Source organism: Hyperoodon ampullatus, assembly GCF_949752795.1.
Source record: "Hyperoodon ampullatus genome assembly, chromosome: 18".
NCBI classification, from domain to species: Eukaryota; Metazoa; Chordata; class Mammalia; order Artiodactyla; family Ziphiidae; genus Hyperoodon; species Hyperoodon ampullatus.
Genome location: NC_136931.1, coordinates 53,454,728 through 53,592,295, shown reverse-complemented (window position 1 = coordinate 53,592,295; position 137,568 = coordinate 53,454,728). Strand labels below are relative to the sequence as shown.

At 53.8% G+C, this 137,568-nt stretch overlaps 10 protein-coding genes across 20 annotated transcripts in view; 7 read left to right on the top strand and 3 right to left on the bottom strand.

Moving 5' to 3' along the window:
• SYMPK (symplekin scaffold protein) overlaps positions 1-24,918 on the top strand; it is a gene marked incomplete at its 5' end in the record, with an annotated part of 31,868 nt that extends 6,950 nt beyond the window's left edge. Inside the window, 19 exons of the mRNA XM_079724439.1 lie at positions 893-1,132; positions 4,760-4,914; positions 7,050-7,200; positions 8,625-8,829; positions 9,695-9,845; positions 10,801-11,036; positions 12,107-12,188; positions 12,388-12,501; positions 13,531-13,678; positions 14,684-14,844; positions 16,368-16,476; positions 16,808-16,908; positions 17,546-17,636; positions 18,760-18,861; positions 22,521-22,708; positions 23,455-23,631; positions 23,822-23,917; positions 24,165-24,500; positions 24,671-24,918. Of these exons, the coding sequence (XP_079580565.1) occupies positions 893-1,132; positions 4,760-4,914; positions 7,050-7,200; positions 8,625-8,829; positions 9,695-9,845; positions 10,801-11,036; positions 12,107-12,188; positions 12,388-12,501; positions 13,531-13,678; positions 14,684-14,844; positions 16,368-16,476; positions 16,808-16,908; positions 17,546-17,636; positions 18,760-18,861; positions 22,521-22,708; positions 23,455-23,631; positions 23,822-23,917; positions 24,165-24,500; positions 24,671-24,808 (2,981 nt within the window). The 3' untranslated portion in view covers positions 24,809-24,918. The remainder of the gene's footprint in view (positions 1-892; positions 1,133-4,759; positions 4,915-7,049; positions 7,201-8,624; positions 8,830-9,694; positions 9,846-10,800; positions 11,037-12,106; positions 12,189-12,387; positions 12,502-13,530; positions 13,679-14,683; positions 14,845-16,367; positions 16,477-16,807; positions 16,909-17,545; positions 17,637-18,759; positions 18,862-22,520; positions 22,709-23,454; positions 23,632-23,821; positions 23,918-24,164; positions 24,501-24,670) is intronic.
• A 300-nt stretch (positions 24,919-25,218) lies between these two features.
• Positions 25,219-40,576, top strand: RSPH6A (radial spoke head 6 homolog A; the record flags this gene model as incomplete). The annotated part of the gene is made up of 6 exons (XM_079722933.1): positions 25,219-25,892; positions 28,341-28,575; positions 34,106-34,867; positions 36,214-36,361; positions 37,140-37,257; positions 40,330-40,576. 6 exons carry the CDS (start codon positions 25,219-25,221, stop codon positions 40,574-40,576), a joined length of 2,184 nt encoding a protein of 727 aa, XP_079579059.1.
• Positions 40,577-42,542: 1,966 nt separating this feature from the next.
• On the top strand, positions 42,543-49,065 carry DMWD (DM1 locus, WD repeat containing; the record flags this gene model as incomplete). Of its 2 annotated transcripts, XM_079724326.1 has the most annotated exons (5): positions 42,543-42,992; positions 44,244-44,426; positions 46,507-47,775; positions 48,565-48,639; positions 49,018-49,065. In XM_079724326.1, 5 exons carry the CDS (start codon positions 42,543-42,545, stop codon positions 49,063-49,065), a joined length of 2,025 nt encoding a protein of 674 aa, XP_079580452.1. The 2 variants fall into 2 exon arrangements, with proteins under 2 accessions (XP_079580452.1, XP_079580453.1); XM_079724327.1 differs by lacking the exon at positions 48,565-48,639.
• Positions 49,066-50,913: 1,848 nt separating this feature from the next.
• Positions 50,914-60,849, top strand: DMPK (DM1 protein kinase; the record flags this gene model as incomplete). Of its 9 annotated transcripts, none has more annotated exons than XM_079724227.1 (16): positions 50,914-51,092; positions 52,752-52,810; positions 53,263-53,354; positions 53,623-53,706; positions 53,798-53,893; positions 54,437-54,585; positions 54,741-54,834; positions 55,122-55,328; positions 55,410-55,673; positions 56,389-56,477; positions 57,801-57,909; positions 58,670-58,827; positions 58,913-59,010; positions 59,182-59,228; positions 59,542-59,627; positions 59,965-60,849. In XM_079724227.1, the coding sequence occupies 16 exons, from the start codon at positions 50,914-50,916 to the stop codon at positions 60,122-60,124; spliced, it is 1,971 nt and encodes a 656-aa protein (XP_079580353.1). In that variant the 3' UTR covers positions 60,125-60,849. The 9 variants fall into 9 exon arrangements, with proteins under 9 accessions (XP_079580353.1, XP_079580354.1, XP_079580356.1 ...); XM_079724228.1 differs by having other exon boundaries at positions 59,538-59,627; XM_079724230.1 differs by lacking the exon at positions 52,752-52,810 and having other exon boundaries at positions 50,933-51,092; positions 55,410-55,658.
• A 912-nt stretch (positions 60,850-61,761) lies between these two features.
• SIX5 (SIX homeobox 5) lies at positions 61,762-65,312 on the top strand (the record flags this gene model as incomplete). Its single annotated transcript, XM_079724001.1, has 3 exons — positions 61,762-62,561; positions 63,554-64,356; positions 64,632-65,312. 3 exons carry the CDS (start codon positions 61,762-61,764, stop codon positions 65,228-65,230), a joined length of 2,202 nt encoding a protein of 733 aa, XP_079580127.1. The 3' UTR covers positions 65,231-65,312.
• A 1,282-nt stretch (positions 65,313-66,594) lies between these two features.
• On the bottom strand, positions 66,595-85,300 carry MEIOSIN (meiosis initiator; the record flags this gene model as incomplete). The annotated part of the gene is made up of 14 exons (XM_079723749.1): positions 66,595-66,763; positions 67,360-67,449; positions 68,292-68,539; positions 68,616-68,780; positions 69,759-69,832; positions 70,253-70,408; positions 70,896-70,996; positions 71,830-71,938; positions 72,116-72,151; positions 72,915-73,160; positions 74,041-74,175; positions 75,598-75,709; positions 79,923-80,013; positions 85,224-85,300. 14 exons carry the CDS (start codon positions 85,298-85,300, stop codon positions 66,595-66,597), a joined length of 1,809 nt encoding a protein of 602 aa, XP_079579875.1.
• Positions 85,301-99,589: 14,289 nt separating this feature from the next.
• FBXO46 (F-box protein 46) lies at positions 99,590-102,054 on the top strand (the record flags this gene model as incomplete). Its single annotated transcript, XM_079723373.1, has 1 exon — positions 99,590-102,054. The coding sequence occupies exon 1, from the start codon at positions 100,237-100,239 to the stop codon at positions 102,052-102,054; it is 1,818 nt and encodes a 605-aa protein (XP_079579499.1). The 5' UTR covers positions 99,590-100,236.
• Positions 102,055-106,437: 4,383 nt separating this feature from the next.
• On the bottom strand, positions 106,438-113,166 carry QPCTL (glutaminyl-peptide cyclotransferase like; the record flags this gene model as incomplete). 2 transcript variants are annotated; one of them, XM_079723017.1, is made up of 7 exons in its annotated part: positions 106,438-107,224; positions 108,777-108,893; positions 109,386-109,485; positions 109,586-109,738; positions 111,272-111,553; positions 112,317-112,460; positions 112,957-113,166. In XM_079723017.1, the coding sequence occupies 7 exons, from the start codon at positions 113,164-113,166 to the stop codon at positions 107,079-107,081; spliced, it is 1,152 nt and encodes a 383-aa protein (XP_079579143.1). In that variant the 3' UTR covers positions 106,438-107,078. The 2 variants fall into 2 exon arrangements, with proteins under 2 accessions (XP_079579143.1, XP_079579144.1); XM_079723018.1 differs by lacking the exon at positions 111,272-111,553.
• A 750-nt stretch (positions 113,167-113,916) lies between these two features.
• On the top strand, positions 113,917-119,327 carry SNRPD2 (small nuclear ribonucleoprotein D2 polypeptide). Its single transcript, XM_079724438.1, has 3 exons — positions 113,917-113,996; positions 115,674-115,853; positions 119,066-119,327. Coding segments are annotated over exons 1-3 (357 nt in total). The 5' UTR covers positions 113,917-113,994; the 3' UTR covers positions 119,241-119,327.
• A 3,693-nt stretch (positions 119,328-123,020) lies between these two features.
• GIPR (gastric inhibitory polypeptide receptor) lies at positions 123,021-130,015 on the bottom strand (the record flags this gene model as incomplete). Its single annotated transcript, XM_079723928.1, has 12 exons — positions 123,021-123,362; positions 125,165-125,303; positions 125,396-125,484; positions 125,608-125,677; positions 125,997-126,057; positions 126,266-126,425; positions 127,188-127,332; positions 127,504-127,607; positions 128,317-128,420; positions 128,924-129,031; positions 129,506-129,605; positions 129,944-130,015. 12 exons carry the CDS (start codon positions 130,013-130,015, stop codon positions 123,021-123,023), a joined length of 1,494 nt encoding a protein of 497 aa, XP_079580054.1.
• Positions 130,016-137,568: the final 7,553 nt, after the last annotated feature.

Genomic DNA, 137,568 nt, shown 5'->3' with positions numbered 1-137,568 from the left:
GATGGGTACATGGTGATTCATTATACTGTTTTCTCTACTTTTGTGCATGTGTGAAAACTGAAAAGTCTGGGGTTGAGGCATGAGTGTGTGCAGATCATGAATCCCTCTCCGTCTCCTGGCTCTTGTGTGTCTCTTTCCTTGGGGTAGCAAAGATGGCCCCCAGTTGTTACAGGCTTCCATTCCATCTTCTTGGCAACCCCATGGGAAAGAGACTGTCTCTTCCCAATCATTCCAGCAAAGGTCCAAGGGCTCATTGTTTCTGATTGGCCAAGAAGATATTGTGAGCCTATCTCTGAACCAGTCACAATGGCCAAGAGATTGCAGTGTTCTTACTGGCCCTGAGTATCTTGCCCACTTGGACTGAGAATGGAGCCCAGGTGTTTCCCTCAAAGGAAAATGGGAGTGTTGTTGGCTGAGGAAGTGGGAAGGGTTGCCGGGCAGGAAAGATTGCAGGCATCCTCTTTCTCTCTGGAACAGGGGAGGCTTACTTGTCAAGGTGATTGTTAGGCATTAGAAAGTCATTCTGGTGTCAGGGACCAACGATGAACTGTTGTGGCAGTTCGGTTGGGACATTCTGGAGGTGATTATAGCCTTCCCCAGAGCAAGCATGTTGGAATTTCCAGACCATAGATGGAGGGAGATGAGACTATGTTTAATGAAAGGGAGGGTGAGTTTTCTCGTTGTTTTAAGGTTGACTAATACTGAAGGAGACCTCTCAAGGGTTTTGAGTATCAGCTTGTACAGGGGGAAGGCCATACATTAGATCTGAGAGCGAAGGAACTTTTCTAGGAGATGTCTGCCACCACTGCCCAAGCTGGGGCTTGGGAAGTGAGGGTGGCAGGGCCCCATGAGCTCTGTCCACAGCGCAAAGTTCTTGCTACTTTCCTCACAGCCAACCTGCCCCCAACGCTGGCCAAATCTCAGGTGAGCAGCGTGCGTAAGAACCTCAAGTTGCACCTGTTGAGTGTGCTGAAGCACCCAGCCTCCTTGGAGTTCCAGGCTCAGATCACCACCCTGCTGGTAGACCTGGGCACACCTCAGGCTGAGATCGCCCGCAACATGCCCAGCAGCAAGGATGCCCGCAAGCGGCCCCGAGATGACTCAGATTCCACGCTCAAGAAGATGAAGCTTGGTGAGCTGAGGAGCTGAGTCAGGCCTGGCAGGAGGTGTTGGCGGGGACTGACCACATTTGAAATGTCTAATTATTTACAGGAAACTGTAAGCTAAATTTACATTATAAATTATGTTGTATAAATATGATGACATATAGTAAGTGATATCAAAGTAAAATTACTGAAGAATATAATACACTTACAAGTAATTATGAGTTACTTAAGTTATACAGGAAGGAATAAAATGAAAATAGTCTCTCTTTCATCCCTCACCCCAAAAGTAACCACTCCACGAGTATTAACACTTAGATTTTCTTTCAGAAATGCCTTATATGTGTAGAGTTCTCCTTTCCTGTGTTTCATTTATTTTATTTATTTATTTATTTTTTGGGGGGTATGCGGGCCTCTCACTGTTGTGGCCTCTCCCGTTGCGGAGCACAGGCTCCGGACTCGCAGGCTCAGTGGCCATGGCTCACGGGCCTAGCTTCTCCGCGGCATGTGGGATCTTCCCGGATCGGGGCACGAACCCGTGTCCCCTGCATCGCCAGGCGGACTCTCAACCACTGCGCCACCAGGGAAGCCCCTGTGTTTCATTTATAAATCGAGTCTCTTTTGGAAGTAAATTTTTTTTTTGGCTGTGCCACATGGCACGTAGGATCTTCGTTCCGAAACCAGGGATCGAACCCACACGCCCTGCAGTGGAATTGCGGAGTCTTAACCACTGGACCACCAGGGGAGTCCCTGAAGTAATTTTTTAATGGTTGTATTATTTATCAATAGTGTTGACCATGGCAACCTTCCTTACTGTAAAAAAAAAAAATTTTTTTTAAGTGCTCGTTTGTTTCTAGAACATTTATGAAAGAATCGAGTTTTGGATTTCCCTGGCAGTCCAGTGGTTGAGACTCCGCGCTTCCACTGCAGGGGGTGTAGGTGCGATCCCTGTTCAGGGAATTGGGATCCCATGGTGCAACCAAAAAACAAAAGAATCAAGTTTTGTTTTCGTGGTTTTTTTTTTCACTTTGAAAAATAACTTATTTTGATATAAGGAGTGAGGTAAGGATCTATTTTTCTCCCCCTAATTAAGCACACAAAGCAGAGCGTTCTGTACCTTACTTGTTTAGGAATTATCTTGGAGTTTTTTCTCTATGTGCACATGGAGATTTGCTGCATCCTTGTAATGGTGGCATAATAGTCTATAGGGTACATGGACCACTTTAACCAGTCCCCCTGTTGGTGGACATTTCATTTGTGTCTATTTTTATAAAGTATGAAGATGGCTGTAGTGCACAGTCTTGCATGCGTGTCAAGTCATGAGACAAGTTCCCAGTAGTGGGATTGATGGGACAGAGAGCTTATACATTTATTTTTGGCCAACCAATTTTATTTTTCTATTACTTTAAACTTTTCATTTTTAAATAATTTCGAACTTGCAGATAAGTTACAGGAATAATACCAAACACTCCTGTGTACCCTTCACAAGATGGGGATCACACATTCCATTTAGTTGTCACATCCCTTGAGTCTCTCAAATCATTTCCTGGGCCGCCTTCTGTTTCATGACCTTGACGTTGTGAAGAGTCCAGGGCAGCTGTTTGGTAGAATGTCCCTCCTCTTGGGTTTGTCTGCTCTTGCCTCCTGATAGGATTCAGGTTCTGCACTTTTGGCAAGAACACTGCAGAAGGGATGCCCCGACCTCCTCTGTGTGTTGTGAGGAGGCACATGATGTCAGTTTGTCTCATCATTGGTGATGGGAATTTGATCTCTTGGTCAAAGTGATGACTGCCGGGTTTCTCTAGTGTAAAGTACCCTTTTTCCCTTTGTAACTAATAAGCTGAGAAGAGATACTTAAAACTATGTAAAATACTAGTTCTGCTTCAAACTTTGTGTGGTTTTGGCATCCATTAATGATTGTTGCCTGCATCTATTATTACTGTAATGGTTATAAAAAGGTTTCTTTCTACATTTATTACTTGGCATTTTGCTGTAAGGAAGAGCTTTCTTTTCTTCTCCCTAGTTTATTATTAGTGTGGACTTCTGGATTCTTATTTATTCTCTGGGTTATAATCCATTATTGTTGTTATTCATTTTGTTACTCAGATTGCCTTATATTTAGTAGCAGGAGCCTTTGAGCTGGCTCCTGTGTCCCTTTAATGTGTCCTGTAAGTTTTTTTGAGCATTTCTTATTTTCTGGCATAACAAGGTGTTCTAGACTCATCGTGTACTTTCCTTACCCCAGCCTTCAATCAGCCATTTCTCTAAGGAGCCCTGGTTTCTTTCCTTTTCTTTCTTTCTTTTTTTTTTTTTTTTCTGATTTCTTTTAAGTAGGGAATAGTTTCAGAAACCAAGATCTGAGCCATGGATGTGTCCATTACTGCTGGGTGCATTTAAATTCTTTTTTTTTTTTGGCCGTACTGTGAGGCATGCGGGATCCCAGTTGCCCGACCAGGGATCGAACCCATGTCCCCTGCAGTGGAAGCTCAGATTCCTAACCACTGGCCTGCCAGGGAAGTCCCTAAATTCTTGAGAGCAGTTTTCAAAAAAATCGCACCAGCGTATACAACCCCAGCAGTGTGCGAGTGCCAGTTGCCCCATTCTTACCAGCCCTGGACATTTGTTAACTCTCTAGGTATAAATGGTATCCTAGGTCTCAGCTTGCTTTTTTGCATGTGTTGGAGTCAGGCTGCATGTTGTTTTACATTTATTAGCTACTTGGATTTCTGTGAAGTGCCTGTTCTATTGTGTTGGTCAGCCTTTTTTAACTGAATTGTATGTGCCCTTGGTTAATGCAGGGTATCAACTCTTTGTTACATGAGTTACAAACTTGAAGAGACTGCATAACATTTCATCATATTTTGCCTTAATCTACTTAAATCATTACTCTATTGAACATTCCAGCTTTTCCACTCTTATAAATACAGCTTCAAGGAACGTGTTTGCACACAAAGCCTTTTCTCTAAGGTTCACGTTAGTTTTTTCCCTTGAGCTAGAACCGCTGTGCTTGTAGTCACCCAGCCTGTTATTGATAGAAGTTGTGTGCCATCTCTGTACAGTCAGTGTTGCAGTGAATTCTCTGTACATCTTACCTTATCTATATCTGTAAGTTTTTAGGGTAGATATTTAAAAGTGGAATTGCTGTGTTGAAGAGGTGTGCACATTTAAAATATTGACCTACTATCAAACTGCCCTTCCAAAAGGCGATACCAGTTTACATTTCCACAGTTCACACCCCTATTAACAACTGTCACTACTAACCTTTTTGTTTTTTGTCAATCATATAGGCAAATTCGCTGTCTTATTAGGATGTTTTTACATTTTTCTGATTCCTGGTGAGGTTGAGCACTGTTTCAAACGTAGGTGTTTTTAAACAATAAAGCTCTGTGAACTTATTACTTAACCTTTTTGTCTTTTGGAGCTTACTGTGATCAGCCAGGCTGGTATGGCTTATTCCCATTTCCCAGATGAAGAGAACTGAGGCCTAGGGAGAGGCAGGTAGTTCCCCAGGGTCATATGGCACAAAGGTCTTCATCTGCTGCACTGCTCCTATTTGCTGAGGCTGCCTGGGGGCAGGGACCACTGGGGGTGCCTGGGAGGAGGGGAGGGCTGCTGCCCTCTCTAGAGCCATCACCTTGTCTCCTTCTCTATCCCAGAGCCCAACCTGGGGGAAGACGACGAGGACAAGGACTTGGAGCCAGGCCCCTCAGCGACCTCGAAGGCCTCTGCCCAGATCTCAGGCCAGTCAGACACAGATATCACAGCCGAGTTCCTACAGCCTCTGCTGACACCTGACAATGTGGCCAATCTGGTGAGGATGGGTGGGGGCCATTTCCCACCAGGCAGGGAGGAAGGGTGTCTAGTCTTTTCTCTGCCCCTCCGCTCCACACTGCCCTCCTTTTCCAGATGACATCAGACCTGAAACACTTTTCTGTTTTCAGTATTGGGAGGGTGCGGTCCAGTGGGCCTTCCTCACTTTGGATGGACCTCTTCTTGCATGATCTTTACTCCTTCAGGAGGTTACTTGTCACTGCCCCCCCCAATCCCCCTTTGGGTTTTCTGAGTCTCCATCTAGACCCACGCACTCGCACTCTCTCTCCTCTCCTTTGCAGGGAGGGTCTGTTAACTGGAGAGTGAACCCCATGACTTGTTTGCTAAGTGGTGTAGGATTGGCATCGGTGAGGTGGGATGACCAGTGTTTTCTTTGGATTTTCAAAGATGACCTGCTTCACAGTGAAAGAACCAGTGGTTTGAGTTGATGAGGGGAGCTGGAGCGGTGGGGTGTCTCACATCAGTCCTCCGGCTGTAGCAGCACCGAGACCTTTCTGTTGAGTGCTCATGGAGAATAAATACCTCTTCCCATGCTCAACAGCAGTCACCATCAGCTTTCCCTTCTCTCTGCCTAGAGCCTCCAAGGGGCTTAGTTGTTGGGTGATTGGAGTGGCGAGAAGTTTTCTTTCCAGCTCAGATCTCTTTGGTGAGCTCCGGGCCTGGATATGCGGCCACCTCCTGCATCTTTCTCTCCTTGGGTGTTTCCCAGGCACCTCAGACTTAACATTTCAAAACTAAACTTGTGAAATTTCTCCCCTGACTCTTCTACAGGCCCGTGGCCCCTCCTGTGTTCTTGGCACACATGCCTCTCGTCCCCACGCCAGAAACTTGGGAGTTAAACTCTTTGCCTCCCCCTCAGCCCGAGTCTTTCCCCTCTTCTCCATTCCCCATGGCCCATGCCCTGTCCAGGCCCCGCCCTTTTCACACAGAGAACTACCTGCTTGTTCCCTGGCTCTGCCTTCCACTCTCCCTGTGGCAGGCAGAGGCATCTTTGTAAAGTACAAGTCATGATGCTCCCCTGCTCAGATCCCTGCCAGGGCTCTTTGTTTCCTTCCAGATAAAACTTAAATTCCACTTGCCTTAGACCCTGTCTGATTTGGCTTCCATTAACTTGTTGTACCTTATCTATCCCTGTCACACTCCGGGAAATTGTCTTTTTCAAATTATCAGCATGAAGTTCATAAGATTCTTTTATTTTTATAATACCTGCTGTCTCTGTAGTAATGTGCCACCTTTTTGTTCCTAATACTGTGTCCTTCCTCTTTTTTTGTTAATTCTTGCTGTAGATTTGGTTGGTTTCAGTCATTTCAAAGGACTGGCTGTTAAGTTTTGTTGATAATCTTTTGTAACCTTTTCTGTTTTATTTCTGCTGTCTTTATTTCTTTCATGTTACTTTCTGTGAATGTTTTTCCCCAAGGTTAAATGCTTGGCTTATTAATTTTCAGTTTTCTTTTCCAGTGTAAGCATTTAAGGATCTGATTTTCCATCTAAGTACCATTGTAGCTGCATCTTACACATTTTGATTTGTAGTTATTTCATTATCTTTCTGTTCTATTATTATTTAAGAGCATGCATTTAAACTTCCAAGCCTGTAGGGAGTTTGAGATTATCTTTTGTTACTAATTCCTGACAGACATGGATGTGCTCTATTAGGATACTGATTTTTATTTTTTTTAAGTCAATTTCTGGTTCATATTATACTGTGTCACTGAACCTCCTTGCACTCACTGGGCAGGGTACCAGCTCTGCTGCCTCTTAGCCTTCCTATACTTGGAATATATTACCCCACAACCCCTCGCTTGCAAGACTTCACTCTGTGTCAGTCTGATTCTGGCCCTTCTCTCAGTTCTCAGCCTATGTGCCACTGCCCCGGGGAGCCAAAGCCATCCCTGGCACCCTTTACTGTGTCCCGTGGCACCCTTTACTTCTTCTCTCTTGCACCACACTGCACCAGTACTCGTTTTCTCTCTGACTTGTACAAGAATCTGCGCTCCATGAGAGCAGGCCCAGGTCTGTCCTAGTCACTGCCATTTCGCCAGCATTGGCCTGGGTGTGGAACGAATGTTTGTTGAGTCAATAAGTAAGGGAAGGTTCCTTTTCCTGGGCATCTCGCAGGTCCTCATCAGCATGGTGTACCTGCCCGAGGCCATGCCCGCCTCCTTCCAAGCCATCTACACCCCAGTGGAGTCAGCAGGCACTGAAGCCCAGATCAAGCACCTGGCTCGGCTCATGGCCACACAGATGACGGCCGCAGGACTGGGGCCAGGTGAGTGTCATACGGAGCTGCCAGGGCCAGGAGTTGGCACTGTGGCCACTGGGTTCTCCTAAGTGGAAGAGCACCTCTTTGTAGTGCTGCAAATGGAAAATCATGCGATCTTAGGTGTAAATAGTTACAGGTCCCATAGATACAGTGACCACTCAATAGTTTTAGGCCCTGGGCTTTGAAATCCAGCAGACCTGGGTTTCAGGTCTGAGTTGAACTAGACTACCTCAGCCACTTAATAGCTGTGTGTCTTTGGTCACGTTACTTACCCTCGCTGAGCCCCAGGTGATTTCCCATTCTAACAGTACTATTGAGGTATAAATTATGTACAGTGAAACACACAGCTCTTAAGTATACACTTTAGTGAATTTTCACAAAGTGAACACACCAGTGTAGCCACCACCCAGATGGAGAAGGACTGTTACCAGCACTCGGGAAAATTCTTTCTTGCTCCTTTCCAGTCAACACTCAAAGCATCCCCTGTCCAGAGGCAACCACTGTTCTGACTTCTGTCTCCACAGATTAGTTTTTTCTAGTTTTGAACTTCTTATAAATGGAATCATAGAGTCTGGCTTATTTTGCTCAGCATAAGGTTTTGTTTTGTTTATAAATTTATTTATTTATTTATGGCTGTGTTGCGTCTTCGTTGCTGTGCGGTGGCTTCTCTTTGTTACAGAGCACGGGCTCTAGGCGCACGGGCTTCAGTAGTTGTGGCATGCAGGCTTCAGTAGTTGTGGCTTGCGGGCTCTAGAGCGCAGGCTCAATAGTTGTGGCGCACGGGCTTAGTTGCGCCGCGGCATGTAGGATCTTCCCGGATGAGGGATCGAACCCGTGTCCCCTGCATTGGCAGGCGGATTCTTAACCACTGTGCCACCAGGGAAGTCCCATCAGCATAAGTTTTTGAGGTTCATCCATGTTGCTGTGTGAACCAAGAGTTTATTTTTTATTGCTCAGTAGTCTTCATTATGTGAATAGGCCACCGTTTGTTTATCCACACTCCTCTGTTGATGGACCTGTGGATTGTTTATAGTTTTTGGCCACTGTGAATAAAGCTGCTGCGAACATTTGTGTACAGGTGTTTTGATGTCCATGTGCCCGCATTTATCTTGAGTTTATACCAAGGAGTGGAATTGTCGAGTCGTGAGTTTGGGTACGTTCAGTGCTATTCGAAACTGCTCACCAGCTTTCCAAAGTGGCAATACCATTCACTACTCCCACCGGCAGTGAGGGGACATTTCTAGTTTGAGTCTCCGTTGTTGTATGGCAAAATGGGGATGAAAAAGTTACCTGCTCCAGAAAGGCATTTTGCAGATTTAAATGAGTTTTGTGTGTACAAGGCTTAGAGTAGAGCCTGTCTCACAGGAGGTCCTTGGGTGGGAGCGGGTGGGTCTGACATGCCAAGAGCCCGTTTGCTGCCTCCCCCTCAGGCGTGGAGCAGACCAAACAGTGCAAGGAGGAGCCCAAGGAGGAGAAGGTGGCGAAGCCAGAGAGTGTCCTGATCAAGCGGCGCCTGTCAGCTCAGGGTCAGGCCATCTCGGTAGTGGGCTCCCTGAGCTCCATGTCCACCCTGGAGGAGGAAGTGCCCCAGGCCAAGAGGAGGCCAGAGCCCATCATCCCCGTCACGCAACCCCGGTGAGTCCCCTTGCAGGTGCTGGTGCAGGACTAGAGGCCTGGTTCTTGGTGTGTGTGTGACAGACAAAGACAGATAAACAGAGATCGATCTGGATGAGGGTCTGTCTGATTCCAGAGTCAATGCCCTAACCACTAAGGCTTAGCTGTTGTTTTCTTTTAGAAAAAACACCCCTTACTTATATCTAAAATTGGGATGGGATGATAGTATCTCTCTCTAAGGATGAGGGAGAATTAAACGAGTTCACAATGATGGTTGGATGATTAAATCAGATAAGTCTTGGGGTGGACAGTGATCATGATGTAAAAAGCACTTAGCATGATTCCTAGCACGTAGGAAGTGCTACTGGTTCTTGCCATCATCGTCCTCATCATTACCTGCCTTAAAGACCACAGAATCCAGCCAGTCCCTGCCCTGTCCCCAGCCGAGGCTTGCTAACAAGGCCCTGCCTGATCTGCTGCCCCTCCAAGCTCTCCATTCCCCTTCCTCCCTCCTCCAGTCACACCAGCCTCTTGGTATTTCTTGAACAGCCAAGCACGTTCCCACTTGAAGGCCTTTGCACCTCCTGTTCCCTCTGCCTGGAAAGCTCATCCTCCACATATTTGTGGATCTTATTCCCTCGTTTCATTCAGATCTCCAATCACAGGTTGCTTGCTCCTTATAGAGACCTTCCCTGAGATGCTGTTTACAAAACCAAAATAGCATCCTCTTCCTTCCCATTACCCTGCACGCTGCCGTGCCTCAGAGTCACAGGGGAGTTGGAGAGACAGTGAGGGGGGTGTCTCTGTGTGTATGGCCTGGGGTGGGCCTGGGCTCCAGAAAGGATGTTCCGAGTCACTATGTCCCTGTCCCTACTCTCCCATGTAGGCTGGCAGGCGCCGGCGGGCGCAAGAAAATCTTCCGTCTGAGTGATGTGCTGAAGCCCCTGACCGACGCCCAGGTTGAGGCCATGAAGCTGGGCGCTGTGAAGCGAATCCTGCGGGCTGAGAAGGCCGTGGCCTGCAGCGGGGCAGCCCAGGTGTGCCTCTGTACCCCCCAGCCCATCCTTCCAGTCCCTCTCGCCAGGAGCCTACCTCACATCCCAGCAGAGAGACAGGCCCTGGGGTCAACCTCCATGGCTCCAGATGCCAGCTCTGCCGTTCACTGGCCACTTCTCCAAGCCTTACTCTGTTATCCCATAAAACGAAGAGATAGCAGCTCCACACAAGTGACAAGGAGGAAGAAATGTGTGGACATGCATGCACTCTCACTCAGCACAGGGCGGCTGCAAGGAAGAGCCCTGCGAGTGCGGGCTGCCATGATGCTCTTTCTTCCGTGTGGTTGACAGTATTCTTCTTCGTTAGCTTCAGAAACACTTACACACCTGCTTTAAATCCTGATTCTGCCACTTCCTGGGATTGTAACCTCAGTCAAGCGACTTTTTCCCTATTTTTTTGACGTTTATTTTTAATTAACCAAATAGTATATGAACATATTCTCTCTGTTAAAAAAATATTTCCAGGCCACAGAGGGCCTGTAAGTCTCCTTTGACCCGCACTGCATGCCATCCCCTCCACAGAGGCGACCAGTGTACAAATGAAGGGAGTCCTTCAAGATCTTTTTCTGTGTACCTAAGTATGTAGATATTACTCCTAGAGATTTAGATATTTATATTTTAGATACATTTTAGATATTTAGATATATTTTAGATATGTGTAATTTCATATATTTACAATTTAGACATTACTCCTAGAAATTTTAGCGATTACTTCTAGTTTTATTCCGTGATGATTAATTTTTTTCTCCCTTTTCATTTTTTTTCTTCCATACAAATGAGACCTACTGAGAATAAGGTTCTTCAGCTTTCCTTCCTCACTTAACATTGGGTCTGCGCTGGGGGTCCCTGAGGCTGGGTGGGAGTAGTTGCAGGGCACCATCGTGGGGTGCCTGGGATTGCCCACCCCCGCGCCAACACAGACCCTTGCTCGCGTCAGGTGCGCATAAAGATCCTGGCCAGCCTGGTGACTCAGTTCGACTCGGGCCTGAAGGCCGAGGTCCTGTCCTTCATCCTGGAAGACGTGCGGGCCCGCCTGGACCTGGCCTTTGCCTGGCTCTACCAGGAGTACAACGCCTACCTAGCAGCTGGTGCCACGGGCACCCTGGACAAGTACGAGGACTGCCTCATCCGCCTGCTCTCCGGCCTTCAGGAGAAGCCAGACCAGAAGGATGGGTGAGGGGGATGGCCCTGCACCTTCCTGTCCCCAAGAGTCCCCCCACCTGTGTCCTGCCTTTTCTTTCTAGTTTCTGACCACCCCTGTCTTCATCGGCACCCGAGTCAGTCCTCCACGCGCCCATCCCAAGTCCCCCTTCTCTTCCCACTCTCCCCACGCGCAGACAATGTCACCTCACTGTAGGCTCTGGGTCACGTGCCCTGGGCTTGTTTCCCAGCTCTGCTGCTTGCTCTCTGACCTGTGTCACTCACTTCTGGGCCTCCGTTTTCTCATATAATATAGAATAAATAACAGTGCCTGCTTCAGAGTCTTGTTCTGGAGGTTGACTTCTCGCCATCCCCATCTCTTGCCTGAATCAGTTCTGTGGCTTCCTCCTTGTCCTTGACCTCCAGGTTATCCATTCTCCACACAGCAGCGCAGGTGACATTTTATAATGTAAATAACCGTCTTGTTATTCCCCACTAAAAACCTTCAGTTGTCCTCGAGATAAAATGCAACTTTCTTACTATGTTTTATGAGACCTTGTGTAATCCGATCCCTACCAACTTCTTTAGCCTCCTTTCTTACCTCTCTGCTTTTCCCTGCCCCCAAACTTTAACCGCACTGGCCTTCAGTCTTCTGTTCCTCAAACATGATGAGTTCAGGGCCTGGCACTTACTGTTCTCTCTACCTGGAATGCTGTCCCCCTACTCCTTGCATGGCTGGCTCTTTCTCATCTGCCAGCATTGACTAAAGTATCATCTCAAAGCAGCCTTTCGTGGTCACCACGTCTAAAATAGCAATACCCTTTTTCAGCCCCCATCATTCTGTCCCATTGCTGTATTAAACAAGCTAGAAATCCCCATTTGACAAAGGGGAGAAACTGAGTTTCAGAGAGGCAGTCTCTGCCCAAGACACCCACCTGGCAGCGTTTGAACCCTGCTCTCTTGCCTCCAAAGCTTGTACCCAGGGGGTTGAGCGAGCTCTCTGTGAGGAGGGGGCCCTGCCAGCTGTGAGCTGCGATCAGCAGGATGGGGAAACCAGGGGGCCCCTTCTCTGCAGCCGTTCACTGTCCCTCCCTCTCTGGAAGGATCTTCACCAAGGTTGTCCTGGAGGCGCCGCTGATCACTGAGAGTGCCCTGGAGGTGATTCGCAAGTACTGTGAGGATGAGGTGAGGACGGGCGGCACGTCTCCCTGCGTCCCCAACACTGTGGTGCGGGCAGGAGCTCTGCTTGTTGCAGCCTGTGGCGGGGGGTTCTGTGAGGGACCAGTAGCTTTTGTCTAGGACCAGATCCGACTGAAGCAAGGGAGACACCCCAAAGGCACACTGCGGGTGCCTTCAGCTCTGGTTCCCTTCCTTCCTGCTGCAGAGTCGCACCTACCTGGGCATGTCCACTCTTCGAGACCTGATCTTCAAGCGCCCGTCCCGCCAGTTCCAGTACCTGCATGTCCTGCTAGACCTCAGCTCCCATGAGAAGGACAAGGTGATCCCCCGTTGCCCTTTGCTGGGTTACACTCAGTCCTTCCTCTGTGCCAAGTAACCGGCCCAGTCTCCACATTCCCTTGAAAGTTTCTGGGCCTAATGTCCTTCTTGCAACAATTTTTTGTGGTGGTGGTTGTTTTTCCGTTTACGATGGCACGAGGCTGCTTAGAACATACACACATATACACTCACCACCTCCCAGGAAAGGCAGTCCCATTTTCGCTCTTATTCCACCCGTGTTGGTGCGCCCCTCTTAAGGCCTGGTGGTGTGCTGGGACCTGGGGGAGCGCTGACCAGGAGGGGAGCCATTGTAGCCCACAGTGTGTTCAGTGCCAGGAGTGGAGTAAGGTGTGTGGTGGTGGAACCCTGGAGGCTGAGGAAGGGAGGTGGTCTAAGGAAGGCTTCTGGAGGAGGGGTCGTGTGAGCCAAGACCTGAAATATGAGTAGACGGGTGTGCCCTGGACGGAGGGAACAGCGTGTGTGCATGTGTGTGATTGAGAGTGCCCTCGGTCCACCCTGCTCCAGCCTCCTGCCAGCTCCTTTCTGATGTCTTGTGTCCATTCATTCAGCAGACCCTCACTGCACACCCTGGCTCAGCGCTGTGGTGCTTCTGGGGACAAATCACTGCCCCAGACCAGGCCCTGTCCTCATGTCTCCCAGCAGGGAATGTCTGAGTGAAACAGGATACAGCCAGTGACAGGCATGCCAGGCAGTGGGAACCTTTTGTGCCAGGTCTCAAAGCCAGGGAGAACACTGTTACTTTTGAGGAACTGAGGAAAACTCCTTCTGGTTGGAGTATAGCAAGCAAGGCGAGAATGATAAGAGATGGGGCTGGGCAGGTAGATGGTGAGGTGGTGCGGGGCCCTGAGGTGGGCCAGGAAACCTCTCTCCCAAGCCGGTGACGAGTCTTGGGCACAGGTAACTCAGCCCAGCTGGGCCTCTCTCAGACTTCGGCTTGTTTTCACACTGGTGCTGCCAAGCGCAGAACAACTGTCTTCCCCTCCACCATCTTCCCCCACTCTCTCCTCAGGTGCGTTCCCAGGCCTTGCTATTCATCAAGCGCATGTACGAGAAGGAACAGCTACGAGAGTATGTGGAGAAGTTTGCCCTCAACTACCTACAGCTCTTGGTCCACCCCAACCCGCCATCTGTGCTCTTTGGAGCCGACAAGGACACAGGTTTGGTGCAGGCTCTTCAGGGGTGTATTGAGCACCCGCTGTGTCTCAGGCTTTGGGCTGGGTCTTGGGGACAGAGCTGGATCTAAGCTGAGCCCTGCCCAGCCTGCTAGAGAGGACAGCCAGACAGTAATAACCAGAACGAGCAGGCCTCAGGTGGCGAAACTAGGAGTCTGTGGAAGCCCAGAGGGAGCGCCTGACCCAGCGTGAGGGGTCGGGGAGAGCATCCTGAAGGAGGAGACAGCTGGGCTGAAAGCCGAGGACAGGGAGAGCTAGACACTGATGGGGCTCCAGGAAAGGCCAGGCAGGATCATCGCAGGCCAGTTTCCTCAGCAAAGCTCTGGGTCCTCCAGAATTGCAGACAGGGAGACCCGGGCCCCAGGGGAAGGGACCATTAAATTGGAAGGTTCAGGCTGTGGCAGGAAGCACAGGGCCTTCGAGGAGCACAGGAGCCCTTGTGCAGCCTGGGTGCCAGGAAGGCTTCCCAGGAGACGTACTGGCTATGTGAGACCCGGAGGAGGAGGTACAGAAAGAGGAGTTGGCCAGCAGTGTTCTAGGCATCAGAGCAGCACGTGCAGAGGCTCCACAGTGGGGGCCCTGGGGGACTGTCAAAAGTAGGGTGTAACCAGAGCACACAACCCCAGAGGCAAGGCCACCCTGAACAGGATCTGGCAGGTAGAGCAAGGTGAGGAGCTGGGGGTTTATCCTGAGGGCATAGGACAGTCGTGGGAGCACTGAGCAGGGGAGGGACAGGGTCAGAACTTGGAAAGATCTCTCTCACCGCCTTGTGGAGTGGTGGTCAGAGGAGGCCAGATGGGAATTGAGTGCAGAGACTTCTGAAAGGGGAGCAGTCCTGGTTCCACCCCATTTCCCAGATGATTGGCTTCCTGCCCAAACAGTTTGCTTCCCAGGCCCAGCTCCCTTATGTGCCTGTCCCCCAAGAAGAGCCAGATGCTGGGGGTGGGAGGGGAGTGGGGCCGCCCTGATCTTCACCCCCTGCCCTATTAGAGGTGGCAGCGCCCTGGACTGAGGAGACAGTAAAGCAGTGTTTGTACCTCTACCTGGCCCTCCTGCCTCAGAACCACAAGCTGATCCACGAGCTGGCAGCCGTGTATACTGAGGCCATCGCTGACATCAAGAGGACAGTGCTGAGGGTCATCGAACAGCCGGTGAGGCCCCTGAGCCCACCAGGCTCTGCCCACCCATGGGTGGGGCTCAATCCCCAGCTCCAGCCCTTCCCCTGGTATATTCTCCTTGTGTGTGCTAAGCACTAAGGGTTGTCACCCCAGGCTGAGCAGCTGTGTCACTTGCGGGTGGTCCACACTTCCATCTGCTCCTGAGAAGACAGCAGGGTAGCCCCGCAGTTAAGAGCCTAGAGTTGGATCGACCTAGGTTCACATTCCGCCTCTCACTTTCTCACTGCATAAACTTGCACCCTTCAGTTAAAATGGGGAAGATAATTCAGTCCCCGAAGCTTGTTGGAGGGATTCCGTGACCTCATGCGTGTAAACATCTGTGTCGCTGTTACCATTTATGAGCTGTCCTTCCCCTGCCTTGCTGACGGGAATCTTTAGTTGTCACCTCCTAAGTCCCCCCTGCTCCTCTCTGGAACCCCAGGGTCACCCACAAGAGAAGCATCTCAGTTACAGACTGGCCCCTAAGATTCAGAATGTCTACCGTTCCGATTTGTAGCTGGGCTTGAAACTACTTTTTCATATCTCTGTCCCTGACATTTTATTACTGAGAATTTCCAACATAAACAAAACGAGAAAGTGTGGTACATTAATTCCCACATACCCACCCCCCAGATTCAACAGTGTCTTTACCTGTAATGTGGGGGTAATAGGCTCGGTGTGAGGAAGAAGCAGACTCTTCTCCCCATTCTCAATGTGAGCCCACCAGACTCTGAGCTCTTCGAGGGCAAAGACTGGCAGTTCCACTTGGAATTGTAAAGATTTATGGGGCAGAGGAAGGCATGAACCCTTGAAGCCTGGCCCTCCGCTCCCTGTGTTTGGCATCTGTGGTGGGTTGGGGGGAAGCCTGCAGAAGCAGCAGCAGGTCGAGCCCTGATCTGAGCACGCAGCCAAGCCAGGGCCCTGGCAGTCACAGAGGTGGGTGGGCAGGGGTGCCTACAGAAGCCAGAGAAGTCTTCACCGAGGAATTGAAGGACAGGTTGGGCACTAAAGCTCAGGTTGAGTCAGAGATGGCAGAGAGAAGGCACGGTCTGCCTAGAAGGGCAGCATGGGTGAAGGCTCGGGAGCTGCAGGAAGCCTGTGCCTGTGCGAGATTGGGTGGAAGAGACGGAGATGCTTCTGCCCAGCCCTGCCCCCGCTTCCCCCCACTTCTGTGAACCCTGTCACCAATACTTTTTTCCCGTTTTATTGAGATATAATTGACATATAACATCTTAGTTTAAGGTATATAACAGTGATTTGATATATGTATATATGGTGAAATGATTATTACAATAAGTTTGATTTACATCCATCACCTCACAGAATTAACGATTTTTTTCTAATGAGAACTTTTAAGATATACTCTCTCTCTCACCACGTCTTACTCCCGAGTCCCAGCCTCCACCCTGCCCCCGACACCTGGGCCTCCCCGAGCTCTCACCCTGGGCCCCTCATCGTCCTCACATCGCCTAGCCCCTTCCCTGGGCCTTCCCTGTCATCCCTCTCTCTACATCTAGATCCGAGGAATGGGCATGAACTCGCCCGAGCTGCTCCTGCTGGTGGAAAACTGTCCCAAGGGGGCAGAGACACTGGTCACACGTTGTCTGCACAGCCTCACGGACAAAGGTGCCCCCTGGGACCCTACCTTTCATCCTTTTCTCCCATTGCCCAGGTCTTCCCCACTTCCCCTTCCCCGGACCTGGGGATCAGAGCTGCTGGGTCCCCAGATGCTTGGCCCTCTTGTGAGTCTCCCCATCCTTGGGCCTCAGTTTCTCCATGTGGAAGAGTGTATTGCTAAATGCACTTGAGGAAGCAAGGGGCCAAGGACTTCTGCTCTGAAATGGAGTTGCCCCTCCCTGCCCCTCCCACACACCCACCACCATTTCTCCTCCTCCTCGGAGCTCACCTTCACCCCACCGCCCCCAACACCTGTGCCTCCTGCTGCTTCTACCTGCAGTCCCACCCTCCCCAGAGCTGGTGAAGCGGGTCCGGGATCTTTACCACAAGCGACTGCCCGACGTCCGCTTCCTCATCCCTGTGCTCAATGGGCTGGAAAAGGTATGGAGCTGGATGCCTCGATGCCCCCACTGACGAGGACGTGGCAGGGCAGGGGCGGGGAGGAGGTAGGCACCCAGGTGCCCATGTCACATGCTTGTAAACACATTCTGGGGCTTGTCTGGGTCAATCTCAACTTCGCAAGCCACTCCCTTCTCTGAGCCTCAGTTTCTTCCTCTGTCAAGTGAGTGTCACAGTGATCCACCCCCCCTACCCTCCTCGCCCCCCACCCCCATACATAAGATTGTCCTGAGGCCTAAATGTAGCCACAGAAGCAGCACTCTTCCTAGCATAGGAAGCACCTGCCCTTGAGGATGTGCATCCCCTGCCCATGCTCAGTCTTGTTCCTAACAGGCTGTGGGACGTTGGGTGAGCCTCCATCTCCTCCACTTGCAGGAGGAATCACTGAGCTGGCCCAGGGGGCTCAGATGGGGGTTGATGAGGCTGGGGCTGAGTCGGGCCCAGTGAGTTGGGAAAGCTCAGCCTTAAGGGACCAGAGGAGGTGAGAGGAGGAAAGCACTGAAGGGGCTTGGTGAGGCCAGAGCTTGCCCCCCACCTCCCCAGGGTGAGCAGTGGGGAGGCTTGTTTGGAGGGGGTGGGTGGGTGTATCTGACCTGCCTCCCCTGCCTTGCCCTTGTAGAAGGAAGTGATCCAGGCCCTGCCAAAGCTCATCAAACTCAACCCCATAGTGGTGAAGGAGGTCTTCAACCGCCTGCTGGGCACCCAGCACGGTAGGTGATGTGCTCTCCTCCCCACCAGCGGCCAGCTCAGCCCTGGCCCTCATATCCCACCCCCCGTGGCACCCTGTGCCCCAGCACCCCCAGGAGACCCCACCTCAGGCGGCAGGAGGAAGGGGTCCCGGAGGTGAGATGTGGAATGCTGGGGGAGGGATGCCATCTTTAGAGAGGAAGGGGTAGGGGCTCATCTTGCTCTCGGGGGCTACCGTCCAGACTTGGGACATCTCAACATCTATCCCAAAGCTCCCAGGTCACCCTCCTGTGATACATGGATGATGGTTTCAATCCACAGTGGGGACAAAATTGTGGAATTGAGGTCTGACTCTCTATAAGCGTCTTCCCTTCTAGGACCCAACTACTCTTCCCCAAACATGGGCTCCACTCCTGCCCTTCCTTAGCTCTTGCCTGAACCCCTCCAGCTGTGGGTGAGGGGTCTTTGTTTGACCTGGTCAAAAAGAAAGAAAACTTCCAACCTAGAAAGACCACCAAGTGGCATAGGGTAGATTCCTCACCCCTCACCCCAGTGGCTGGAGCTAATGAGGGTGGAGGGAGGCTGTTCCACATGTAATCTGGTGATTTAAAACATACACACAAGAGTGACTGGGACCCTCAAAACCCCACCAGAAGACTGCCATCTCCCCCAGCCTCCTCCGCTGTGGCATTCAGTTCAAGAACTGTTTGCAAGTCTGTTGCCTGCCCCAGCCTTTCCTGTCCAGCGAACTCCCCTCAGTATCTGTGCTGTGCTGGGCACCTGGGATGAGCTCGTCCTAGCTCTGCCCTCATGGGTGCCCAGCCTGGGGCAAGTGTGGGGGAGAGCAGCCGAATCACACTAGATGTTGCCCTAACGAGGGTAGGAGCCCAGTGCTGGGGAGGAGGAGAGCACAATGAAGGCCTCTGATGATGCCTCCGGTTGTGAAGGATGGCTTTCCAGCTGCTGTCTCAGGCCCCTCCTTTTGCGTTCTCAGTCTCCTTCTTCCACTACTTTAGCCCTTTGTACCCCTAATCCCAGAGGGTGCCTGTCTTCATTCGCCGCTCCCCCCAATTTGGGGGACTTGGACCTGTTTCTTAGGCCTCCATACTGTCTCCTCCACCTCCCCGCCACTCCCACCTGCTGCAGGTGAAGGGAACTCAGCCTTGTCCCCCCTGAACCCTGGAGAGCTTCTCATCGCATTACACAACATCGACTCCTCGAAGTGTGACATGAAGTCCATCATCAAAGGTGAGGCGTTCCCCCCAAACCCCCTTGAGTGGTCTGGCCACTTCGGACCTGGGGAAGAACCCAGTCGCCCACGTGCCCCTGCTGGAATCTGCCAAGTCGGAGATTATGCCACCTGCAGCCCCATCTCAGAGCTCCGGACACCCACCCTCGTTCCTTTCCCTCCCTCCCCCCTTCTGTCCTTCCTTTCTCCCTCTCCCCACCTAAGGAACTGATGCACCCACTGTGCACTGACACACAGTAGTCCTCAGGATGGGTGGGGAGCCCCTCCCTCCCAGCACCAGCCTGAGAAACTAAGCAGAGCCCTTGGCCAAGCTGGGCAGATGCACAGCCGGCAGAGCAGACAGAGTGCACCAGGGCAGTTGTTGGACCAGGAGTCTAGTCTGGTCTCCAGTTGAGACCGGAGAGTGTGCCTCCAGGGCAGGGGAGTTGGTGGCAACCTGGTGGGCTCACCACAGTTAGCAGTTTCATAATAGCTGCTGTCACTGTTTACCTAGCACTTACTCTGAGCCAGGCTTTCCTCAGCACCTTACAGGCCTGCCTGCCAATCCACACCACTCTTTACCTGGTAAGTATGCTGACTTCCGTTTTGTAGACGAAACGGAAGTTCCAGAGAGGTTAAGTAACTTGCTCAGGGCCACATAGAAGCTAAGTGGTATAGTGCAAAAAAAACAGAATCTGAAGTTGGGTGGATCTGAGTTGGAAACCCGGTCCTGCTGGTTCCTCCTGCACATGGCATCCTGGGTCCCAGGGCTGCCTCCTGTGGGACAATCTCTCTCCCTCAGCTCTCCCCAGTGCTCCCTTCCACTTCCTCCCTGAAAGAGGTTCCTGGTCCAGAAGCCATGCTTTCGCCCAGAGGTGGAAGCGCTTACTGTCCCCTGCTCTTCTCGGAAGACAACTGTCCTTTGCTTCCTCCTCTCTCCTTTAAAAGCGGGGAGGGGTTTTTCCCTCCTTGCCACTTAGTTTCATGTCTAGCCTTAAGTAGCTTCTTCAGTGACTTATTTCCTAGTCTTCCTCAGTGAATTCTCTCAAACTTTTAGGTCAAGAGAGGAGCTTATGAAAATTTTAAACACGTTACAACGGAGAAGGAACTAAGGCCTCTAGTGGAAGCAGTAAAGTGAAAAGTGTCTCAAAGCTGAGACTCCAGGAGTAGTCTTTTTACATGCCCTGGCCCCTTAGATGGTCTCTGGAAAGTTACGAGCCCATTCCCAAGGACGGTGCCCTCACATGATTTTGTGTACAATTTGAGGGGTTCGGATTATGCTAGTATGGCCTGATTCTGGAACTGCAGAGCTGACCCTGGCTGGGTCTGGTGGTTTGGGGGAGGGGGCCTGGTCAAGAGGTGCGGTCAGGTGGTAACCGTGTAGGCCCCGCCCACCCCGCCACCTCACTAAAGCCCATTCATGGACCCAGATTTAGTCTCTGATCTTATACATGGGAACCAAGGCCCAGAGAGAAAAAGGGTTTTAGCACAGGTCACACACGAAGCCAGCGACCAGGCCCTGGAGATGTCAGCAAGTCCTGGCCTTTAGAACCCCACGTGTTTCTTCCTACAAACCCAGGCCCACACGGAGCCTCTATATTGGTGAGCTCTTGGCAACCCTTCACCTGGTCACCCTACCGGCTGTTCATCCCCAGCATGCAGTCCAGTCAGTTCCCAGAGCACGCTTCTCTGCCCAGGCACCAGTGCTTTTCTCAGTTGCACTAGTAACCCTACTTGACTGTAAGCTCCAGATCCAAAGTCCAGTACAAAGTCTAGTCCTGTTCTGGGCCCCAGTGGAATCCCCAGTGCCTAGCAGTATAAGCAGTCATTCCTGGCATTCACTCTCCCCTTAAACCACCCTTTTTCTCTGGTGAGTTTTTCTACAACTGGACCTGTCCAGTGGACTGGTTCAGTGATTAAGAAAACTCACTGAGCACCTCTGCTCAGTCCTTTGCTGGGCAGTGCTGAGGATACAACAGGGATGGGGACAGTCCTGGCCTTGCCCTGCTGGGGCTCACAGGCCATCCCCAGAGTAACAGTCTAAAATGAACAGGACTGGGACGGGGCCCAGAGCGGCCACTGACTCTCCCTTGTATGGGATGTTACGGGGGGCTTCCTGGAGGAGGGGACACCTGAGCTGAGGCCACAGAAGGATGAATAGGGGTGAGGTAACAGGAGAGAAGATGATCCCAGAGAAAGGAAGAACGTTTGCAGAGGCCAAGAGAGATGCTAGCGTGGCCTGGTTCTGGAACTGCAGAGCGCACCCTGGCTGGATCTGGCGGTTTGGGGGAGGGGGCTTGGTCAAGAGATGAGGTCAGGCTATAACCGTGTAGGCCCTGCCCACACAGGGTCTCTCATAGGCCACAATTCACGTTTGGACTTGCTCACTTAAGGGCCTGTGGGAGGTACAGGGTCAGGTTGAGCTTTTGAAAGACCCCTCAGGCTGCTGTATGGAGGGTGGATTAGAGGGTGGGTGAGAGGCCCAGGAGGAGGCTGGGGTGTAGCTGAGGGGGAGGAGAGGGAAGAGGGTTGATTTTGGAGGCTTTTAGGCAGAGCAGGCAGAAGCCAGCAGCTACCTAGAAGGGAGGAGGAGGAACAGCCTCGGGTTCTGACAGGTCCTCTTGCATTTTGTTCACCGTCTACTGTCCCTTCTGCTCTTTCAGCCTAGATATCCTCACTACCCTGCCTCCAACCTCCTCCCTACCTGTAATGCCTCCATCCTCCCCCTTTTCCTTATAGGAGCCCCCCACCCCCCATTCTTTATAGGCACCCACCCCTGTTCTCCATTAGCCTCTCAAGTATTGGGGGTCTCTTCTAGCTCAATAAAAACTTCCTGGTTGACAGACTCACATGGCAAGTGGTGTTTGGGGAAGAAGGGTTTCAGAGGCAGTTCCTGGAGTCTCCCCCATTAACACAATGGATCTGAGCACCACTGACTTTGGGGTACCACAACCCACTCCTGGGGGAACAGACCCCAGGGCCTGCCCTGGTCTGCCTGCCTTCGTGGGTGCTTGTGTTGTACCAGCCCTCCTTGGGCCCTTCCTGGCACTGGGTGCTGAGCTGGGGAGCTCATCGTATGCCCAGACATCCTCCTCTCACCCCTCTCTCATTACTCTGTGGACCGTGCCCTCCACGTAATCCTACACCTGGTAACACCTGAGCACCAGCACAAGCCCTCATGCACTGGGTTGAGAGTGGGCAATCTCTTGACCAGCCTGCTGGTGGAGACCATCTCTTCTGTCTCCTATGGGATTACTTATGGAAGTTAAAGCTGTTTCCCTCTCCAGTAGGGGTGGAAGTGCCATGCCACACCAAGCCAGAATAGGTCCCCAGGGGTTGGCAATATATCTTTCTCACCTCACCCTTTCTGGGGGTTGTCCCCAAAGAGAGAGGGCCAAAGTCTTCCCACTCTGCCCAGTGGGGCTTCTAGGAGATGGAAGTGTCTTTTCCCTTAGACCCAGCTCCCAGGCTTTCCAAGGACCAGGCCACAGTGTCCCCTTAGAAGGAGACCTTCTGCTGGGTGGGGGAAGTCTGTCTTGCCTGGAGCTTCAGGAAGTCAGGGCTGGGTCTCCCCTCACACGGGCAGATAATGGGGCTGAGGTTCTCTAAGGGGTGGGGCTCCCACTTCCCAGGGGGCAGCTGGGCAAAGGGGACAGGCCCACTCTCCGCCTCCTCACAGCCACCAACCTGTGCTTTGCGGAGCGGAACGTGTACACGTCGGAGGTGCTGGCCGTGGTGATGCAGCAGCTGATGGAGCAGAGCCCCCTGCCCATGCTGCTCATGAGGACCGTCATCCAGTCCCTGACCATGTACCCCCGCCTGGGGGGCTTCGTCATGAACATCCTTTCCCGCCTCATCATGAAGCAGGTAACCCACCCCTGACTACCCCAGTCTGCCAAGCAGGGGACTGCAGCAGGACACACTACAGACAGACTTGAGGCAAAACCCCAGGCTTTTCCAGCCTGCTTGGCCCCTACCCCAAGGGAGCCATGATGCAGAGAGTAAGCTCTACCAAGACAGCCAGCTTCTTTGCCCTGCCCTCTGCTGAGACAATACAACCTTTTAGGGGTCACTGAGTCAGACAGGTATAGGGTGGCAACGTGATGAGTGAGGGCTGTTGGGTGGTAGGAGCAAGCAGAAGGCTTCAGGGGGTGCACGTCCCAGGACAGGTATGGCCGCCCCTTGTCCCCCACCATTGTGCACCCAGCCAGGATGCGTACTAGGGCTGAAAGATGGTCCCGTTTTTCAGGAGGAGCTAGAAATTGTTTTTAGAAATACCATGATGAAACAAAAAAACAAACCCCATACACAAGCCTTCAGACTGGATTTAGGCCACAGGTTGCTACTTTGCAACATCTGGCTTAGGGGTTAAGTGCAGATTCAGACAGACCTGGGTTCAGATGTTGGTTCTGTCCCTTGGCGCCGTACCTGTGTGACCCTGGACAAGTCCCCGCACCTGGGCCTTGTAGGTTTTGCAGGGCTAATTTCGCCCTCTAGAGGCTGCTGTGAATGAAATGAGGCGGTGCCATCTTGGCAAGGTCTTTCTCCCAGCTTCTGGGGTGGCTGGCTGCCTGCAGGCCCCCTGATGACTGCTCCCTCCCTGCCTGGTCCAGGTGTGGAAGTATCCCAAGGTGTGGGAGGGCTTCATCAAGTGCTGTCAACGCACCAAGCCCCAGAGCTTCCAGGTCATCCTGCAGCTCCCACCCCAGCAGCTGGGTGCCGTCTTTGACAAGTGCCCGGAGCTCCGGGAGCCCCTGCTGGCCCACGTCCGTTCCTTCACCCCCCACCAGGTACCCCAGGGTGTGGGGTGGGTGCCCCATGGGTCCAGCCCTGGGGGACTGGGTGGGATGGGCAGAGGGGAGCCCTGTACTGCCCTGAAGGTCTGGGCCTCTGTGGGTCAAGGACACCAAGGATCTGGGTGAGGTGGGGTGTCTCTGGGTCAGAGCTGTCCGCAGCGCCCCCATCCTGCTCTTCCCCTAGCAAGCACACATCCCCAACTCCATCATGACCATCCTGGAGGCCAGCGGCAAGCAAGAGCCAGAGACTAAGGAAGCACCTGCCGGGCCGCTGGAAGAGGTGAGGGCCTGCAGCCCCCTCCCCAAGCCAGAAAGGCCCCGTCCCCTCCTCCTACCCACTCCAGCCATCTCTCTGCCGAGGCTTCTACTGAAAGGAACTGGGGGTGGAGAGACGGCTGCCCCTTACTCCCTATGCCCAGTCTGCTGTCTTCCTTAGGATGGTTTCTGCCTTCTTTCCCACCAACCTCATGAGAGCAGCCTAGGTCCCACCTGTCCCTGAGCTTTTGTGTATCCCTCCGCACCCCCAGGATGACTTAGAGCCCCTGGCCCTGGCACCGCCCCCGGCCCCCCGCCCCCCTCAAGACCTCATCGGCCTGCGGCTGGCCCAGGAGAAGGCCTTAAAGCGGCAGCTGGAGGAGGAACAGAAGCTGAAGCCTGGGGGAGTGGGAGCCCCCTCCTCATCTTCCTCGTCGTTGTCCTCTTCCTCGGCCCGGCCAGGCCCTCCCCAGCCGGAGGAAGCCATTGACTTCCGGGAGGAGGGGCCTGAGTGTGAGACCCCGGCCATCTTCATCAGCATGGATGATGACTCGGGGCTGACTGAAGCTGCACTGCTGGACTCTAGTCTTGAGGGACCCCTACCTAAGGTAGGGCTGACAACCTCAGAGCAACAGAGGACGAGAAAGATCAGGGGCCTGGGGTTAAGTGTGTGTGCCGAGTGCCCAAGGCGGGGAGGGTGCAGAAAGGGTACGGCCTGAAGAAATACTGGAGGTGGGACCACGCTGTCTTTGACCACTCCCCATTTTCCTGTCACCAGGAAGCTGCAGCGGGCGGATTGATTTCAAAGGAAGAGCGGAGCCCCCAGACCCTCACCCCTGCCGGAGAAGACACCGTGAAGACTCCCAGCCCCACTGCTGAGGAAGCCGGGGAACCCGAGACCAAGGGGAACAGCTGACGGGGCTTGGTGGGGAAGGGGAGTGGGACTGGGAGCTCAGGGAGGCCTGGGAGGGGCTTGCCGGCGGTGCTTTGCCTTTAAAAATTAAAAAGATCGCTGGTGTGGGGCAAGGGTGCAGTCTCTTCTCTGCCTCCGTGTCAGCTGTGGAACTGTGCAGAAGCTAGTGGGCGTGCCCAGGAGCTCCCTGGAAAACTGGGAGCCCTTCTGGCGTGCCGTTGCGCCTGCGCGGGAACCAGCTGCTTGGCCCCAGCGTCTCCGCGTGCGCCCTCCCTTGGTAACGGACCGCCCCCTCCCTCGTTAGAAACCGGCACCGCTGGCGTAGCGGCTGCCGAACACACACAAGCCGGGCGACTGGTCTGGCCTGCCTATCTGCAAGCCTTCCTCCTAGAAATCTGCGATCCCTTTGAACTATGGGAGACCTACCCCCCGACCCTGAGCCCCCTCCTCAGCCGACCTCCAGCCGTAGGAATTCCCAGGTCTCCGAGCGGCGGCGCAGTCGGGAACACACTAGGCCCCAGCCCACTGTCCCTGAAGAGGTGCAGCAGATACCGCTCGACGCTCAGATCCTGCGCGGCAGTCGGGAGATGGTGTCGAGCCAGATCAACCGGGGCTGGTCACAAGGGGCCAGTCTGACCCCAAGTGAGAACTTTATTTTTCAGGCCGAGGAAGCCCAGCGGGGGAGCATTGAATACCCTTCCCTGAATACGGGCTTTCCCTCAGAGGTACAGCCCCAAACTTACCCGAGTGAAGGCAGGCTCCAGGCCAGCCACAACGCCAGCCTAATGCTGCAGCAGCTACAGCAGGGTGAAGGCAACCTGTTCCAGCAAGTGGAGTCTGCCTACCAGGAGCCCCGGGCTGACCTCTTGGGCCAGTACACCAGGTACCAGAGAGAAGACCTGCAGTTCAGCCAGGACACCCAGCATGGGCCCTACCTACGGGATGACCCTGCGCTCCAGTTCTCGCCCTCTGAGCTGGGCTTCATGCCCTTCAATATGGAGGTGCCTGAGCCAGAACCTCGAGAGCTGGCCGTGCAGAACGCCAAGGCCTACCTGCTGCAGACCAGCGTCAATTGCGACCTCAGCCTGTGAGAAGGGGGCCCCGGAGTGGGGAGAGGGAGGGGCCCAGGCAGGGAGAAGCCCCAGGCAAGGCCCTGCCTCAGGCCTGGGGTCTCAGACGAGATTGCTCCTCACTGAGAACCAGCGACCACTCTGGGGGCCTCTAACTCAGCTTAGGAGTCGGGGAATAAATACTAATGATAGCTAGCATTTACTTACCAGACACTGTGCCAGCGCTTCACACAGAAACATCTGGTTCTCATGGCTGAGATTAGTACATCTTTTGTTCCTATTTTACAAGAGAGGAAACAGACACAGAGGAATTAGGTCCCATATCCAAAATAACACAGCTAGATGTGGCAGAGCCAGGATTTCAACACAAGTGATTTGGCTCCTGAGGCCCTTTTATCCACTAAAGTTTCCTGCCTGAGGAAGGCACTTGCCAAGGCCACTTAGCTGCAGTCGTAACACACCTCTCAGCCCCCATCACATCCTCATGAAGCTGACACTCTAGTGGGAGAGTAGACAATAAATATAATGTATAAGGTGATGATAAGAGCTAAGGTGAGCAATAAGGCAGAGTAAGGGGGATAAGGAGGGGATATTAAATAGTGTGAGGTCAGGGAAGGCCTCTCTGAGGAAGTGGCACTTGATCAGGGACCTGAAGGAGGTAAGGGAGAGCATCTTGCAGGTAATTGGAGGAAGAGTTGTCCAGATATAGAACACAGTGAGCTTCAAGGCTTTGAAGGTTGCCGTGTTTGAGGAACAGCAAGGAGGCTGGCGTGACTGGAACCAAGGGAGGAAGAGAGGAAGTGAGAGAAGAAGAGTTTGAAGTAACAGGTCTTGCTAAAGCACAAAGCTGACTCCCATTCCTCCTCCTCTCCGAGCCTGCTGTGGCTCACCAGTGCCCTCAGGAGAAGGTTCAGGCTCCTCGTAACAGCCTTCAAGGCCCTATATGATTCAGCCCCTTCTCCCTCTCCAAACTTCATCTTTAGTCAGCTCCTACCTCAGATCCTAAAATCTAGTCAAAATTAACCTCCATCTCTTCCCTGATAGTACCCAGCCCTCAGGAGCTTCAAGGTCCCTTATTGTAAAGCCCTGGCCAAAGTCTCACTCCTCTTTACCCTTCCCAATTCAGTGATGGCCCTCCACCACACCCAGGACTGCTGCCAAAGGGTTTGCACACTGAAGAGGGCTAGACATACATGTTTTGAAATCAGGCCAACCTGGTTTTTAATCCTGGCTGTGTTACCGCTGTGTGACCTCATGACCTCAACTTTTCTTAAGCCTCAGTTTCCTCATCTGGAGAGTGGGGATCGTAATTGTTCCTCAGATGTGTGATTGTGGCGAGAATTCAACGTTGCTCTCAGGTGCCCAGCACAGTGCCTGACTCGGGTGATTGGAAGCCATGATGATACTGTTATCACTCCGGCCTCCTTTCCCGCCACAACCCCTCTTCCTCGCCCTACTCCAGACCTCCTCAGTGTTCCTCCCACATGCCAGGCACACCCTCAGCTCAAGGCCTTTGCACTCCATGCTCAACCATATCATCTGCAAACCATGACAGTTTTGCTTCTTCCTTTCTGATTCTTTTACCTTTTTCGTGTCGGATTGCATTGGCTGGGACCTCCAGTGCAGTATTATATAGAAGTGGTGAAAGAAGGCATCTTCATTTCCAATCTCATAGGAGAAATATTCAGTCTTCTACCATTACGTTTGGTGTGTGCTGCAGGTTACTTGTGGCTCCCCTTTATAAGATTATAAAATATTACATTCTATTCCTAGTTTGCTAGGTTTTTAAAAATCATGAATGGGTGTTGAATGTTATCAGTTTCTCTGCACCTATTGAGGTGATCTTACATATCTCCTTTAGCATGTTAATGTGCTGAATTATATTTTTTTCCTGTTTTTCTAATACCAGTTCAGTCTTGCATTCCTGTTATTAGCCAAATTTAATCATGGTGTGTCATCCTTTTGAGGATGTTGGATGCCACTTGCTAATATTTTGCTTAGGATTTCAGCATCTATATTTCTAAATGAGAATGACATGGAATTTCCCTTTCTCCTAGTTTCCTTGAGTTTTGGTATCAAGGTTATGTTAGACTCATAAAATGTCTCAGGGCCTATGCATATGCTGTTCCCTCTGACTGAAATACTCTTCCTTCCAATATTCGCATGGTATGCCCCCTCCCTGGCCTCCCTATTTAAAATTGTAAACCATCTCCTATCCCTGGCATTCCCAGTCCCCATTCCCTGCTTTATTTGTCTCCGTATAAATTACCACCCCCAACACACTATATATTTTGCACATTTGGTTAATATGTCTCCATCACCAGACCATCAGCTCCACCAGGGCAGGGACCTTTTCTCTTCCCTGTGTCCCCAGAGCCAGGCACAGGGCCAGAAACACAGCAGCAAGCTCAGTACGCTGAGTGAGCGATGTCCCCCCACCGCCCATTCCCCTCTCCCGGAGGCAGGTATGAGCACCTGGTGAACCTGCTGACCAAGATCCTGAACCAGCGGCCCGAGGACCCCTTGTTCCTCCTGGAGTCGCTGAACCGCACCACTCAGTGGGAGTGGTTCCACCCCAAGTTGGACACGCTTCGGGATGACCCAGAGATGCAGACCACCTACGAGATGGCCGAGAGGCAGAAGGCGCTGTTCGGCCGGAGCGGCGGCGGTGAGGGCGAACAGGAGATGGAGGAGGAGGCGGTGAGTGAACCGGTGGGTGGGGAGGGGCGGTGGGTGGGGAGGGGCGTGCGGCGGAAGAGCGGTGGTGGCCCGGGGTTTAGGCACAGCTCCTGCTAATGCCTGGAGGGGAGGGAGCGCACAGCACCACCCAGAAACACACACGATTTCAGTCCAGAGTGTGGGGCGGGGACCAGGTCACAGAGGTCCTTGAACACCAGGCTAAGGGGCTTGGGCTTTCTCCTGAGACCACTGGGGCGCCATGGGAGAGTTTGAAGCAGAGGAAAGATTGGACAGCTCTGCTTTGTAGAAAGCTGACTCCAGCGCCACATGGAGGTGGAGGCTGATTTCTCCTACCATCCCTTACTCCTTTCTGCAAATAACTGCTCTGTGGACGTTTTCTGTGAAACCCACTGACCCCTGGAGTCTCTCAACACTGAATTTGCCTCCTATCCCCGGGACTCAGTTTCCCCTTTTGCAAGTTGAGACCCGCTGAGAACTCTTCCACCCATGACTGATGAACATTCTACTATCCTCAGAATATTTAATTCCACGATCCTGTTTCCAGCATTGGACGACGGCTTAAAATTTGGCTGAAATGTTCTTTCACTCGTTTAAGAAACATTTGTTGAGAACTCTGTTTATCATAATTCTGACACCTCCTAGGCACCCCCCCACCCCCGGCTAAGAGTTTTAGGAGCATGGGCTCGTTTCCTCCCTGAAACAACCTTGTAAGGCAAGTGCCATTTATTATTCCTATTTGTGGACGAAGGACTTAGAGGGCTCGAAACTAGAAAAGACAGGACTAGGTAAGGCAGGACCATGTTCTCCAAAGCCCGGGCTATCACCTCTGCCATCTCTGCTGATGCTGTTGGTCTGTGCTCACGTTTTATGCTTCTGAAATTCTAGGATTCTGGCGACAGTGGGGTGGGATAGTGAGAGAACTGGAAACGACAATCTGGCCAAGGAATGAGCCCTTCCTTGGGTGAGCAGAGCGCAGGTCGGAATCCAAGTCTTAGACATGAGGAACAGTCTTACCTGAGAATATGGTTTTAAATTTCAGATCAGCAGTCTCTCCTTGGGAGGCCGCACCCCCTTAGAACTGCACCCTTCCTCCCCCACACCTCCAGGTCGCACCCCTATCTAACGCAAGTCCCTGCCGGCCCCGCCTCCTTAGAACGCTGTGCCTCTAGAGGCTCCACCCGCTTAGAATTCCACAGCCCGTGAGGCTCCGCCCCCTTAAAATTCAATCCTGAGGGAGGCTCCGCCCTCTTCGAACGCTTGGTCCCTAGAGTCCCACCCCCTTAGAACTTGGAGCTGGAGGTTTTTTTGTTTTTGTTTTTGGTTTTTTGGTTTTTTTTTTTTGAGCTGGAGTTTTTAATAGGAGGAGGTCTGTAGAAGGGCAAAATTGTGGGCGTTTGTGGCCTGTGCATGCTTCTAGGAAGAGACTCAAATCCATGATTCAGCATTTTGTATTTGTTTTTCTGTCTGACGGGAGGAAGGGCTCTCATTTCTCTCATTTTCTATTTCTTCCAAATGCAAAGAATTTCTGTTTCTTCCATGATCCCCAACAGCATTTATGGAAAAATCCATCCTTTCTCCTGCTTTGAAAATGCCACTTCTACCATTTATTTACACCGATACGGACTCCAGTCTGTTTCTGGAGTCTCTGTTTTCTGCCTTGCTCTGTAGATGGCTTTCTGCTCTGGGACTCTCCTGCTTGTTGTGTACAACCGCTGCATAGCACGTTTGGCTGTTTGGTAGCATAAGACTCCCCATCACTGCACCTCTGTTTTGAAAAGTTCCTGACTATACTCACATTCATAGTTTTAAACTAACTTTAGTATTATTCTTGTACTTGTTTGGCAACACAGATCACTTTAAGACAGGAAATAGTTGTCGCAGAAATGAAGACAAGTGGCTTAGACGAGATAGTTTTTCTCACACCTAATAGGTGCAAGCAGTCTAGGGCTGGTAATTTGGCTCCCCAGTGAAGGGGCACTGAGGGCTTTCTTCCCTCATTCCTCCCCTCCACTCCACCCAAACCAAGAAAGCCGTTTTCAGCATCATAGAAGCCTGGTTATAAATCCTATTTCTGAGGAATTTCCTGGCAGTTCAGTGGTTAAGACTCCGTTTCCACTGCAGGGGGCTCAGGTTAGATCCCTGGTCAGGGAACTAAGATCCCACATGCCGCGCGGCATGACCAAAACATAAGAAAAATAAATAAATTAAATCCTATCTCTGGCCAAGGCAGTCAGTAAGGCTTACTTTGGGCTACAAGTGCTTGATTAAAATGGCACAAGCAGTTCAGCAAAACATTGCATTACTTCACTTTGCCAAGAGTGAGTAGAGTTGGGGCAGCGTCTCTGTGAGATCCTGAAGACTCCCAGCTCTTTCCTCCCCTCTGTTCTGCCTTCATCACGTTGTTGATGTTTTGTCCTTGAGTTTGTCATTTCATGTTTGAAAAATGACTGCTACAGCCTCGGACATCATATCCACACCAGCGCCCCCAAAAGAGAGGGGAAGCTCTTCACTGTATGTCTCCCCCTTTTTTCCCTTTCCTTCCTTCCTTCCTTCTTTCTTTCTTTCTTTCTCTCTCTCTCTCTCTCTCTCTCTCTCTCTCTCTCTCTCTCCCCCTCCCTTCCTTCCTTTCTTTCTTTTCTTTCCTTCTTTTTTTTGGCTGAGCCATGTGGCTTGTGGGATTGTGGGATATTAGTTCCCCAATCAAGGATTGAACCCAGGCCACAGCAGTGGAAGTGCTGAGTCCTAACCACTGGACTACCCGGGAATTCCCTCCCCCTTTATTTTTTTAAACAAGGGGAGCAAGGGAATTCCCTGATTGTCAGTGGTTAGGACTCTGCCCTTTCACTGCTGAAGGTACAGGTTCAATCCCTGCTTGGGGAACTAAGATCCTGCAAGCCATACAGTGTGGCCCCCCCAAATAAGTAAATAAATAAATACATCAATCAATCAATCAGGGGAGCAAAAGTTTCCCAGGAGCCCCTCAGAAAACCTCTGCTTGTGTCTTATTGGCCAGATTGGGTCACATTATCCCTTGACTGCAAGGGGCGCTGGGAAAGTTACTGTGGAGAAGGCAAGCAGTGGAGAAGGGGGTTGAGGATGGTGCCATCTGCCGTTGAACCCAAGGGCAGGAATGTAGCTGGGCCCCAGGCCAAGCTGGTATTCGGGGATCTCAGTACCCATATCTCCCCTCTACTCTCTCTCCCCTCCCTCCTCACACGGCAGCATACAGCTGCCCCACACTTCCTGAATTTTTTTTTTTTAATTCATCTGGTTGCCACTAGGAAATCTTTTCTCCCAGATCATAGATAAGATCTTCCTGGAAACTGGGAGAAAGAAAGAGGAAGGAAGATTCTGACCACAGTTAATAGAGGAATTAAGGAGTAGGGACTAAGAATATGACCTCTGGAGCCAGACCAACCCGGGTTTAAACCCAGCCATCCCAAAGAAGTAATTTCTAGGCAGGGAGACGCCAGATGTACTTTCTCTCCACCCAGTTACAAATTGCAGAGGTAGAGAAGAAGAGCCTGATCTGCCATTTTGGAGCAGTTGTCCTCACTTGCTCCAATCACCAGTGGCCAGAAGGCAGGGTGATACCATTTAATCACGGTTGGTGTGGCCACTCCATTGCCAAGTGGGTGGAAGACATTACCAGAAAGAGGGTGATGGCCATTGGCTCATGGGCCAGGCACACACCCCAAAGAGAGTTTTCTATGCTCATTCCCTTATCTTCCCTGCTGGCAGCACAGTGAGTCTTGGGATTAAGTTTTGACCCTGTCCCCGAGTTGCTGGTGTCAATATCAATTAGGCAGACAAGGTGTATTTATTTATTTGGTTGCATGGGGTCTTAGTTGTGGCAGGCAGGCTCCTTAATTGCAGCTCCAGGAATCCTTAGTTGCGGCTCGCCGGCTCCTTTATTTATTTATTTTTATTTTTATTTTTTTTCTTTTCTTTTTTGTACATTTTTAATTGCAGTTTTAAAGTGAATCGTAAGAGAACCTCAGCATTGTGCACGATAAGAGAATGTGTCAGTATTTCAGGGTTCTACATTTTATCTGTAAAATGTGACTTTTTTTTTTTATCACAACAAAAGTAAAATGTTGCTTCGCCGGCTCCTTTAATTGTGGCATGTGGGCTCCTTAGTTGTGGCATGTGAACCCTTGGTCGTGGCGTGCATGTGGGATCTAGTTCCCTGACCAGGGATCAAACTCAGGCCCCCTGCATTGGGAGCGCAGAGTCTTAACCACTGTGCCACCAGGGAAGTCCCCTAGGCAGACAAGTTTTGCACTGCGTTTAAGATTGAGGGCAGGGAATTCCCTGGTGGTCCAGTGGTTAGGACTTCACACTTCCACTGCACATGGCGTGGGTTCAATCCCTGGTCAGGAACCTAAGATCCCACAAGCTGGACTGCCTGGCAAAAAGAAAAAAAAAAAAAGATTGAGGGCAACTGCCAGAGTCCCTTTCAATATAACAATTCTCCTCCCATAGAGTATCAGTCAGGGTGTGCCGTTTCAAGCTGAGATAATAAACAGCGTGGGCTTCCCTGGTGGTGCAGTTGTTAAGAATCTGCCTGCCAATGCAGGGGACAAAGGTTTGGACCCTGGTCTGGGAAGATCCCACATCCCGCGAAGCAACTAAGCCCGTGTGCCACAGCTACTGAGCCTGTGCTCTAGAGCCCGCGAGCCACAACTACTGAAGCCCATGATCCGCAACAAGAGAAGCCACCGCAATGAGAAGACCACGCACTACAAGGAAAAGTAGCCCCCGCTCGCTGCAACCAGAGAAAAGCCCGCATGCAGCAACGAAGACCCAATGCAGCCAAAAAATAAAATAAAATAAACATTTAAAAAAAACCAAACAAACAGCCAAACAATCTCAGTGACTTAACACCACACAGTTTATTTCTCACTCACACTACCTGCCCATCCAGGCTTGGCAAGGGGGCTTGGCTTATCAGACACTTGAGCTGGAGGGTGATGGAAGTGCCACTGTAACACAGGCTTCCACAGTTGCAGAGCAGGAAAAAGAAGGCAGAGCAAAACCCACATTGTTTCTTACAGCTCCTGCCTGGGTATGACCCGTGTCCCTTTCACTGCCATTTCAAGTGGTCAGAACAAGTGACATGGCCACTCCTGAATGCAGTGGGGTGGGGGTGGGAACGTATCATCCTCCTGTGGACAAGAACTTCAGGCATTTGTGAACAACGAAGCAGTCTGGCAGCCAAAGGAAGAGGATACAATAATTGTTCCTTTTAACACTGTGTTGTTCACAAATGGAGCTTGTAAGAAAATGGGAATGCAGTATATACCTTTAGGAAAAACCTCAGGATGCTTGTCCCCAAATCTTTTACATCAGCTGTACAATTTAGGCCTCATCGTTCCTTGGCACACTTACCCCTACATCTCAGTGGCCAGAAACGGTGGCATGAGCAACTGGGTTACAGAGTCGTTTCACTCTGTAGACTCTAGAAAAGTCAGGCTGGGGAGCAGGACTTCAGCCTGGTTCCCTCTGCCTTCCGCCCCGCCCTCTGCAGGCCAGGATGGCCGTGCCCAACATCATGGAGAAGGCCTTCTACTTCGAGCAGGCCGGCGTGGGCCTGAGCTCAGACGAGAGCTTCCGCATCTTCATGGCCCTGAAGCAGCTAGTGGAGCAGCAGCCCATCCACACCTGCCGCTTCTGGGGCAAGATCCTGGGGCTCAGTCGCAGCTACCTGGTGGCTGAGGTGGAATTCCTGGAGGGCGAGGAGGAGGTGGAGGAGGAGGTGGAGGAGATGATGGAGGGCGGCGAGGTCATGGAGGCGCACGGCGAGGAGGAGGGCAACGAGGGCGAGGAGAAGGTCACCGACGTCATCCCCAAGCCCACGTGGAAGCCGCCGCCCGTCGTCCCCAAGGAAGCGAGCCGAAACGGCGCCAACAAGTACGTGTATTTTGTGTGCAACGAGCCGGGCCGGCCGTGGGTGAGGCTGCCCCACGTCACGCCGATCCAGATCGTGCAGGCCCGCAAGATCAAGAAGTTCTTCACTGGCTTCCTGGATGCGCCGGTCATCAGCTACCCACCCTTCCCGGGCAACGAGGCCAACTACCTGCGGGCCCAGATCGCCCGCATCTCAGCTGCCACACACATCAGCCCCCTCGGCTTCTACCAGTTCGGCGAGGAGGAGGGCGACGAGGAGGAGGAGGGCGGTGCCCGGCGTGACTCTTACGAGGAGAACCCCGACTTTGAGGGCATCCCGGTCCTCGAGTTGGTGGACTCTATGGCCAACTGGGTGCATCATACGCAGCACATCCTGCCACAGGTGAGGGCCGGACTCCAGCCTCCCCGCGGGTCGTAGCACCAGGTGTGACTCCAAAATAAGACAGCAAGCACCTGCTCGGCAGCTAGGCATCATGCTCAGTAGTATTCATTCATCCATTCCTTCATTCATTCAACAGATATTGGTTGACAGTCCCCTGTCAGAAACCTTTGGGGCCAGATGCACCTTGGAATTCTGAATTTTTCAGATTTTAAAAAGGTGACAGGAATTCCCTGGTGGTCCAGTGGTTAGGACTCGGTGCTTTCACTTCTGGAGGGGGCTGCCTGGGTTTGATCCCTGGTCGGGGAACTGAGATCCCACAAGACTCCTGGTGCGGCCAAAAAAACAGTAGTTACAAAAATAAGAGTACTTTAAAAACATAAATAAAAATAAAGGTGACACACACACTAAAAAAGTGACACAATGCACATACTACATATTATGCAACATCTCAAGCAGGGGCTGGGGCTGCAGCCTGTATTCAAAGGCATCATTACTTCTGCAGCAGAACTGAAGAGCTTCTGATCACTCAGGTCAGGGTTTCTGCCAAATGACTTATGAAAAAACTTTTGGTTTTCGAAAAAGCTTTTCAGATTTTGGAATTGTGGATAAGAGATGGTGGACCTGCATTTATTGAATGCCTAGTGTGTCTGAACTTTACATACATTTATTTATTCTCTCAAGGCAGCACCTGCTGTGTGCTAGGAACTTTTTTTTCATTCATTTATTCAATAAACATTGACTCCACAATGTTTTATTGAACCCAAATAACTGCTTCTGAGATCGGTACAATGGTCATTCGCATTTCATAGTTGCTGAAACTGAAGTCTGCTACATGCTCTGCACTTAGGTTCACTCACTCATTCAACAAACATTTATTGCTCTTCAGTACCTCCTGCAACCCAGCAACAATCCAATGAGAGAGGCACCCATGACACCCCCATTTCGCAGATGAGCAAACAGAGGATCATATGGGCTGCCAAATGTCAACTCCACAAGGGCAGACATGGGGGGGTTTCTTTTCTCAAGGACACATATCCAGCGCTGAGAGCAGTGCCTGTATCTGGTAGGTGCTCCTTAAATATACAGTAAATGAATGGATGAATGGATGCACAAATGGAGGCCACAGAACCTGAGAGAGGCAGGAGTCCCCATCTCACTGCTGCAGCTCTCAGCCCATTCTCCCCTCACCTCCTACCTGTGCAACTAACCTTGTCCTTCTACCCACTTCTGGGTCCCTGAGAACAGGACCCGTCCCCAGTGTCCTTGCCTGGTCCTTCACCTCCTCCCAGAGTACAGGCCGGGCTCTGTGCCCTGGGGGTACCACCTGACCTCCTCCCCACCTCCAGGGCCGCTGCACTTGGGTGAACCCTTTGCAGAAGACAGAGGAGGAGGAGGAGGAGCTGGGGGAGGAGGAAGAGAAGGCAGATGAGTGGATAGAGGAGGCGGAGCAGGAGGTCGGGCCCCCGCTGCTGATGCCACTCTCAGAAGATGCAGGTAAAAGCCCTCACTTCACACACAGCTCTGGTGGAGACTGGGAGAAAGGGAGGGGCAGCGAGACTGGTGGTGGGGGGCACCTCTGTGAGCTCTGGTTGTGTTCTCATCTATAAAATGGGCATCCCATGGAGTTGTAGGAATGTGTCCATCTTGTGAACCTTGTCTGGCACATGGCAATGGTCCAGATGGTGAGATACGGTCTTTCGAGTCCCATATGGGTTTGGGGAGGGGGAGAGATAGCTAGGGAGTCCTTCCCAGAAGAGGCAGGACTTGAGCTGGATTTTGGAAGACTAGACAAGAATTTCCTGAGGTGGGGATCTCAGGCATCTGAAGGAAGAAAGGAGAGGCTGAGAGTGGGCGTGCGAACAGAGTCTGTATGTGGACCCCGATTTCCATGAGCCTGGAGCCTGTGCCCTGTCCTCTGACCCCTGGTCCAAACTGATGGCCAGCCTCGAAGGAGAATCACAGTAGCTCCCCTGTCGGGGCCTCAGGGCTCACTGCCACCCTACAAAGGAGGTGAGATAAGTGCCTCCTTTCCCGGGTGCGGTCACTGAGGCTCAGACAGGTGTAGTGGCTTCCTAGGGCCACACAGTGAGAGAGTGGTCAGAGCCAGGGTTCAAACACTGAAGCCAATGCTGTTAGCCCCACAGGCCCTTCCTTGTCCTCCCTCTTTGCTCCCTGTCTTCCTCCTCTCTACCTTCCCTCCAGGGGGCTGTGCAGGGCAGGGGGAGCTGCAGCCTAGCCTCTGACCTCCCTGGTGCTTTCTGCTCCCCCACAGAAATCATGCACATGTCACCGTGGACCGCCCGCCTGTCCTGCAGCCTCAGCCCTCAGTACTCCGTGGCTGTCATGCGCTCCAATCTCTGGCCAGGGGCCTATGCCTACGCCAGTGGCAAGTAGGTCTTCTCCTAGTGCCTCCCAGCAGAGGGCGCCGCTACAACTTCATCAGAGCCAGGCCGGGTGGGGCAACTCACCAGGGTGGGCAGAGATTGGGACAGCTCCCTTCAGGAAGCCCCCAGGGGCTAACCTCCTCACTCAGCTCCCAGGGGTCCCACTAGGGCTAAAATGAGAAATCCCATACCGAGTGTGTGAGCCCCTGGGATGAAACAATGGAAGGTCCGGAAGGGGAAGGAATTAACTCAGGGATCACACTGCCTGTGCAGTATTCAAACGTGGATACCTTGGCCCCTTGGCCCAGGCTTCCCTGCTGTCTGAGGCATGGAGCCAGACAGGACTCAGATGTCCCCTTTGGGGTGGCCTCGATGGGCAGAGTCTCATCTCTGGGGAAGCTAACTCCTTCCCTGGGCCTCCTCCACAGTTCTTCCAATCTGAAGGATCTTCTCTCTAAGGGCACAAATCTTCCCCACCAGGATCCCCCACCAGCTGTTCCCAAAAGATTGGCAGGTGGAAGTCACTCCCACATCCTCCCACCTCGGCTACACACTCGAGACAAGTCCCTCAGCTTTTCACCAGGCACCATCCCAGCTTTTCCGCTCAGCCACTAGAGAGCGCAGCCTGCAGCCACGGGGCGTGCACTTACCGGCTCTGTCCAGCAGATGGCATGACGGTTTTTCATAGCTTTTCCTTTTCCATACCAGTGAACAGCCTGCACTGTATTCGATGCTATGCTTCACAGTCAAGGTGGGATTTTACATCATCTTGATAATTTAACCACATTCTTGACCATTTCTTTTTCGCCTCCAGAAGCATGGAAGAGGTATGCTTGCTTTTGCCAGCGCCCTTCTTCTGGCCACACCCTAACTTGCCAGCATCCCTCTGAAAGCAAAGGATCCAAACTTGGAGCTGCACTCACCCACCCATCCTCCAACCCCCACTTACCCAACCACCCATCCACCCTCCCATCCACCACCCAACCATGCATCCATCTCGCCACTTTTTTTCTTTATAAAAGATTCTTGAATGTCACCGTTTACCAGCTGTACGCTGGGCCCCAAGTACTTTGTTGAAAAAGCAGATATGGATCCTACTCTGGGAGCAGGCAGAGGAAGCATAGGTGTTAGATGTACATCGAGCCTCACCCTCCCTCACCCCCTTACCCCCATGAAATATCCTGTTACAAACTAAGAGAAGTACCACTAGGGAGAGTGGAGGGACCAATGACAGCTCATACCTGTCACGTCTTGAGGGGATCAAGGAAGGATTCAAGGCTGAGAAAAGCAGCCTTGATCGGAAATCTTTGGGGGAAAAAAAGAAGTAACTAGGGGCAAAGCAGGCAGAAGGACATTCTAGACCAGAGCTTCCCAAACTGTGAGTGGGTAGGACTCACCAGGGGCTCTGGTTAAAGCTCAGGTTCTGGTCGCCTGGGTCTGGGTTGGAGCACAAGACTCTGTCTTCCTAGAAAGCACAGCCTCCTGGGTGAGGCTGCTGGTTCCTGGACCCCAGGAACCAGGGCTGGCAGAGGTCAGGGTCTTCCAAGGAAGGCAGTGTATTTGAAGGCTCCGAGGAAGACCCAGAGGAAAATGATTCTCGAGGGAACAGCAAGGCTATGAAAATAAGGTCAAATCCAAACTGCTCCCCGTGGCAAACTCTCCGCCTCTCTCCCTGTCTCTTAGTCTGCTCCCTTTCCCCCCATCCACTCCTCTTTCCTTCTCCCATTAAAATTCTGGGGAGAGGTGAATTGGTGGGCCTGGGATGCAACCAATTATGCTCTGGTTTATTGTCAGTCTCCTGTCTCTAGAATGTAGGCACCACAGCAGGGATTCTTGTCTAATTTGTTCACTGCTAGGTTCCCATATCTAGACCAGTGCTGGTCAATATAAACAAAATATGAGCCACATATGTCATTTTAAATTTTCTTGTAGGCACATTCAAGAAATAAAAATAAACAGGCGGGCTTCCCTGGTAGTGCAGTGGTTGAGAGTCTGCCTGCCAATGCAGGGGACGCAGGTTCGTGCCCCGGTCCAGGAAGATCCCACATGCCGCGGAGCAGCTGGGCCCGTGAGCCATGGCCACTGGGCCTGCGCGTCCGGAGCCTGTGCTCCGCAATGGGTGAGGTCACAACAGTGAGAGGCCCGTGTACCACAAAAAAAATAATAATAATAATAAATAAACAGGCAAAATTCATTTTAATAATGTATTTAACCCCAAATATCCTAAACATTCTCATTACAACATGAAATCAATAATGTAAAAATTATTAATGAGCTAGTTTACACTCTTTTTTTCATACTAAGTCTTCAGAATCTGTGGTGAAGTTTACACTCACAGTACATCTCAATTCGGGTACTAAATTTTCACCAGAAATACTTGACCTGTATTCAGATTTCACAGCACTTACAGTTGAAAAAGTAGATTCGTGTACCCAGGTTGTCCCAGACATACTTAGATGTCTTCCAATAAATGAAGTATCCGTTTTATTGTTTAAATTTAAGTTAATTAAAATTAATTAAAATTAAATAAAATCCACTCCAACAACAGTAGGACACACATTCTTTTCAAGTGTGTACGGAACATTCTCCAGGATAGACCAAATGCTAAGCCATAAAACAAGTCTCAATAAATTTAAAAGGATTGATCATATAAAATTTCTTCTGTTACCACACTGGAATGAAATTAGAAATCAGTAAAAGAAGGAAATGTGGGAAATTCACAGGTATGTAGAAATTAAACCACAGAGTCCTAAATAATCAATGGGTCAAAGAAGAATCCACAAGTGAAATTTGAAAATTAGATAAAATTAGAAATTCAGTTCTTCAGTCTCACCACATTTCAGGTGCTCAACAGCTACATGTGCTGTTAGACAGTGCGGCTCTAGACAAGACCTGACACTTAGTAGGTGCTAAGTGAATACTGAAAGAACAAATGAACAGAGAAACCTGGTGGGCACATTCCACTCTACCACACATAACTTTGCAGGCATGCCATGCCTAGGCTGGGTCCCACCTTTAACAAAAGTCCAGGCTGGGGTCTTTGAGGGAGGATTTCCCAGCATCTCTCTGCCCCTCCAGGAAGTTTGAGAACATCTACATCGGCTGGGGCCACAAGTACAGTCCTGAGAATTTCAGCCCGTCCCTGCCAGCCCCAGTTCAGCAAGAGTACCCCAGCGGCCCGGAGATCATGGAGATGAGTGACCCCACGGTGGAGGAGGAGCAGGCCCTCAAGGCTGCCCAGGAACAGGCTCTGGCGGCCGCGGAGGAAGAGGAAGAGGAAGAGGAGGAGGAGGAGGAAGATGAGGATGAGGACCAGGATGACTGAGGCCCCATAGCCCCCTTCCCCAAGCAGGTAGATAGCAAGTTTTCCCTCATACATGGTTTTAGCTTGGTTTTTTTTCACTGTTGGTTTGCTTTCTGCCCCTAGAGGGCAGGGGTAGAAGAGGTAGGCAGCTGCTCTAAATAAAATTTCCTCAGGGCATTCCAGCCGAGTCACTCATTCATTTGTTCACCGCATGTGTTGACATGGCCTCCAAGTCAGGACTGTGGCACTTTGCTAGGAACACAGACATTGCCTGGCATAGTCTCTCCCATCTGTTCATTTATTCATTCATCTGGCCATCAAACAACTATTGAAGTGCCCCGGGTCAACCCAGCCCTGTGCTGGGAACACAACGTCGACCCAGTGGCCCCAGATCTGCTTTCCAGGGGCTCACACTCTACAGGAGAGACAGACACATTCCCTAGGCAATGACAACCCAGATAGGGGAGCCCAGAGGACTGACAGAGCTCCTGAGCTGGCTCACAAATGGTCAAAAACAGAGTGGTAGGGCATTCCAAGCAGAGGAAACAGGGCATTCAAAGACCCAAGGGCAAGAGAGAGTGTGTTGTGTTGGGGTGGATTCTCAAACCTCATTTTTGGGACATGGTGTGAGGAGTCAGTGGTGAGAAATGAGGCTGGAAAGAGAGGTTGGCAGGAACAGATTACCTAGGGCTGAACTTTGTCCTGAGAGCCCTAGGGAGGCCACAGATGGGCCTTGAACAGGGCAGGGTCCTGATCATTATCATGCTTTAGAAAGACCTCTCTAGATGCCAAGTGGAGGGCAGATAGAGCGGTGAGACAGGAGTCTGGGAGAGCAGAGACAAGGCTGATACAGGGAGGGCCCAAGCAGGAGAGGAGGAGTTTAGAGCAGGGCTGCGCAGAGGAATGGATTGGAACGGAGGAATTCAGGTGACAGAATGCAAAAGACTTGGGGACTGGAATCAGGGAGTGAAGGGAAATGGCAGAAGTCTAGGGAGACACTGAGTTCTGCAGCCTGGTGACTGGAGGGGATGTCAGTGCCAGCCCTAAAATGGGGACACAGGAGAGGAGCAGGATTTGGAGTAAGATGTCAGTTTCATTGCAGGACTTGTTGAGTGTGAGATGCTTCTGGGACATTCCGGTGAGAAATCTGGGAGGTGATTGAATAAGTGGGTCTAGGAAGATCTGTGATGGGGGCAGGGTGGTGTCAGAAGAAGTGAGGGGCACTGGCTATCAGAGGGCTGATGGGATCAGGAAGAGATTTTGGGTTACTAGTGGATTATTGGGACACTGGGGACATTGCAGGGATCAATAAAATTTTGGTGGGTGTCGGAGGACCAAGTGAGATTGTTGAAGATTGTGGAGTTATGGAGAAGATGTTTGGTGTTAGTATTAATCAGTAGTGGGTTAGATGAAGTCCTTGGAGTTTTATGGAGGCAATGGAGATCAGTGGGATTTGCGGGATCATCAAGGGTGGGGAGGAATGGTTGGAGATGCTGTGGCCAGTCAGGGACTTTAAGATGTAAGTGGGAAACACCGGAGGGTGTATGTTGGGAGTCTTCGGGAGACTCCAGGGTCACCTGGAGTCATCTGTGACATCATGGGAAGGACAAGGTTTGGATGAGGCCTTCTCTTGAGGGTACTCCCGTTGCTAGGCAAACGGTTCCCAGAGCGCCGTTGCTAGGGACCTGTGCTCTTTTGGTGGCCGCGCCCCTTTCCCTACGGGCCCCGCCCCCACAGCCAACCACGTCGGCCGCAGGCACGAAGGCCGCGCCCACCTTGTAGCCCCGCCTTCAGTCCAGAACCGTTACCGGAGCGACGGCTGGAGCTCGTCCCGCCTCCCTACCCTGTTGCCAATCGAAGAGGCGTTGCCCGGGCGACGACACCACCTCTTCCGGTGCGGATCCTCGGCTTCCGGCAGGGGGCCTGGCGGCAGGCGGCTGTCCGGCGGCACTAGCGGGGCCCTGGGCTGGGGTGGGGGTCGCCCAAGATGGCGGCGGGCGGCGCGGAGGGCGCCTCGGGCCCCGGCGCTGCCATGGGAGATTGTGCGGAGATCAAGTCGCAGTTCCGCACCCGCGAGGGCTTCTACAAGCTGCTCCCCGGCGACGGCGCCGCTCGCAGGTCGGGTCCGGCTTCCTCCCAGACCCCGGCGCCGCCCCAGCCGCCGCAGCAGCCCCTGCCCGGCCCTGCCTCCACCTCCGGCCCCGGTGCTGCGGGCGCCGCGCCGTCCCCTCCGCCCGCAGGCCCAGGGCCCGGGCCCGGGCCCGCGCTGCCTGCGGTGCGCCTCAGCCTCGTGCGCCTCGGGGAGCCCGACGGCGCCGGGGCCGGGGAGCCTCCCGCCACGCCCGCAGGGCTGGGCGCTGGGGGAGACCGCGTCTGCTTCAACTTGGGCCGCGAGCTCTATTTCTACCCGGGCTGCTGTCGCCGCGGGAGCCAACGGGTGAGCGGCCCGCATCGTGGGGCCCTGGGTGCTGGCTGAGAGGATGGGGATCCCTGAGGTGATTCACAAGTGACAGGAGAGTCCCTGAATGCTAGGGGGCCCTGAGATAGGTATCCTACATGTGACGGACATCTTAAGGGGAAAGGATTCTTGGAGGTAATACGGGATTCTAAAAGGTGATGGGAGGCTCCCTGGGTGCTGGCCATCCTGGAGGTGATGGGAAACCTCGAGATCATGTGAGATCCCAAGGTTATGCGAGGGGGTCCTGGGATGGTGACTATTCTGGAGGTGATGGGGAATCCGAGATGGTATGGGGTGCTCCAAGGTGCTGGCTGGCAGGCATTTTGCAGGTGATGGGAAATGCAGGCTCCGAAGTGATGGAGAGCCCAGGGGTATTGCTGTCTGGGGGTGTTGGGGGGGACTTGGGGAGCCCAGAGATGAGGAGGATTCTGGAAGTGATGGGGGCTTAGAGGTAATAGGGATCCTGAAGGTGAATGGGATCCTAGAGAAACTTGGGGTTCTGGAGGTAATGAGGGTGCTGGAGGAAATAAGAATCTCGGAGCTGATGGGAGATCTGGAGATAATGAGATCCCAGAGGGAACATCCTCAGGTGTGATGGGTGTCTCTAAAGTGATGTCAGTCCCAGAGGACATGAGACTCTTGGAGTTTATGGTGGTCCCCAGAAGTGATGGGGATCCTGAGAGCCCAGCGATGATGAAGGCACCTAAAATTTGGGGGCCCATGAGGTTTAATGGGTCCCTGAACTGTGATGGGGATGCTGAGATTTAAGGACTCCAAAGTGAGGAGAATCCTGGGACATTGGACTTTAGAATTCTGGGGATTGGGTGATCCTGAGTTTTGAGGGTCTTGGAATATAGTGGTGCTAAGACCCAGGGGAGTTGCTGAAATTACAGAAAGGAATTGGAGCTCAGGGACTACAGGGGCCCTGAAACTGACACTGTGGCCAAGGGCGTCCCAGAAGTTGGGGGTGTCCAACTTTGGGGAGGACGCACTGTGGTCTCATGTGGTGGCAGGGGGCGAAGCTTCCTGCCTGGTTTTTTCCTCTGTTTGTGATTTGGGTCCTCCTTCCTGTCTGTGGTTGCCCCTTCCCTCCCCTCTCACCCATCCACCTACCCACTCCCCTCAGGGATTTAACCCTGCTTCCTCTTTGTGGTTTTCCCCCAACCTCAACACCCTCTTCCTTCCTCTCAGTGGTAGAAGCCATTAACTCGTTTTCTCCCACCACCCAAGTCCATTGACCTCAACAAGCCAATTGACAAGCGGATCTATAAGGGCACCCAGCCCACTTGCCACGACTTCAACCAGTTCACTGCTGCCACAGAGACCATCTCCCTGCTGGTGGGATTCTCAGCCGGTCAAGTGCAGTACCTAGATCTCATCAAGAAGGACACCAGCAAGCTATTCAATGAAGAGGTGATTGTGGGCCCCTAGGGCTCAGAACTGCTCCTATTCCCACCCACCCATACACTGTTTGCCATGAGACTGCAGCTGCCTGGGAAGCAGTGTAGGCCTGAGGGGGCAGGATGAGGGAGAGATGGGGGATGGACTGACAGACATGGAGGATGGGGTGACAGCAGCTGCTGTGATGATAGCTAATAATGATGGTTGCACCTCCTGTGCCCAGGCCCTATGCTGTGTTAGCCCTATGCTGAACACATTACTCCTGGAGTTTTCATCAACCAATGGGTTAGGATTGTGATACCCATTTCGCAGATTAGAGAACTGAAGCTACTTACTGGTCGGGATTTGTTGGAAGCCACAGCCCTTGCTTTTCAAATTCTGGGCCCTGTGGGCTTTGGATTCAAATCTTTGCTGCACCATCTACTCACTGTGTGGCTTTGGGAAGGTGACTATTCCTCCCTTAGCCTCAGTTTTTCTCCTCTGTAAAATGGGATTCCCATCCCTACCTCACGGGACTGTTGTAAAATCATACATGGAGGTTGCTCAGTCCTGGGTGGACCTGGCAGAAGGGGAAATGCCAGTGAAAGACCTTATCTGTGTCCAGAACTACTCTTGTCCTCTATCTCTTTCTCTCTGTTCTGAGAAGGTATTTCAAATGTACAGAGTGCATGAATGGCAGAGGGGAGTGAGTGGAACACGGAATGGATTAAAGTGGACTAGGTCATCCATTCACAAAATATTCGTTGAGCATTCGTTCTTTGCCAGGCATTGTTCTAAGCACTGGGAATACTACATCTCGGTGAACAAAACAGAGGGCCCTGCCTTTGTGGAGCTTTTATCTAGCTGGAGGAGACAGATAGTTATCAAATAACTAAGTAGGCTGTGTGTCAGAGTGTCGTGGAGAAAAATCCAGCAGGGAAGGCGAATGGGGAGTACTCGGTGAGGTTAGGAGAGGTCTCACTGGAAGGTGACACGGAAATAAAGTCCTAAAGGAGGCAAGACAAATTATTGGAGAAAAGGACATTCTGAGTAGAGGGAACAGCTAGGACAAATGCCGGAAGCAGGACAGCAAAAAGGCTGTGTGGCCAGAGCAGTGTTGAGGGGGAGGGTAGTAGATGAGCTCCGAGAAACAACTCGGAGGGGCCAGGAGATGTAGGGTCTGGCAGGTCATGGAAAAGACCTTGGCTTTTAGAACCTCTCGCCACTGGGGTTCATCCGAGCCACAGAACACAGAAACAATTTAATTTAATTTCTAAATTCTCCAGAGAATGGAGGATGGGAAGCAACTTGCGTACCTGGGAAAGAAGTTAATTTGTTACACAGTGGATGCCAAAGGGCTTTAGAGCTTGGCTCTCCCCGGAGTCCTGCTTGAGAAAGGCTGCCGTGGTGTTCAGAATGGGAGAGACAGTGCCGGGTGCTGACTTAGGTTTTAATAGCATCTCTTTGGCAACTGTGCAGAGAAGAGGCCCAGGTGGTGGAGGCCAGTCAGTTAGGCCGTTGCAGGCCTGATGGCAGCTGAGACCAGGGTGTTTGGAGTTGGGGGTGGTGAGAAGGGATCAGGTTCTGGGCACATTTTGCAGATCAAGCCCACAGGATTTCTTGCAGGTTTGGAGGTGAGTTGTGAGGACAAAAAGGAGCAAAGATGCACGGCTGACAGGATGGGGTTGTCATTCAGGTGTCCAGGAACTACTTTCCAGGTGCCTCCTGCGGGCACAGCTCCGTGCTCTGGGGCTAGAACAATGAACTAAATAAACAAAGATACCTTCCTTGGGGGAGCTGATACTCCGTGACTCAGTATCTTGCCTTAAGCATGACATGGTAAAGATGGCGGAGGGGGTTAGACAGGAGAGTTCTCCGGAAGGCAGCACTGCCCTCCTGCCGAACAAGGGACATCGAGGCTCCACGGAGCTCCCCTCACGCAGCCCTTCTCCCCCTGCTTTCCCCTAACCTGGTGTCTGTCCGTTTCCCTCAGTCCCTCCTCTCCGAGGAGGCCCGGGCCACTTATGATGACCTTCTCCGGGGAACCAGGCTGGGGAGGAGGTGGGCCACTGGAGGATGGGCTTCTCCCAACCCCCGCTCTCTCCCCTGGCAGCGGCTTATCGACAAGACCAAGGTGACATATCTGAAGTGGCTGCCTGAGTCAGAGAGCCTGTTCCTGGCATCACACGCCAGTGGCCACCTGTACCTGTACAACGTCAGCCACCCGTGCGCCTCGGCCCCGCCGCAGTACAGCCTGCTGAAGCAGGGCGAGGGCTTCGCCGTCTACGCCGCCAAGAGCAAGGCGCCCCGCAACCCGCTGGCCAAGTGGGCGGTGGGCGAAGGGCCCCTCAACGAGTTCGCCTTCTCGCCCGACGGCCGGCACCTGGCCTGCGTTAGCCAGGACGGCTGCCTGCGCGTCTTCCACTTCGACTCCATGCTGCTGCGGGGGCTCATGAAGAGCTACTTTGGGGGCCTGCTCTGTGTGTGCTGGAGCCCCGACGGGCGCTACGTCGTGACGGGTGGTGAAGATGACCTGGTCACTGTGTGGTCCTTCACCGAGGGCCGCGTGGTGGCCCGAGGCCACGGCCACAAGTCCTGGGTCAACGCCGTGGCCTTCGACCCCTACACCACGAGGGCCGAGGAGGCGGCGGCTGCCGGTGGCGACGGGGAGCGGGGTGGCGAGGAGGAGGAGGAGCCGGAGGCCGCGGGCACGGGCTCGGGCGGGGGCGCTCCCCTCTCCCCGCTGCCCAAGGCCGGCTCCATCACCTACCGCTTCGGCTCGGCCGGCCAGGACACGCAGTTCTGCCTGTGGGACCTCACCGAAGACGTGCTCTACCCTCACCCTCCCCTGGCCCGCACCCGCACCCTCCCCGGCACGCCTGGCACCACGCCGCCTGCCACCGGCAGCTCGCGAGGTGGTGAGCCAGGCCCCGGGCCCCTGCCCCGCTCGCTGTCCCGGTCCAACAGCCTCCCACACCCAGCGGGCAGCGGCAAAGCGGGCGGCCCGGGTGCGGCAGCGGATCCGGGGACGCCCTTCAGCATCGGCCGCTTTGCCACGCTCACGCTGCAGGAGCGGCGGGACCGGGGGGCCGAGAAAGAGCACAAGCGCTACCACAGCCTGGGCAACATCAGCCGGGGTGGCAGTGGGGGCGGGGGCGGCGGGGACAAGCCCAGTGGCCCCGCCCCCCGAAGCCGGCTGGACCCCGCCAAGGTGCTGGGCACCGCGCTGTGCCCGCGCATCCACGAGGTGCCGCTGCTCGAGCCGCTTGTGTGCAAGAAGATCGCCCAGGAGCGGCTCACGGTCCTCCTCTTCCTGGAGGACTGCATCATCACCGCCTGCCAGGAGGGCCTCATCTGCACCTGGGCCCGGCCGGGCAAGGTGGTGAGTCACCCCACACCAGCCCACCTGGGACCCAGGCAGAGGCGGGCATTGGCAGAGAGGTTTGGTAGCATCACAGCCTCGAGCTGTGTGGGATGAGGGGAAGCCATGGAAATCTGTGTCCCAGAACAAGCCTTCTCAGATCTTAGAGTGACTTCTAGAACGCTTGACAAGCAACGGTGAGCAGAGAGAGGGTCAGGCATAAGAGACACCTGGGTGTGGTGGAGAACATGGCCAGTTGTCAGAGGGGCAGCCGGTGGGCCCGGCATGGCTAGGTCTTACAGAATGGTGAAATTTTATTAATACTGCAGCTCGAGCTCTATGGGCAAGGTTGAGCCTGTGCACCCAGCTTCCAGCCTGAGTGTCAGACTCTTGGGATCCGAGCCCACTGCTGGAGGCGTGGGCTGTGGAATCCCAGGCTCAGGGTCCAGTCCAGCACTTCTGCTCCCTGTGTGACCTCGAGCAAGTCACTGCCTCTTTATGACCTTTCTCACCTCTTAGGACAGGGAAGCTTGAAGATGGGTAGGCCATGGGGTTCAGAAAGGTGCTAGTAATGTGAAGTGCGGGCCTGGTGCCTTATAACTTGGGACCTGTGTTCTCAGATGTCTCCTAAGGGTTTGGGCTCTGGGTCCCAGGATGCCAGATCTGAGGGCTGTGCCTGGTTCCCTGGAAGAGCAGTTTTGGAATTGTAGGGTCCTGAATCCCTAGAACTTAAAGTACAGTCTCAGAGGCAGGGGCATTGGGATTTGGGGAATCTGGTAAGTCCTGAAAGAGATCCCTCTATCTCCGTAGTTCACAGACGAGGAGACCGAGACCCAGACAGGGGAAGGAAGTTGGCCCAGGTCACCCAGCAAGTCAGTGGTAGAGGTAGGACTGTCCCTAAGTTCGTTCTTCCCTCCCAGAATCTTAGAACCCCCTCCGCAGTCAGAAGGGGACCCCAGTTTCCCCCTCTCCTCCCTACCTCCACCCCTACCCCATCCTCTTTGCTCAGGATCACCTGAGGACTTTAATTATTGTATAAAAGTGCCACCTGCTGGGACAGGGAAGCTAGCCGAGATGTAAGTTCCTGAGCCTAGAGCAGCGGCCTCTGTCTGGGTGGTCTGGGGTGGATTGAAGGGCAAGGCCAGGGTGGCAGCAGCCTGGGGGACTCCAGGCTGGCTTCCCCCCCACCCCCCACCCCGTGGGACTGGTGAGAGCCCCAGGCGGTCTCTAACCCCCTCCTGTCTCCGCTCTCATCTTCCCCAGGGCATCTCCTCCCAACCAGGCAACTCCCCGAGCGGCACAGTGGTGTGAAGCCATGGATGTCGGGGTCCCCCACCCCATGCCCCCAGCTCCTAGCATAACCGTCCCCGCTGACCTCATGGATCAACGTATTAACAAGACTAACCATGACGGAAGGACTGCTCCGGTCCCTCTCCCTGCACAAATTTGGGGCAGAGGGTCCCTCAGACTGGCCCAGACACTGGGGGGATGTAGTGGCCCGTGTGGCCTCAGCCTTGTCCCCACCCACTGCCAAGTACAATGACCCCTTCCTCTGAAACATCAGTGTTAGCCTCATCCCTGTCCCCAGCATGTGACTGGTCACTCCTGGGGGAGAAACTCCCCACCCACAAGAGCCCCAGCTCTGCAGTGCGCCTCTTGGTCCTGTGTGCAGGGCAGGGGGTGGCCCACCCCTCCCCTGGCCCCCGCCCTGCCCTTGCTGTTACTTGTGCTTTTGAAGAATGTTAAATTATGGAAGCCCCTGGGGTCCTCGCTGTCCCCCAGGACCTCTTATTTATACTAAAGTTTCCTGTTTTCACAGCGTCTCTGTTCCCTTCCGCGGAGGTATGGAGGAAGTGTGTGGGTGCTTTCGATGCAGCCCTAGAATGAGTCCACTTTATCCAGAGGAAGAGCTAGGCCCTGCCTCCCCCTGACCCCCTTCTGAGGGCAGGAAGAACTGAAAACCAGAGGAGGGATGTGCCCGAGGCGCACAGCTGGTGGATCTGCCACTGGCCAGCCCCGGGCAGGGCCCTTCAGACAGAGGAGAGTATCCCTCGCCCCACTCCAAACTCTCGGAGGGAAGAGAGCCACCAGGACCCCCTCTTCAGAGTCTTCAGTGGGAGTTTTAAAAGTTGTTTCAAAGTGTCCAGATATTACAGGGGCCCCCCCAAGGCAGCTCCCGAGATGCCCAGAGTGAGCTGCCACAGCATAGGCCCTGGCCTTCTGCTGCCTCAGGCCTGGCTTGGCCGGGCCCAGGCATCCAGGGCCAATTAGAGACCATGGTTTCCTCTGGGAGAACTGTCCACCCTGGAAAGAACACTGAAAATCCCTCCTGGCTGGCTGTCTGGAGCCACAGGGAGTGATGTCTTCCCACTCCACCCTCCACCCCCCGAAATGTTTCTGTTTCTAATCCTAGCCTGGGCAGGAATGTGGCTGCACTGCCAGGGTCCAAGGAGCTATTTTTGGGGCTCCTTTGCCTCCCCCAGGCTTTGGCCAGTGGGTCACCCCTGATCCTGGCTCCTGAGGGCCTCCCTTCCCAATTCTCTCACCACCCCTTCCCCATCTCCTGCCAAAAAAAAGTCAGGGTAAAGCAGAGGGCCTGAGGGCTAAATTTAAACCATCCCAAAGTCTGAATCCTTGGCTGAGTCACCCGCAAAGCTGCCCTGGCCTCCCACCCCCCTTCCCAGGCCTCACCCCTTCCCCCCCAACCCTGCTCCCAACTCGAGAGCTTGGGAGGGGTGTTACCAAATCACTCTGAACCTCAATTGGTCCCCTCTGGGGAATGGGAGGGCTCATCTTTGGCATCTGTCATACCTGTAGCGTTCCTCTGTGCCTTGCCTTTCAGTGCGGGGGGGGGGTAGTTTGAGGGTAGAGATTCTCCACCACCCCTCATCTCACACTGAAGCGTTCCGAGGGGCCCTGGAAGGAGCAAGTTGGGGGGGCCTGGCTTGTGAGGGGTTAAGGCTGGGAGGCTGGAGGGGGCCGGACTGAGGGGTGGGGAGAAGGGGAGGAGGCCTTAGCAGCCAGCAGAGAGAAGTGGCCAGAGAGGCCCAGGGGACAGCCAGGGACAGGCAGACATGCAGCCAGGGCCCCAAGGCCTGGACAGGGCCCTCCAGGCCCCGTGACGGGAGGACCCCGAGCCCCTGGCCCGGGGAGGGGGCCATGGTGCTGCCTGCCCGACATGTCAGCCGAGGTGCGGCTGAGGCGGCTTCAGCAGCTGGTGCTGGACCCCAGCTTCCTGGGGCTGGAGCCCCTGCTCGACCTTCTCCTGGGCGTCCACCAGGAGCTGGGCGCCTCCGACCTGGCCCAGGACAAGTATGTGGCCGACTTCTTGGAGTGGGGTGAGTGCCTACCTACCTGCATGGCACCCCACAGATTTGGGGGTGGGGTCAGGGCAGAGGGAGGAGGTGGGTCTGGGCTGGGTGTTGGGGGCAGGACGGACACGGGGAAAACCTCCCATTCAGGGGCCCAGAACTTGGGGCTGGGTCTTGGGGCGACATATTCCTACCCCTGTGCCACCCTGGCAGGGCAGAGTGAGATGAGCAGAGGCCAGGGCAGCCATGACTCAGAATCATGACTTGGGAGCCATGGTAAGCCGGGTTGGGCACAGCCTCTCAGGGTCCCCCTGTACCCATTTCCCGAGTCTAGGCCTAGGGACATGCTGGGGAGCCCTGTCTCCTAGGACCCCTCCCCACCAAAATGGGCCCTGTGGCCCTCCACCCTGGTTCCCCAGAGCGCAGGGGCAAGCGGAAGGGACAGCACAGGGCAGCTGCCAGGGGCGCGGCCGACAGGCAGGTGTTCGGCGCCAGCCTCTCCAGCTGCTCCAACAGGTGCCCAGGCGCTGGGAGGGCGCGGTGACTCAGGCAGGCCCAGGGAGAACCAGCTCTGCACACAGGCCCCACCGAGCACCCCGTCCACCGCCTGTTTGGAGGAGGAAGAATTAGGATTCTTCTGAGTGGGCCCACTTTCTCTGTAGGTTCCTTCTCCACCTAAAGTCCCTTTTGGCCAAGTCTTCCCCTGGAGACAGGTCCAGAGGGAAGATGCTTCATCTTCAGCCTCAGCCTCCTGCCTTGCCTGCACCACTCCCTCCTGGTCCAGGCTCAGGCTCACTTGGGTTTCTGTCTCTCTAACATCTGCCATCTGTCCCTCCACTGGTCTGTCCCTCCGTGGCTTGCTCTTGGTCCTTAGGCTCTGTGTGTCCCTGTCCCCCTCCCTGTTTCCTGTCTCTCTGCCTTCTCCCGCTCCCTCTTTTCTTGTGTCCATCTCTTTCTGACCCAGGCCCTGCTTCTCTCTCCCCATTTTGCAGATGCGAAGGTGGAGGCCAAGGGCTAGACCACTTGGCCTCTGGGAGAACCTTATCCCCACATCCCCCCAGCCCTTAGTAACTCTCTCAGCTCCTCTTTTGCAGAGGATGAACTGAGACCTGAGGTGGGGGCAGCTCTCCTGTAAGGAGCACTCCTTTTGTGGCCCGAGCAGCATCCTGCGGCCCCTCCCCTGCCAGGCCGCTGGGGCGGGGGAGGGGGCCTGGGTTCCCGCTGCCTTAAAAGGGCTCAGTGTCTTGGCTCTCTCCTCCCTCCCCCATCCTGGGCCCTGGCTGCTGCTTCCCTGCTGGCCCACTCTTCCTGAACCCCGAACCCTCTCCATAACCCACTGGATCTTCCCTCATTCCTAGTTGCATCCATTGCTCTCTCCCTCCTGCCTCAGAAGCTCCCAGCTTCTTCCACCTCCGGGAGTCCAGGCTTCCCTCTCCCCCTGCCTCCACTCTCTGCCTTCCCCCTCCCAAACTGCTCTCTGTAACATGGCCAGCTGTAGGACCTTGGGCAGAGGACTTCACCTGTCTGAGCCTTGGTTCTTCATCTGTAGATAAGGGCTAATAGTAAAACCTCCTCCTGGAGTTGAGAGCTAGAGATAACACACTTGACTGTGCCTGCAGCCCTGGAGCCGGAATGCTGATCCACGCTGGCTTTGTCTCCCTCTCCCGTTCCTTCTCCTGGCCCCAGCCCTAAACTCAGGGTTTCCCCGAGTGTGGCACAAGAGCCACCAGTATCTGAGCCTAGGATTAAACTGCAGGCTCTGGGGCATGACCCGAAACAGACTGAATGAGAGCCCTGGGGGTGGGCGGGGTCACCGGGAGTAGGGGCCCGGAAGCCCAGGGAGCTCTAAGAACTGGGCCTATTTCTTCTTCCTCTGTTCTTCAGGGCCTCCCTTCGGCAGAACTTGTTACCTCACCCTGTCCATCCTGCGCCCCCTAGAGCCCTCTGGCCCAGTGTCCTGTCCCAGAAAGGGGTTCCCAGGCATCCCACTTTTCTCTGTACAAGAGCAGTTTTGGGTCCCCAAAGCCTCACATAATGTTTATGTGAAGTCTTTAAGGAGGCAGACGAAGTGCTAAGGGGAGGGGCAGGGGCAGGGGAGACTCAGCGACAGAGGGTGGGACTGTCTCTCCTCGTCTCCAGTGTCAGTCCCTGTGATTCTGGGTTCTCATTCCCCCCCGCTTCGCCCCCTCCCCCCCAGTGGAGCCCATCGCGGAGAGGCTTAAGGAGGCCCAACTGCAGAGGGATGACTTCGAGATTCTGAAGGTGATCGGACGCGGGGCGTTCAGCGAGGTGAGCCTGGAGCAGCGGAGGCAGCTCAGCGGGGTTAGAGACCTGACTTCTCCTGCAGTGGGCGCAATGTTGGAGTTCCGGAAGCGGGGCCTTAGAAATTGATGAATGACTGAGTTTAGAACCTAAGGCGGGGCTTGAGGCCAATGGGCGTGGCTTTGCCGAGTGGGGGCGGGGCCAAGTCTGGCCCGGGTTAAGAGTGGAATCCAATCTGGGGGAGCCCTGGTGTTTCCTCGCCACCTCCGCTCCATTACCCTGTTTGGGCTTTCAGGTGGCGGTGGTGAAGATGAAGCAGACGGGCCAGGTGTACGCCATGAAGATCATGAATAAGTGGGACATGCTGAAGAGAGGCGAGGTGACGGCCGGGCTGGGTGTGCAGGGTGCTGAGGATCCCCCCTTCCGTCCTCCCACCCCCGTCCGCTTCAGCTCCTCCGGGTGCCCCGCAGGTGTCGTGCTTCCGCGAAGAGAGGGATGTGTTGGTGAACGGGGACCAGCGCTGGATCACACGGCTGCACTTCGCCTTCCAGGACGAGAACTACCTGGTGAGCCCCAGGCCAGGCGACTAGAGGGGCGGACCCCCACCCCTGAGGCTGTCAATTATCGAGGTGTGGGCAGGCAGAGGAAGTTCTAGGGTCGGGGAGCTGCCTCGAAATGTATGCGGCAGTCCCTGGGTGTGGTAGGAGCTGGCCTTCCTTTCCCGGGGTGGGAGATGTCCCTTACCGCCTTTTTCCCCAGGTTGATTCCAGGGGGCACTACCTGGAATGAGATAGTCTCTAGAGTCTATGTAGGAGCCACTGGGCAGGGGGTATCTGGGCTCCATACCCTGGACAATCGGGAGGTCTCTGGGTTCTCTTTTTCCTGACTCTCTTGGTCGGGGGTGGGGGAAGTGAATCTCTGTCCAGTGACATCGTGGGGGAACGAGGATTGGGGGTGGGCGTGTCTCTCATTTGGCCTGGGAGATCTCTTGGGGCTGGGGCTGCGGAGTCTCTGCCCAGGGATGGGGCGTCTCTGGGAGTCTTTGTCCCGGGCTATCGGCCGTGGGCGCCCAGGCAGGGTACCGACCCCCGTGACACGCCCCCTCCCAGTACCTGGTCATGGAGTACTACGTGGGCGGGGACCTGCTAACGCTGCTGAGCAAGTTTGGGGAGCGGATCCCGGCCGAGATGGCGCGCTTCTACCTGGCCGAGATTGTCATGGCCATAGACTCGGTGCACCGGCTGGGCTACGTGCACAGGTGGGCGCTGCAGGGGCTGAGAGCCGCGGGAATTGGAGAGCGTGGTCCTTAAGAGGGTGGGGCCCAGGCGGTGCTGCCTAGTGGGGTGGAGCCTGGTGAGATGGCAGGAGAGAGGCTCACTTATCCCTCTCCCTTCCCTTCTTCCCTCCGCGCAGGGACATCAAACCGGACAACATCCTGCTGGACCGCTGCGGCCACATCCGCTTGGCAGACTTCGGCTCCTGCCTCAAGTTGCGGGCGGATGGAACGGTGAGCGGTGCGCCGCCCTTGGGCAACTCGGACTACCAATGACGGGTCGGGAGCAGGAACCGGAGGTGCAGCGTGGGGGCGGGGCTGAGGCGTGCGGGCAGAGCCAGGGTGAGGGCAGGACTAGATTTGGAGGGGAAAGAAGGAGGCGACCCAGGCCCTAGCCTGCCTGTGGCTCAGGCTTAGAACAGGCAAAAGGAGGAACTAAGCTCTAGGGTAGTGGTTAAGAGGGGGCGGAGCCAGAGCTAGAAGGGGCGGGGTCAAGCCTAGCTCGGATCCTGTTGGCTCAGGTGCGGTCACTGGTGGCTGTGGGCACCCCGGACTACTTGTCTCCTGAGATCCTGCAGGCCGTGGGCAGTGGGCCTGGGACTGGCAGCTATGGGCCCGAGTGTGACTGGTGGGCGCTGGGCGTGCTCGCCTATGAAATGTTCTACGGGCAGACGCCCTTCTACGCCGACTCCACAGCTGAGACCTACGGCAAGATCGTGCACTACAAGGTGAGCACAGCCCGGGGAGCCCCTGACCTCTCCGCACACGCTCCCAGGTAACATCCCCTCTTTTCCCCTCCTTCCGAGCAGGAGCACCTGTCTCTACCGCTGGCAGACGCAGGAGTCCCTGATGAGGCTCGCGATCTCATCCAGCAGCTGCTGTGTCCCCCTGAGACGCGCCTGGGCCGGAATGGAGCAGGCGATTTCCGGAAGCATCCTTTCTTCTTTGGCCTTGACTGGGACAGCCTCCGAGACAGCGTGCCCCCCTTTACGCCGGATTTTGAGGGTGCCACGGACACGTGCAACTTCGATGTGGTGGAGGACGGGCTCACTGCCATGGTGAGCGGGGGCGGGGTAGGTACCTGCGATCGATCCCTGGTCCGCAGAGGGTACCCCCGCATCCGACTGCCGTAACACTGAGGTTAGGAGAGTACCCTCCTCCTGGGGTCCTGAAATCATTCCTTCCCCAGAAACACCTGCTCTGTGTGGCCCCAGGGCTGGGAACCCAGCAGTGACCTAGACTCACAGTCCAGTGGAGGACACGGACTTGTCCCCAGACAGTGATGCCCCAGAGAGATCAGGGCTGAGATGGGGGCGGGGGGGTGCAGGGGGGTGGGCCTCCTGACCCAGCATGAAAGGTCCTGGAGGGCTTCCTGGAGGAGGGGGCTATCTGAGCTGAGACCTGGAAGGATGAGAGGTGAGAAAACACCATAGAGGAATCTCCCTTGCTTAGACCATCTCTCTCTCAGCTGTTGTATGAGCTAACCCGTGCTTGTTCAGCCTGACTGCCTTTGTGCTGGGCACAGCGGGGGACACACACGGACCAAGTCAGCCCTGGTCCTTGCCCTCATCTACTTACAGTCTGGAGAAGTGTATAATTATACTGTGGCAAGTGCCTGAGGGAAGCAGCAGGATGTAATAAAAGAAAATGAGGCAGGGTCCACTTTAGATAGACCCCAGGCTGGGGTGGGGGGGTGGGAGGGCACTTAAGCCAAGACTGGGAAGGGGTGAGTGAGGGGCCATCCCTGACAGCCGCTGGTCACCTCACATCTGTGTTTCTCTCCTATAGGAGACGCTGTCGGATATGCAGGAAGGCACGCCACTGGGGGTCCACCTGCCTTTCGTGGGCTACTCCTCCTATTCCTGCATGGCCCTTGGGTAAGTGCTGCCCCTGTGCAGCTTGAGAGGAGTGGACGGGGGTGGGGTGGGGGTGGGGGGGTCCTGCCTCCAGAGGCCCCAGGAGGCTGCTTGGGGTTATCACATCCTGGCCCGTTGGTGCCCAGGAGAATTGCAGGGTCAGTCTTGGAACCTTATTGTCTTGGGACTAAGGGCTTTTAGGAGCCCAGAATTGTAGGACATTAAATTCTCAGACCAGAAGTACTTTGAAATTTAGATTCAAATGTAAAACCTCAGAGTCACAGGCTCGGCCTTCTGGAATCTTCTGACCTTCCACTTTTAGATTTCTAGTATACAGTCATGGGACCTCAAAATCTTAGAGAATAAGAAGTTTAGAATTGTTAAGTCAATCTTAAAAGAACACGGACTCACTGAACTACATAACCACAAAGCCTTCTTAAAACATTGATTCTGAAAACAATATATTGCTTATCACAAGTATATTAGAAAATAGGGATGAGAAAAAGGAAGGGCGCCAGCAGCAACGGTCCCTGGCTCACAGCACACGTACTTAACAGCTGTAGGAACATGCTGTATTCTAATCTGTTTTGTTATTGGACAATGTACCGCACGTGCCATTTCTTGAACAAACTATAACACAATCCTGACCCACTGGGGAGTGTTCTCCTTACTGGGCGGGTCAGGACTCAGCTAACCCGCCTCCCTGTCATGACCCAGGCTGGAGGAACAGCGCAGGTTGGTCTTGGCGCTTGTCGAGCATCTTTGGGTCCTTGAGACATATTTCTACAAGAGGGACTGCTGGGTTGGAGGGGACATCACTTTTACTGCCATTTCATATGCCTTGGGAGGGTCTGTCTTCCTCCCAGCACCTGGGTCTGAGGGTGGGTGGGGGGTGGCTGCTGTCTAGAGTCAGTCTTGGGGTCCAACACCCAGTCTGAAGACCACCTCTTTGGAGGTGGCCAGAGCTGGGAGTGTCTCCCTCACTTCCTGAGGCCCTTAGGAGAGGGGCCTGTAAAGCGCACATGGAGACGGAGATGGGCAGATCCTAGAACATGGGTTTCCTGACCCCAGGTTCCCGAGGAAGGTGCAGAGAGGCCAGCTTCCAGGGGCCTGAGGCCATGCCAGGGGCAGGTCTTTTCCTAACAAGAGGAGGACCTGTGCCACCAGCCTGGCAATTTGTTCCCTTCACTCTGCCCCTCCCCCTCCTCAAGCCTGGAGCCTTCAGGTCTGGCTGCCCCAGGGCACAGGCTAGGGAGTCCTGGCTGTAAACGCAGGGGATCAGGGGATCGGCAGCCTCTGGGGGGAGGCCGGCTCTTCCTCCCCTCGCCCTCTTCCTCTCCCCAGGGATGATGAGATCCCGGGCTCCACGCCCATGGAACTGGAGGCCGAGGCGTTGCCTGAGCCATTGCAAGAGCCCAGCCTGGAACCCACGGTGCCCCCACCAGAGGAAACGGTGAGTCTTTAGGAGTCTTTAGAGGAGAGGGTCAGTGAGGGACGAATCGAGAGAAAAGGGGAGGCCTTCAGGGATAGTGTGCGCCCTGGAGTGCTAGGCCCTCTGGGAGCTTCCTCGACAGAAAGAGATGGAAAACAAAGTAGAGACAAGGTTACTTCAGTCAGAAATGATCCCCACAGAGAAATTAAAACAGGTCAGTGAGTGTGCATGGAGGGGAACTCTCTGGGGAGGGGAAGCCCTGGAGAAGGAGGAGGACCACCCATTGGTCAGCAAAGAGAAGGGTAAGGGCTCTGAGGTGAGAACCAGCTGGTTTGCTCTGAAACATGAAAGGAGGGTAGTAAGGCTGCGTTGTTCCAGGAGGAAGGAGGGTGAGGAGTGAGGAGAGGGGAGGCTGAAGAGGCCAGCAGACGCACACCAGACAGGGCCTTTAGTTTTCGTGTGGTGGGCCTCCTCCTGAGGGCACTGAGGGGCCGGAGAGATTCTCCAGGGGAGGGACATAGTCAAGCTGCGTAGTGTTACAGGAACAGCCCTTTGGTGTGGAAGGTGGATGGGAGGAGACCAGATTAAAGGCTGGAGACGAGGGCTGGGCTGGGTTAGGGAAGGAGGGGGCTTGGATCACTGCAGGAGCTGTGGGGATTCCAGAAAGATCTCGGGGGTGCAGGAATAGAGGTCAAAGGAGGATCCCAGGCCTGGAACCTATGCCTAAGTCTCGAATGCTCCAGGAGCCACAGGCAGCCCTAAGCCCGGTTCCCATACCCAGGCTGAAGCAGCAGTTCCGGAGGCCATTCCGGAGGCGGTGGCAGAGGCCGAGGTGACGCTGCGGGAACTCCAGGAGGCCCTGGAGGAGGAGGTGCTCACCCGACAGAGCCTGAGCCAGGAGCTGGAGGCCATCCGAACGGCCAACCAGAACTTCGCCAGGTCGGGGTCGGGAGTCGGGGACAGTCACTACCTTTAGTCTCCAGCCGAAATCCCCAAGGGCTCATGGTCCTTACTTCCCCTGCAGCCAGCTCCGCGAGGCCCAGGCCCGTAACCGAGACCTGGAGGCGCACGTCCGGCAGCTGCAGGAGCGGATGGAGTTGCTTCAGGCCGGGGGAGCCGCAGGCGAGTCACTCCTCTACCACCTTTCCTGAGGCGCCGGCGGGGGGGCGGGGAGGTGGGCCCGCGGCGTGTGTATACACCTGGGGGAGGGTGAGGGGCCCAGGCTGGGGCACGCCGCGCCACCGCCCTTCTCCGTCCCTCCACGCGCCCTACGCCTCTCTCTTCTCCTTCCAGCTGTCACGGGGGTCCCCAGTCCCCGGGCCACGGATCCACCTTCCCATGTAAGACCCCTCTTTTTCCCCTGCGTCAAGCCTGCTGCCCCCTTTGCAGACTCTGTCCCCATCTCCCCGTACCCCTGTCCAGACTTAGAGGCTCACCCCTACCTCTTTGAGGTTCCAGTCAGCAGACACCCTCCATTCATGCCCAAATCTACCAGATCTCCCTCGGTTCAGGCCTCTCACCAAATCCCATCCAGGATCTCCCTAGATGACCTCCCCGACCTCGACTCCCCTCGCTGTCTCTTGCACCCCGCCGAGGGCGGCCGTGCCGAGCTGGGCTCGGATCGGGTCACCTGTCCCTTCTCTCTCCAGCTAGATGGCCCCCCGGCCGTGGCTCTGGGCCAGTGCCCGCTGGTGGGGCCAGGCCCCATGCACCGCCGCCACCTGCTGCTCCCTGCCAGGGTACGTCCGGCTGCTCACGCCCGCCCGCCGCGCGCCCCCGCCCAGCTCCACGTACCCCAAGCCGCCTCTGCTTAGCTGCGCCTCTGCGGGGTGGGGCCCGCGGCGGGGAGGGAGGATATTCGGGCAGCCAATCAACACAGGCCTCTAAGAGGCAGCCAGTGAGGAGTTGGGACAAGACTTAGGCTTGCGAGCCGACCAATCACAGCTACCCGCGCTGTGAGGGGGCGGGGCGGGTGCAGGGAGTGTGTGGACCCTCTTATGGGCGTAGGCGGGGCTGGTCCCAGGAGCCAATCAGAGGCCCGCGTCGCCAGTGCTGACCCCCGCCCTCTCCCCGCAGGTCCCTAGGCCTGGCCTATCGGAGGCGCGTTCCTTGCTCCTGTTCGCCTCTGCTCTGGCTGGTGCCGCCGCCCTGGGCTGCATTGGGTTGGTGGCCTGCGCCGGCTATCTTGCCGCAGTCTGACACCGCCCGGGAGCCGCCTTCGCCGCCTGAACCCTAGAACCCGAGCCTGTCCTCCACTCGGGCTCCGCTGGAGGGTTTGGTGACCCAGGCACGGCCCAGAAGCCACTCCCACCGCCCCCCAGTTCACAGCACTCCGAGCGTGGGTTTCCGCCCCAGCTCCAGCCCTGTGATCCGGGCCCGCCCCCTGGCGGCCGGGGAGGGAGGAGCCGGGGCCGCGGCTCCAGGGAGGCTTGTAGCCGGGAATGCTGCTGCTGCTGCTGCTGCTGCTGCTGGGGGGATCGCGGACCTCTTCCTTTCTCCGGCCTAGCTGAGGCTCCCGACGTGGATGGGCAAGCTGCGACCTAGAGAAGGCAGCAGGGCCAGGGCTCGGCATCTGTTTTCCACCCTCCAGGCACCCCCACCCACATCGGCTTGCAAACCACAAATCCTCCTTGTGCATGAGGCCCTGCCCTCCCGGGAAGACTCTCTTTCCGCGGTGAACGTCTAGCGCGAGCTCCGCCTTTGCCTTTTGACAGCCCCACTGTTTTCGGGGACTCTCGCGCCCTCCTCACGTGCGCTGCTCTCGGAGCCACAGCCGGCTCCGCCCGCCTCGGCAGTATGGGTATTTATTGACCTTTCCTCCGACCCGCTGACAGGCTCCAGGACCCCAGCACCCTAATCCACGTTTTGGATGCACTGAGACCCCGACATTCCTCGGTATTTATTGTCTTTCCCCACCTAGGACCCCACCCCCGATCCTCGCGAATAAAAGGCCCTCTCGTCTGCCCAAAATTCTGAAATTCCTTCGTGTCCGCTGTTTGCTTTGAGGGCAGGAGGCTTTTCAGTGGGCCAATAGGAAGGCGAGTGGAGGTGGCCAATAGCCTGGCAGCAAGCTCGCGGGAGGCGAAGCGGACGTATCAGGGGTGGGGGTGGGCTGCGGGGGCGTGGCCTCGACATCCGGCCAATAGGAGAAGAAGAGCGGGCCACCAGGAGGCACCGCCTCTTGTCCAGCTGTGGCCCAGCTGTGCCATCAGACCGCGGTGAAGGGGGGTGCTGGGCTGGCAGCTAGCGCAGCCATCCTCCTACCACTGCGCCTGCGCGGGCCACGCGCATCCGTTCCAGGGACTGACTTACGCTCAAGAAAAGTTGCTGCAAACTTTCTAGCCCGTTTCCCCCGCCCCTTCTCCCAGCCAGACCCGCCCCCCTGCGGAGCCGGGAATTCCGAGGGGCGGAGCGCGGGCCGAGATGGGGAGTAAGGGGGGCCTTCGGAGGACCCTGGAGACGGAGGCGTGCAGAAGCTCAGTCTCGGGGCGGAGGCGGCTTCGCGCCCTTAGCCCTCCCGGACGGCCTGTTGCCTTCTCCGTTGTCCCGATGGGGAAACTGAGGCCCTGAACCAGAGGCACACGCGGGGGGGAGGCAAAAAGCGCGGCCTGAGGCGAAGGGAAAACAAAGGGAGAATCACGGACAGACGGGGAGGGGGACAGGCACACACACAGACACTGGGACAGAGACCCTAATAGAGAACTGGGCCTGGCATCGGCGGTGAGGGGGGAGACGCGGGGTCGGCGGGAGAAGATCGGGAAGCGCGAAGTTGCGGGGGGGGGGGTGCGGGGAGGGGAGCCGGGCGGGGGAGGGGGCTGGGGAAAGCCCGAGGGAGGAGGAGAAGGAGGGAGGAACTTCCCAAAGTTGCAAAACATGGCTACCTTGCCTGCGGAGCCGAGCGCGGGGCCGGCGGCTGGGGGGGAGGCGGTGGCGGCGGCGGCGACCGAAGAGGAGGAGGAGGAAGCGCGCCAGCTTCTGCAGACTTTGCAGGCGGCCGAGGGTGAGGCAGCGGCGGCGGCCGGGGCCGGGGCGGGCGAAGCGGCGGTGAAAGTGGAGGGCCCGGGATCCCCGGGCGTCCCCGGGTCGCCCCCCGAGGCCGCTGCCGAACCGCCCACGGGCCTCCGCTTCTCGCCGGAACAGGTGGCGTGCGTGTGCGAGGCGCTGCTACAGGCGGGCCACGCCGGCCGCTTGAGCCGTTTCCTGGGCGCACTGCCCCCGGCCGAGCGCCTACGTGGCAGCGATCCGGTGCTGCGCGCTCGGGCCCTGGTGGCCTTCCAGCGGGGCGAGTACGCCGAGCTCTACCGGCTGCTCGAGAGCCGCCCCTTCCCCGCCGCCCACCACGCGTTTCTGCAGGACCTCTACCTGCGCGCGCGCTACCACGAGGCCGAACGGGCCCGCGGCCGCGCGCTGGGCGCGGTGGACAAGTACCGTCTGCGCAAGAAGTTCCCGCTGCCCAAGACCATCTGGGACGGCGAAGAGACCGTCTACTGCTTCAAGGAGCGGTCCCGTGCCGCGCTCAAGGCCTGCTATCGCGGCAACCGCTACCCCACGCCGGACGAGAAGCGCCGCCTGGCCACGCTCACCGGCCTCTCGCTCACGCAGGTTAGCAACTGGTTCAAGAACCGACGACAGCGCGACCGGACCGGGGGCGGCGGCGGCGCGCCCTGCAAGAGGTGAGGGGACCCGGGCGGCGCCAGTCCCGCTTTCCCGGAGACGTGCCATCCACCAGCCACCCCCCCCCCCCCCACAATGCCTGTTGTCCTCGGACACCCCTCGCTCACACCCTCAGGCGCCAGCCGAGCGCGGGGAATCCGTGTGCATGGAACGGGCACGCGCCCCGGCCCTCTCCCAGACACCCGGACACCAATGCTCCTCTCGCGGAGGCCGGGAGACCGCCTCTCTCTGCTCCACTCAAGGCTCCGTCCCAGATCCCATCCGTGTCCGCGGCTAGACTCGGGGCGGCAGTGAGAAAATGAGGGTTTGCGGGAAAGGAGGAGGGGCCTTTGTCCTCCCCACCGGGCGTAGGGGCTTGTTCAGTCCCCCTTCGCGGCCAGGCCCTCCCTGACCGTTGCTCGGTCTCACCTCCCCCCTTCCCGCCCCCCCTCAGGGCCCAAACAGCGTGGTCCGTCTTCTGTCTTTGTTGTGAAACGTGAACCTTCCCCAGCTCCGGTTTCCCTGTAACCCAAGCCCTTCTCCTCCCACCCTGCGCGTCGGCCTCCAACTCCTCCGACGCCCGGGGAGGAGGGGGATCGGGGGAGGGCACCGGGAACTGAGCGGGCGACTACCTCCTTACTCTCTCCAAAGCCACTCGGCTGCTTTCAGGCCGACTCCGGAGACTTCAGGCAGCCTGGTTGCTCAGCCTCCGGGGCCCTGAGGCCGAGGAGTTGGGAGAGGAGGGCCTCCTCCCCTCCAAAGCGGCCAGCTTGAGCCTTTAGTCAGTGGTATTGCAGAGGCTCCTCCCTGGGGCCCTTGGGTGGTCTCAGAGAGGAGGTTTCCTAACCCCTTGAAATGGTGCACAGGAACTTGGGCTGGGGAAAGGTGGGGAGGCAGTGGGCGGCTTGTGCTTCCTCCGAGCACTTTGCAGCCGGCTCCGTGCAGGAATCGGGCTGGCCAGCGGGGAAACACAGCATTCGGGACCACAACTCACAATCCTTTCTCCGGCCAGCGAATCTGATGGGAACCCCACTACGGAGGACGAGTCCAGCCGCAGCCCTGAGGACCTGGAGAGGGGGGCGGCTCCAGTGGCGGCCGAGGCCCCAGCCCAGGGCTCCATATTCCTGGCCGGGGCCGCCCCTCCCGCGCCGTGCCCCGCCTCCTCCTCCATCCTGGTGAACGGGAGCTTCCTGGCCGCCGGCAGCTCTCCAGCTGTTCTCCTCAATGGGAGCCCCGTCATCATCAACAGCCTGGCTCTGGGCGAGGCCTCCAGCCTGGGCCCCCTGCTGCTCGGCGGGGGCGGGGGCGCCCCTGCACCGCAGCCCAGCCCCCAGGGGGCCAGCGAGGGCAAGACCTCCCTGGTCCTGGACCCTCAGACTGGGGAGGTTCGCCTGGAGGAGGCTCAGCCTGAAGCCCCTGAGACCAAGGGGGCCCAGGTGGCTGCTTCAGGGCCGCCTGGAGAGGAGGTCCCGGGGCCTCTGCCCCAAGTGGTGCCTGGCCCCCCACCGGCTGCCACCTTTCCTCTGCCCCCAGGACCAGTGACTTCCGTGGCTGCTCCACAAGTGGTGCCACTTTCCCCACCCCCTGGCTACCCTGCCGGCCTGGGCCCCACCTCCCCACTGTTGAACCTGCCCCAGGTGGTGCCCACCTCCCAGGTGGTGACCTTGCCTCAGGCTGTGGGGCCACTGCAGCTGTTGGCAGCTGGGCCAGGCAGCCCCGTGAAGGTGGCAGCTGCCCCGGGCCCTGCCAACGTGCACCTGATAAACTCTGGGGTGGGCGTGACTGCCCTGCAGCTGCCTTCGGCCACTGCCCCAGGTACCCCTTTCTGGTGGCTGGGCGGGGGGTACAGTTACCTCAGGGAGGGCTGGCGCTGTCAGTGGGCTTCCTGGGGCAGCGGTGGGGAGTGGGGAGCTCATCCCCGGCGGGTCCCAGACCCTCCAGTGCCAGGCAGTACCCTGAGGCTCGAGCCACGCAGACTTGGCCTTACCCTGACCCTGAAGGGGCTCCTTTTGCCTCCGGCTGATCTCCCTGCCTGCCCTCCAGCGGCGTCCTCTTCACCTCTGCGCCTGGCCCCTCTCCTCTCCCCACAGGAAACTTCCTGCTGGCCAACCCCGTGTCTGGCAGCCCCATCGTGACAGGTGTGGCCGTGCAGCAGGGCAAGATCATCCTCACCGCCACCTTCCCCACCAGCATGCTGGTCTCCCAGGTCCTGTCGCCGGCCCCCAGCCTGGCCCTGCCCCTGAAGCCAGACGCGGCCATCTCAGTCCCCGAAGGAGCCCTCCCGGTGGCCCCCAGCCCCGCTCTGCCGGAAGCCCACGCCTTAGGCGCACTGTCTGCGCAGCCGCCCCCCGCCCCGGCCGCCGCCAGCCTGCCCTTCTCCCCAGACTCCTCCGGCCTCCTGCCCGGCTTCCAGGCGCCCCCGCCCGAGGGGCTCCTGCTGTCGCCCGCGGCGGTGCCCATCTGGCCAGCCGGGCTGGAACTGAGCGCCGGCACCGAGGGGCTGCTAGAGGCAGAGAAGGGGCTGGGGACGCAGGCCCCCCACACGGTGCTGAGGCTGCCGGACCCCGACCCAGAGGGGCTGCTCCTGGGGGCCACGGCGGGGGGCGAGGTTGACGAGGGGCTGGAAGTGGAGACCAAGGTCCTGACCCAGTTACAGTCGGTGCCTGTGGAAGAACCCTTGGAACTGTGACCCGCCGGGCCCCCGTGGCCTCCCCTGACAATGGTGCTCGAGGACGGCGGGGAGGAGGGAGCCTCTCAAACACGAAGACGGCTGCCATCCACACACACTACACCCTCCCCGCGGCTGCTCAGCCTCTCCACGCCCTGGAGGCCCACTCGTGTCCGGGGCGCCGTCCTCTGACTGGACGCCTCCTCTGTTACAGCCCTCTCCTTGCTCTGCCTCCTGACCTACATGGGGAGGTTTGGGGCTCCTGACTCAGGGGCTCTGCCCGCCTCGACCTGGTACTAGCTGTGAGCCGAAAGCCCTGCCGAATGGCTGGATTTCCAACCCCCTTGAGCCCTCTCCCTCTCACTCCCTGAAACACTATTAATAGCTCCACTGACATCCAGTGTTCCCAGAACTGCTTGGAATCCGAGGGTGGAGGACGGGCAGTCCTGTGCCCAGAGACTGACGGGCCCTCCCCGCCGGGCCCTTCCTGCCCACGAGGGATGCGGGTGTGCGGTCTGTGGGCCAGGGTCCTCCGTTAGCTCCTCCTGGACTAGAGCCCTCAGTAGCACGTCCAGCCCCAGACCAAAGATCCCTTGACCCTCGGGCCAACCCTGACCCCTGTGTCTAGTTTGTATCCTAAATCTTTATTTTTCTAGGACATGTTATGCCTTCATTTCAATTAAAATAAAGTTAACAGACAACTAGAACCTCGGGGGGTGTGGGTTATCTTCCAACGACTTGCCCAAGGAAAAGCTGAACCACAACAAGCTCACCTTGAGAGTCTGGCTTTCTGACCAGATGTTCTCTGAGGGGAAACGGGGCTGGAGATGAGATTCGTGGTGTTGTTGGGAAGACGCCTGCCGGGAGCAGAGCTGAGGAAGCAGGAGACCAGGGGCCCGGCCCTGTCTCGTGCTGGTAACAGTTTCCACTTTATTTAGTTGAAAACAATAAATAATCTATAAATAGAACAGGGCCGGAGGCATAGAGTGAGGTACAACTGGGTGAAAGCATTTGATTCTGGGCTGGGCAAAGGACAGGCAGAGGGCAACTTCACCTCCTCGCATTTCATTGTGGGGGGGGGGCGGGGCGGGGGGGGCTTCCTCCCCACCTGCGGCTCCTCTGATAGGCCAGGCCAGGCTTGAAAGGGGCTGTGAGACGCCTGCAGACCCCGGGCAGGAGAAGTTCAGGCTGCCCCGTACAAGGCAAACGCACAAAGCACCGGGGTCAATAAATAGCCGCCTCCCAACCTGGGGGTACCCGACCGAGGGGATCTGCACTAGCGGCGGTGATGCCCAGGACGAGACAACCTCTTCACCACCGGCGCCTGGTTTCAGACCACGGTTGCAGGAGCTGCGAGGCAGGTGGCGGAGGGGGCGAGGCTGCCCTCACGCGCGGTGAGGGGGCGGCGGGAAGGCACGGTTTGCGGCGCGGCGGGCCTTCTCGGCCAGCAGCTGGTAGAAGGGCTTGGGGGTCTCCCAGTCCTCGTCCTCGCTGCTGGAGCTGTTCTTCTTCACCTTCCGGTTGTGCCGGCGGCTGAACCTGCGCGCTTTGGTGCTGGGGGAGAGATGGCAGGATGGGCGGGGTTCCTCGGTCACCTCCCGGCCATCTCTGTCCCACCCCTAGTGCTCTGGCCCCAGCAGTGACCAGGGCCTGGGCTGAGGGGGCGGCCAGGGCTTTATTTGGCCCCAGCGGGGGAGCCACTGGCTCCCGTGAGGACCTGTCACCATCTGCACACGTGCACGTGTGTTTCCGGGGCTAGTTGCAAGCTGGGCAGGTGGAGAGGAGAGGGTTTCAGGAGGGAGGGGACATCGAGAGGGGAAGAGAAGGAGAAGACCAAGCGACAGGGAAGTTAAGCCCCAGTTTTCTGCTCTGAGAAGCTCCCTGTGGCAGAGAGGGCAAAGGAAATTTAGGGCAGTGGGGTCCAAATCCAGAATTCAGCTGTTTGCCCTTCGAAGCTACAGGCAGGGGTAGAGAGCCGCTCTGCTTCTGTCACCCCAACTCTAAGAGCTCGTGACACCCAGATCTCCTGCCCGAGGAAACTCCCAACCTGTTTCCAACATCACAGAGCTCAAGGCTCTGAAAATCAGAGCAGGATGAGGAGCAGGGGCCTCGCCTCCGCCACCCACACCTTCTGGGCAGGGGCTTCTCACCAATATGGTCTCCGCTCCTTCAGGGTCATCATCCGCCAGAGTTGGGCCAGCTGCTTGGTGGCAGACGTCGATGCGGTCCCAGGGTAGGCTCTGGGGCAGGAGGGAGGAGGAGGTGAGGAGAGGCCTGCAACCTCGCCTGGCTTGGGCGCAGGCTAACGGTGTGACCATACAAGGGTCCCTGGCCCTCTCAGAGCCGCAGCTTTCCAAATCTGAGAACTCGGATCTTTCCGTGTTGCCCTGAAAGATGCCCCCTTTCGCGCCCCCTGGAGCAGAGGTGGCAAGGAAGGGAGCTGGACTAAATGGTGGTTGGAAAGGGGCCACCCTGTGTCCTGGGACCTGCATCCGCCGCTCCAATACCAGCACCACCTCTTCTCCACGGAGGCTGCAGGCTGGCAAGATCGGTTCAGGGCTAGGCGCCTGATAGATCATATCAAGTCGGCCCCAAGAACTTTTGCTTGAAATCTTAGAAACGAGGAGCTCTCTTCCCACAGGGCTGCTGGGGCGGGAGACAGGACACGAGCCTGAAGCTCCTGCGGGAGAGCCTGCCCCAGCCCAGCCCAGCGTGATGGAGCACAAAGCCAGCCCAGAGCGCCGAGTGGAGGGGGACAAGGATCCCGGGCAGCGTCCTTTGAGCCCAAGGACCAACCGCGTTCGAAGGTGGCTCCTCTTTTTTCAGGTTATATAAATTTAATTAATTATATTAATTAGTTCATTATATTAATTAATTCAAGCCAGTTAGTTTCCTTTTTTTCCTAAGTCTGAGCTGAGTTTCACTGCTTACAGTGCACAGGCCCTGACCAGTGCCACGGGGCCAGGGGGAGGCCAGGAGAGTGTGGCTGAGGAATGGGTCGGCAGCAGTGGGTGGCATGCTCTGCGGATGGATGGACAGTGAGGTAGGGCCCCAATCAGGGCCGAAGAGGACGCCCTCCCACCTGATGTACTGCTTCCGGTTCATCCTGCAGAACATGATGAAGCCGTTGACACACTTCTTCTTCACCTGGGTGGGGCAGGGGGCTTGCTTGCTCTCCTTGGGCTTCACAAGGCCCCTGCCCGCCCTGGTCTTCCTCCCGGCTGCAGGCAGGGCTGCGGGCAGGGCTGCGGCCCGCTGGGTGGGGGTCCACGTATAGTTCTCATCCTCATCGCTGGAGGACTGCAGGCCCTCGAGGTTGGCCTGAGCATCCTGGGTGGGAGACAGAGAGGTGAGGGCGGGCAGGAGACGCGGACTGACCAGGCGGATGGCTTTCTGTCTCCCTCACCTCCTGCTGCCTCCACGCCGAGTCTGTGTCCGTGTCCTCCGAGCTGGAGCTGCACAGCACCTTGCTGTTCTCACTCAGCGACAGGTAGCAGTGGTCCAGCGAGACCAAGGACTGGCACCGGCTGTGGGAGTCAGGAAGGTCTTCGGGGGCCTCAGGGGGTGTGTCCTGGGGGATGAAGGAGAAAGATGGGAGGAGACGGACGGGGACAGTGCTGTCCCTTCATGGCCCCCACTCACTGCTTTCCTAGGAGGTCACACGAGCATCATCACAAACAGCTCAGGCTCAAAAGAGCCTCGTCCAGACACCTCCTCAGAAATTCAAGCAAAGTTTCCCCAGTTCCCACAGCAGGTCAGAGAGGAGGTGGATGGGGGTCTTCTGCCTCCTATTCTGGGGCACTCTCTCTCAGTCCCATCAGTTTACCACCTTGCGAAGTAGCCATGACGCCCCGGGTAAGTCTTAACTCCTCTGAGCCTCAGTTTCATGCAGTTGGTGTCACTACACATCCTCTGCGAGGCCGAGAGGCGCTTGGTGCAGTGGCTGCACTTCCAAGAGCTCCGCTAAAGGCGTCTATTTTTGTTTCTACCGCAGATTTAGCTATTCATTGTGGCAGGGGGCCACCTTCCCACACACTGGAGGGGGCCACACACTGGGGACCGGAGCTGGGGCTGCCCCTCTGGCAGTCAGACGTTGAACTGCTGGAGCAGACGGTGCTACGGAAATCAGCCCAGGGGCCTGGGAAAGAGGCTCTTTCCAACTGAGGATCCTGGGGGTCACCTGCTGTTTTCAATGTTCTCATCTGTCAAATGGGGTCACAAGAGGGCCTGACTCATAGAGCAGTCGTAAAATTATGTGCGGTCTTTTCTGGGCACCTGGCAGCTTTTAGCTTTTATCCTTTGTGTCTGGTTCATTCTAAGGGCCCAGTACAGAGCAGGGCGCCTGGTGGCCCACAGGAAGTGTTCAAAGGATGGGCAGGCAGGTGAGGGCACAGATGGTGGATGAGTCTCTGGAAGGATGAGGAGAAGCATGATGGATGGACAGGTGAGTGGGGGAGGAGCTGAAAGGTCGAGGGGACGGATGAGTGGATCAAGCAGGTGGAGAGAAGGATGGACGTGTGTGTGGACATATGCGTGGGCAGACGCCTACCTTCTTCTGTGGTCCCTCAAGCGTGCAGGCAGAAGGTGAAGACGCAGGATCTAAGAATACTTCTTCAAAGAGAGCTGTCGGGGGCGGGGAGGGAGACCGGAGGGGTGGCTGGCACAGAAACACCTCTCTCAGGGCACTGTGCCTCCGTCCCGCCATCCCTGCTAGCCGGAGTGCCCTTCTCTGGCTTTGGCTTTGGGATCTTCTGCCCCAAGTCCAAATCCAGCTCACAGGCCAGCTCCCGTGGGGAACCACCAACCTGGGCAGAGCGAGTGGGTCCCTATTCCAGGCTCCTGGAGCCCTCCACGCGCCACGCTGGCCTGGGGCTGCTCCCCACCAGGCTGTGGGCTCCTCGAGGGCTGGGATGGGATTCATCCTCGGTGGGATTCATCCCTGGTTATCCAGCACTGCCAGCACAGGGCTGCACACTTGGTGGGTGTCACTGTAGGTGTTTTTTCTGAATGAGCCAAGCATCAGGTCCAGCCCTGGGTGCTCACCTGGGGTCAGGCACTCGGTGCCATCCTCCGGGATCTGTTCTGGCAGCAGTTTCCCTGGGGAGCTGAAGAGGGAGGGGCTGAGCCCTAGGATCTTGCTCGGGTGGCCTGTCTCATTCCAGTTTTCAATCTGGGGAGGCCCCAAGGCGAGTGGGCTCCCTGAAAAGGAAATATCAGGCTCGAGGGTGTGTCAGAGGTTGCCCTCTCCCCCAGCACAGCAGCTGGCTTTGAGCAGCTGGTGCCAGACACTGGGGAAAGGTGACTGTGTCAATTCCTTGTTGTGAGTGCTTGGAAGAGGAAATCAAGAGGCACGATGCCTGGCATCTTGTTAGGGATGGCCAGGAAAAAATATCAGTATCATGATGTGCCAGATCCAATAGACTGACTTTAGCTATCTGGAGCTCTGTGTTAAGAAAGATTCTGAGGCAGTGTCTGGGATCAACAGAAAGAGTAGTGATTGATCAGCAACATCTGCCATGGCAACCGATGGCTCAGGGACAGTGGGCAGGCTGTGTGTTGCCATCCCTGTGCTTAGCGGACATCCATCCCTTTCCCGCTCTCCCCCCTTCCACAGACATCCTCAGAAGGAAGGTACCAAGAAGACCCCACACCAGGCTACAAGGAGGAAAGACAGAGCTTCAGTCACCATGGACGCTGCCCTTTGGGGTCCAGGCAGGAAGCCAAGGGTCAGCATCTGGTGACTCCTTGTCCACCTCCTCGCTGTAATCGTACAACACCAGCTTCTGCCTGCAAGAGGAGGAATTGAAGAGGCAGACCTGGAGCCCCGGGCTGGAAACACCGTGGGCCCAGGGGCGAGCCCTTTCCCCTTTCGGTGTCTCAGTGTCGCCCACTGTGGACTAAGACAGGGATCTCTCCGTGCCGGCCGCTGGGGGGTGCCCGCCCTCAAGGAGCTTCAGGGCTTATAAGGAGAGGCCAGCTGTAATCAGAGCTGACTAAACGGGGGCAGAGCTGTGATGGGGCTTTGAGGAGGACACAGACGGCGGGCAGGGCAGGAGGGAGGACCGAGCTGAGCTAAGCTTGAAAGACGGGTAGTTTTCCAGGTGGACGAAAGGATCAACTTCCAGGAAGAGGGAACCGAGGGTGAGAAGCCCGGAGGGGACACGGGCACGGCTCCCGCAGGGAGTGGCGGATATTTGGTGGTGTTAAGCGTAAGGTTCGCAGTTGAGGAGCAGGAAAGGGGGCTGGCAAGGTGAGCTGGGACCAGAGAGGGTCTCAAATGCTAATTAAGATATCTGGGCTCTACCCAACAGGAGGGAATAGCTTAAAGCCGAAAACTGACACGATCAAGGTCTTGTGTGTTAGAAAAGCCATGCAGGTGACTAGTGGGGACAGGTTAGAGGGCGGGACGGGAGGCAGGGAGGGGCTGCGGCCCTGGTCAACGCCTAGGAAGCAAGGCTCTCCCTCGAGCTCACGATGCCTGACGCAAAGCTAGGCCCTCAGAGGTGCTCACTCCACAGACACCAGTCGAGGGTGGTGATTGACCCCATTTCTCACCAAGCCTTAGCCAACCCCACCAAACGCCTCAGCCTCCTCCACTCACATCCCTGGGCTTCCCTTACCTGGGACAGGGCCGGGTCCTGTTGAGAAAATGGATCCTCTCAACCCCTTGCTGGGCCTCGAAGGCAGGGTAAGGCCCCGCATCCTGGACACTGTTTTTGCAACAGCAGCCTACGGGGGGTGGGGCAAGTCAGGATGGTCACTCCTGTGACTGGCCCAAATCCTGGGACTCACAGAGGCAGGGACGGAGAGGTGCTGGGGTATGCCACAGCCTCTCCCTCCCCCCATCCCAGCCAAAACCTCAGGCTCTGGGGCCTCTGTGTGAGGTTTGGGGGCTCCCTGAATCACCCGCAGGTTTCTGGAATCCCATGTCCCTATCAGAAGCTCTAAGGAAGATAGAATCCTTAAGCAGAATAATGATGATGAAGATGACGAGAGCAAACAAGTATATAGTGCTTACCAAGGCAGCACGGTTTTAATCTTAAGTTTTACATACTACTCGGTAGCCCTTTACCAAAGGGTATGGTTTTTATAATGCCCATTTAGTTAAGTAAACTGAGGCATTGAGATATCAAGTAACTGGCCCAAGGTCACAAGATTAGCTCAAGATCTGGGACACCCTCCCTCCCCAGGTAGGTCAGGCGCCTCCTTGGGGCTCCCACAGCCTCCTGGGCGACCCCAGGAAGTGAGAGGGTGGGATTTCTTCACTGGACTGTCACCGGCACCGCGCACGTGGCCTGGCCCAGAGGAGATGCTCTGGGAGGAGAGGCTGAAGGAACAGACAGAGGAATAGGATGACCTGAGGCCTCGCCTTCCAGTCGCGCCCGTATCTCCTGGGGGTGTCACACCTTTGCAAGCTGGCAAAGGGATGGGGACTCACAAGAGCGTTTGTCTGGCTGCTTCAAGTGAAGGAAGGCTCACGAGGTGGCCCTGCTCTTGCCCCCAGTTCTGTGACCCTGTCCCCTGCTTACACCCCCCAACAGAGCCTGAGAGGAAAAGGAAACTTGGAAAGAGGCTGCAAGACAGCAGCGTCTCTCTTGTCCATTGTAGAATCCCTGGCGACTAAGACAGTGCCTGGGATGTCGAGGGTGCCTGACAAGTGGTATATAAACGAGTGGCTAAGTTAGTGGAGAGGAAAGACACCAACTTGAGATGTCACAGTGGATGCTGTTCTCAGCCATATGCAGCAGCGTCAGCCAGGATCTTCCTCCTTTTCTGTCACCTTGAGATGGGGATGACGCAGCCTTGGGGTGACTGCAGGAGTCGAGGCATCTTGGAGGGGTGATGGTTCCCACCATGTTTCCTCCTCTCTGGTCTGGGGATGGGGTCACCTGCTTCTCAGGCTTGTCCAGGGTCAGACAGCGACGAGGGTTCTGGGCCTGGGTCTGGCATTCTGGGAGAGCAGAGAGATGGCGTCAGACAGGGCTGGGGGCCTGACTGTCACCAGATGGTGGCTGAGGTGGGGGTCTTTGCTCTGGGCCCAATAACCTGCTTCAAGGCTTTGCCTGGCCTGGTCACTCAGTCCTTCCCGGAGAGGCCCAGATCCTCAGTTAAAGATCACCTAGTCAGATACCCCCTTCCCCAGCCCACACGTTAGAATCACCTTGTGAGTTCTGAAAATACTGAAGCCCAGGTTCCACCCAGATCACTGAAGCCCGACTTTCTGGGTGTGAGGCACAGGCAATAGGCATTTTTAAAAGCACCCCAGTGATTCAGATGTGCAGCCAGAGCTGGAAATCATTGATTAGGTCCAACTCCCTTTTTAAGGACATGGAAATGGAGGTTCGAAAAGGGGAAGGGACAGGTAGTGTTAGTAGCAAGGCTGAGGTGGGACCTGGGACACTTGCCTCCCGCACTGGGGTCCTTCTGTCACCCCACACTCCCTGCTGCCCTGGCCCAGGGATGGATGACTGGGCAGAGGGATGATAAACGCTGACAGCAGCTTCCATTCCTGGGCGCTGGCCATGTGCCCCGTCACTTAAGCACTGCTTGAGCGGGGTGCGCCTGGCTCCTAATCTGAGGACCACCCTGTGGGAGGCCCTCCAATTTCCAGACCAGGAAGCTGAGGCTCAGGAGAAGAGTGACCCACCCCCAGGCCTCAGAACTAGGAAGAGGAGGCACCACAGCTGAACCCAGGCACATCTGAATCCAGAGCCTTGCCAAGGGCTCAGGATTGCCGACTGGGCCTCCCAGGAGTGGGGACGGTCCTGGAGAAGGAGTCCCGCTGCCATCTGACCCCTGCACCCTCTTCTGTCTCCACTGACGGCTTGTACCTGATGCTCGGGCCGGCTTCTTCTTCCGAGGTTTCCGGCAGCCTTCCCAAAGATGGGACTCATGAGAGTGTGGGTTGCTGGACGGGGTGGAGTGTCTCCAATTTGCTGGGCCTGCAGCCAGCTTCCAACCCAGCCCTGCACAGGATGGAGAATGAGGCAGGTCAGATGCCCTCACCCTCATCCATCCTGAATGCTGCCTCTGGACAGCACTTCATGATGGACAGGGAGCTGGGAGGCTGCCACGGTCCCCAGGCTGACTTTACAAATGGGGAAACTGAGGTCCTGGGAGGAGATGGGACCTGGCTGAGGTTGCACAGCCAGGCGGCAGAAGTACAGGCGAGAACTCAGGTGTCCTCAGGGCCATTCCGGGCCTCAGCTGAGAGGGAAGACAGACCCAACGCTTCCCAGATGCTTCCCGGTCTTCCGCCTCCTAAATCAGTTCTTCCTCCAGCCTCCTCAAGATGGCAGGGGCTCCAGCACCCACCCTGGGTGGCCCGGGGCCTCTCCCCCAGGCCTCTCAACTCGTCCTCATTAACGTCTCCCAAGGACTTCCCTGGCGGTCCAGTGGTTAAGTTTAAGACTCTGCGCTCCCAAGGCAGGAGGTATGGGTTCGACCCCTGGTCGGGGAACTAAGATCCCGCATGCCGTGTGGCACGGCGGCCAAAAAAGAAAACTCCCAAATTTACCTGCTTCTGTCTACACCCTCAGCTACGGTGCTACATTGGCCTCATCGTCTCCCATCCAGATCACCCCTAAAAGTATCTTCACTCATCTCCCCCACTCTGGCTTCTTACTTAATAGCAAGTCCCACACTAGATGTCAGGCACCTCTTCTTCAAAGAAACTCTGACCATGGGTTTCCTCTGGCTTAAAGGCCTTCAGTCATTCTCATCTTCTTCATCTCCCTCCTCCTCCAGGTGCTCGAGGCCCTTCAGAATCTCATCCCTGCCTCATCTTCTACCCTTCTTGCCCGTGTATTCCTCACACCAGTAACCATAGCAGCCGGCACACACAGCATGGGATGACTGGCTTGTTCCAGGCGCCGTGTTACAGCACGCTTTACATGTATTAACTCATTCAATCCTCACAACAAACACAGAAAGGGGGTATGGGTCCATTTTGCAGATGAGGAAACTGAGGCACAGAGCGGTGTAGGTCACAGGACTGTGCCTGAGTTGGGACCTGGCTCAGGAGTCTGCGCACATCATCTGGGTGCTACACGGCCCCTCCAGTCATACCCAACTGCTTGCCTGTCCCCAGACATCCCACATGTGTCTTCTCGTGCCTTCAGACTCTTGTTCACCTTGTTTCTTCTGCCTGGCCTGGTTCCCCCTTCCCTGTCCTCGAAGGCCCAGCTCTGAGGCCCCTCCCACCACAGTCTTCCCCGACACCCTCCTCTGGGGTCGCAGCACTTTGGACATCCCTCTGACTTGTCCCGTGAGATAGGCTGTGAGATCCAGGAAGGACTGGACCCATCTAAGTCACTCAGCGTCCCTGACGTCCAGGACAATGTTTGGCACGTAGCAGGCACTGGGAAACGTCGGCTGAACTTACTTACCCCCCAGTCCAGCGTTCCCATCGGTGGTGTGGAATTCGAGCAAGGCCTTGGCCGCATCGATGCTTCTCTGGAGGTAGTGAATGTAGTGCAGGACGTGCAGCAGAATCTCCTTCTGCCCCCGAAAGAAAGACAGGGTTGAGTGGGGGCCTGAGATGATGTGAAGATGCTGGGGACCGGGGACCCTGCCCCAACCATCCCCCCACTGTCAGAGAGGCTCCTCTTCTGCTCTTTAGTCCTCACTGTGGCCCAGTGAGCAGCGGTTACAGCTAAGGAAACAGAGGCCCAGAGTGCTAAAGGGACTTGCTGGGTTACAGAGAGGAAGTGGCAGAGCTGGGATCTGAACCCAGGCCTGCCTGCCCCCTGGTCCAGTTTTGGGGGCACACACTGCTCAGCTTCCCACCCCGGCCCTTGGCACATGCAAAGCCCTCCTCTTCTCCCCACAGACTCCCTCCCTGGCTTCTCCTCCTTTGAGCCTCAGCACAGTGTTCTCCCCTTCTGGAAGCTTTCCTGCCCTCCTGATCCCTCACCCAGGCTGGGTCAGATGTCCCTCCTCCGCATTCTTGTAAAACCCTGGGCCTGTTTCCACCAAGGCACTTGCCACAGTGTTTTATAATTATCTGTTTATGTATCATTCTCTCCCATTGACCTTGAACTAGCTGAGGGTAGAGACTGTAGCTAATTGATTTCTGGATCCCAAGAACACAGAATCGAGAGGTGACTTAGTCAGTTATCACTGAAGGAATGACTCTTCCCCACAGCATCAGTGGGCATCCCCCAACCAGCCACCAAATACCGGCTGAGCCGGTATTAGAGACACTAGGCCAAAAAAGATACTACCCCCTAAGAGCCATGTGGAGGGGTGAACTAGACATACTTTTGTTTACCTTCATGGAACTTACAATCCAGAGAGGGCAGCAGACCTTAATAAACTCATAATTCATACAAAATTATCAAGTGTGTGATAAGCATTATGAGTAAAAGAGCATAACAGGTGACTCTGAAATTAGACTTGGGTGTCCAGAAAGGCCTCTCTGAAGTGGCAGCATTTAAACTGAAGACTGAAAGGAGTTAGCCTGGTGAAGGAAGAACACCCATAAATATTTTTTGGATTGAACTGGATCCCCAGAATAACAACAAAACCGTTAGCAGGAATCTTCCAACCCCAAATCAGCAAACATGGTCTGGGGCGTGGGGGATACATTGGGAGACTGACTGACATATCCACACTACTATATATAAAGTAGATAACTAATAAGGACCAACTGTATAGCACGGGGGACTCTACTCAATACTCTGTAATGGCCTTTATGGGAAAAGAATCTAAAAAAGAGTGGATATATGTATAGGTATAACTGATTCACTTTGCTGTACAGCAGAAACTAACGCAACACTGTAAATCAACTATACGCCAATAAAAATTAATTTTAAAAAAGGCTGGTATCATGAGGTGACTTATGTGAAATTGTTCCATAAAATATAATACAGTCACTGAACTTATTTAACCTGATCCAGGGAAGGAAGCTATAATGTAACTAAGGAATAATGTGACACAGCCAAGAGATTATTGGTTTGGGGCCTGGCTCCAACCTGCCACATACTGGCTGTGCACTGGGAGCGGGTCATTTTACTTCTCTGGGCCTCGGTTTTCTCATCTGTGCAATGGTAATGAGGATATTCATTCAGCCTCAGAGGATTATCATTAGGACAAAATAAATTAGTGTGTGTGAAATCGCCCAGCACAGAGCCTGATAAATCAGTTGTCCAATAAATGCTTAGTTGATATCTGGATGAGAACGAAACACCTTCATCGGCCTCTCAAGGGATTAAATAGAAACCTTTGGGGGCTTCCCTGGTAGCACAATGGTTGAGAATCTGCCTGCCAATGCAGGGGACACGGGTTCAATCCCTGGTCCGGGAAGATCCCACATGCCGCGGAGCAACTAAGCCCGTGAGCCACAGCTACTGAGCCTGCGCTCTAGAGCCCGCGCACCGCAACGAGAGTAGCCCCCTCTCGCCGCAACTAGAGAAAGCCCACGTGCAGCAACAAAGGCCCAATGCAGCCAAAAATAAAATTTTTAAAAATGAAATAAGATAAAGGGAATCAGAGAAATGGAAACAATCACAGTAATGTGCAGAGGGCTGTGATGGTCAGAGGGATAGGAAGCCATGGACCACATGGGGCAGGGGCACTTAATCAGCCAGGATGGTGAGGAAGGATACCACGGACCTAAGCTGCAGCCTAAATCTCAAACACGGGCGAAACAACGCATAATAGCTCCCACAGTTTATTCAGCAGTGGACTGAGCACGTCACACAGCCCTTGGACGAGCTGTGATGATGCATGTCAGGCAGACTGGTCTGGTGGGAGGCTGGGGACTGACTCGGACACTGGTTGTACATGGAGCAGGGGGCCCAGGACTGAATTTAAGGGAGGATGAAGATGGGGAAGACGTGGGATTATTTAGACAGCAGAGAATCAATGGTAAAGAAAGTGGGCTGAGGCCTGGGGAGGATTCCACGAAGAGATGTGGTCATCTAGTCAAAGATGAAATGCTGCCTGTGCCCTGCCTCAACTGTCATTCCTCCAGGGCAGGGGCTGTGCCCCAGTCATCTCTGCCTTGCCCGACAAGAACTTATAGTGCCTACGCACACCAGATACTCAAATGTTGGAGGATAGAGGGCAAAATCCCTCAGATATTGTTTGAGCACTGTGGTGCTCCGCGTAATGCCTCCCCCAAAGGCATCCATGTCCTAGTCCCCGGGACCTGTGAATATGTTGCCATGTATGACAAAGGGGTCTTGGCAGATGTGATGAAGTTAAGGACCTTGAGATGGGGAGATTATTCTGGATTATCTGAGTGGGCCCCGTGTAATCACAAGCATCCTTATGAGCAGGAGGTGGGAGGGTCCAAGGCAGAGAAGGCGAAATGACGACGAAAGCAGAGGTAGAGGAGAGACTAGAAGATGCTACGCTGCTGGCTTGGAAGGGGCTGTGAGCCAAGGACCACAGGCGGCCTCTAGAAGTTGGCAAAGGGAGAGGAAATGGAGGCTTCCCTGGAGCCTCCTGCTGACACCATGACTTTAGTCCAGTGGGACTGATTTTGGATTTCTGACCTCCAGCACTCTGAGAGAACAAAGTTGTGTTGTTTTAAGCCACTAAGTTTGTGGTAATCTATTAGAGCAGCCACAGGAAACTGATACAAGCACCTACAATTGAGAGGGATTTAGGAGAGACAAGCAGCGTGACCTGGTGATGGATGGGCTGTGGCTGGCAGGGAGGAGGACAGGGTCAGGGTCAGGCAAATCTCTCCCCAAACACCCGCTGCCCTGAACCTCTCTGAAGGCAAGTATAACATTCTAGATTGGATCAGTTATTGTGTGTTCAAACCTTCCTCTTTTTTTTCTTCCTGGCCGTGCCACACAGCTTGCAGGGTCCCAGTTCCCTGAACCAGGGATCGAACCCGGGCCCCAGCAGTGGAAGCACTGAGTCCTAACCACTGGACTACCAGGGAAGTCCCTAAATCTTTGTCTTATTGACCAGATTCTAAGTTCTCAGAGGAGGAGGGCTGGGTTTCAAATTTCTTTGTTTCCCCTTGTTGCCGGCAGAACAGCTTCTGACATCTGACAATCTTTCCATAAATGGTTGATGAATGAATGAATGAGGGACTGAATGAGAGAAACTATAGCAAGGAAACATCACACCAAACCTTTCAGATCTCTGAGTCTCATATTAAGTTGTTCGTCCTGGGAGCAAGTGTTAGCTCAGCACTGTAAACATTTATTGAGTAGCCACTGGGGAGGCACCGAGAAGCTTTATCCCTACCTCATGGAGATGATCCCCACAAAGTCACAGAAGAAGGCACCCGGAAAGGGAACCGGCATTTATTCAGGCCCTGTCACGGCTATCATGTCACTTTGGTCTCACAATATCACTGAGTAGGAGGAGTTATTTTTTTCTTGTTTTATAGCTGGGAAACCTGAGGCTTGAGAGGCTGATAACCAGAGCGAGCTGCCCAGAGTTCTGCAGGTGTGGGGCTGGAGGGCTCAAATGCAGGCTGTGTGACCCCCAGAGGGATGACCCTGACCCAGCACCTTGCCTATTTTCCCCGTCCCAATTCCCCCTGCCTCCTTTGCAGGAAAGAATCCCCCAGGCTTCTAGTCATGGGATCACAGACTCCCAGAAATTCCCAGTCAGGACCATTGCCATGTCAGTGCTGTCACTGGGTGGGTCTGTCTAGGTTTCCTAGGACAAGGGAGGTCAACCCGATTGCTGATATGTTCAGACCTGCCTCCCAGATCCACCTCATCTCCTTCAGCCCCCTTACCTTGGTGAGCTTCTTGGTACCGGTCCTCAGGGCCACAGGCAGCATCAATGCCAGCTCTTGCAGTTTGTTGGTGTGGTTTTTCTTCTGCCTCCTGTTTTGGGGCAAGAGATGGTTTGGGTTAGGACATCCGAAATGGAATTTGGCATCTGACCCCCCAGACCGCTTGTCTCAGTGTTCCCCATCTCAGAAAAGCTCCCTGCCCCAGGCACCCAAGACAGAATCCTGGGCATTGTCTGGACCGCTCACTCTCCCCCATCCCCTGGTCCAATCAGTCACCAAATCTTGCCCATTCCTCCTCCAATGCCTTCTCTCCGTCCCCTCGCTCCTTCCCTGGTCCATGTGCTGACATAGTTCTCCCAGCCTTCCATCTGGCTTCCTCCAAGCCATACTCTCTACGAGAGTATGGTTTCTGAAACACAAACCTGCCTATGGTTTTCTCATCTGTGCAGAAGGAATGAGGATATTCTTTCAGAGGCAGAGGGCTACCAATAGGACTGAACACATTAGTTACTTAATAAGCACTTCAAAACTCTCAATGCCATCCCATTCTTAAGGATCAAGTTTAAACCCTTACTTAACATGGCTTATAATGCCCCCCATGGCCTGGCCCGCCTGACCCTTCTGGTCTCATCTCTTACTTCCTTTCGTTCTCTCTCATCAATGGACCCCAACTCCACAGGACAGGTGAGGTACCTCTGCTCAGGTCCCCCTGCCCCTGTGCTCGTGCATTTCTCTGGTCCCTGCAGTTGGGTGAGAGCTGAGTGGGGGGCACCGCTGTATCTCCAGCACCTAGAACAGGGTTTGGCACACTGCGTGAAGTCATTGCCTATTTGCTAAATGATTGAATAAATAAGGGCATGAAAGAAGTTGACTCCTGAGCAGATGCAGAACTTCTAGGATCTAATCCCTGAATTCATAAGTCATAATATATCCATGTACACACACCTGTACCCCTCTCTCCTGACGGATGGAGACACAAAGACGTTGGAGTCTCTCTCCCAGATTACACACCGCTGCCACTCCTCCTGCTACTTCTCTGGGAAGGCCCAAACACCTCGTCTCCACCAATCCTTATCTCACCTTCCTTCAGGGCCTGATTCAATTGCCACCCGAGGACTCTGAATGTCCACAACACTTTGTGTCACCTGCAGTGCCACCCAGCCCAAAACACTTCCTTGATTACAGATGTATCTTTGGTTCCTATTCAGACCCACGAACTGACACCCCCTCTTTGCCAGGTCCTGTGCTGGACACTGTGGAAAGGGAGAGGAATCACTGTCCTGCCCCCGAGGACATGGGGGAGCAGTGTGGGAGACACTTATCTCCCTAACCAAACTCTGAAGTCCTGAAAGAATCGTTCTCACTCATTCATTCAGCAGTTACTTACTAAGCCCCTACTGTGTGCCAGGAAGTGTGATCGGTGACAGGGACAAAAGACTATAAAACAACTACAGCCCCTTCTAGAGCCTACAATGCAGTCGGGGATAAAGTCATTCATCAAATTGTCATACAAATAAACATAAAATGGCAACTAGGACCAGAACCAGCTGTATAATTTGCTGGAGGTGGAGGCATTGCAAATGAAACTGTGGGTCCCCTTGTTCAGAAATTAAGAATTCTGAAAAAAAAAAAAAAAAGAATTCTGGGAATTCCCTGGTGTTCCAGTGGTTAGGACGCTGCACTTTCACTGCTGAGGACCCAGCTTCAATCCCTGGTCCGGGAACTAAAATCCCGCAAGCCGCACGGCCTGGCCAAAAAAAAAAAGGTAAGAATTTCAAGATGGTGAGAGCAGAGCATTAAACCAAGCATTGGGCTCTTCTAAGCTCAGGGCTCTGTGACTGCATGAATCACATGTCCCTCCTGGGGACAAAGGAGAGGTGCTGCTCGGTGTTATGGAAACTTGTGAAAGGTGGTTTTGATCTAAGCTATGAGGTTTTTCCAGAGGAAGTAAACCTGGCCAGAAGCTGCTCTGAAGGCTGAGTGGAGCTGCATCAGGGGAGGGGGAGAGGGAACGTTTCAGATAGAGGGAGCATGGAGAAGTCAGAGGAAATAAAGCTGAAGTGTCTGGAGCACAGAAAGCAAGGAGTCCTGTGGGGTGAGATGAGGCTGGAGGACGAGGTAGGGGCCAGATGACGCAGGGTCTTATGGGTCTCGCAGGCTCACAGTATGAAGTTTTGCCTTTATCTGAAGCCCAACGAGAAGCATTAACGTGTTTTCTGCAGGGGATGGCATTTCTAGTGCACCCTCCCAGAACCACCACGAGTACAGGAGACTAAACGTATTAGTCAGCTGAACGAAGGAATGAAAGAAAAACAAAACCACCAATTGGTCTCTAGTTCTTTCTTGATAGAAACCATAATTTCGAGGGGGCAAGGGTGGGTGCTGGGTTTCTATCCGTGGAGAAACAGTGGGTAGGCTGACCTCTAACGTCTTGCCTGGCGCTTATATTTATTTTCTGCATGCGACTTGCCTGCTGTTCTAGAGGACTCCCTAGAAGCTCCAAAGAGAAGCAGCACAGAAAGCCAGGAAGAAAAAGTATCCAGGTCTATTTAAGTTCAAGGTGCTATTTGACCATGTCTGAGAAAAAGGGTTTCATATCAACTAGTCCCTGGGTGTTTCCTCTGGGTTTTGCAAAGCACTGAGAGAGCCTTCTGCACAAACACAGGAGTTCCAGGAAAAAAAAAAAATTGGAGGGAGAAAAAGGGTGACTAGGAAATGCAAAATCTTGGCCGCTCTTGGGCAGCAGTCCTGAAGAGGTGTGACCTGGGGCTCTGCTCACAGGGGCCTCCGGGAACTGGGCACTCGCTCTCAAGGCTGCTCCTTTCCTGGCTGGTTGGTTTTGGTTTCAGCCAAGTTCTTTCCTCAGAGTCTGTTTAATTTTCACCCACTAATCCCAGCTCTGCCCTCTGATTCTGTGGGGAACAGGTCAGCTCCAGCCACATGGGTCTTTCTTTTTCTGCTTCTCTCAACTGCCAAGTTTATTTCTGCCTTAGGGCCTTTACCATTGCCTCCACCTGGAATGTTCTTTTGCCCCGATTTTTACATGGCTGATTTCTTGCCATTCGGTGCTTAGCTTAAATGTAATCTCCCTAGAGGCCTTTCCTGACTACCTGATCTAAATAAGCACATTCTTTGTCACATCCCCATATCCTTTATCAGCATCTGAAATCTTTCTCTTTCTTTCTTCCTTCCCTTCCTTCTTTCCTTCCTTCCTCTCCTTCTCTCTCTCTTTCTTTCTTATAAATATAAACATAAAGAGAGGGATTTTTGTCTCTTTTATTTATTGCTATATCCCGGACTGACTTATCCATCAGGTAGCGTAAGCACAGTGCCTAGGGCTGGTGCTACTTTTAGGGGTTTATGAGAATATTTTAATTTCTTTTAAAACCAGGAGAGAAATAAATGAATATAATTCAACTTGGATTATATTCATATTTATACCAGTGCTGTCATAAACTATAATTTTTAATGTGTTTTTAAAAATATTTTATTTATTTATTTGGTTGCTCTGGGTCTTTTGCGGCACGTGGGCTCCTTAGTTGCAGCTTGCCAGCTCCTTAGTTGTGGCATGCGAACTCTTAGTTGCGGCCTGTGGGATCTAGTTCCCTGACCAGGGATTGAACCCAGGCCCACTGCATTGGGAGCACGGAGTCTTAACCACTGCGCCACCAGGGAAGTCCCTTAATGTGTTATTAATGCAGGAGCTGGAAGGAGCCTTAATCAAGAGCCAGTCCAAATTTCTCACATTAACTATGGGAAAACCAAGGCCCAGACCATAATTTGCTTTAACATGTGCAGGAACTTAAGAGTAAGAGCTGTCCCAAAGTGGGACAAAGCAGGGGGCAGTCCCAAGAAGCAGCATAATAGTTGGTTACAAGGTTCAGCTTTTGAAGCAAACAGATTTGGTTGAAATCCCAGCTCTGCCACTTGCTGTGTGACTTTGGGCAAGTGCTTTCATCTCTCTGAGCCTGTTTATAATTCATTTACAAAATGGAGGTGGCTGGAAAGTGTGATCTTGTCCAGAAGGTGTTTAGCACATAGGGAGTGCTCACGAAATGTTAGTTCAAGACCGAAGGTAGACAGTCATTTGTTGGAACGATTTAGGGATAAGGGATGTTGGAGAATGGGGTGGGGGTATTGTACTGGATGACTACTGTTGATAAAACTGTTGTTTTTGGTTGACCGACATCCAATTCCTCCCTTTTCTGGTAATAGTTTCTTTTGGGGAATGATCCCTCCCCCACTCTCAGTCCATATGGTTCAGAGAAGCTGACCCCAACCTCCCCTTCCACTAGGGAGCACTGAAGCAAGGTCTAGCCAAGAAGTCAAGTGATTGGTTCAGGATTGCGGTTGTAACCCAGGCTTGGCCAATCAGAGTCAACAGATCCTGGAAAGAGACTCTCTGCTAGGCTTGTCTAGTTGGCGGGATATGGACCTGGAGTAGCTGGGAGCCATCTTGCCCTCACACATGGAGAGCCAACACAGACAAGAGCAGAGCGAAGAGAGGCCATATCATTTAACTCCTCAACTAGAACCAGCCAAGCCTGATGCCCTGGAATTTTTTGTTTAAAGGATCCAATAAATCCCCTTTTATGCATAAGCCAGTTTTAGCTAGGTTTCTGTTAACTGCAACTAAGAGTCTTTATTAATACAAAGACCCTACATCTAGAAAGGGGGGAAAGAGAATGCATTGTTGGTGACCTCTGGAATTCCAGGAGGAAAAGGCAAGCGAGAGAGGCATTCTTCATTTTCTTCATTTGCCCCTTCTGAGCACAGTACCTAAGTAGAGAACCTGAACAAAGCAGACACTTATTTTTGGAGTTAATAAATGAAGACATAGGTGGGTGGAAAGTCACTGGGGAAGACAGTGGGGAATAAGATGAACTCTGGCTCTCTTCTTTATCCAGACTTTGGAGGAAGGGAGAAATCTGATCCAACCCTCAATCTGCTAGGAAAGTCCCCTCTTTAAGATTCCTGACACTTGGTAGGTGCTTGATGGCAAAATGAATATGTGAATAAAAGAAAGGAAGGAACGGCATTTAAGAAAATCAGAATGTCAAAACCTGCAAGGGCTTAGAGATGATCTTTGCCAACTACCTCAGAGTTCTCTCATCTTGAAATGGCGGTAATATTCGCACCTACTTCCTCGTGGAGTTGTTGTAAGGATTAAAGGATTTTATACAAACAGAAGGCTTAGCAAAAAGTCTGGCAAACTAGTAAATGCTCAGTAAACACTACTGTTACTATTATTCAACCAGAGTGGCTGGAGCTGTAAGGGAGGTGGGCCGGGGAAACACTTACCTGTCCCTGTCCCTGAGACCCAGGGAGTTGGTCCTGGGCTGTTCAGGGGAACACAAGTGCTTGCTGGAATCCCACATCTGCAAAGAGGGGAAAAGAAAGAATTATTAGTGACCTCTGGGATTCCAGGAGGAATGCACAGCTTGACAGGCAGCCTCATTTCCCCCATGATACTCCTTTGAGCACTCAGAGATCCCAAAATAAGTCCCCAGTCCCCATAAACACAGGTCAAGAGACCAAATTAAAATGCCTAAACTCTAAACTGAAGTCCATGAATCTCAAATTGCAAATTGGGGCCCGTAAATCATGATCCAGACCTAAAACTAAAAGATGCAGATTCCCAAACTTTGACTTCAGCACTTCAGTCTTAACAGTGAAATGTCAGACCCTACAATGGGAACCACATCTGAAAACTGTGGCTTGAGATCTCTAAACTGTGATATTAAGATACTAAAACTATGTCTTTAAGCTCCCAAAGTGAGGACCTAGACCTTTCCAAACCTAAACGTCCTAAACTCTAATACTGAGATGCTCTAGACCCCCAGACTGTTAATTTCTGATCTCCAAATATGAACCCAATCCTAGTATTAAGAACACAGACCAGGGCTTCCCTGGTGGCTCAGTGGTTAAGAATCCGCCTGCCAATGCAGGGCACACGGGTTCGAGCCCTGGTCCGGGAAGATCCCACATGCCATGGAGCAACTAAGCCCCGTGCACCACAACTACTGAGCCTGCGCTCTGGAGCCCGTGAGCCACAACTACTGAGCCCGAGTGCCACAGCTACTGAAGCCCGCACGCCTAGAGCCCGTGCTCCGCAACAAGAGAAGCCACTGCAATGAGAAGCCCGCACACCGCGACGAAGAGTAGCCCCCGCTCGCTGCAACTAGAGAAAAGCCCGCGCGCAACAACAAAGACCCAACGCAGCCAAAAATAAAAATTAATTAATTAATTAAAAAAAGAAAAAAACACAGACCACAAACTTTAATATTGAGAACCCAAACCCTAAAGTAAGAAATCCAATCTCCCCAAAGCAAACCTCAGCCCCCCAAATTGACCTCAGATCCTAAAATAAAGATGTCTAGATCCCCAAACTGTCACTTCAGACCCTCAAATTGTGACCCCCAACCCTAAACTGAGATCTCACCTGTGAGTTCCACTCTGAAACCCAAACTCTAAAATTGAAGCCTCATACTCAGTGTGGGGGACTGCAGGCCCTAACAATTCTCAAAGTTCCAAACTGTGACTCCAGACCCTAAATCTCATACCTCATGCTCTACATTGAGATTCTAGACCCTAAATCTACACTGAAGCTTCAATCCTCCCAAATTAGACCCTGGACCCCCAAAATGCTATTCTAGATTTCCAGACCCCCAGACTAGGATCTCTGATTCCAACAGGAAAGCTTCCAGCCACAAAACCCAAGACCTTCAGATTTCCAAAACGAGTTCTCTCCAGACACAAATCCCGAGACCCCAGATCCTAACTTGTGACCCCCAAATCCCCAACACTATTCAGAGACTTCGTATCTCAAACTTGAGCGTGGATCCCCAAACCTAGGCCCAGCCTCAAACCCAAAATCCGGCTCTGCTGCTCGGGTCCTGCCTCCCCCAGGGCCCGGGCACCCAAGGCACAACCGCCCTCCCATCTGCCTGAAACTCCCAGAGGGAGGCCACGACCACGAAGTGGACCCCAGGCTCCCCTCTCGCCGGCTAGTCACCCGACCGGTTCCCCTTGGCCTCCAGCACCCGCCTCAGGACGTGCACAATGGCGTGAGCCGCCCCCTTCTGGTTTTGCGCCAGCCCCACACTTGGGAGCCCGATCAGACAGCGTCTCGTGCCGGTCCCGGTAGGCTGGCCGCGTGCGCCAACCTCAGGCCGGCCTCAGCCACCACGTTCCCAGCCCAGGCGTGAGGTGGATGCGAATCCCCTTTGGCGCGAGGCTCCGGCGCGAGGCCTGAGGAAGAGAGCAAGAGCGAACTCTCGAGGCCAGGCCACGCCCTCACCAGTTCCCGCCAAGATGTGCTGGGTGCGAGACTAGAGAGGGGAAACGGCAGGGTTCGAGTGGCCGTGCGCACGCGCGCCTGGGGAAGGCCCTGTCTTCCAGCACAGAGCTAGCCTGGCCTCGCGCCTCCTGACAGAGTCTTTGCCGGTGCGCGCCAAAAGTGACGACCAATCAGCGCTCGCTCAGCTGCCCGCCTTTTCGGCGGGTGCCGTCCCTCAGGCCACCGCCCCTCAGGCCCCGCCCCCAGACCACTTCTGAGGCCCTGAGCCAGTGGAGCCTAATGAGGAGGCGGGGTCTCCCTAACTGCCAGCTCTCCGGAAGCGAGGGAGATGTGACCAGTCTCCCTTCCCAACCTCTGGTGTCCCGTTGCCAACTTTTCCCTTTAGCGCATGTCTAATAAGGGCCTATGCCAAGCGCTATGCTAGAAGTTGGGAATTTAGCCAAAGTCTTCCCAGTGCAGTTGGGAAGGCTCACAGACCGTGAGAATCTAGTGAGGCAGAGGCTGCATTAAAGAGAGATAAATTGAGAAAAGATTCAGAGGAGGGCCATTGGAATTGAGCCTTAATAGCAGTTCCCCTCATGAAGTTGTTATGTTCCTTAATATAGCAAACTTTCCATTTTAGAAAGTTCACTCTCATGGACCGTGGAGGATGGACAGGAAAATATAGCTTAAGGGGAGACGATCTAGCAACCTAGTGGAGAGCAGAGGCCCTGGGGTCCAACACATTTCAGTTCAAATCACTTTCTTGCTGTGTTGCCCTGGAGAAGAATCTCAATCTCTTTCTGCCTTAGTTTTTATAAATTTGGGATAATTCTTGGGTTCTGTGCAGAGTGTCTGGCATATAATTAACATACAATAGATATTTACTCAACATTTATTTACACTCTTCTGTGTGCTTGAACAAGATACAAAAAGGTGCCTGTCTTCGTGAATCTTCTATGATATGTACACATTTCTAGTGCATGGAGCTATCCTCCCTCCTAAAGCTTAAGGCTAATTTCCTTATTTGTAAATTAGGAGGTGGTGGTAAGAAAACCAGGGGGAAGAATGGATGGGAAAGTGTTTGAGAAAGTACAAGGCACTGTTAATTATTATGTTAATCAGTTTAAGTAAATCGGTAAACTTGCTCTTCCCACCTCTCCACCCCTCACAAAAACTACCCCTTTGCAGTTTTCTCAATCCCTTTTCCAAGGACCCCGGGCCAAAATGGAGGAGGTTGCACTCCAACTCCCAGTGCGCCTGACGGGGGCGCTCTGTGCGCCTGCGCTGTCAGGCCCCCTCTCTACCTCCTGGGAGTTAGAGTCGCTCTTTTCCTCAGCCCGCCCAGTTTGCTTCCTTCCCCACCTCCAAGCTTGACCGTGCTGCCTTCTGGGAGTTGTAGTCCGTGGCCGCCCGGACTCCAATTCCCAGCGGGCTTCGGGGCGGGAACCCGGAAGGGGAGGCTGGAGAGGAGCGAGTGGGGGAAACCCGCGTAGCTGAGGGAGCTGCAGCGCGGGGAGATGGTGAGAACCCCGAGAGGGGGCCGGGGGCGCTTGAGAACCCGGGCGGGGGTTCGGGACCCTGTGGCGAGAGGGAAGAGGCAGGGGCTAAAGAAGGGGCTGGGTGAGGGGAGATCGCTTGGGGGAGGGGATTGGGAGAAATGGGAGCCGGAGGGAATAGTAGAAGAATGGGGGCTGGGGATGGGTCTTGAAGGTGGGGAGAGAGTCGAGCTTTGGGATTGCTTGTGAGGGAGCTCAGAGCTGGGGAAATGAGTCCCGAGTTGGAGAAGGGGCTGGGCGTCCTGGCAGAGGCCCTGAAGGGGGCAATTTCGAGGGGTTTAGCGTAGGGGATGTGGAAAGGCATGGGAGTCAGTGCTAGATGAATGAAGGGGTCTGGAGGCTCCGAGGGAAAGGCCAGCTGTGGATGCGGTGGGTTGGAGCCTCTGGATCGGATTGGGGGCAGGAGGGCAAGCTGAGATGGTGGAAGAGAGAAATCAGTGATAGAGTGGTGTGTAGGTTAGGATACAGAACTGTGGGTGGAGTGCGGAGCATGAGATGAGGGGCCTGCCTGTAGCGATAGTTTGCTTAGTCCAGCCAGAGACTCCCGATAAACTGGACAGTCACAGAACTGTAGGATAATATGGCCAGCAGGGGCCATAAAGACGACCTTTTGCACTCTCGTTTCTCCAATGGGATTAGAAAAGTGTAGCGGATTATGTGTCTGGACATTCCAGCATTCAGATCTTTTCTTCTGCTACTCCTTTGTGACCTGGGCAAGTGTCCCCTCTCTGAAACTCAGTGCCCTTATCTATTGTGGGAACAACATGCCCCTGAGAAGAGAGGAGGCTTCCTAAGATCGTCATCCCGGCTCGGGGTAAGTCCTTAGTCTAAGAGCTGTTGGTGGGAAGTTCCCCACCCCAGGAATGTGACTGGGTCACAGGTGCTAATGGATTCCCTCCTTTTTAGTCCAGCCCCAGGGGCGTTTTCTCAAAACCTGGCACTGAGCTGGGCACACCCCAGCTCAGAAACATGCGGGGGCGGGAGTGGGGGGGGCGTTCTCCACAGTCGATTCCAGCTAATAGTTATTGTTTAGGAAGTGCCTGGCCCTGTTCTTAGCTACTTGTATGTATTAAGTCCTTTAATTCTGACAACACCCCTAAGTTGTAGGTTCTGTTATTTTCTCCATTCTACAGAAAGGAAGCAGAGGCACAGAGAGGTTCAGCAACTTTCCCAAGGTCATCCAGCATTAAACGACAGACTCAGGATTCCAACCTAGACATCCTGGCTCGGAATCTGTGCTCTCCCCACTGTAATTTAGTCCCCTCTCCTTGTACTGAAGTACAATGTCATGAGCAGGGCAGAGACTTGAGAACTGAAGCAGTCCTCAGTTTGAATTTTAGTTCTGCCATTTACTTGCTGTGTGACCTTGGGCGAGTCTTTTGGCCTCTCCTCAATTATAAAATGGGATCAGAACCCCTAGGAAGGTTAGAGGGTTCGGGCAGGTAAGCACGTGAAGTGCTTGGAGTAACTGCTTTATACAGCTGAGTTGTCGTTTCTTTTGAATGGGAATGGGAAACGCAGACCTGAGAGAGGGCAGTAGAGAAGGACCAGTGAGGGAGACATCATCAGCCAGGCTGCCTTTCCTTTCTCTCCCAGGTTCCTCCCATATCCTGACTCTTGTAGTTACCCACCCTCTACCCCTGGGCACCCAAGCCCAAGGGTGACTCCCCGAGGGGGTGCTCAGAAACTCAATCTGTCCCCATTCCCATTCCTAGCCCCAGCCAAATATAAATATTTCACTTGCCAATGCCCAGCCTGGCCCAACTCCAGGTATTTCTGTGAATATGAAATATTTCTAACAACTGTGTGCTTTTTTCTCCCAACTTTTTCATCATTAGGACCTCACTGGGCAGTTTGGCAACTTTGTCAGTCATTTTGAAACAGTTTGGTTCATTTGTCTTGAGGCTTCCAGAGTTTATCCCATAAATTGTCTGACCCTGATAGGAAAGCTTATGGTTAATAGCATCAGCATCAGATAGGACCACGTTCCTGTCCCCCACCTCTGCTGCTGTGTGTCCTTGGCCAAGTTGCTTTCCCCCTCTGGGCCTCAGTTTTCTCATATGTAAAATGGGGCCACATTCCAGCCGTGAGGCTCTTGTAAGCAGTTGATGAGGTCACATGTATAAAATGCCTAGTGCATATTAAGCTCTTAATAAGTGTGAAGTATTTTGATTAATTTTATTCTTTCAAGAAAAATTTATTGAACATGTGCTCCAGAACCAGAACACCCAGATTTGAATCCTGGCTCCATCACCCACCAGCTATGTGACTTTGGACAAGTCACTTAACCCCTCTGGACCTCAGTTTCCTCTTCTGGAAAATGGGGGTTCATCCTTTGAGTAGTCCACCATGTTGATAGAGCACATACTATGTGCCAGGGCCTGTACCAGGTACATTTTTGTCTCCAGGTCTCCTGTTAGTTTGGGGAAAAGTTGCCAACCTCTTACTCTTCCCTGTACCAGTTTGTCACATCTGGGTGCCCCGGGGTGATGTGACACCTTTTTCCCCGTTTATTTGTTTCTCTTAGAAAATGTGTCTCCTTTCCAAGTTATTTTGCCTTTTCTTCATATCTTAAGTGTGTTTTCAGCCTGTGCTTATCTGAAGCTTACTCATACAAAATGATATTTTTTTTATCATTGCGAATGGTATATATCTAGCGGCTCTGGTAAAGCTGCGTTACTCCTAAAAGCACAGGTTTTCTCAAAGACTTGGCTTGTCACCTGCTCCTGACCCCTCAATTAAGATCATAACCCCCGCTTTACACTCCTCATCCCTCTTACTTGGTATATTTGTTTCCCTGTAGCACCTTGAAAATTACTGTTTATTCCTTGTCCCCTCTCTCCAATCCATGAGGACAAGGATTTCTGTCTCCTGTGCCCTGCATGTCCCCGATGCCTGGAACAGTGTCTGGCACCCAGTAGCTGCTCTGTAAATTCTGTTTAATTACTAGGTGAGACCCAATACCCAACAGTAAGAAAGGCATGGCCATATTTTGATTATTGTGGGGGACTAGGATCAGTTTCATTTCAGGATGTGAAATAAAGAGAGATGTCTTTGGCTCCATCGGTGATAACTCTTCAGCAGTCTCACTTTTTTTTTTTTTTTGGCTGCACTGCACAGCTTGTGGGATCTTAGTTCCCTGACCAGGGATTGAACCTGTGCCCCGTGCAGTGGAAGTGGGGAGTCCTAACCACTGGACTGCCAGGGAATTCTCTGTCTCACCTTTTCTTAATAATCCTGGTGCCTTCGTATTGAACCTCTCCTTGGTGCCTCGCTGGCAGTGAGCGCTCTACTGGGTTGATCTCAGTGAATCAGCAGCCAACCCATGGGTGGGTACTGTGATTATCTGTATTTTTCAGTGGGGGAAACCAAGGCACAGAGGGATAAAAACCCTACGGTCACACCCCTAGAAGTGGGAAAGCTGGGGTGCTCGGAGGCCCTGTCTGGATTCTGTCTGCACCCTGGATCTCTAGATCCTGAGGATTTGAATGATTCCTACCATCAGCTGTTAGTCAGAAAGGGAAACTTGAGAGGGGGAGAGAGACCAGCAGACCCTGAGTCCAAAAAGCCAATAAAGGGACATGGATGGATCAGGATTGTGGACAAAGTAGTGGTGGGGGTGACGGGGTAGAGACAGTGGAGGATAGAAAGAGCAGGACCAGGAGCAGAGCCCCGGGGTCCTGCCACTGATGCCTGTTTGGCAGTGGGCAAGTGCATTCCCTGGGCACCACTCTGTGCCCAGTCCTGTGCTGGCACGACCCTGACCTCCCGGACCATGGGATGGAGGTACCCCAAGGTGGGGGGAGGGGGGTATCCCCTGACTCAGCGTGGGGGAGTCAGGCGTCTACTTTTATCCTTTCCTTCCTTCTTTGGCTTATTCTGTGGTTGCTACCGTTTCCAGCTTCTCAAGTCGCAGGCTCAGCTTGTTAATTGTCAGCCTTTCTCCTTTCTCTGTGCGTTGACAGAAGCAGGTTCTCCCTCCACCTGCTGCACAGCTGTCCTCCTTGGAGCTCCCTTTACCTTCATCTGGGGGTTCCTTCCTTTTGCCTTTTTCTGGACTAGATCTTATTTCTTTGATCTGATAGCTTCCTTTTTCTTGGTTTATTCCTTCCTGTGGTGAAGCAAATCCTCCAGTAGCTTTCTGAGAAACGGTTCCTGGGCATGTTTTGTTTGTTTGTTTGTTCATTTTGTTTTGCCAACTTGCACCTCTCATGGAAGAATGTTAAACAGGGGAGTGCTGTGGTCTGATTTGTGTGTGGAAAGCTCTCTCTGGCTACCATGGAAAGGATGGAGCCAGAAATGCTAAACCAGGCCAGGGAGCCACGTGCGGAGGCTGGAGCAGCTGTACCTTTGAGGAGAGGTCCCAGCCTTCCAGAAATCCAGAGGATGAAGGGGAGAGAGGCCCTCACCCAGGTCATTGTCATTCAGCCAGGGCAGGTGACAGGTGCTGCCAGAGGAGGCCTGAGGAGGAAGAGATCCTGTGTAGCTTAGGATGGCACCAGCACAGCTCCTGGAGGAGGTGGGATCCTACCTTGGTCCTGGGAGCAGGATTTCCACCGGTGGACTCGGCTGGACCAGCTAGTTTTTCACAAGAGGTCCCCAGTAGCAACTGTGCAGAAGGCAGACAGTATGGCAGTGTTAGGGGTTTGTTCAAACAAATGTGCACTGCACACCTGTGATGTGCTTGGGCGTTGCTTCTCACACTTAATTGTGCTTGCAGTCCCCCAGAGAGCTTGTTGAAGTGCACATTCTGATTCAGTGGGTGTAGGGCAGAGCCCAAGATTGCATTTCTAACACACTCCCAGCGGCTGCCGCTCTGGGGACCACACTAATAGTAGCCAACCGCTTGGCGCTGTTCTAAAAGCTGGCGACACAGCAGTGGAAAAAAAACTAGGCAAAAATATCAGCCTTGGGGGAGCTTTCATTTTAGTGAGGGGAGCGGACAATAAACTTTATAAAGTTTATAGTGTATTAGATAGTAACACATGCTAAGGAGAAAAGTAAATCAGGGAAGGAGAGTGTGTATGTCTGTCTCTGGGAGCGGACAATAAACTTTATAAAGTTTATGGTGTATTAGATAGTAACACATGCTAAGGAGAAAAGTAAATCAGGGAAGGAGAGTGTGTATGTCTGTCTCTGGCAGGGGCTGCAGTTTTCAATCAAGGAGGGTCTCGTGAACAATAAGGTCCTACTGTATAGCACAGGGAACTCTATTCAATATCCTGTGATCAACCATAATGGAAAAGACTATGAAAAAAGAATATGTATATATGTATAACTGGATCACTTTGCTGTACAGTAGAAATTAACACAACATTGTAAATCAACTATACTTCAATAAAATAAGTTAAAAAAAAAAAACAAAGGAAGGTCCCATGAAGGTGATCTGAGGAGGGGGTGAGCCCTGTGAATACCTGGGGAAGAGTATTCTAGGCATAGGGAACAGAGAGTGCAAAGGCCTTGTGGACTGAACAAGATGATCCAGGAACAAGATGATCCAGGAAAAGTGCTCCGTATACTCAATGAATGAGCTGCTTGCACTGTGGAGTCAGCCAGACTCTTGGAGTCAAAGCTCAGCCACAGAGCTGCGTCCGACAGCAATTACTTAGCCCTTCTATGCCTCCACTTGCTAATCCCTGAAACGAGATGAAAAATAGTAAGATGATGTGAGAATTAAACGAGTTAATATTTGTAAAGTACTCACAGCAAAGCCTGGCTCACGGTGAGTGCTCCAGTGTTAACTGCTGTTGTGATCATCATTTGCTCTGTAATATATTCATGTTGGCCATGATTGTTTATTTGGATGTCTGCCCCCTTTCCCATGAGCTCTTTCTGGTGAACTCAGTGTCATCTCTGTATCCCCAGCAACCAGCCCAGGGCCAGCACACAGGAGGACCTCTGAATGTCAGATGAGGGATATAAAACTGGATTCTCTAATTGTCGGGGGCATTCCAGCAAGGGTGTTGGTTGTGTGGTTCAGGTCCTTACTGACTTTATCTTTTCAACCAATGTCTTATGGAGAGATATATTAAGGTGTCCCATTACATTTGTGGATTTGCCAAACTGTTTGTCATTCTGCTGTTTTTTGCTTTGTATATTTTGAAGCCATAGTATTAGGAGCACGTATGTTGAGAACTTTTGTGTATAATGGGTCAGTTTGTTTTGTCACCATCTTTGTCCCTAATAATACCTTTTGCTTTTGTCAGTTGTTACTATTTTTTTTAAACAGCAATGTCACTCCTCTCCTTGACTCTTGGTTCATATTTGCCTGGTCAGTCTTTTCCCATCTTTTTATTTTCAGTCTTTCTGGCTTCTGATGTTTTACAATAAATGGATCTTCACAGAGCATTCTCTAAAAGCTGTCTTAGCTTAGGGCTTTGTGCTGGGCTCAGTGGGTGGAAGTTAGAAAATTCTGCCCCAGTGACCTCGGACACAGATAGAATACTTGGGTGTGAAACAGAATTTACACTGTCAGTCTTCATGGAGTTTACGACATGGAGCCTCTGGAAAAGGAGCTTTGATCCATTCAGTCCCATGCTGGGCAGTGTTGCTGGGGTCACCATGATGAGCACGATACCTCTGACTCTTCCTCCCTCCTCTCCTCCCGGGGGTTCACTTTCCAGTGGAGGAGACAGATCCATCTCTAGACAGTGATGACTCAAGAGTGGGCAGGGCTGGGACTTGGGAACCCGGAGGACTCCCTCTGGGCAGTTGGGAGGTTTCCAGGAAGGGAGCTCAGGGAAGGCCTCTCTGTTAAAGATACAGGCCCATTAAAGTTACATTTGAGCAAAGACCCGAATGATAGAAGGGACTGAACCATGTGGAGATCTGGGAGCAAAGCGTTCCAGTCAGAGGAAACAGCAGATGCAAAGACCATGGAAGGAAAGAGCTTGGCGACTCTGAGAAATAGACAGCAAGGAGGCCAGTGTGGGAGCCCAGAGGTGGAGCCTGACCCAGCCTGGGAGGTTAGCTTCCTGCAGCAGGGGATGGCTGAGCTGAGACCCCAGAGAATATATAATTAAACAATAGAGCGCAGCAATCTAGAATCAGATTCCCTGGGTTCATATCTCTACTCGCAGTCACACCAGTTATGTGTGACCTTGGGCTAGTTAGGCAACCTGTCCTGCCTCAATTTCTTCATCTATACAATGGAGATAACAACTCCTATCGAGGATCAGACAGGGCCCCCAGTATCCTAACTACTCTGTGTGCCAGATCAGGTGCTTACCTGGGTCCACTGGGGGTGTGAAAGAGTGGGGAAGGACGAGGCTGGACCAGTGGGGTATCTGGGCTTTTTCCCAAGGGCACTGGGGAGTTATGGTAGGTTCTGAGAAGGGTAGGTACAAGGTCAGGTTTATACTTTTAGAAGACCCTTCTGGCTCTGATGTGTGGGATGGTTAGTAGCAGGCAGGGTGGTGGGGATGGACAGATGCCTGCAGTGGGGCCACCTTTGAGTGTCTCTTGAGTCCGCCTGGCACTGAAAGGTTCTAGGCCAGTGCTGTTCAAGAGAAATATAAAGTGAGCCTTACGTGCAATTTAAAATCTTCTAGTAGCCACATTTAAAAAGTCAAAAGAAGGAGGTGAAGTTAATTTTAACTATTTTAACTCAATTATATCCTAAAATAGTATCATTTTAACAGGTAATCAATATTAAAAAACCATTATTGAGGTGTTTCATAGTCTTTTATTGTACTAACTCAGAGTCAGATTTGCGGCGCCTGGTTGGAAGGGCTGGCCGGAGAGGTCCTTTTGGCCACACGGCCTGAGCCTTGAATGCCAGGCCCAGAGGCTTAGACTCAGTGCCGCGGGAGCCATCGCAGGGTTCTGCCCATTTGTTTTTCAGGGTTAGGTGATCCCGCTGCCCAGTTTCCCCCTCAGGAAATCTCGCCCCCCAGAGCTCCCTACCAAAGCTAGGCACTTTTAGATCTTTCTGCCCCCTTCCTTCCGCCCTGGAGTCTCAATCCCTAAACTGCTTGGCCCTTTAAATCTCAACTGTCAATCAAGGCTCTTGTTGAGAGGAAACGTCGTAATAAACCTCTCCTTGAATGCCGTGGCCTCGTTCCTGGCCTTGTCCCTTCGTTTAGCAGGAAGTTGGGAGTTGTTCCACGCTCTCTTGCACTCGGCTGTTTCCGCACCCCCCTTCGTCACCTCTCGCCTACTCCTCCCTCTTCGAAGTTGGGCCCCTTCGCCAAGGCCTTCCTTATATGGGCATGGCCCCGAACGGCCGCCGCTCATTGGCTGGGGGCCTCACGCGCGCGTCTGTCAACAAGGGGGCGGAGGGAAACTAGTCGGGTACCCGCCCGCGCGACAGCCGGAGGGAAGGAGCGAGGGGGCGGGCCCTCTTCCCACTCGTGCGCACGCGTGTGTGCAGCCACTTTCTCCCGCCGTAGGGGGCGGGGCTCGCCGGTGGGGGCGCTTTGGGGGCGGGGCTCGGTTTCGAGGGTAGCCCCAGGGGTTGGCGGGTTCCGGGGAGGCTATATTTGGGGGCTTGGGGACATTCTTGCGTGCGTGTGGGGATACTTTGGGGTTCCCTTGAGTTTAGGGGGCACCTTGGGATTTTGGTTTCCGTTCTGTTGTAGTGTGGAAGGTTCGGTTGTGTTGTAGGGGATCTCCCGTGTGGATTGGGGTGTTTGGTGGGTATAGGATTTGGGGAGCCACGGAGAGACTGAGAAGCAAAGAAAAGAGTCCAAGAGTACCAATTCTGGACCCAGAATGCGTGGGCTTTCGGCTCTCCCGACTTCCTAGCTGATTGTCTGCGGACACGGGATTTAACCTTTCTGTGCCTCATCTGGAAACAGGGACCGATAACGCTACCTGCTTCCTAGGGACGGGGGAGGATTAGCAGGAGTTGTTAGAACAGTACCCAGTAAGCTGCCAGCGAGCATGCCATGAGCTCATGTCTGCTTATTAACATTTTGTAAGGTTTCTTTGGGAGTATTTTGGAGGTTCTTTTGGCTTTTGAGAAATATCTGGTTTGGGATTGGTTTTATGTGTTACGGAGCTTTTATGCTTTAGTGAGTTGTTTTGCGGTTGGGGGGCTTCTGTGGAATTAGGGAATACATGTGGAGGTTTAGAAAGAGTTTGAGGTGAGTATAGGATTTCAAGAAACTGGTCTTTTGGGTCATCTGTGAGGTTGGGAAATTGCTGTGTGTGTTTGAGTTCTTGGTTAGGCATGGGATCTGTGAGGGGTTCGTTGAGATTGAGGCTTTCTGTGCTGGAGGGGATATTTTTAGGTTTGGAAGTTTAAAGCAGGATTTGAGAGGGTCTGGATATTTTATGTCAGGATACATTTGCATCTATAGAGAATGAATGGCCTTTGATGTGGTAGCTTCTATTCCTGGACATTTTAGATGTGTTGGTGGTTGGTAAACTTAGCCTTCTGTAGGTTTTAGGGGCTGTGTGGCATTTTTTTAAGTTGTTTTTTTAAGCAAGAAACTGGCATTTCAGCAGGGGCTGTAAGTATTGGGGTAGGTTGGATTGGGGATTATGGGGGGCAAGGATTTTTAGGATTAGGACTTTCTGGGGTCTGTGGATGTTTGGAGGCTGTCTAGATCTTGAATGGTGTCTACAGGGCTATGAAGTAAATGGTGATTTAGTGGTGTCTGTGGTATTGCCTGAATTTAGAGGGACCATATATACTGCAGAGGTCAGCAAACTTTTTCCATAAAGGGCCAGATAATGAGTATTTTAGGCTTTGCAGGCCATATGTTCTCTGTTGCTACTACTCAACTCTGCCATGATAGCATGAAAGCAGTCATAAACAAATGAACATGCTTCGATAAAACTTTATTTGCAGAGGCAGGCAGTGGGCCAGATTTGGCCTGTGGCTCAAAATAGTCTGACCAGGAGTCAGCAAACTACTTTTACCAGTCTGTAAGCATGTGGAAGTTTTGATGTTTGAAGGGTATTTTGTTGTTTTTTTGTTTTGTTTTTTTAATTTATTTTTATTTTTGGCTGTGTTGGGTCTTCGTTGCTGCACGCGGGCTTTCTCTAGTTGCGGCGAGCGGGGGCTACTCTTCGTTGCAGTGCGCAGGCTTCTCATTGTGGTGGCTTCTCTTGTTGCGGAGCACAGGCTCTAGGCGCGCGGGGTCAGTAGTTGTGGCATGCAGGCTCAGTAGTTGTGGTGCACGGGCTTAGTTGCTCCACGGCATGTGGGATCTTCCCAGACCAGGGATCGAACCCGTGTCCCCTGCATTGGCAGGCGGATTCTTAACCACTGGGCCACCAGGGAGGCCCTGAAGGGTATTTTGGTTTCAAGATGTCTGGAGGGAAATGGGCCAGGGAAGGATTGAGACTGAGGGATTGAGACTGTTGGTCCTGCAGTGGAACGTGGTCGTGTCAGAGTCATTAGCAAAATTGCTTCCAGATTAGGTCACGCACACAAAGTCATTGCAAAATAAAACGGTCACTATTACAAGCCCTAAGTCTGGAAAACAAGTTTGAGGGCCTGGTGTTAACACTATGTAAGCCTTCCCCACTCTGAGCCTCAAACTCAGCAAGTTGTGAGCAACTTGAGGAAACTTGACTAGAAAGGCCTTCTCATCCCAGGGGTCTGCGTTTGTGCTTAAGGGAGTTACCTGCACAGTCTTGGTGCAAGTGTGTGCATTTTTCTGGGTGAGGATACACAGCTTTAAGGGATCCTTCAAGAGCCTCACGACCCGAGCAAAGCGAGGAGCTGAATTCTTAAGGACCTCTCTTGTCTCCGACCTCTGATTTTCTCCCCCTGCCCAGCCTACCTTGTTGCTTCCTCTGGGCTCAAGCTGCAGTAGCTGTGGGCAGGGCTGGGAATTCTTGTCTTTTCAGGAACCTGTTACTAGGTGAGCAAATAGAAAAAGGAGGAGCTGTCTGTCAGTTGGTACTTTCATTTCTGTTTAAGAAGTTATGGCAGGGCTTCCCTGGTGGCGCAGTGGTTGGGAGTCCGCCTGCCGATGCAGGGGACACGGGTTCGTGCCCCGGTCCGGGAAGATCCCACATGCCGCGGAGGGGCTGGGCCCGTGAGCCATGGCCGCTGAGCCTGTGCGTCCGGAGCCTGTGCTCCACAACGGGAGAGGCCACAACGGTGAGAGGCCCGTGTACCGCAAAAAAAAAAAAAAAAAAAAAAAAAAAAAAAGAAGTTATGGCAGCAGGAGGCCTCTGGATCGTGAGTGAAACCAGTCAGGCTGTGAGACAGCGGAGGGTTGGAGCAAACTGCCAGCTCCGGTCACACTCTGAGTTTTACAGGAGCAGGTCCTAACCCCTCTGCAGCCTTCCATTTGCTCACCTGTGCCAGGGGGGCGGGAACAGGATCTCAGTGGTCTAGTTTGGTCTGTCCCCTCAGGTCAGGAGATGTTGAGGTCAGTGGGGTACTGGGAGGGCAGGCCGTTCCCCAGCTCCCCAGCCTCCTCTTCCCTGTCTCCAGGTGGCCTGTGGAGCCCCCCACCGCCATTCAGGTCCTGAGATGTGGTGAACCCCCGCCTGTCTGCCACCATTCCCCAGAATGGACCGAGGGGGCCTCCTTCCCTTCCAGCTGTGGTGCCCCCGGCCCTTTGGCACCTACTCCCAGAACCAGCCGCGCCCGCCTTCCGCAGCCCTCAAGCCGTCAGCCTGCCCTGAGCCAGGTGGGGGGGCGGAGCCAGACCATGGCCCTGCCCACTCAGAAAACACACCCCCAGCCTTGGCCACGGAGGCTCCTGCCTCCCAGCCTGCCCCGCTCCTTTCAGCAGCCGCTGCCGGAGACGAGGGTCGAGTCCTGCTGGACACGTGGTATGTTATCAAGCCCGGGAATACAAAGGAGAAGGTGGCCTTCTTTGTGGCCCACCAGTGCGGTGGAGGCAACCGGGCCAGCTCCATGAAGGTCAAGGGGCACTGGGGCAGTGACAGCTCCAAGGCCAAGCGGAGGAGGCGCTGTCTTGAGCCTACGAAGGCTCCTCCGGACCCAGGGGGACAAGACGGGCCCCCTGCTGCTGAGGGGGTTCCAGCCTCAGCCGGTGAGGATGTGGACCTGCTCTCTGTGGCCGAGATGGTGGCCCTGGTGGAACAGCGGGCCGCCCTGGCCCTGCAGAGCTACCCGCGCCCGAGCACCCCAGCGCCTGTGGTCTACGTGTCGGCCGAGCAGGGTGGGCCTGCCAAGGGGCTGGGGTCCGAACGGCGGTCCGGTGGCGGGGACTGCAGCCGTGTGGCGGAGGCCGTGGCCCACTTCGAGGCTCAGCGGGACAACCCTCCAGCCAAAGGCCTCCGCAAGGAGGAGCGGCCCGGGCCAGGCCCCGGGGAGGTGCGCATCGCCTTCCGGATCTCCAATGGCCGAGAGCCCCGTGCACCGGATGGCAGCTTGCCCAACGGGAGCGGGGGCCGGCCGGGTTGTGCCTACCCTGGCAGCCCGGGTCCTGGGGCCCGCGCCAAGGACAAGATCACCTGCGACCTGTACCAGCTCATCAGCCCCTCTCGGGATGCCCTCCCCAGCAATGTGGAGTTTCTGCTGGCTAGGGCGGATGAAGCCAGCGAGGGTGAGACCCCAGCCCCTGCCAGGACCGAGGACACTCCCCCGGCCCCCCCTCCACCCCCTGCCCGGGACTGTGGCGCGTCAGGCTTCCATGTGGATGTGGTGGTGACGGGGGTGGTGGATGAGTGCATCTTCTTCGGCAAGGATGGCACCAAAAACGTGAAGGAGGAGACGGTGTGCCTGACCGTCAGCCCCGAGGAGCCACCCCCGCCTGGCCAGCTCTTCTTCCTCCAGCCCCGGGGACCGGATGGGCCCCCCGAGCCACCACCAACTGACTCGCCCGCCACTGCACCCGGCCCGGACGATGCTGAGGGGACGGTGGACACCTCCCTGTGCCGCCTGTACCGGCACGTGTCGCACGACTTCCTGGAAATCCGCTTCAAGATCCAGCGGTTGCTGGAGCCGCGACAGTACATGCTGCTGCTGCCTGAGCACGTGCTGGTCAAGATCTTCAGCTTCCTGCCCACGCGCGCCCTGGCGGCCCTCAAGTGCACCTGCCACCACTTCAAGGGCATCATTGAGGCGTTCGGCGTGCGGGCCACAGACTCGCGCTGGAGCCGCGACCCGCTCTACCGCGATGACCCTTGCAAGCAGTGCCGCAAGCGATACGAGAAGGGCGATGTGTCGCTCTGCCGCTGGCACCCCAAGCCCTACCACCACGACCTGCCTTATGGACGTTCCTACTGGATGTGCTGCCGCCGAGCCGATCGCGAGACGCCCGGCTGCCGCCTGGGTCTGCACGATAACAACTGGGTGTTGCCCTGCAATGGGCCAGGCGGTGGGGGCGGCCGGGCTGGCCGGGAGGAGGGGAGGTGAAGCCGGGGGAGGGGGGGGGAAGAGCCCACCATGCCCACCCCCACCCCCTCCCCCTGGGAGCCGAGGGTCAGGACTGGGTCACCAGCCCATACCCTCAGCCCAGGCAGCGTTGATCCCCCTCCAGAACTGCGATGGTGTTCAGGGGGATGACCCAAGAAAGCACTCTGATTGACCCCTACTGGTTTTCTACTCTTCAGACCCTCAAGTAGGGTGTTTTTTTTATCAGCATCTCAATTTCTTCTCCATTCAGCCCCAGCGCCCTCCCTGCCACTCTTCATACCCCAGGGACCTACAAGCAGGGAGCAGACGGCAGCTAATTTTGGTACTACTTAAGGGTTCCCCCATTCTGGCCCCCTTCCGTTCCTTCCCCTCAGTTCTTTCTCTCTGGAGCTGTTTTTTTTTTTTTTTTCCCAAGAGGCTGCAGCACCCAGGGTTGGTACCCTTCCTAACCTACTACACCAGGGCTCACCTCCTCTTTAGGAATTGGGACCATCAGATCAAAGATCACATTTGGCAGTTTTCATGGCCGCCTGCCATTTCTAGACGTTTTCCCCATTAAAACAATAAAAATCAGTTTTCTCCTTAACCTCAAGCTACCAGTTTCTCTACTTCCCCTAAAGGGGAAGAGGAGAAAAAAGTTGAAGTGTAAAAATTCTCCTCCTCCCAATATTTAAGCTATTGCCATGACTCTCCCCCCCTCCCCCCTGCAAAAAAGCTGTGAAGCCCTTTGCCTCGCTCTGGACAGCGTGGGGGGCCGGTGGGCAGGGACTATGGGTTTGAATTTCTGGGTGGTTTTTCCTTCCACTCTGGGTACTTGTTCAGGTGTTGGGGTCTCTTCACCCCCCATCCACATGTGTTTCTTTAGAAGCCTTTGGTCAACCAAGACCTTGACCTTCAGGCAGTTTGATCTGGGGTATTTTTGTTTGTTCTGTTTGAGATGTGTTTTTGTTGTTCTGTTTTGTTTTGGTTTTGGTTTTTCATCCTTGTGGTTCTGGAAAGCTTCTAATGTGTGGCATCTGACCAATTTTGAATTGGTCCTTTCTATAAAATCAGTATTTATAAGGCTGGGCCCAGACTGGTTTGTGTGTTGTTCAGGGAAGGGGTTTGGGAGAGAAGGGAGTCATGGGCCAGTGCCTGGTGAAATGGAAAAAGTTGAGAGAAGAATCCTTAGCCGAGTCCCTTAGCCTGAGATTATTTTTGACTCTTCATCTGTGTCATTTTGGATTAGAAAACCTCAAAATAGTAGACGCTCAAACAAGATAGTTTTTATTTCTTTAGAAACTCAGCGTTTGGCAGGTATGGTGGACCTGAAGTCATCGGGAACCCAGGCTCCTTCTAGCCCACTATTCCATTATTCTTTGGCTGTGGCCCTCATCCTCATGGTCCAAGATGGCTGCTGGAACTCCACCCATCACCATTTTGCAGGAAAGGAAGTCCCTTGCCTCCCAGAAGTACCACAGTGTACTACTGTGCACATCTTACTGGTCAGAACTTTAGCCACGTGGAAGGGCTGCAGAGGAGACTGCGAAATGCAATCCTTTAGTTGGATGCATTATGCCCAACAAAAAACTCTTGCTAAAGATCCCTGTAATTAAAGCTTTAAAATATTCAGATAATTATTTACTAAAAGAAGAAGGAAAAATGGATATTGAGCGGTGGCTAACAGTCTCTGACATTCTTATCAAGGAATCAAAATTTCCAGAGACTAGGCTATATCATAGCATTTATTTAATACTTAGATTTTAGAATCAAAGAAACCTGGGTTTGAATCTTGGCTTGGTTTTGTGGGATTTTTGGTTTCCTATAGCGGGAAGGCCAGATTATTTGGACTCTCCTGCTGAAAACCAGAAGTAAAAAAAATCTGAAAAGCATCAAATATCCAATAAAATACAGTTAAGGATATACTAAGCCAAAAATTTAAGGGAAAGGCCCATGGGGCCCTGAAGCCACTTTTGCTCTGAGGGTATTTGCTGATGTGAACAAACTTGGATTTCCTATTTGTAGCCTTATTGGGACAAGCAGGCAGAAATCAAGGTCAAAGCCTGTCCAAGGTGAATCTAATAGGAGGTGGGATCCCACCGAACTACAAGCTCAGGTAAGGCTGACCCAGAACACTGCAGAGAAGATGTTTTAAATGCTGAGGGAGGGACTTTCCTGGTGGTGCAGTGGTTAAGAATCCTTTGCCTGCCAATGCAGGGGACATGGGTTCAAGCCCTGATCTGGGAAGATCCCACATGCCGCGGAGCAACTAAGCCTGTGCCAGCTACTGAGCCTGCGCTCTAGAGCCCGCGTGCCACAACTACTGAAGCCTGCGTGCCTAGAGCCCATGCTCTGCGATGAGAGAAGCCACCGCAATGAGAAGCCCGCGCACCGCAATGAAGAGTAGCCCTCGCTTGCTGCAACTAGAGAAAGCCCGCACGCAGTAACGAAGACCCAACGCAGCCAAAAATAAAATAAATCAAATAAATAAATTAAAAAAAAGATTTATTGAACTAAAGCTAGGTCTGAAGTAGCACAGAGACCAAAAAAAGAAAGAAAACAGGAAGGAAGGTTATGGAGGATAGAGTGAGGAAGTCTAACACATTTAACTGGCGTTCTAGAATCAGAAGAGAGAGTGGTGCAATGATAATATTTAAGGACACGATAATTGCAAATTCCAGACTGGTAAAAAGACCGGTATGCCCAGTGAGTCATAGGCAGGATAAATAAAAAGAAATGAATACCTAGACACATGCAGTGAAAGTGTCCAGCTGTGATCTTCAGCAATTGATTTCTCTGAAGCTCAGTTTCTTAATCTGAAGAATGAGAATACTGACAGTTCCTCAAAAGACTGACATGTGAGCTGTTGCATCTGGAATGTTCAACAGTTGTGCTCACCAAAGACACCTCATGGCCTCTTCATAGTGTGAAGCTGGGGGAGCCTAAGTTTGGGGGACAGATGGGAGCTGGGGGAAACATCACCTTGCCAAGCATCAGCAGCCTCATCTGTAAAATGGGGCTCATGATCCTTACCCTGGATTCAAGTGGAAAATGTGCCCAGGCCCCTTGCCCAGAACCTGGCGTGTAGTACACTCAGCAAGATGACCTGCAGGGAGGCAAGGGGCCAAGGACGTCACTGAACACACTGCTTCCCCTAACATGGAGGTGATGGTTTCACCTACTTCTGGGATGGCTGTGAGGCTAAGGGGACCTGCTGCATTTTTAAGTGTTTGGTACCATGCCTGCCACACAAGAAATGAACAAACAGGAACTAACTTTGTGATTTGAGACCCTCCTGCCCCCCTAGCTGTTGATATCCGTCAATTTCCTTTCTGAACGCAACTTCTGCCAATTCCACCTCTAAGAGGCTGTTAGTCCCCACCCCCCAAACCTCACTCAGACTTGCAGTGAGTTAAAAGCCTCAGGAGGAGCTACTTTTGACCAACAATCTGTTGGTCCAGCACAGGTGATTTTTGGAAGGGAGGTAGGACATGGGGATAGGAGCACAGCTGTGGGTGAGAATCTGGGCTCTGTCCATAACTGGTTCGTAATTCTCAGCCCTGGCCACCTCATTTGCAAAATGAGAACCGAAATTGTCCCTCAGCCCGTGAGTTCTCTCGAGTCCTCGCCAGCCTTGAGTAGGCTTGCGAGGCTGACGTTCACCTTCACTCTTTAACCCTGCATCCTGGCCTGGCATCCCTGTGTCCTACCAGGTCTCCATCGAAGTCAAGAAATCAGCAGGTACAGAGCCCAACACGGGACTTCCTGTCTAGGTGCCCTTTAGGTTTGCTAAGGAGCTGTGAATGAACCAAACTTGTATCCTTAAGGACAGCATGTCCCAAAGTTTGCTGATCATGAGACTTCCTCAGGTGCTTGTTAGAGTCCCAGCCCCTCCCTGAAGTTGATTCAGTAGGTGGGACCTGGGAGTCTGCATTTTATTTATTTATTTATTTATTTATTTGCCTCACTGCGCAGCTTGTGGGGTCTTAGTTCCCTGACCAGGGGTTGAACCCGGGCTCCGGCAGTGAGAGTGCCGAGGCCTAACCACTGGACCGCCAGGGAATTCCCCGCATTTTTAAATAAGCACCCCAGTTAAGTCTGAAAATTAGGGCTGGGAAATAATTTCTTGGGTCATCACTAGAGTTTGCAGTTACACACACCATCTCCCACTCCTGTACCCACAGCCAAAAGGGAAAGGATGGTTTGGTGTAACTAGTTTACAGTGAGTCTAGATCTGTCTGACCCATTTCTACCATAAGTACACTCAAACTATCAAAACCCAGTGTTTCCCGAAGTATCTTCTGAGGTACCATGGTTCTGTGAGGTGCTTCCCAATAAAGGGGTTCCGTGGTGAAATACTTTGGGGAACATTGCATTCTCTTTCTTGAAAATTCACATTGCGCAAACGAAGAAACTCATTTAATGTTGTCTCACCCCACTTTGGTCCCCCGTTTCATGCAACACCTATGTATGCTAGTTCTACAGGATATATTTTGCAGAAACACTGGTTTATTGGCCATTGGATCTGGCAGAATCTGGAGTTCCCAAGTATTGGCTTCCGTCTCCTCTGTTCCCTGCTTATGAGCACATCTTCTGTCCCCACGGCACATCCATGTGGGAGTTGGGTTTGGACTGATGCGGTAGCAAGGCTGCCATTCTGGAGAAGGAACTGCCACAAAAACATAAACCACAGAGAATTCATTTGGTCAGGGGTATTGCTGGTCCACATGCCATTTGCTGACTAAAATGGAGAACGGCATTTGGCCCCTGCAGACCTGCAGCCCAAGTGTTTCCCTCAGGGCAGCGGCCAAGCTCTTATTCCTTTGGCTCTCACACCACAGTGGTCTGTCTCTTCCATGTCTTTGAAGAGTGGCAGCTTGAGATAAAGAAAGAGGGTCTTCCAGTCAGAGCACAAGCAGAGCCAAAGGTGTTAAAAAAAGGACAAGCCAGCACACCGCAGGCAGGCCTGGCCTGAGCTCCTCGGCTCCAGGTGCCCTCGTCACAGCTGCTGCTGGGTGCTTCTCCCTCAGAGTCTGCCAGGCAGGCTAGAGCCCCAGGTATTCAGCCAGGAACACGGCCAGGATGCGGCTCAGGTTGTGTACCGTGGGTGGGTGCAGGTTGGCCTCAGAGTCATCGGACGTGTGCCAGACAGAGGGGAAGGGTGTGGAGATGAGGTGGAGCACAGGGACCCCTGCAGGACAGAGAAGAGGCTCAGGCTTGTGCGTGGCCCCCAACTGACCCAGGAGCCCAGGTCCACGTCTGGGGAACCTTGCCTTGTCACCCCCAGCAGAAGATACTCTGTTGTGACACTTGAAGAATTTTGAACAATGATTTTCAGCGTGTGAGGGTATATGTTCGTTTTAAAAATACATCCAGTATATTATTTTCATAACGCAAATTAGAGAAACTCAAAACTTAACGGATTATGGAAAGACAGAAGAAGGGAATGAGGTCTTTGACCTTCCTCGCCGGGTATGCATGATTAGGCTCTTTTTCTCTTCTTTACTGATAGTTAACGTTTATGTTCTATTCCAGGCCCGAGTCTAAGGCCATAAACACACACAATTTTATCCTTACAATAATCATGTAAGGTGTACTATAATACTCCTGTTTTACAGATGTGGACACTGAGGCACAGAGGCAGGCAGAGTGATTTGCCTAAGGTCTCGCCTCTGGTAAAGAGCACAGTCAGAATCTGAACCCAGGCCACATGTCTCCAGAGTGTGTGCTCCTAACCCTTGCACTGCATTGGGTTCCTGTCCTCAGAGTGTTTCACTCTTTGTTTGTCCAGATTTGGTAAATATCTTTCCCCCTGCTAGACAGGAGCCAGGTGGATTATGGCCCGTCACCATATCCCTGACAGCTAGCTCAGTACCTGCCTTGGGAAGTATTCAGTGAATGAATCAATAAAGGCATTGTAACAAATGCATATTTGTTGAATGAGTAAATTATAGAATAAAAATTTAAAAAGCAGTTTTTAGCACTTACTGTATATGCCAAGCACCGTGTAAGAAGGCATTTTATATATCTAATCTCATCTCATCCTCCCAACCCTGTGATTAAGAATATATAACATAAATTTGGTGTAGCCACTATGGAAAACAATATGAAGTTTCCTCAAAAAATTAAAAATAAAACTGCCATATGAAAAAAAAAGAATACATACATACGTATGTGTTTGTATGTATCTATCTCTTCCTTTTCCAGAAGAAACGGGGCCACAGAGAGGCTCAGTAATTTGCCGTAGGTCACCAATGGTAAGTTGCAGATCCTAGAACCCAGACCTATCCAATTCTAAAACCTATGTTTTGAACCCCTCTACCAGATGTCGTCAACCCTGGCTGTGCATCAGAATCACCTGGGAGTTTTGTAAAAATAATGTAGAGGCCCCAGATTGTGGTTCAGTAGGCCTGAATTGTGACTGGGCATTTTTCGAAGCTCAGGTGATTATGCTGGGTGGCCAAGGGCTTGAGAGGCAAGAACTAGAAGAAACTGCAATCACTGAGGCACAACCAGTAATAGCTAACATTTCTTGAACACTCGCTAGTGCCAGGCACTGGTCCAAGGTCTTTACATTCAATCCCCTCAACAACTCTGAGATGGGGGCTGTTATCAACCCCATCCTTACAGATGAGGAAATCAAGGCACAAAGAGGTTAAGCAGTTTGCCACCAGGGGCCACGGCCAGGTTGTATCTGTGGCTCCCTGGGACCCCTGCCCACCACTCCTCCCCACAGCAAGTACCTCGGCGGAGGAAGGGGATGTGGTCGTCTTCCACAGAGCCAGGGGGCTCCCCGGGCTGGAAGTACATCACTTCCCAAGGATGAGACTGCAGTAGGTTCAGACGGTGCAGGCGCTTCTCTGGAGGCGGTGGGGATTAGAGAGCAAGGGTCAGCCCCTCAACGGTCAAAGGTTCCCCTGCTCACAAATCAGAGGAGGGCAGGGGGTCTGGGGGTGAAGCACTGGTCATCCCAACAAGGATGAATGTTAGTTACCCCTTATGCAGGCCGACTGTGTTCCCAGTCTCAATCCCTCTGAGTCTAAGGAGGTAGATACCCCTATTATAACCATCATGCCCATTTTACAGATAGGAAGTTGAGGCTCAGAGAGAGGAAGCCACTTGCCCAAGCTCACACAGCTGGTAGGAAAGAGAGCCAGAATTTGAACCCGGGGCTATCTGACCCCAGAGCCCCCGTTTGTAATCACTTCATTTGACTGCTGGGGGGTCTTTTTGTGTTTCTGCCCTAGTGCTTTAGAGAGAGACTAGGGAGGTAGAGGGAAGGCTGGATGACCCCTTAGAGGACAGGTGCCTGGCCTCCCTCCAGCCTCCCAGGTGGGTGCCTGCCTCCTTACCGATGCTCCTCAGCCGATGGAACCAGCGGGCCGTGCGAGGAAAGTGACTGTAGAAGGTCGGGTTGGGGGCTCCCAGGAGATCAAGAAGCATAAAGAGATCCTAGGGAGAGAGGCCAGGACTGGAGAGGCCAGGCGGGATGCTGCCAGCCTCGTGTCACCCGCTTCCCACCTCACCGGAACCCAGTGGGGCCTGGTCTTACAATAGCCTGGATCCTGGTGAAGCCGGGGCCATGGGGTGCAGACTCCATGAGCTGGGCCAGGTGCCGGGAGCCGTAAAGCGAGTCCTTGGGTCCCCACTCCTTCAGGGCCTCTTCACCGTCCAAGAAGAGCAGCTGCAAGGTCACTGGGGCTGCCTGTGAGGGCCAGTGGTCAGGGCCAGCGCAGTGCCAGCCCTCAGCCTCAGTGCACACACATTTCCTGCTTGCACAGCTGATGAGGGCAAACTAAGTCTCCTCACTCGAAGAGCACGGTGGCCAAGAGTACAGACTCGGAGCCAGACTGCCTGCGTTCAAACCCTGGCTGGGCTGCTCAGTAGCCAAGCAGTCGTGGGTAAGTTACTAAGTTCTCAAAGCACCGGCTTCCTTATGTAGAAATGGGGTTAATACCAGTCCTCATCATAGGGTAGGATTCGAACCCAGGTCCTAGGACAGCGCCTGGCACACAGTAACTAAACAAGGGTTAGCTCTGATTGTAATTGTTATTCCTCAAGTTCATGTAGCAAAAGAGACGGACCCACAAATAAATAATTATACAAACGATGAAATGCAGTCGGGCAAATGCTTCCAAGAACAGCAGCGTCCTGATCTGGCCTAGGGAACATGCCAGGTCTGTTGGAAAGGGATGTTTGCACTGAGGCTGAGTAGGAGCTGGCCTGGCAAAATGGAGCAGAGGGAAGAGTGTTCCCCGGTGAGGAAGCAACATGAATCAGGACTGGGGCCAAAGAAGGGGCCAAAGAGGTTTGAGTAGAGGCCCAAGGGGTCAGCAAGGGCCAGGGAGCTTGGGCTTTGTTACAGGGGCACTGGGGTTTGAGCCATGGAAGGGATCTGAGCAGGGGAGGAGTGTGAGGAGACCTGTGTTTCTGTTCATTCATTCCATACATTTAAAAAAAATTTTTTTCCCACAGGGTTGATGTTTTTATCTTTTTGTTGTTGTTGTTTTAGCATGTGGGCTCTTAGCTCCCCGACCAGGGATCGAACCCATGCCCCTGCATTGGAAGCGCAGAGTCCTAACCACTGGACCACCAGGGAAGTCCCTCCATACATTTTTATTGACATCCTACTTTATGCCAGGCAATATTCTCAGCCCAGAGGATACAGCAGGAAATAAACACAGCCAGGGGCCTGGCTATCTGGAGCTTATTCTAGTTGGGGAGACATAAACAAATCAACATAAAGCCCCATGAGGCATGGGAGAGTGACAGGGAGCTATTTTAGGGTGGCTGGGAAGGTCTCTTTGAGGAGGTGACATCAAAGTGGACATCTGAATGAAGGGTGGCAGCCAGCCAGGAATATATCTGAGAAAATCACATTCTAGGCAGAGCAAAGAGCAAGTGCAAGTGCCTGGGGTGCGAGTGAATTGTGTGGCTTGAGGTACACGGAGGAGGTGGGAGGCTAGAGTGGAGTGAGCGAGGGGTGAGAGGTGGGAGGGGAGACCAGAGAGGTGAGAGGGCACACCTCATGGGCTAAGAGAAGGGCTCTGCCTTACTTGTGGAACAAGGTGAGAGCTGTGGGAGAGAAGGGACAGGATCTGACATTCAGGAAATGGAAAGACCCTGTGGCTGTGTTGTGGAGTGGGGGAAGACAAGACCAAGCACGGGATGGTGTTGGTATGGGCCAAGGTAGAGGCAGTCCCCACCCACCCATCCCCACCCTACCCTGGCTCCTCACCTGCTCCTTGGCTCTAGCCAGCTCCAGGTCCAGGGCCTGGGCCAGCTCCAGTAGGAGGGCACAAGGCACAGCCGAATCCGTGGCCCCCACAAAGGGGGCTGACCCAGATGAGAAGAGCTTCGAGTCGTAATGGCAGGCAAGGGTGAGGTGACGGGCAGCCCTTGGGTCCAGCGTGGCCACCACGTTGCTGAAGTGCAGTGGCCCCAGGGGTGTCGAGGCTGTGAAGGGGTCCAGTTCTACATGCCAGCCTGCCGTCAGGGTCCGCAGTGTGGCCTCCAGGAACTAGTGGCAAGAGAGAGGTGGGAGAGCGGGTGGGGACTGGGGAGAAGGTCGGAAGAAGGGCCATGTGACCTGAACCATGCCGAGCAGTCAGGTTGACTCACAAATCTCACTTTGGTTTAATCGTTCCCTTGATACACTTCTGCTGAGTACCTACTAAGTGCCAGGCATGAAGTGACCCTGTCTCTTGATGCCAAGACTAATCACAGCTCACCCTTCCATAGCACTCACTCTGTGCCAAGCCCTTGTTCTAGGAACCCTGTGGAGTGGGGACTGTCAATGGTTCCATTTTGAAGATGAGGAAACTGAGGCACAGAGAAGTTAAGAAACTAGTTCAAGGTCACACTCCAAGTGGCTGATGTGGATTTGAACTCAGGCAGTGTTCAAATGACTCTCAACACTTTCTGAGAGGCAACGTAGAGATGTTACCACACCGGCTCTGGAGCCAACCAATTTGGGTTGAAAGCCTAGGTATATCATTCATTAGCTGTGGGATTTGGGCAAAATGCCTAACTATTCTGCGCCTTAGTTTCCCCATCTACACAATGAAGGTCAGATTGGTGCCCATCTTAATCGGCTGTTGTTGATGCTTAGCGTATAGTAAGATTTTGGTGGGGGCAGTAAAGAGGGCAGTGGTCTGGTGGTTAGCAGGATAGGACTCTAGAGTCAGATTACGCCCAGCCAGAGCCCTAGCTCTGCCACTTGGGCAGAATACCTATTTCCTTGGTGGGCTGCGGGGTCAGGGGTTGGAGGTGGGGCCCCTTACCTTTCTGACTTGGAGATTGCCGGGGCTGCCGGGGGTCCGTACAACCAGCAGGGGGCGCAGATAATTGTTCCAGAGACGGTGAGGGTCCAGTTGCCCCACCACCCTCCGCACCCCGGCTTCGGGGAGACTTCCGATCGACGGGCCCTTGGGAAGGGGTGGGGAAGAGAAGAACAGAGCGTGAAAGCAACACTCATTCCAACCCTACCCTGGGGGCTGTCGTCCCTAAGAAGCCCCAGTTCCTCTTCCTAATCGCAGCCTCCAGCATCGGAGGTTTCTAGGATAAATCCTAGACTCGGGAAAGACCCCCAAGCCCATCCGGCCCAGCCCACCCCCATCTTGATGGGGGAAATCGAGGCCCAGCGAGAGTAAGGGACTCTTCCAAATAAATGACTTTAGGATTAGAACCCAGAACTCCCAGTGTTACTCCTCCAGACCCTTCCTCTTACGGGGTAACCGCTATTACAGAACAAGCCCGAAGCCTTATTCCGTTGGAAAGAGGCATGCGCTCTAAAGACGGAGACGGCGGCACCTGCGGCTAGGGCAATACGATAAAGATAAAGTCACGTCAACCTTAAACCTCGGAGAAGGGGATGCGGGGAATAAGGGCTCCCGCAGTGCCCGCGTCCCCTCCCGGCCTCACCCGCAGCTCCCGGCCTAGCGGCAGTTCCTCAGTCTGGCGGTGCCAGCCGCTCCAACTGGTGTATAACACCGAGGCCACCGCCAGCGCCAGCAGCAGCAGAGGCAACAGCTGCGCCCGAGGTAGCAGGCGGCGCTTGGGCGGTGAGGGTGGCTCCAAAAGGCCGCGTTCCCCGAGCCGTAGCCGGGGCCGCCCGCGGCCCCCGGAACGCATGGCAGCTTTGCCCTGAAACCGGTCTGGGACAGCGGATAGAGTTTAGGCCCAGCCAAGTCCCACCCCGTGGAATCACCGGACCAATGAGCAACAAGAGCGGCTGCACCATCCCACACTTCCGCGGGCAGTAAAGCCAATGGGACTTTCGTTCTGAGGACACGCCTCTCTGTCTCCCCGGAGCTTTGGGGGTTGGTTCCCCTGAGGGTTGCACAACCCAAAAGGGAGCGCGAAAGAGGTAGGCACCGCCTCAGCGGAGGAGGGGAAGCCAATAAGAAGCGTTTGATCATGGAAAACATTCGACCTGCCGGGCGCAGGTCCACGCCCCTCCCGGATGTAGGCAAAGGATTGGTTACCCCTAGTCAAAAGATCAATAGACACTTGAACGGTCCCCGAAGGAAAAGGGGAGGTGTCCATCCCGGAAACGAGGAGCGGATTGGCTTCGCGGAGGCCGCTCCCCCAAAGGCAGGGCGGGCGGGCATGTGGAAATAGCTTGTCCTTTCCTTCCTTCAACCTGTGCGGTTGATTCAAAATGGTTTGAATCGGTCCCGCTTTCTTTTCCTCTCCACTGTCGTGAACATCCGCCCCGTACTGTCCTGAATGGCCTGGAATCACCATGTGAAGCTTTTATCCCACAGCCGCGAAGGGCTGGTGGAAATCGCTATGGCAACTGGCCACGCCCCCATGCGCTGGTTGGGTTTGCGCAGGCGCCCACGGAAGTGGGCCGCAGGAAGCGGAAGTCCCTCCTCTGTGTCGCGCTCTCTGAGGAAGGCTGAAGCAACGCGGAGGAGACGATAGCGGCTCGAGAGTGCGGCCACGACCATCGCGAACATGTGAGGCTGGGCTAGGCTTAGGTGGCGGGAGTGGGCTTGAGGGTGTAAATTTGGCCACTTACCGGTGGAAGGGGATGGGCAGAGCCGGGGGCGGAGGCAAACATTTTAGGGGTAAAGTGGCGTACTTTTCTACTGATGCGTTTGAGAACGGACGTGGGGCCTTTGACGGATTCTCACTTCGGGAGGAGGGACAGCTTTATCTGATAACGGGCTGGGCTTTCCCAAATAATGAATCTTACTGAAATGAATTTTAAGGGGAAGCGCTTTTACGAATAAAGAACCTGGAAGAGGGGAGTACGGACTTGTAGGAAAAACGATGTTAGATAAGGGGCTTATACGGATAATTTGAGCCGGAGACGGTTGGCTTTCCAACTACATTCTCGATTTTTACGGATAACGAGTTACGGGAATGATTTTCCTTACGTATTCATTCAACAGTTATTTATTGAGTGCTCCTATATCAGGCTGCTTTAGACACATAGGCTCTATCAGTAAATTACCCCACTCCCCCAAGGAAGAAAATCCCTTTCTGCATCTTATGGGATGGGAAGAGGCAGGCAGTAAACGTAATGGTAATAAATAGGTAAAGTATGTGGTGTGTTTGGTGACCGGGACTATGAATAAAGAAACGGTAGAGCAGGGTGAAACAATGTGGAACGCCACTTTTGAGAGACAGGACACATAAAGGAGGCAACACTTGAGCAAAAACCTGAAGAAAGTGAGAGAGTGAACCACAGAGATATCTGGGGAGGTATCCAGGCAGAGGGAAAAGCAAATGCAGGGACCCAAGAAGAAGGTTTGCCTAATATCTATTTTTTAATATAAATTTATTTATTTTTATTTATTTATTTTTGGCTGCGTTGGGTCTTCGTTGCTGCGTGCGGGCTTTTCTCTAGTTGTGGCGAGCGAGGGCTACTCTTCGTTGCGGTGCTCGGGCTTCTCATTGCGGTGGCTTCTCTTGTTGCGGAGCACGGGCTCTAGGCGCGCGGGCTTCAGTAGTTGTGGCTCGTGGGCTCTAGAGTGCAGGCTCAGTAGTTGTGGCGCACGGGCTTAGTTCCACTGCATGTGGGATCTTCCCAGACCAGGCCTCGAACCCGTGTCCCCTGCACTGGCAGGCAATTCTTAACCACTGCGCCACCAGGGAAAGCCCATGAGAGGGTTTTGAAGAGTGAGGTGATATATGACTTGAGTCTTGGCGCCATCCCCGAGACTGCTTTGTGGAGAGCAAACTGTTGGGGAGCGTGGATGGAGGTAGCGAGACCAGTAGGAGAGAGATGATGGAGGTTTAAGCCATGGTAAGAAATGGACAGATTCCGATATATTTTAGCGGCAGATGACAGGATTTGCTGACAGATTGAATATAGGACGTGGGAGAAGGAAAGAAGAGTCAAGTTGACATTAAGAGTTTTTGCTTAAAGAACTAGAAGAATGGAGTTGCCATTGATGGAGATGAGGAAGGCTGTGGATAGTATAGTAGAAGTTGGGGGTATTGGGGGATCTGGAGTTCAGCCTAGGACGTGAAGGGTGGAAATGTCTATTAAGCATCCAAGTGGTGATGCTGAGAGAGGACCGAGCAGGAGGGTGGGTATGTGAGGGAGACACCAAGCCAGAGGCCATGACCACCCAGGCTCCGGCTCTGGGCCCTCTCACCTATGGGTTCCATACTTGCCCACTTAGGAGCCTCCTCAACAAGCCCAAGAGTGAGATGACCCCGGAGGAGCTGCAGAAGCGGGAGGAGGAGGAGTTTAACACAGGGCCACTCTCCGTGCTCACCCAGTCGGTCAAGAACAACACCCAAGTGCTTATCAACTGCCGCAACAACAAGAAGCTCCTGGGCCGTGTGAAGGCCTTCGACAGGTAAGCGCCTGGGTCTGGGAGGTGTTCTTTCCAGGCCTGGAGAAGCAGTCCCAGCTCCAGTCCGAAGCCCAGGGCAGAAGCATCTCAGGACCTCAAGATGTGGTGGTCTGTCGTTGTCCCTCCGGCTGTGAAGCACAGTGGTTATGGTCATGTACTTGGGAGCCAGTCTTCCTGGATTCGTGTCCCAGCTCTGCCTCTTAACAGCCATGTGACCTTTGGCAAGTGACTTTATCTCGTCCGCACAGTGGCAGTAATCATGGTGGTTGCAAAGGTTCAGTCACTTAATATATGTGAAGCGTAGTAAGTCATTAGAAGTCGAGCGTTTGGCACACAGCTCTTAATCAGTTTTTTTGCAGTTATTGCATAATGAGAGCGTCCACCTGGGTCAGGTACTGTTTTAGGCTCCAGAGATACAGCAATGATGGAAACAAACATGGTTCCTATACTCAGGGAGCTTATGCTGTAGGCAGGGAAGCTGACAGCAAACACATAAATAATGTCATAAAGACAAGTGATGATAAATTCTATGCAGAAAAGTAAAGCCAGGTAAGAGTTTGAAGTACCGGGAAGGGGGTGCTGTCTCAGGTAGATAATATGGGAGGCCTCAAAGGAAGAGGCAGCGGTGGACAGATACGAATAAAATGAAGGTGCAAGCTAGGGTCTGAGTGTTTCAGCCATAGGGAGCAGCACATGATTTTTCTTCTCTGGGCCTCAGTTTCCTTATCTGTGAAATATGCATCATAATAATACCCCTCAGAACAGTTGTGAGGCTTAAATGATGCTATGTATGAAGAGCACGTGGCTCAGTACCTAACACATCATAAATGCTCAGTAAACATACGACCTGCAGCCTTTAGTTAGCATTTGGGAAGTGCTTTCCTCACAGTGGTGTGATGAAACTTACTCCTGGACTGCTTTTGCCACTAGCTTTTATGTGACCATGAACAAGTCTTTCACTCAGCCTTAGTTTCCCCTTGAGTAAAATGAGAATGAGAACAACAGGAAGTGCCGGGTACAGGAGGCAGATAGGTCTGGATTCGAACACAGGCTCTGCCACTTCCAGACTCTGTGACCTTGGGTGAGTCACTTCATCCCACTATGCTCAGTTTCCTGCTCTAGAAGCTGGAGAGAACTAGTAAGCCAGTCAGTGATTGCCTCCTGGGGGTGAGATGCAGGGAGGATTGACGGGTTAATGCTTAGAAAGTGCTTAAAGGGGCCTGGTGAGTGCCTGTATGGTAAGTGCTCAATAGCTGGTGGATATATATATATATATATGATTTTTTTTAAGTTGACTCTTTCCTTTTCCCCTAGCTTCCTCCTCTGCCCCCATATCCTCTCATCCCTCTCCCCACCCAGCCTACCACCCTAGTATGTGTCCTGCCATGTTTGATTCACCCAGAGACTCCCTTGTGGTGGTAGTTAACAGCTTTATTGAGGCATAATTGATCTGTCATAATATTGTTTTTAAGATAGAATCATCCGTGTGCTCTGTTGCATCTTGTTTTTTCACACAGATCAGTGGTCTGAGGACATCACTGCAAGTTAGCTAAGGATTCTTAACCACTTTATTTACTTAATTATGTTACTTTCTTGAGTGAGCGATGGATGCAAAATTTGAAAAATACAAAAGGCACCCAGTGAAGAGCAGGTCTTCCCTCTCCATGCCCCGGTTGCCCTCCCCAGGGACCCCATCATGGCTAATTTCTCAGGTCTCCTCCAGGAGGATTACTTGCACAGAACATCATACATGTAGATACAGGAGGGTGCTTTTTATTTATTTCTAAGTCACCACTAATGGCATGCCACACCGTTTTAGACCTTGGTTTTTTCACTTAACAATATACCTTGGAAATGTTCCCATATTGGTATGCTACTTCCTTTTTTTAACTTACTTTCTCTGAATTGGTAATATATTCACATGATTTCCAAAACAGTAATAACAGTCCAATGAAAAGTTTCCATCTGGTTTGTCTCCAGTCTACGTAGGTCACCCCACTGCCACCAGTCTTTAGGTGTATTTCAAGGATTTAGTATTGCACAACCAGGTGGTGGAATGTATGTTTTTCCTACCCACTTTTTTCCTACAGAAGATTGCTTTCCATGCATCCTGTTCCCTCCCTTGCCTTTTTCATTCAGCAGTATCTCCTGGAGGTTACTGCACAGCAAGGCACAGAGCTTCCTCATGTGCTCCTCACGAGCTTCCTCGACTTTCTTTTTTTTTTTTTACAAATTTACTTATTTTATTTATTTATTATTTTTGGCTGCGTTGGGTCTTCGTTGCTACTCTACGTTGCGCTGCATGGGCTTCTCACTGCAGTGCCTTCTCTTGTTGCGGAGCATGGGCTCTAGGCGCGGAGGCTTCAGTAGTTGTGGCGCCCAGCCTTAGTTGCTTCACGACGTGTGGGATCTTCCCGGACCATGGCTCGAACCCGTGTCCCCTGCATCGGCAGGCGGATTCTTAACCACTGCGCCACCAGGGAAGCCCCCTCGTCTTTCTTATGCTTGGTAGTATTTCCCTGTATCCTCCTATCCCTTTACCTTGCTTTAATTTTTCTTCGTAGCACTTGCTACCACCTGACAGTAGATTACAGGTGTCCTTGTTTAGTGTTCTCCCCTCACTAGACTGCAGACCCCATGAGGGCAGGGATATTATCTCTTTTATTCATTGCTGTATTCATTGCAAGCGTTTGTTGACTGAGCTAATCCATACTGTCGTCACACGTGCCTACCCAGCACCCTGAGGACAGGGACAAAAAGCAGGACTGGAGTGGAGGCGTCACGTACCGGCCTCAGGCCCCAGGGACCTCTGGTTCTCCAAAGAGAAGTTGTACCTTTGCTTATGCCACCAGAAGTACTCGGAGTTAAAAAGCACAAGCAGCACCATTTCATTTGCCTTTATCCTGTGCCAGGCCCTGTTCTAAGTACTTAACAATAATGCTGTATTGATTCATTTAATCTTCACAACAGCCCTAGGAGGTAGGCACCATGAATGTCTCCATTATAGAGAGGAGGAAACTGAGGCACAGAGGAGTGAAGTCCTTTGCCCAAGCTTCAGGCTGAGGACTTGCAGAGGTGGCCTTGGAGCCCCGGCCATGCTGGTCCTGGGCCTGCACCTTCCCCCAGGCCACGCTGATGGAGGAAGAGGCAGTGCTGCACAGAGGAGGGGGTCAGGAGGCTCCCTCTCATTCCTGATGCCTCCCTCTGCCCACCAGGCACTGCAACATGGTGCTGGAGAACGTGAAGGAGATGTGGACCGAAGTCCCCAAGAGTGGCAAGGGCAAGAAGAAGTCCAAGCCAGTCAACAAGGACCGCTACATCTCAAAAATGTTCCTGCGCGGGGACTCGGTCATTGTGGTCCTGCGGAACCCGCTTATCGCCGGCAAGTAGGGGCCTCCTCCCTGCCGTCAGAACTTGCCCCCTCGTTTTGCGAAGACCTGCCCTTTGTGCTGGGAATAAAGTCGTGTGTTTTTTCTAGTGGCCTCTGTCTGTTCACAGGGCCTAGAGAGTGGGGCAGACCCAGGAGGGGGGCAGCCAGGCATGGGGCCAAGCACGGGGACTGGGACCTCTCTGAGCAGGTGAAGAGGCCTGGTCTGTGCCCCTTCCAGGCCTGACTTTCCCCTTCTGTGAAGTGAATTGGTTGGGCAGAGGGAGCTTTTGCTGCCTTTTTGTGCTTTAATTTGTTCTAGCTTCTCTTCATTTTCTCTTTCTTTTCCTTCTCCCCACCTCTCAGTAAGTCGGTCTCACTCAAAATTTCTTTCAGTCTTTTTTATTTTTCCATTTGTTCAGTCAGACAGTCCCCCAAGTGCCTCCTCTGTGCCCAGTCCTATGTTGCAATGCTGGGGACACAGCCATGCCCAGAAGAGCCCCCAAGCTGCCCTCACCGACAGGAGAAGGAGCTGCAGTTAAAGCAGTTAGTACTCAATACCAACAGCATTTGTAGCTGACACCTGACCTGTGCGGTTGCCAGGCCCTACGCTCTGTGCTGTTCAGACTTCCTAACGACTCTGAGCAGGCACTGTGATTCATTACTTCCAATTCCAGAGGCGGGGACTGGGGCACAAAGAGGTGATGGCGCCTCCCCAGGGGTATCCAGCCAGGAAGTGGTGATGCCGCCATTCAAACCCACCCTGCTTCTGAGCCTGTGGCCTAACTCCTGAACTCTGCTGCCCTCAAATCACAGCTTAACTACCCTTGAGAGAAATCCTCTGACAAATGTAGGGAGATAGAGGTGGGAAAGGAGGACCTTACTTATTGTGGGTGGATTAAGAGAAATCCCTGTCTTGCTCTGACGCACACACATCATGCTCCCCCCCCGCCCCCCAGCTCTCTCTCTGTTCTGTCTCTGCATCTCTATCTGTGTTCTCCAGATAGGGCCAAGTGCCAGCCTGGTGCAGTTCGCAAATCTGAGGTCAGGGTCGAATGAGTTGTCTGACACACTGAGCTGTGGAAGGCGCAGCCATGATCCCATTAGCGACAGAGCTGAGGTCCCTGCAGCAGGAGAAGGCCTGACACATGCAAGGTAATGGCTGTGAGGTTATAAAGGCTCATGTTTACTGAGTGGTTCACATCTAATTTGAACAACCATCTGGGGGGTAGATGCTAGAGGCACCCCATTTTACAGGTGAGACAGCTGAGGCCCAGAGAAGGTAAGCGACTTGCCCAGGATCGCTCAGGAAACAATGGAGCCAAGTTAAAACCCAGGGAGCCAGGCCCTCATGATTGTCGGGGAGCAGGATGGAGCCATAACAGTGTGGGGAATGATGCTGCCGCAGGAAACTTACCCCCAGGATTTGGTTCTTGTGCAGGAGCTGGGACAGCACAAGCCCCGGGGTCACAGTTCGAATCCCTGCCCCACATCCCTCCTGTTCTCCTCAGGAAATAGGAATTCCTTTCCCTGCCTTGCAGGCTGGCAGCAAAGATTCTAGCCTAGGACACCCCTGCCTGGCATCAATCTGAATTTCCTCATCTCTTTACCCAACCCACTGCCCAAATGGTCTCTAATCCCCTCTTCCGTTAATGGTGAGTGAAAGTGAAAACAGAGGTTGCAGGAAAAGCGCTAGGCAAACGGGCCAAGTGTGCTCCATGCACCAGGCAGTATCCTAAGAGTTACTCATTGGAATCTCAGGCAACCCTAGGATGTTGGTACCATCATTATTCCCATTCCCATTTTCCAGAAGTGAAACTTAGGCACAGAGAGGTTAGGAATTTTCCCCAAGTCACACAGCTAATCAGTAGCCAAAAACTAAGATTTGAACTAGGCTGGTTCCTGCAGCTTTATTATTCCTACACTACCTTTCTGGAGAAGCAGCTCTCAGAAAATGTTTGGCACACACACAATTTTTTTTTTTTTTTTTTTTTTTTTTTTTTTTTTGTTGCTGTACGTGGGCCTCTCACTGTTGTGGCGTCTCCTGTTGCGGAGCACAGGCTCCGGACGCGCAGGCTCAGCGGCCATGGCTTACGGGCCCAGCCGCTCCGCAGCATGTGGGATCTTCCCAGACCGGGGCACGAACGCACGTCCCCTGCATCGGCAGGCGGACTCTCAACCACTGCGCCACCAGGGAAGCCCACACACACAATTTTTAATCGTACACATTGTAAATAGTTTAAGTAACAGGAGATGACATGAACGTTCCCAGCTGGGAACGTTCTCTTAGGCATGGAGGACGGTGGCAGCATGGTGTCCATGGTCTCTTGGCAACACGTGGCTGAAGTTGAGCAGTACTGCTCTCCAGAGGGTGCAAGGCCACCACCGGCATCCGGCCACACAGCCCGCCTCTGTCATTTCCCTTATGGCCTGGCCAAGAAGATTTTCCCACTCCCCATCCCCACAAAAAACAACTGTTTCTCATGCTTTATTTACAAGGGCCCCCACCTTCTCAGAACCCACAAGAGGGGCCCAGCAGGACCACATGCTTGAAAGGACTCTGAGTTCAGCGACTATGGGCCATATCTGTCCAGGGAGCTGGGGACCCCAAGGAAAAGAATGGACAACACCCAGGTACTAACTGAATCTAAGTGTGTGTCTATGTGGGGGAGGGATTTAGGAGTGAGGGTCTTGCATGTGTACAGGTGGTCCAGCCACAGTGAGACTGCTGGCTTTCCTCCTAATTCTAGTTCCCAGGAGCCACCAAGAAGGGTATGCATGTGTGTCCACACTCTCCAGCTAGCAGTGATCTTGGCCTCCCTGGATGTAGGTTTCAGCTCTGACACCTGCCCTGAATTGCCCGTGTTGATATCTACACACAGAATCCTCCTCTCTGGACCCCAGTGCCACTCACATTTCTGTCTCTCTGACCTCTCCTGTGAGCTCCAGACCCAGCTTAACATGTCCAAAGAGCACTCTTGGTTCTCCCCACCCTGAACCCCATCTCCCTCTTTCCTCTCTCCAGCCCCAAACGAGAAGTCTTCCCTGGCTTCTCTCCTTCCTCGGCAAATCCTCTCAGTTCTACCTTTAAAACAGCTCTAGAATCTTAACTGTTTCACACCCTTTGTGGCCACCACCCTGGTCCAGCCAACATCACCTCCCACCTGCATCAGCCTCCTCCCTGGGCTCCCAGCTGCCACCCTTGCCCCTAATAATCTGTTGCCCCAGAAGGCAGACAGATCTGGTTAAAAAACTTAGCCCACTCCATTAGAAGCCGCTCCAAAGAATCTTCAGTGCACCTGAAATAAAATTCCCACTCTCCTGCCCCCGCCCACTTCTCTCTCCATCTGTTGGCTCTGACTCACCCCACTCCAGACAGGCAGGCCGCCTCTGTTCCTCAGACACCGCCAAGCTCCTTCCCGCCCCAGGGCCTTCGCAGATGCGTTTCCTTCTGCCTAGAATCTCGCCGCCAATTCTTTCCAAAGGTGTCTCCTTCACCTCTTTCAGGCATGGCTTAAATGTCACTTCCTCAGAGATGCCCCAGATCACACTAGGCCCCCTTCTAACTTTTCTTTATAAGTCGTCCCACAGCGTATATGTAACTTGGTTTATCCTCACGGTCTGTTTCCCCCACACAGTTGTGATCTCTAGGAGAACAGGGACCTTGTCTTCTGTTTCCTTCCCCTCCGCCCCCCCGCCCCCGCGCCGCCCCATTTCCCCAGCGCTCTCCACACCAGGCCTGGTACACAGCAAGCGCTCAATAAATATACGTGCTAACTGAATGGACCCAAGAATCCCGCTGCCTAGCAGTAACTTTCTAAGACATGGCTGGCCTCACCCCCAGGACCTGGGAGTGTCCTCGAGCACAGAGCGCGGCCGGCGGCGACCTGGCCGGGGCCGGAACCCGAGGGCAGGGTCTGGAAGGCGCGCTCGGGGGGTTGGCACGGTTCTTCGCCGAGGCTGTGGCGCAGGCGGCAGCGGTGCCAGCCCCGCTGGATCTCCGACTGCACCTGCAACAGGACAACGATCAGAGGCGGCGCGGGGCGCGCCATTCCCTGCGCGGCCGGCAGAGGGCGTGGGCGGCGGGCCGGGGCGCTCCCTACCTCCTTGTTGATGAAGCAGTAGAGGACGCTGACCAGAAAGCCCTGCCAGAGGAGGTGCGGGGTTAAATTGGGGGCAGGGGCAGGGTTATAAACACCCCTGAATGAGCTCTGACCCCCTCCAGGCCCCAAACCGCCTCGCCTGCCGCCACCCTGATCCTACACTATTGCAGTCACCTTCTCCCTGGCTCCCGAATCCCCCCTTGCCCTCGCCACTTTGCTGAGCAACCAGGGCTGGAGGTTAAGAACAAGTGACCCCGGAGGTAGCCTGCTTGGATGTGATCACCGCTTCCCCACTTTCTTCCCCACTTGGGTAAGCTGCTTAACCCCTCTGTGACTCAGTTTCTTCATCTGGAAAATGGAGTAATAATACAGTGGTGGTAGTGAGAATTGGGGTATTATTAATATGCAAGAAGCTCTAGTGTGTGACACATAGTTAAACCTTTTTCTGAATTTTATCATAACTTACGACATGATTTTATTTATTTATTTATTTATTTAGCCACACTATGCGGCTTGCAGGATCTTAGTTCCCCAACCAGGGATCGAACCCAGGTCCTCATCAGTGAAGGCACGGAGTCCTAACCACTGGACCGCCGGGGAATTCCCTATTTATAAACTTTAATAAAGAATTAGTTTTATATTTATATAAATTTATACATATTTTACATATAAATTTAAATAAGTATAAAGTATGTTTATAATTAAGAAAGTAATTGATATATTAATGAAAGACAATTATTTTATGTGTAATTATTAAGATATTTCTTATCACTTTCCACTATCCTTTTAATATCTAACTCTGATCACGTCCCTCTGCTCTTCTGGCTCCCACCTCACTCAGAGGAAAAGCCAAAGTCCTCGCTTGGCTCAAGGATCTGCCCAGGTATCTCACCTCTGTCCTATCCCCCGCTTGCTCTCGCTGGCTCCCCCTGCTGAGGCATGCTGACCTTCTTCCATCATGACGGGTACTCTCTCCCACCTCAGAGATCTTGCACTTCGCATTTCTCTTTCTGGAACATTTTTCCCAAATATCTTCCTGGCTTGTTCCCTCATCTTTGGGTCTCTGCTCCAGCGACTTTTCAGCGAGGCCTTCCCTGATCCCCTGTCTATAATCCCATCCTTCTTTGTTGGCTCCTCATCTCTGTTTTCCTGCTTTCTTTCCCCCCTCCTTTAGGCACGTCTCACCATCTGACATTCTGTATATTTTACTTATATAGCATCTTTAGCATCTGTCTCTCCCACTAGAGGGCAGGCACCATTTGGTTCTTGGCTGTATCCCCATAGTAAGCCTGGAAGAGTGCTTGGTACATAGTAAGTGTTCAATAAAGTTTTGCTGAATGTAATGAATGAACAGCCTTATGAAGTGAGACAAGTATTGTCCCCACTTTAGAGATGAGAAAACTGAGGCCCAACAAGGTAAAAAGCAGGGTGGAGGCTAGGGTAGGGCAAGCATGGGCAGGGTGGGCCTTCAACTTCAGGGAGCACTTCCTTAAAATTTGCGCTTTAGGTACTTCAGATGCCTCACTCTTGCCCTGGCCCTGAGGTGAAGGCCACAGAGCTGGGAGTGACAACCCAAATTTGGCCCCAGCCCTGGCTGGCCTCAAAGCCCTCTATCTTAACCAGGAGGCAGTACTGCTGGGGCTGCCTGGTCTCCTGTCTCCTCTCTGCTTCTTCCCCAGCCCGGGGACGGCACTAGCTCAGTATTTTGTGTAGAATGAATGAACAAAATCCCATCTGCACACCCCATTCTGTGGCTGCGCCGGAGGATGATTGTAACCCTCATGCCCCTCTGAGTAGGAGGACACCAAGTCAAAGGGTGTAGCTCCTGCACCCTGCTTAAGCACCTGGAAAGAACTGAGGAAGATCTCAAAGCTGAGCTTGGCCAAGCGCAGGGCACCCCGGGCCTGTTCCTCAGTCACGGGAGCAAACACCACCTCGTGGACGCCCAGCAGGGGCACCAGCGTCAGCGTGGAGCGAGCCAGCCTGGGGGTAGAGGGTGGCAGTGGTCCCGCGGCCCCGGGTCCACCATCTTGCACCCAGCCACCTTCCCCTCCGTCCCCACCGCCCTCCTTCACCTCAGTCGGTAGTCTGGGCAGCGCATCTGTTGCGTCCTCAGCTTTGACGCGAGGATGCCAAGGATGCGGATAAAGATGAGAAAATTAATCTGCGGGGGGAGAGAGAGAGAGACTGAGCCAGTTCCCCCCTCTCAGCCCTACCCCCCACCTCCCCGGCTTCCCAGGATAGGAAATCCCTGAGACCAGCCTGAAAGAGGTGGGGCCGGCCGTACCAAGATGGTTAGCAGGATAGGGGTCCTTATAATCCACCAAATGCCCTTGATATCGTTCCGCTCCCAGCACCTAGAGGAGGGGGAGTAGAGCTAAGGGACAGAAAACCTTAGGCTCGCCGAATTAAGCACTTAAACTCCCCAGGCCCCGCCCACCTTCCTTAACGCCACACCCACATTTCCTTAAAGCCCCGCCCGCTACTATTTAGGCCCAGCCCTCATCCCTCCCCTTCTCGTAGTCCTGGAACCCAACTTTATAAGCGACCTGTTCCTCTAGAACCCACCCAGGTCCCTAGGTGCAATTAGAAACTCCCCACGTTTCCATCGCACCCCTCCCGCGTCCCTCAAAGCTCCGCCCACCTCCCAAGCCCCGCCCCAGACCCGCGACTCACTGCGTGTTCTCGTACAGGTACCTGACGATCACCCAAGGAATGACGAAAAGTGCGGGGGCCCCTGTGCAGACCCAACCCCCGCCCCCCACCCCGCCGCAGCTGTCAGAGCGCGCACGGGCCCCGCCAGGCCCAAGACCCAAGGAATTCCCCCGCCGGGAAGGGGAGGCAGAAGCCTAGAGAGGAGAGGAGACCCCCTGAGGTAGACCAGCAGGGTAGCTGGGGGGAGGGGAGGCGCGCTGGGCTGGGCAGGGGACAGGGTCGGGGCTCACCCCAGCCGAGGAGCATGTAGCAGCGGAAGTGGCCCTCCTCGGAGCCTCCCACAAGCACCAGGAGGCTGTGCAGGTAGATGCCCTCCACCAGCAGCCACGTGTAGTTGGCACCCACGCAGTATTGGGTCAAGATCTGGGCCGTGCGACAGGCAGCTAGGGCCTAGGGGGTGGCCAGACAAGAGGAGGGGGCAGTCAGGGCCCCCTCCACCCCCATCTCTTGTCGTCTCTTGACATCAAATATTCTTCTCTCATTCTATATCACCAAAGGATGATATAGAATTGGTTTCTCTAGCCCTATTCTCTTTCCCTGTATGAACTCTCCCACTCTAACCTCTTTAACAATTGGTATCTTACATCTTGCTATCAGAGTTCCCCCCCAGATCCCCCCCCCAAATATGGCCTCTCCCACCCCATCTCCTTCTAAGAATTCCACTCAACTACTCCACCTCTCAAAAGGTTTCTCTCATGTCCCACCAGCATATGGACTCTCCCACCCCTTGGCGTTTTAACAATTGGTATGGCCCAACTTAATAGGTTTTCTCCCCGCTGTCCCTAGACTTTAGTCTCTCCCACCTTGTCTCCCAGGAACAAATTGGTATTTACCAAATCCCCCCACTAGTTAGTTTCTCCCATCCTGCCACCGGCTCACCTCTAGCAAGGGATTCTCTCATTGGTGCGAAAGTCCAAGGATGGGTGAGATACTGAGAGAACGGGAATGGAAAATTCCAATAGAGGAGGTGATGGGGTGAGAGAGTTCAATGATGGGGGAGGCAGAGTTGGGAGGGTCCCTCTCCAATTGTGTTGGAAAGGTCAAGAGAGATTAACTGTCGATAGGGTAGGAGGTAGTAAATGGAATGGGAACCCTCTGGCCTCACCAGAGGAGAGAGAATCCCAATTTGAGAAAGAGAGAGATGGTGCTCACCCGGTTCCACAGGATAGGAGCCTGATCCCCAGGGTAGAGGCCAGGTGGAGGAAGCAGACGGTCTCGGGTGAGGATGGCTGCTGCCCGCAGCATGAAAGACGTGAACAGGTTGATGTGGATGTAGTTGCGAGTGCAGCGCAGCCGCCTGGGGGATTTGGAAGGCAGTCTGGGGACGTGTCCTTGGCCACACAGAGTCCCTTAAACTACCCCCCAGCCCTTCCCACAGAACCACCATTGAATGCTTGTTGCCGGTGGAGCCTGACTACCCCATCTTACTGGAAAAACTGAAGCCCAGTCTCAGGGCCGGGGGTCCCACCTGAAGAAACTCAAGATGAGCAAGGCGAGCAGCAGTGTGGCAAGGGACAGGGAGTAGCCCACGGTGTACACAACCTGCAGCCGCTCCAAGCTCAGCCTTTGATCCTGGGGGTGGGGCAAGAGGACACAGAAATAGAGCTCACTTCTTCCCCTGGGGCCATAAAGGTGCTGGAGAGATATCTTCTCTTTGTTCCTACCCCACACCCCAGTGTTCTTTTGGGGATCCACCTACCATTGTCTGAGTGGGGCACTCCGCCCCTCAACTCCAAGTCTGGGCACGTGACCAGCCAATCAAAGCATTCTATCTAACACTACACCACACACACACACACACACACACACACACACACACACACACACACACACAATGATTAGTCGAGGGCAGTTATATGACCCAAATCAGGCCAATGACAGTCAATCCCGGGACATAAAGTTAGAGCTATTGAGAAAAAAGCTCAGTCTTCCTACATTGTTGCTTGGTAGGTGGAATGTGAGCCTGGTGCCAGTGGGAGCCACCTTTCCCACCTCACAGAAAAGAGGACACCATCATACAGAAAAACAGAGGAACAATATGGTGAGATTCCCAACCACATCATTTTAGCACCCAGATCCAGCTGTGCCTGAAGCTGTAGCCTTATACTTTTCAATCACAAAAGCCAATATATTTCTTTTTCTTTCTCCTTCAAACAAGGAGCTAAATTTCTATCACTTGGAACCCAGAGTCCTGAACAGTACAAGGGGTTTGAGGCTCTGTCTGAGGCTGCTTTCTGCCTATGTCTGGACATCCTACCCTGAATCCCTCACCTCTTCTTACCTGAAAAACCCCATTCTTCTCTGGGTTCTCACACTGAGAATGGTCTCTCCAAGGTCCCCATTGGCCATCACTGCCACAATGGCGGAGGACAAAGCCTGCAGCCACTGTGGGGAAACAAGGGAGGGGATCAGAGGCACAGAGATGGAGGCAGAAAGACAAATTGTGAGACGAAGGCAGAGAGAGATCCAGTGATATGATGATGTTAAACCCTTATGTAGCATTTTACACGTATCAATTAATTTAATATTCATCACAAGCCTGTGAACTTGGTACTATCATAAACATCATTTTACAAACGAGGAAAGTGAGGCGTAAAGAAATTAAATAAACTACCCTAGGTCACACAGCTAGTTAGGCAAGGAAGACCAAGATATGCAGAAACAAACTCATGAAAAGGAGAGAAAATAAGGACTTGGTGGTCCTCAGAGACATACAGAGACAGAGAAGGGGCATTATGTGGTGACCCAGCCAGGGGTGGACAGACAGAAGGAGACACCCAGCCAGACAAAGAGGAGCAGGATTGCTGCGGGGCAGTGGTGTCTCGGGCCAGGGTTAGAAGAGAGCTGTTTGTGTCAGGGGAGGGCCCGGTGTCCACGAGGCAGCTCACCGTGGCGGTTCCAGGGCAGGTACCAGGGGCAGGACGCACGGGCAGTGGCATTGGGTGCAGTGTGGTCCCAGCAGACGTACATATCAAAGGACCCGTTACAGGCGAGGCCTGGGGTGGGCGTGGGGGCCAGATGTCGGGTGGACCGTCTGTACCTCTCTCCCAATGCTTCTCCGCCTTCCACACACAAGCCCTGCCCCAGCCCCGCCCACCTAGAGTGGTCGGGTCCCTGCTCCGTCACAGCTCCTCCCACCAGACCCCAAGGCCCCGCCCACCTTCCGAGCCCTGCTCTGGGCTCCTCCCACCAAGCAAGTTCCCGCCGCAGATGCTTCCCACTCTGCAAGGCCCTTCCTAGGCTCCACCCCAAACTCCCTCTTCGAGGTCCACTTTAGGTCCCACCCACCTAGTGTAGGCCCCGCCCAAGACCCCTCCCCTTTCAAGGTTCATCTCAGGCCTCTCCCACGCCACTCACATTTAACACAGACTTCTCTCTCAGGCCCCGCGGGTCAGTCCTAGGCCGGCCTCAAGCCCACCCCTCTCAGCCCCAGCCCTTCTCTTGCCCACAGATCTCCACCCCTGTCACACCTGCTGGGGGCGCTGCAGCCTCCAGTGTCGCCTGGCACTCCCTGCGGTACCGTTCCCAACGCTGGTACAGCTCTCCCGCCGTCTGCCCCTCAGAGCCTGCCTACAAAAAGAGAGAAGGGAGGACCCCCCAATCCCGCCCCGCGCTGACCCCTGCTCCCAGGCAGCGTGGTTCCTGAGGGCCAGAAACACCCTAGAGGGACATGGAGGGGCTGTCCTGTTTTGCTCAGGAGTCTTGGGTGGCTTAGAAAACCTCTTCTAAGTCTTGAGGGGTGCCTAGAAACCACCAGGGGAGTTGCTGTGGGGAACTGAAAACCTTCAGGAAATTTACGGGAAGGAGGCGGGGAGGTCTTAAAACAATCTTCCCAGTGGGATAAGCCTTAAAAGCCGGCCCCAGACATCCCTCCAAGCCTTGAGCTCCTTGGCTCCTCGGGTTCTCACCTCCGCCCTCCGGAGCAGCGGCTCCCACGGCGAGAGCAGCAGTAGCAGCCACCAGGGTGGACAGTTCGACATCGTGTGGGAGGCAGGGCATGGGGGGCGAAGGGTCCGGTCACGCAAGGGCAGCCGGCTCTGGGGGTCCCAGGGCAGAATCAGGAGCCGCCGCCCTCCTCCCCCAGCCCCAGCGCCACCCCGCAGAGGGATTCAGGTACCCGGAGGCAGCGCCCCCCTCCCCCAAGAGTGGTGATTTGGGGCGGTGGGGGGAGTGGTGAGGAGTGGGCGGAGACCGAGATCCAACACCTGATTCCCGGGCCCGCCCCCGGCTGTTTCTGGGGCAGCGGCGGTAAAAGGGGGGTGTTTGCTGAGAGTGCGGTTGCCTTAGAGCCGCGCTGGGCAAAAGCGCCAGTGTCACCCGGAGTATAGACCTAGAGACTCCGGGGAACCTGGGGACCGCCTTGGAGAGGAGGGCACGGAGCTTGAAATGACTCTTGAAGTTCCCACTCTCCCAAAGCGTTTTCAAATCGCGGATAGGATCCCGACCGTATCAAACTTTCCCTACTGTGGATAAAACCCAGAGTCAGCGGGACAATCCTCTCCTAGGGACCAGGGAGGCATCGGACCCTCTTGGGTCTGCAGGGGTCCAGATGCCTGGAAATCGGTCTAACCCCCAACACCCCACACCCGGCACCATGTAGGGAAAGGGGAAAGCAAGGAGGATCTCGGTTGGAGCCCCAGAAAGACACAGAGGCATGAGACAAATATAGAGACTGAGAGACACAGAGACAGACAGGATGAGACACACAGCAAGAGACCAGAAACCAAAAGGAGAAGACAGAGACAAAAATGTGGGCTAGGAGACAAAGAGGAGATAGAGACGCGGAGAGAGATACAGAGAATGGGAGAAAGAGGCAGAGATACAGAGCTATCTAGAGGCTAAACAGAGATTGTGAGACGTGGAGACAGAGATGCTGAGAGACAGACAGAAGGAGGATATAGACTGTGGGCACAGAGAGGCGGAGGGACAAAGGCACAGGCTAAGAAATGCAGAAAGAGGGGCCCAGAGACTTGAGGGGGACGTGTGGCAGGGGGAACAGACTGGGATGGGGGGAGCCCTCACCTGTCCCCAGCCCTTCTCTCGATCACTTGCTTCTGACGCTGCTGCCTCCACTGCTTCGCCTGGGCTCTGGAAGAGGTGACAGCCTGGGGTGGTGGGAGGGGGCGGGGCCAGGGCGGGCCAAGGAACAGGAAGGGGGAGCTCCCAGGCAGAGACCCAGCACAGGGGGCCAGTTGCGTGTGAGTGTCACAGCCACTCAGGGTCACGTGGGAGAACAGTCACTGTCATCATCCTGAGGACCCCCCTCCCAGGGTGCAGCCTCTCACATTGTCCCACCCATCCCACTCAGCCACTGCACACGGAGTCGCAGTCACACACACTGTCACACACAATCCCATACACCCAGCCGCAGGGAGGCGTGACACAGAATCTCACATACTGTTCCTCAGAGAACATGTTCTCTGTGTTCATTCACAGTCCTACAATCCAGCGTCACACCCGGAGACCCAAAGTCTCTCCCCGACAGGCTGACGGTCATTCGCAGTGACACAGCCACACGCCTGGGGCGTGGACTCCTCCGCTCACACGGAAACACAATCACAGCTTCCCCCAGTCCCAATGATACAGTGTCCATCACACACACATTCACACCATCACTAGGTCCCATCACAGACACTGTCTCCCCCCACTGGACTATGTGCCCCATGAGGACAGGGCCAGGGCATCTCAGTCACCACTGGGTCCCCAGCATCCCTCAGCACAGGTTGGGGCATAGAGCAGAGGCTCAAAGAATGATCGTCGACAAACTAAAGGCAGACAGTTATGTGGCTCCTCACGCAGTCATACAGTCCTTTAAGGACGCGACCTGGAGGTAACACACAATGTTACACAACTCCACCCATCAACACGCTCACACACTTCACATAATCACCTACAGAGTCCACAGTCATATTCCAACAATACACATTCCCCAAGTGTCACTAAGGCACACTCATGAGTTCCTGGTGTCACATTGTCACACTGTCATCCTCAGTCACACCCAGTGCTAAGGTCATACAAACATACAACTCTCCATCACAGCCTCACCCGCACTCACAAATCACATACAGTCACACACAGTCACACAGTTTTCCACAGGATCACACATCATCATCCCATGATCACACACGAACCCATAGCCTCACGTGATCTCCTGGTCACAGTCACCACTGAATCACACGCCCCCTCACAATCTCCACTTTCAGTCTCTTCCTTTGCTCTGAAATGCGGAGAATATTTGGCTTAGAAACTGCGTCCCGGCTCTCAGCACTCTCTTCCCCGTTTAATACAAATCACCAATTCCTGCACGTTAATCATACTAGTAACATACCTGAGGGCACACTCCCTGGCGAGCTGTGAGATAAATGGGACAGAGGTGAGTGTGCCCATTTTGCAGAGGAGAAACTGAGGCCCAGAGGCCCCGGGAGGGGCAGGGAGTAAGGGTGGCGTGAGATCCAGCACCAGAGGCTAAAAGGAGACCAGTCTGGGGGAGGGGGGTTGACATGGGGTGGGTCCTGGCTTTCTGACCTCCAGCTGGCCTCCCTGCTCTCTGCCCCACATTCCTGGCGCCCTCTGGGTCCTGGGAAAGGCTCGGTTCTTGAAGTGGAGAGGGGAGGGGTCTGAGATTGCCCGGCACCTCGGGAAGAGGCTGGGGTTGGGAGGGAGTCTCTTCTTGGCCTCAAGAGGGCCTGGGGGTCACTTGCTAGGGACGGGAAGGTGGGGGGAGGCTGGAAAGTGGGAGGAGAGAGGCTGGGGGCGGGAGGGGGAAGCAGGGGAGAGGAACTGAGGTGGTGAGAGAGACAGGAAAAGAAACCAAGGACCAAGCAAAACCAGAGACAGGCAGAGAAAGGCAGAGACAGGAAGAGGCAGAGATGACAGAGACCAAGAGAGACAGATAGTGAGAAAGAAATAGAAAAGGACAGAAAAGTAGAGAGAAATACCGAGAGAGAGAGTGAGAGGAAACAGAACCAAACAGGGGAGAGAAAGCAGGGACCAACGGAGGGAGAAAGACAGAGAGAGAATAGATACAGATTGGCAGATGGAGATGGGGAGGGGTGGAGGGAGAGAGAGCCTGAAAGACGGGGGCCCTGAGGAGAGATAACCAAGGCAGGAGCCGGGAGGTGAGCAGCCTACTGGCGCTCAGAGCCCCTCGCCCCTCCCTCGTCAAGTCCCTCTGGGAAAGCACAGGGCAGAACAGGGCACTGGGTGGGGGGCGGGCGTGAAGGACAGGAGGGATGATGCCTGGGTCCCCGACTGGACCCCTGCCCATCTCAGCCCTCCTGAGGGCTTTTACAGTCTCCCAGGGTCTGGGGAGGAGGCACCAGGGCCACAGGGGTGGCCACAGGGGTGGCCACAGGGGCCCTCCCCCATCCCCATGCTCAGCACTTCTGGAAACTGCAGGCAGAGAAGCAGCCCTGCCCTCTCCCCCTGTTCTTCTCCTCTCTCTATCATCCATCTCTCTCCACGCCATCTTCTCTCTCCTCGGTCTGAATCTCTCCTTTCTCCTTTCCTCCAAGCCCGCACTCAGTTTGTCTGTCTTCCACTCTTGTTGGCTAGACTGTCTTTTCTCTTCCCTCCAGGTTTCCTTTCGCCCACTCCTCATTTCTCTTGCTCTCTCCGTTCTCCAGATCAGTCTCTTCTTGCCTGTCTTGAAGCTTTCTCCTTTCTCGTTCCTCTTTTCCTATCTCCTCTCAGGGTGTCTGTCTGTTTTTCTCTCTCCATGTCCCCTGGTCCTGGGTCTCCAGACTGTTGTTCCCTCCACCCCAGGCCTGACCAGGCAGTGCTCCCCCCACCTCAGGATGCAGTGGTGGGGAGGGAGCTGGGGGACCTGTGCCTCCCCCCGTGGGGCTGCCTGGCCAAGAAGAGCCTGTGGGGAGCAGGCAGGGGCCTGGAGTGCTGGCAGATGGTGCAGGAGAAATGAGGCAGAGAGAGATGGGGAGAGGAGGGCCCCATAGGGACTGAGGCCAGAAATGGGAGGCCAAGATGGCCCCCTGGGGACTGCGGAGAGACAAGGTCTGAAGGACAGAAACCCAGAGAGAGAGACACACACACACACACACAGGATCCAGAGAAAGAGATCCAGAGATGGGGGCCTAGAGAGACCAACACAAAAAACATGGGACTCAAGAGAGAGACAGAGACAAAGAAGGACATGAGACCCAGAAAGACAGAGACAAGACCCAAAGAGAGACCGAGACATAGAGACATAATACCAAGAGAGATACAGAGACGTGGAGAAACCTAGGGATGGGAACCCAAAGAGAGAGAGAGAGAGAGAGTAAAAGGACAGAGAAAGAGACTCAGAGAGAGGAGACCTGAGAGACAGAGACCCAGAGACAGGTATCAGAGTGATAATCAGAGACAGAGATGAAGAAACGGTCCAGAGAGACAGAGAGACTTGGAACACAGATAAATGAGGACGGGGAGAAACTCTCAAAGACACAATCAGATAGAGATGAGACAGAGATGAGGCCTGGTTCCCCTCACCCTCTTCCAGGAGCGGGGCTGATTCCCCTGACCCTGCCTCTCCCCCCTCACTGCCCCCCGCCCTCCTGCAGCACGTCCCCAGTCTCCATAGCAACCTTCCCAGATCCTGAGGGCAAATATTGTCCTGGGCAGAAGCAGCGGGGCTGTGTTGACATAATCTCTTGCTGGTGGGCTGAGGGCTCCAGGGAACCAAGAGGCCAGGATGGGAGGGCAGGAGAGCAGAGGGGCTCTCCGCTGGGGCCCCAAAGACAGCTCCCACCTGCCACCACCTCCAGATCAAGGTGCAGTGCTCCCTGCCCTGGGAGGAGCCTCTGAGACATTCAAACCTGGAGCCCTGGCTGCCCCCTGGTGGTGGTGGGCCATCCCTCAAGCCCATTTTCTAGCATCACGGAGAGCAGGCTGGCATTTTCCTCCTCGTTTGTACTTATTTTATTTTGTTTTATATTATATTATTTAATTTTATTATTTAATTTTATTTTTTGGCTGCACCGCGCGACTTGTGGGATCTTAGCTCTCCGACCAGGGATTGAACCCGTGCCCTCAGCAGTGAAAGCGTGGAGTCCTAACCACTGGACTGCCAGAGAAGTCCCCTTTCCTGGTTTTTAGAATCCTCCCTCTCCTCCCAGCCCCTACTCTGATCCAGGACCCTTCTCTCCCTGTTCTGCTGCCCCAGTCGTGTCCCTCTCCTTTCCATCCATCCCCCAACCTCCCCAGAGCAGCCAGGCAGTGAGAGTGGTCCTGCTAAAGCACAAACCTGTCCCTGTCCCTCTCCTGCTCAGAACCTGCCATGGCTCCCCAGTACCTTCAAGAGAAAGCTCAGGCTCCTCTCACAGCCGTCCAGGCCTTTGCTGAGCTCTCCAGCCTTCTCTCCATCACTTCCCAACTCTTCAAACCCTTTCCAGCCCCCCAACCTCGGTTCCAGCAGTTTTTTCTGCCTCAATTACCTCCACACAATTTTGGTCAAGTCTTCCAAGCCCACCTCAAAATTAGCTCAGTCACTCAACAAATAATGATTTCTTCTCCTGGACCATGAGCTCTGAGAGGGCAGGGCTGGGGCTGTCTCAGTCACTACTGGGTCCCCAGCATCACCCAACACAGGTTCGGCACAGAGCTGGATTCAATTTACTTTATTGGGTACTTGTTATGTATCAGGCCCTGGGCTTGGTGGTGCTGGGGGCCTGGATGGCCAAGATAGCCCTTGCCCTGCCCTCATGGAGCTCCCAGCCCAGGTATAGACTTAGGGAGACAGACTAACAGAAGGAGAGGTAGAAAGAGAAACACAAAGAAAGAAAGAGTCAGAAAGACAGAGGAAAGGGACTTCCCTGGCAGTCCAGTGGTTAAGACTCCATACTTCCACTGCAGGGACTATGGGTTCAATCTCTGTTCGGGGAACTAAGATCCTGCATGCCACGCGGCATGGTTAAAAAAAAAAACGAGGCTGGGCTTCCCTGGTGGCGCAGTGGTTGAGAGTCCACCTGCCGATGCAGGGGACACAGGTTCGTGCCCCGGTCCGGGAAGATCCCACATGCAATGGAGCGGCTGGGCCCGTGAGCCACGGCCGCTGAGCCTGCGCGTCCCGAGCCTGTGCTCCACAATGGGAGAGGCCACAACAGTGAGAGGCCCGCGTACCGCAAAAAAAAAAAAAAAAAAAAAAAAAGAAAGAGGCTGAGAAAAAAACAGAGTCCCAAATCAGGCTAATTAATAATAATGATTGTACCATATATTGGGCATTTTACATATATGTATCTCACTTGAGCCTCATAAGAGACCTGTAGCAGAGGCATTTTCATTTCCATTTTCCAGAAGAAGAAACTGAGGCTCAGAGAGGGGCAGTAACTTGCTCAAGGTGACGTAGCTCATAAGTGATGCATCAAGGACCCAATTTCCAGACAGAGACATAAAGAGAGACAGAGACAGAGATGAGAGAGAAAAGCAGCTGGAAACCTAGAAGAGAGAGAAGGAAACATAGAGGCAGAGAGAAAAGACAAAGCATGATGGTGAGCCCTGCTCCCACTCCCTGGCAAAGCTGCCCCCTCCCCACTCCTGTCACTTTAACATCTCCCTGAGAAAGCACTTGTAATAAAACTAGCTCCATTAGCCTTACCCAAAACCCACTGCCGAGCAGCAGTTGACAGGCATGAGCTCACTGAACCTGCTCTTCTGCCCTGGGAAGTGGGTGGTGGGTTGACTCCCATTTGGCAGAGAAGGAAAAGCCAAGCTATTGGTCCAAGGTCACTGTGCTCACACAGAGCAAGGACTGACTCATCTTTGTGTGTCACCTGCCCCAACAACCCACCAGCCTAAACTCCTCCCCCTGTGGTTCCTTCATTCACAACCTGGTTGCACTTCCCACCCCCAACACACAGAAACTTCAGGATCTGAACTCCTTTGGGCTCCCACAGGCCTCTGGGGACACTGGTAACAGCCCTTAGCACATTGCAGCCTGTTGCACACTGTTCTGTATGTAGGAGTCTGATTTCCCCTCTCCTAGAATTGGAGTTCAGGGAGGTGGAGGGTGGGAGAAATGGGAGTTTGGGAAGCAGGAAATCTGAGTTCCTGCATTGTTTCTATCAGTAACACAGTTAGCTGTGATCGTAGAAGGATAATGGCCCACGTCTATTTTGGTCATCACTTGGAACCCGTTATTGATCTTATATAGTAGGTTTCACGGAGAAATGAATAGGGGTTGCTGTCCTTTATGTGTGCCTACTGTGTGCCAGGCACTGTTCTCATGTGTGATTTACATAGGTGGCCTCACTAGGGCTTGTGGAGGATACAGTGACAAACTGCCAACATCTGCCCACAATCTTCGAGGTCCTGCAAGATCTGCAGGCCCATTACCTCCCTGACCTCATCTACCTCCTGCTCTCCTCTTCCTCCACAGCTCCATCCTCACCGGTCTTCTTGTTGCCCCAGGAATATGCCAAACTCATACTTACCTCTGGACCTTTGCACTTACTCTTCCCTCTGCGTGGAAAGCTACTTCCTGCCACCCCCACCCCCCCACCTTGTGTGACTGCTTCCTTCTTGTCATTTACATCTCAGCTCA

Bases quoted from the DNA above. Each gene is read 5' to 3' on its own strand.
- SNRPD2 (XM_079724438.1), top strand. The intron at 115,854-119,065 runs GTAAGCGCCTGG...TCTGCCCACCAG, and splicing joins CGTGTGAAGGCCTTCGACAG to GCACTGCAACATGGTGCTGG.